At 38.7% G+C, this 144,179-nt stretch overlaps 1 protein-coding gene across 1 annotated transcript; it reads left to right on the top strand.

The window, feature by feature from the left end:
- Window positions 1-52,778: 52,778 nt before the first annotated feature.
- LOC114646373 (TSC22 domain family 2) lies at window positions 52,779-130,013 on the top strand. The gene is given in 5 exon segments (XM_051923948.1): window positions 52,779-54,330; window positions 54,332-55,659; window positions 104,578-104,649; window positions 127,954-128,002; window positions 128,237-130,013. Coding segments are annotated over 5 exon segments (2,451 nt in total). The 5' UTR covers window positions 52,779-53,604; the 3' UTR covers window positions 128,513-130,013.
- Window positions 130,014-144,179: the final 14,166 nt, after the last annotated feature.

The raw sequence follows: 144,179 nt of genomic DNA, 5'->3' as shown, positions 1-144,179 counted from the left end.
TGGTGAATTCAGTTAGCTCTGCCCCTTCAGGACCCCCCAACATAAAACCTGAGTAAACCTCAGGACAGAGATCTGCTAAAGCCAGACCACTAAAATCTAATTTGATGCCCTGTTGTATGGATAAGTGCCATCACACACTATTTACATTTTTTCTTTATTTCTTCCTTATCCTGGGATGAATAAAACGAACAACCCTGTTGGTGTCCCAAAAATTTCTTGGCTGGCCAGACTGTCATTCTGTCACCTGGCCACATAATGTTGCATAATACGTATTACTATTACTATACTGTGTTCATAAAAGTTACTTATAAACACTTTGAAATCATATCAGTTTTTTTTATTGTCCAGTGCTTTCTGATTACCCAGTATGAGAAAACAACCACATATGATATACTGTTCAACTTGTCTTGATATCTAGTTATGCAGACATCAACCTTTTTGGGGCTTCACCCTATCTTTGGCCCTCTAGACTAAAAAAAACTAATTTTTAGAACATTTTTGTACCATATTTTGTGCAGAAAATTACACCCTTATGATAAAGAGTAAACCAATAAGCAAAAATTATTAGAAGGACTTGAAGTTGAGTGTGCCACATAAACCGACCCAAAGGGTTCACCCTCTAATGGGATTTGAGGGGTCAATGTTTCTCCTTTTCACAAAACACAGAAAAAACTGAGGACTGGTAATATAAGCATCTAGTGTTGCTTTATACTAGTTAGAGGTTGCTAATCTTGAATATTATATGATATTTTTGATATTTGATTCTTTACCGGTGGTCCTAATCACTCCCATAAGGTTAAAAAAGAGAAATTTCAAATGTAAGCAAGTGGGGTATTTATTATCTGAGACTATTTCAAGGTTTAATGATTGTAAATGTGAAGTTATCTTTGATTTTTGCTTCTTCACTAGGGATCTAGTCCTCTGTGGACCTCTATCAGAGGGTGAAAAATGACAAATTTGTACTACAATTGAGAGTATTTAGACTTTAAACATTAAAAATCTAGTCCACATTTTAATATTTCAAATATCTGACACAGCTCTTTTTGTTTATTATGTTCTTTTACCTCATGAAACAAATTGTTATATTTTTTGGGAATACTAATTCAGACTTTTTCTATATGACATAATAATATTTCATAAGCAGGTTATTTATAAGAGTTAAAAACTTACAAAACATGTAGAGCACAGTTACAGACTGAATATTGGTTGATCTTCACTGCTTCCTAAACGTTTCTAACTAATACTTGTGAAATATCAGTGTAACCAACGTCATTCTTCTTCTGTGAATATCAGCCCCTAAACGTGACAATTAGGAAATCTCACATTTTACAATAATTCTCTTGCAGGAATGGATATTTTTCAAGTAATAATATTCCTTAACTGTTTTAAGATGTTGAAATAGTAACACGCATATAACCAGGCCAAACAATATGCAAAAAGACCCTCATCCATTTTTTCATTTTCTGATCTCATATTTTCTTTCCATTATGAGGTCACATGAAGTGAGCTCCAGTCCTGGCCATATCAGCCCTTTGTGGGACACACACATATACACTCACTCAATTTCCTGTAAACTCATTTATTAATATAACCAGATTGTCTCTCGAGGATGTGGAAAAGTACTTGGAGAAGACCCACATGGACAAGAGGAGAACATGGAAGTTCTACACAGACAGTGATCAGGTTTAGGATTGAATTTGGGTCTCCAGAGCTGTGAGGCAGCAATATGTGCTGTAGTGCTGTCCTACTGTCCTGACTGAAAAGCTTTCATATACCAATCATAATGGAAAAGTTGAATAGAGTAAGTTTTCATGTTTTGACCAGGTAAGGGTAATCAATCTAGAAATAAGTTGACTTTGCATAATTAAAAATGTCTCACTTGTCACATATTTTGTTCAGTAAATGGAACAATTCACATTTTTGTTTCTTTCAAAATCACAGTTCCTTTTATAAGCAAATCACCAGCAAAGAGGATATCTGGTAAGAAATCAGTGAAATGCAAGTGGTGGAACAATGTCTGCCTTTGGAAAGTAACAACTTGGAAGGTGCTCAAAAATTATCCTTAAGTTCCACTTTATGCACATGAGCAGGAGTTAAGTTGGAAGAGATCCTCCCGGGCTCCCTCAGTTATCATGGTCTGTTTCTTTTTCCGAGACATTCTTGGCAATACTGTCAATGAAATAATTTTTCATGCTGCCAGCTTTATCTTTTCTAATGATAAAGTTAGGCTTTGTAGAACTGGGCATGAAAGTGAGAGATGGCTTGTCATCATGGTCAGACCAGATAAGATCAGCAAATATAAGAGGAAATAACCGACTGCAATTGTTTCATGACTCTTGAAATAGAAACGTAGCTAAAGAGCATATCATGTGCTGTAGCCAAATGTTGCTGTTGCAGCACAATAAAGTAAATTTTTCTACTGTAAATTTCTGCCATTAGACTTATTACTATGTATTATTGTTTCTAGAGTTAAAATATACACATTTTATGTAGGTATGATCATACAAACAATTTTCAATTGAAGTTGTTCTTCAGAACTGGAGACAGTTCCAGATACTGCCCTTTGGATTCATTTTCATGTGGCCCACATGAAATAGGAAGATGAACTTTCAACCATTGCTTAGGACCCAAAGCAGTTTCATTCCATTGCGTATGACTTTGTGTTTCAATGTAGTGCAGTTTTATTGATTGTCCGGGATATAGCTTCAGTCACAAGGTTGAAGGTTTAATTATTGTCCAGCATTAGATAAAAATTTTGGCCACATCAGCATTAAATATACCACGTACTGTGGGGCACATTTAATCTGACCCAGAAATGAATGGAGTTGTGGTTATTGCTCCATGCACGATATGAGTCCAGATGTTGTAATTACAAAGAACAGGGTGTTCATTAATTCAAGTCTTCCATGTATATAGCTACACCCTGATTAATGTGCAGTAGTTCATGGTCTCAAGGATCTAGCCTGTCCCAGCAGCACTGGGTGCAAATCAAGAATTGGCTCTAGACAAGGTGTCAGTCCACTGCAGGGCACAATGACACACATACTCAGTTAAACTGAACAGAATGGGTTGAGATATGAGAGACAGACCTACAATATGTGAGAACCTACAAACTCCAGGATCAGTGCCTGAGCCAGGATTCAGACCTACAAGTCTAGAGCTGAAAGCCAGACTCACCTTTAAAATGCTCTCTTCCATGACAAATTCAAGGCCTATCCATTCTTATTCTGGAGCCATCTTTTCTATTTCAGCATTGCAGAGGGGCAGCAGGATTGGGAATAAGTCAGGAATTAACCCTAGACAGGACACCAGTCTATTGCAAGATCTGCTCACTCACTCACTCTGACAGATCTGCCAATTATCTTTAACCACATGTCATAAAGAGGTGAAGGAACCAGAGTAAAGAGCTATTTGAATACAGGAACAACACATAAACTCCTCAGAGACTGTCTGAGTTAGAAATTCATCTTTATTCTTCAGAGCTGTAAGGCAGCGGAGCTAAAAATTGAGTTAAAATAGCTCCCTGATTTCAAAGTTTTTCAAAAATGAATACTACAGGGTGATATCTAGACATACTGTAGAAGTCTAATACTCCATCATTTAAACATTACTAAATGTTGAACTACTTTCAGACAAAACCATGACAGTGTACTTAATGAAAAAGACCTATGAAAATGTAAAAATAAAAAGTAACTAATCAGTCACTCTTTCTGTTTACAGTCATACATATAATTGTGCAAAAGAGTTTAGTTCATCCATCCATCCATTGTCCACTAATTATCCGAAGTCGGGTCGCAGGGGCAGTATCCTAAGCAGGGAAGCCCAGACCTTCCTCTCCCCGGCCACCTCCTCCAGCTCCTCTGGAAGGACCCCGAGGCATTCCCTGGCCACCCGGGAGATTTAATCCCTCCAGCGTGTCCTGGGTCTGCACTGTGGCCTTCTCCCAGTGGGACATTGTGGCATAGTGGGTCCCCAGCTCCCATCAAAGGCCATTTTAAATTAAATAATCACCCCGCTCGCAACTTAGCGAGGGGGGTCGTGGTGGTTGTGTGGCTGAAGCAGTTCTCAGGGCGATTCGTGGTGTGGGCGTTTCTCACCTAAGTGCACAGGTGAGAGACCGCCCGCATCCGTGATTGTTCCTGGGGTTGCTAATTTGCTACAGCTGCCATGCCCTCTTAATACAATAGAAGCGCAAGTCGACTAGGGAAGGAAAATGAAAGAGGGAATGAGAAAGAAAGACAGAGGTTGCTGGAGAGCACGAAGCAGGGTGGTGAGAGTGCTGGTGTGGGCAAGCAAGCAAGAGAGAGAGAGAAAGAGAGCGAGTGAACGAGCGAGCAAGTGCAGGCTCACAGGTAGGCAGCTGGAAGGTGAGCCTCAAGAAGGGTGTTTGGCCAACACTCGGTGGCGGAAGGAAGCAGTCGCTCCCGCTGAGCATTGTAGGAAGGAACGAGAGTGACTGGCAGAAGGATGACTGGCCGCGTAAGGCCGTGAAGGCAGTGGGAGTCGGGAGGCTTGGTGGGTGAAGTCCTTGATGTGAGCATCCTGGTCGTCAAGGAAATCAAGTCTTGGGCTGGGATGAGTGTGCGACCGAAGCCAGGAATCGGGAGGCCTCCAGACCGGTTGAGCGGAGTGAAGGTCAGCTGCTGAGAGAGCGACTCGCCTGCTGCAGGGCCCAGATGGGAGAAGCAGGAGAGACGCTAAGGTACAAGAAGCACCGGGCTCTGAAAATGTTTTAAAGGACTGCTTCCAGTGTTGTTTTAACCTTGTTTTTAAAGATTGTTTTTCTATTTATTGTTTTTACTTTCACGTTTTGTTTTAATGGATTATTTATTTAAGAATGACTGTTTTTGGAGGGCACTGCACTTTATGGGCACTTTGTTTTTGTTCTGTTGTTTTAATAAAAGCACTTGACACTTTTGCACCATCCCTTTGCTATGTTGTTGCCTCACTGCTTAGCTCATCTGTAACATTACCGATGGTGTTGGGTTTAATGGCTCCCGGACAGAAGATGGGAGCATGCACAAACTCGCAACTTCACAGACATGCTTGGAACACCCCCCTAGGTAGGCGTCCAGGGGGCATCCTGACCAGATGCCTGAACCACCTTAACTGACTCCTCTCAATGCGGAGGAGCAGCAACTCTAATCCGAGTCTCTCCCGGATAACTGAACTCCTCACCCTATCTCTAAGGGAAAGTCCAGCCACCCCGCGGAGAAAACTCATTTCAGCCGCTTGTATCCACGATCTTGCTCTTTCGGTCAGTACCCAAAACTCATGGCCATAGGTGAGGATAGGAACGTAGATTGACTGGCAAATCATCAGCCTCGCCTTTTGGCTCAGCTCAGCTCTCTCTTCACCACGACGGACCGTTGCAGAACCCACATTACTGCGGATGCGAATCCGTCTGTCAACCTCCCGCTCCATTCTTCCCTCACTCGTGAACAAGACCCCAAGATACTTGAACTCCTCCACTTAAGGCAGTAATGTGTTCCCAACCCAGAGAGAGCATTCCACCCTTTTCCAGCAGAGAACCATGGCCTCGGATTTAGAGGTGCTGACTCTCATCCCCACCACTTCACACTCGGCTGCAAACCACTCCAGTGAGAGCTGGAGGTCACTGAAGCCAACAGAACCACGTCATCCGCAAATAGCAGAGACGAGATTCTGAGGTCACCGAACCATACCCCATCCACTCCTTGGCTGTGCCTCGAAATTTTGTCCATAAAACTTATGAACAGAATCGGTGACAAAGGGGAGCCCTGGCGGAGTCCAACCTCAACAGGAAACGAGTTTGACTTATTACCAGCAATGCGGACGAAGCTCCTGCACCTTCTGTACAGGGACTGAATGGCTTGTAACAACGAGCCTCATACCCCGTACTCTTGGAGCACACCCCACAGGATGCTTTGAAGGGACACAGTCGAATGCCTTCTCCAAATTCACAAAGCACATGTGGACTGGTTGGGCAAACTCCCATGCCCCCTCCAGGATTCTGGCCAGGGTGTACAGCTGGTCCAGTGTTCCACGGCCGGGATACAATCTGCATTGTTCCTTTTGAATCTGAGATTCAACTATCGACCGAACTCTCTTCTCCAGCACCCCTGAATAGACCTTACCGGGGAGACTGAGGAGTGTGATCCCCCTATAGTTGGAGCACATCCTCCAGTCACCCTTCTTAAAAAGGGGGACCATCACCCCGGTTTGCCAGTCCCGAGGCACTGCCCCCGATGTCTATGCAATGCTGCAGAGACATGACAGCCCCACAACATCCAGAGCCTTGAGGAACCCAGGGTGGGCCTCATCCACCCCAGGAGCCCCGCCACCTTGGAGCTTTTTAAATACCTCGATGACCTCGGCTCCTGATATGGATGGGCCCCCCCCTGGAGTCCTCCAGCTCTGCTTCCTCTAAGGAAGACATGCTGGTGGGATTGAGAAGACCCTTGAAGTATTCCTTCCACCAGTCAATAACATCTACAGTTTAGCTCTACATTATAAAATAAGATTGCAGAGTTGTGCTTATGTATAATTTAAGACCAGATGAGTTAAGGTATGTACACAGAGTTGACAGTGAGTCTGTCTGACATATCTAGTTCAGTCTCACCATGGAGAAAAACCATGCAGAACACCTATATGGCATGTGTCCATTAGGGTAGCTTCATTGGGAAGTATCATATTCCAGTCACTCTGGACACTTATGAAGCTCAGCATATGTGTCAGTCAAAGCCAATTATATTTCTTTGAGTGTGCCATTAATGTCCTGCTTCAATAAAAGAGCTCTGAAGTGAGCGGATCTCTTAGTATAAAGGAGACAATGGAATTGCTAGTAACTGAGCCCAGTATCAGATTATCAAGTGATTTCACCTCCATGAATTTTAGTGTATTGGGGAATATGCAGATACAAGATTAAAGGCCAGCAGGCCACGGTCAGACGATTTCTGCTTGCTTTTCCACAAGGACTGTATGGCTCACAGGTTTGTTTTTTGTTGACTTCAATCAGCTTCATGGTTTGTTTTTTTCACACTGGTTGGCAGTGGGTCTTAACTTAGTTCATGCAACCTTATTTCTTTTTAATATTACACTATGTATATAACACATACAGTAGACATAATAATAGATAGGCACTAAATATAATAGAAAGGCAAAAAGATAGAAAATAATTCTCTAAACAGAGTTACTTGCTGGATTCTGAAACAAAATTTCTCAGTAGAGAGGTGTTACTTAACATGGCATAAGTAAAAAGGATTTGTGTAATTTTAATATAAGAGCTATTTAAAAGGAAAAAAATTTATGTAATTTGGTCTACTTTGATTTTACAGCAGAAGATGATGAAAAAAGTAGAACACAGTTAATTGTCAGTCTTTACTTATACAACATGCTCTCTCCACTTTATTCCTGTGGAAATAAAGTGGAAAAGAAAGCAATACAAGACAACTTTTACAGGAGGACTTGCTGCAGTATCTGAGCTGACAAACGTTTGTCTTTTTTTACTATTTTAAGGAATTCTGAAACTGAATATTTATTTGGTCCATAGTCCTAATATTAAATATACAGTAAACATACACATACAGAAAGGCAGTGTATAACATACAGTTAATGAAAGGCATAATATAAGATAGATAGATAAATAGAGACCCTACATATTAACACAATGATAGACAGACATAATAAAAGGCGCTATACATGATAGATAGATAGATAGATAGATAGATAGATAGATAGATAGATAGATAGATAGATAGATAGATAGATAGATACCCAACACATTGATAGAGAGACAGATAATAAAAGGCGCTATACAATATAGATACATTGACAGATACACACCAGCAAAGGCTGAAAGTAAGATGTTTGCTAATTTTCCATAATTATTTACTCTTTCCTGCATGTACTTGCCTAAAGTTTGGGTTTCTTTTCATGCTGATGCAGCTTCCATCCCTGTTTGATTAAAATGAATCATCCAGGAGCTTCTGAATGAAGTTTGCACAGCTGCACCTTACACGTCTTCACATAAAAAAAAGAACATAGACCAGCCAATGGAATTAATGCATCATCAAAACTCTCATGTCAGAAAGGAAATGGTGCATCACAGCCTTTGTCAGAAAGAACTATTAGAGTGGAAAATTAAGTAAACGGAAAAGAGCTTCAAAATGGGTCACCCAATGGAATGAGGGCATCCGTTAAGTACAGATAAGATCCACATTGCAGCTACAGGCTCTGACTGTAGGTGGTCAATTAGGGACACATTCCACAGAGCCTGCTGTTTTAATTAACAAAGACAACAAGACCCCATCTGATTTGTCAATATTTACTCCAGCACAGCTCTTAGATAGACAGGCAGCACCTTTGTCAGGGGCAAGAGGAACAAATGTTTCTGGTCTTTGTGACTAGGAATATCAGGTGACACACGTCTCAGTTGCAGCTGAGGTGACAATGATTAGGTTCAACTGTTTGAATCATTCAACCCTGGGTGAACTCTGGGTGACTGCTTGTAGGCCTCAGGGTGGCAGGGTGGTGGGGGAGTCAATATAATATAGTGGAAATCACATGAAATATATGAGAAAAAAAAGTGCTGACATCCTTTGTATTCTTTAAAAATAAGTCATTCTGACTTGTGAGGCACAGTAGATTATTTTCATCTACTTATTGTGTGCTGGAAAATAGCAAAGTCAGCGCGACCGAGGAATAACAAAAAATTGTGAGCCACCCTTAGCTTAATGACAAGCTAGAGGAAAGTCTGGAAGGATGGACAAAGGGAAATAATGGACAAGGTCTTACTTCACTGTTGTGTGCCTGATTAGATGGGAACGAGTATTGTTGCATAGTTTTTCATTCACAAAGGCATATAAATACAATTTAAGAAAACAGGGCTACATAAGGTGGCATTATGGTGCGCTGATAAGTGTTGCTCTCTCACAGCTTTTGGAGACTGTATTCAATGCCCATTTCAGTCACCATGTATCTAACGTTTCTACTTTCTCCTCATGTCTTTTTGGACTTTCTTCCATGTATTAGTTTTTCCTCCCAACATACCAAAGGCTGACCTGGTATTAGGCTATTTAGCCTCACTACATTGGCCCCTTTATGAGTGATTGTGGATGCATGCATGAGAGTTTCCTAAAGTGGACTGGTACCCCAGAAAGGAGGCAAAGGTTTGGAGAGAGTCTGGAGATGGAAGACGATAACAGCAGTGTTTCATTAGAGTACTTTGTAGTGGACAAGTGGGCAGGGGAACAGACTTGATTAGGAAGGCCTAGATAGGCTGCTGGATTTATTTAACATTAGTTTAACTTGGAATTTGTATTCTCCCTTTGATCATTCTACCCCTGTATTTATTATTTGTAGAATTAATGCACCTTTTTATGACTTTGGCCCTACTGGCATTTTTCTAGGTAGATGGGGATAATGAGAGTGTCCCATACCTGTTAGAACATGCAGATTGCCCCTGGTAATGCCCATACCTGGAAGCATGATTCATACAATATCTCTGCGATGTTTGAAAACAGAATTAAAAACACAGATTTAAATCAGTGCTTTAACATTGTGCCACATTAACATTAGTTTAGTCTGGTGTTTTAAATTGCATTTAATGCTTTCCTACCTTATATATTTTTGCTCTTGTTTAGATTTCTGTGCCTGTCTTGTGTTTTGACCTATTTTGGGTAGCTGATAAAATGTATTCACCTTAATATCTTCTCTTACCAGGCTTTTCTGCTAGCTCAAGAATCACCACATCTCTGACCTTGATTTTAAAAGTCACACTGAGGGCAGAACTTCTCTTCAAGAGGCCTTACTTTACTACAGGTAAGTCCTGACACCCATTCAGTACCTGTGGCTTCACCAGTGCTATCTGCTGGGGGATTCAGGTACATTTTCACCAACCTGCTTGTTAAGAGTGGAGCGAACCATGTTTAATGTTTTTAATGTAATTAATTAATTGCATTAATTAATAATGTTAAGAATTGGCCTCTTCCTTGCTACCATACATTTTTGAATGAAGTCTGAAATTAAACCAACGCAAACCCATCTCAACTGCCTCTCAGACAAGCTACGAACTTGAGAAATGTCATACGCTGGGCATAAGAGATCCGATGCCTGCCTATGTCTGAGAATATAACAGACTCTGTGGAATGTAAAGTGGGATATATTAAACATTTCCGTATTCACCTGGCAGCACTGAGATCACTGCAGCCTAAAGAGTTCTGTTACAATCAATTGGAATAGCTGCTCATCCGAAAATGAAAAGGATGAATGGGTAGATATCTGGAGAAAGGATAAAAGTTACAAGCTCATCTGGAGATGGAAGATGTGAAGATATGGGAGGACGATAAAAGTAAGGTGGAAAGGATTCAGGCCTGGCCTGACATCATATAATGAGAAATGTTCTGTTGCTTTCATGTAAGCTATTTGAAGAAAAGGCAGGAGGGGAACTGAAGATTTTTGTGAATGCACAATGGTCAAAAAGGGAGCACAGTACAATTAAAAGTAAAAAGTATAATCAAGACGTTGAAATGAGGACTGAATTCATCAATATGTTACAGAAACGATTCATTCTGTACCAAGATCTTGATGAATCACTCTGAATGCAGTAACTTCAAACAATCCAGGAATGTTCCATTTGTGGACACTACAAGCTGGACCTGCTGTTTCTCTATCTATCTATCTATCTATCTATCTATCTATCTATCTATCTATCTATCTATCTATCTATCTATCTATCTATCTATCTATCTATCTATCTATCTATCTATCTACACAAACAAAACCTGCTGTCTTAAGAACCCAAGTACTTGGATAACACAACTGCCCACATCTTTTATACCTACATGATGACATCAGGAGACATGACTCCCTGTTACCCCTGTTGCTAACAACAATATTCCCGTTGCCTATTGTGGAAAGAAAAATTGAAGCCATTTTAAAAAGAAGAGGCCATAAGAACTTTGGGCTGCTAGGTAACAGCACAAAGAAAGAAGGTCCATGTTGCCTGTTTAAGAGAACAGAGAGCAGGAGAGCTATCTTAGAGGCATATAAATAGCTCTTTTATGGTTGTTGAGGGTTGATGAATGCAGGGATGCCAGGAGCCACTAGAGCTAGTGAAGCTCTGGCCTGGTGCTCATGTTACCAAGGTGGATCATACCTGACTCTATGGCTTAGCTTGGAAGTGCTGCTATGATGAGGTTTAGAGATGCTTTCTGAATTCTGAAAGACTGAATTAAGAATATGAGCAGGGTTAGAACAAGGGAACACTACACTGCAAAAAATCAGTGTGAAAAAATAAGAAAAAATAAATAAAAAACAAGAAAAAGGTATTAGAATCAAGCAAAATTATCTGCCAATATAGTGAGAAAGTTTAACTTGTTAACTTGTTAAATTTTCTAAAAATGAGATTATATATCTTACACATACAAATCTACTCAAGTCAGTTATTCTTAAAATAAAAAAAACAAGATCTATTATTTCTTTTCAAGATTGTCTGGCTTGTTAAGATTTCATTTTTTGCAGTGTATATTATGATTTAAGTGCATGAAATGTCACAGATTTAATTTCTGTACTCTTTTTTTTGCAGTTCATAACTGCCTGTACATATGTTTCAGAGTGTCACACTCACAGAGATCAAGGCACAGGATGTCTCATCTCAATAGATTCTTTTTGTTTACTGTACACTAAAATGTACAGTATGTTTTTGCACTAAAAGCAGTGGTAATAAGGAGTTTTGTGTACAGTGTTCATTATATTCCTCTCTGTGAAGTTCTGGATTGACTGTTCTCAATGAAACTTCCTCCCTGTGTGCTGTATTGTGATTTGCAGTCAATTGAGCTAGATTTGCTCCATTTTCTTTATCTTGAAGTGGTGCATGGACACTTGAGGAGTTTATGCTTTTAGATAAAGCTGATGTATTCTTTTCCTTTGACTTCCATACTAAGGTTGCCTTAGCTACTCTTTGTGGTGAAGCCATGTTGAGCAGTCTTTGTCGATGTAGCAACTGTTAAATGTGTCCCTTGTTTGCTCAAGTGTTCCCTTCATTTTATCGGTTGCCTGTTAGATGAGCGATTGACTGAAGTGAGGCTGTTATACTCACAGTCCGCATCACAGAAATGCATAATTAAAACTGTTGTCCAAATCAGGTCAGAGTATGGGTAGACACCTTACAGACTTGAGATGTGCTCAGCAGTCCTCATTGTCTGCACTCATTGCAGTCTCCTTTTTTTATGTAAATGAGAGAGCCTGCACTCCAACAGGTTTGTGAGAAAACCCGTTTGCTGCCAAATGTGACGACTTCAAACAAAAAGGAGAGCTGAGAGCTAACTGATCTGAAATGATAAGAATGTGAGTTGCAGAGAAATAGGCAAGATGAGAGAGCAGAGCTGTATTCTTCACCTCTAAGAGATTTTATCACCTTCTCAGGGAAGAGGAGCTGCAGTCTGCAGAAAAGTCAGCAGGCAGCACATTTGGGGCTCGTACCTTTCACTTTGCAAAGTGGTTTGCTTCAGTCATAGATGTGAATAAGATTTGAAGGGTTAAGAATTCAAATAAGCAGGATATAAACATTTTAGAGATGAAAGTGCACAAAGTGACTACTTATCTTTAAAATCAGTACAATTTATCATCCACATGTCAACAGAACCCACTTTGTCTGCACAGACATGGAACAAATGGAATGAAATGAATAATAACCATGGGGGGTTGGGTGGGCCTAATTGCTTCAGACACACTATAACTTCTGTGTTTTAAAAACTGGAAACCAGGTTTCATCAAGTCTCTCTGTCAATACTAGTCTAAAGGAGATGCCAAGTCACCCTTTCAGACTGCATTAAAAAAGAAGAGAATTGCTTAACGTGGATCTGAATAAGAGGATGATGTCAGATGGTAACCTTTACAATTAGCATTCCATTGGTGGCACACTCTTCCAGACTGCACTCAAGTATTCTTTGTTTGGAAAGGATGATGGTCTGAATAACATACAGGAGCTTCACTAGCCTGCCCTCTTTACTAGCATAACTCTTTTTAATGTAGAAGGCCCCAAAGACATCAACTGTTCAATTGCAGACATTAGAACATTAGAAAACTGTCTAAGGGAACAAGCCATTTAACTCAACAAAGCTTGCAAAAAGCCTGTCCACTTAATTCCTCCAAAATACGGTTGAGTTGAATTTTAAAGTTCCCTTAGGTCCTCCTCTTTACTTCAATACTTGGCAACTTATTCCATGTCGTGTCTATGGTTTTCTGTATGAAGAAAAACGTCCTAATATTTATGTGATATTTACCCTTAACAAGTCCCCATCTGTGCCGAAATGTTCTTGTTGAAGAACAGCATAGATCCACGTTCCTGAGTTCAAAAACTTCTGCCATGTCACCTCAATCTCCATTTGCTTAAAATGAAAAGCCTCAGCTCCATCAATCTCAAATCATAGCTCATACTGTACTTGTCAGTGTCAGAACCTAGCTGCTCTTCTCTGGATTTCTTCTAGCACTGCTATGCCTTCATTGCAGCATGGAGATCAAAACTGTATGCAATAGTCCAGGTGAGGTCGCACTAGTGAGTTTAATAACAAGTATAATAATGTCCCTCAACTCTACTGATTGTGTCATAACATCCTATTAGCCTTCTTGACCTCTTCTGTACATTGTCTGGATGTAGATAGTGACTACTGCTAACTGGGTTGTTCTCACAAGGGGTACTTTCAAGTTTCAGACCTCCACATATATCCACAATTTGTGCTCTCTTACTTAAACAAATGATTTAACACATTATGTAACACGTTTGAACAAGACCCATGAAACAGTGGTGTGCACAGCACTGAGACTCTTCAATTGGAATAATTAACATAACATAACATTCTCAAATTTCCTTAATCCAGTTCAGAGTCACAATAATGTTGGGTAAAAAGAAGGAACTGATCCTGGATAGATCACCAGCTCACTGCCATGCCCATGCACATTCTCACACTCACTCAAGTGCCCCAAACCTGGAAATGACTCCAGAGCTTGGTTTGGTAGAGAGGCCCCTAAAGGTGATCGAAAGGTCACCCATACTTGAGAAACAATGACTCAAGAAGTGAAACGAGAGGTGGGGTGAGGGTTTACAAGTGGGAGGTAGTACTAGGGTGTTGTACCGTGTTAGCCATTATGAATGTAGAGAAAAGCCAAGCAAAATGACACCTTTTATTGGCTAACTAAAAAGATTACAATATGCAAGCTTTCAAGGCAGCTCAGGCCCCTTCTTCAGGCAAGATGTCTAGTGGGAGGTAGAATGTCTAGGGCTGATAAGATAAAATAGGGATCAGGTGACAGTTGTGTGCTTTTCAATACATGGGGTATGTGGTGAAGCCTCCTTCAAACATTCTTGAGTAGGAGCCTCATGCAGCAACGTAACAGTCAGGGAGTCTAGTGGCTTCTTGCCAGCCCTCCATGGTGTCTTTCTTTGTCTCTCTCACTCCTTTATATACAGTGTACAGATGCCAGAGCCTTACCCAGTAGCATGGAGTGCAAGGATTGAAGCAGTCCTGTGTTACACACCAGTACATCTCAGGATCCGCATATCCACACTCACACTCACATGGGGCAAATTTAGTATTGCCAATTACTCTAACATGTCTGTCTGTTTAGATTGTAGGCAGAAAATCACAGAGACACAGGGATGAACAGACAGGATTTGAACCATCAACACCAAAATGTTTAGTTAGGCCTTGACTGAGTCAGTGCATTTAAAACCCAGCCAAGCTGACCATGCTAAAAGTTTGCTGTATTGGCCTTAGATAAATGGCTACATTATGTAAGCAATATGGCCTTATTCAGTCACTCATGCTTATATTTCCTATATTTGACTTCCAACTGCATATGTCCATACTGCCTGACCTGGGCAATGTAAACTGATCATTCAGATCCATTATGCATGTGAGAACCTTTATTGCATCTATGATCTCCGTTTAGTGAACACCATGTCAACAAGTTACACATAAGCAACTATTTTCATGTATTTCTTTCCATTTGGAATACTGGCAGGTCCAATGATTTGCTCAGGGTCATATAATGAGTAAGGAGTAGGGATTGAACTAACAGGTTTTTGGCCTAATGTCTTAGTACTAGGCCACACTACCTAGTAAAATGATTTGGATAGTGTTCACAATAATAATAGACGTTGTGTGAAGCGAAGATTGATTAATGCTTAACAGGGGATATGCAAGATGTTTATTGATTATGCATTTCCTGACTAATTTAATTCACCTGAGATGAATTTGCAATTATTTTAAAGCTGTACTGCACATATTAAATGTTTGGTATGCTGGTCTCCTTAAAATGTTCTACAAAACTATCCTATGTTCCACAATAAGACAGTCAGTCAGTCAGTCAGTCAGTCATTTTCCAACCCGCTATATCCTAACACAGGGTCACGGGGGTCTGCTGGAGCCAATCCCAGCCAACACAGGGCGCAAGGCAGGAAGGACACTAGTTAATTGTCCAAGTCCATATTTTTGTAATAAAAATCTCAGCTTGTTCATATTACAGCTGTTATGAAAGCAACAAAAGGTTTGTTCTTGAAAAACACAGAAATGGCTAGGAAATGTGATGTCACAGAAATAAATGCATGAAGATGATTTTTTTTTTCATAGGCTGGCAGCTTCTCATCTGTATCTCACCATGCCAACCCTCTTTCTGGCCACTTCCCGCGCACTATTAACAAAAGACGCAAACACATGACAGTCATTTTCATGCCAATGTCATTTACTTGCTTGGCTCCGCCACACACACACACACACACACACACCCACGCACACACATGCACACACACACACACAGTCAGTGTATTCTGACACTAAAACCACACTTTTGCAACAATCTTCCATTTATAAGACTTAACATATAGCTTGGTATGTTTGCTGTTACCCACAAAAAGAAAGCCATCTCTATCCTACAGCATGTCACAGTGGTGCCAGTTTGCAGGATGATCTCCATCAATTGTACAAGGCAGTCCAAGATGAAGAATTAGGTGGAAAAAATGGTAAAACTCGGTGGGAGACAGGACGTATGGGTCAGAATTCAGTGCAAAGGTTTGGATAACAGTGCAAAAGATTAGGATTGGGTAATGGTATGGCGGTGGTTATCCAAAAGGGATAGATTGTATAAGCATGGGCTCACAAGGATGGAAACGTGCCCCCGTCAAGGGTGGGTGTAGGGTTTATGGAAAGACATTTGGAAGTCCTTTCAGGTAGTCTTTGAATTGGTACATTGGTCCTATGATTTAGTGCTAAGGGGCAAGGGGACAGGGAGGCTTAATAAAAGACTGGCATTTTTAGTGTGGTTTTTGATAGGCCGGGTTAAACTGGGAATCGGTAAGTGAGAGGGAATTGGATTACACACAATGAATTTATAAGGGCAGCAAGTGTTAAATTGTGGATGAGGAAGGAGATGAGAGGAAGGGTTCGAAGAGACTTTTAAAGGTGGGGCTTTGCTACTGCCAAAGAAAGGTGGAAGGGACTGACAGATTGATGTGCTCTTGAGGGTTGGGAGGGCAAGGAAAATGTGATGTTGATATGTTGGAAACAGTTTTCCTGCTGTGGTGAAATTTGTTGTTTTTAATAGATAGATAGATAGATAGATAGATAGATAGATAGATAGATAGATAGATAGATAGATAGATAGATAGATAGATAGATAGATAGATAGATAGAACTTTATTTGTCACCAGTGGGAAATTTGGCTTTTTTACAGAAGCTCTTTAAATAAATATATACATAAATAAACACTGAGAAATACAGAATTTCTGTAATAGGCTGATGCTTGCACTGCCCCCAGAAGTATATTTGGAGTATGTACAGGTTTGAATTTTAAAATAAAAAAATGTCATGATGTGCAAATGACATCACCCTCCCTTCCATTGCAGGCTGCCAGTTGTTCCTTAGTGCCTGCAGCAATTTCTCACTAGTAGGAGACTACCACAATTCATTGAATAAAGAACTGCATCCTGGCTTCAGTCCTAAATACACTTCCCTTTAATTTCCACTACTGTTCATGATTCACCATTTAGTTGAAAGATTTTTATTGCGTCTATTTTATCAATGCCTTTGAGAATTTGGAAGAGTTGGGTTAGGTCCCCATGAAGTCTTCTCTGCTCAAGACTAAACAGGTTTAGTTCTCCAAGTCTGTTAGAGTATGACATGGCCTTAATGCCTGTGATGCTTTCTCTCCTCTGCAGAGCTTTAAGTGCTGCTATGTCTTTCTTGTAGTGTGGTATCCAGGACTGCACACAGTATTCCAAATGTGGTCTCACTAGTGCATTATATATTCTGAGCATAACGTTCCTCAATTTATATTCAGCAGGTTTTATATTTATATTCAATGGTGGGCAATATTCATGTAAGTGGTGTCCAGAAGTCTCTTTGTTATTTGAGAACATGCACTCTGGAGGTTAACAGCTGTTCTGTACATATGGAGAGTGACAGAACTTGGCATTTGTAAAGTATGATAAAGGTTCAGTAATTGATTAGACTGATTAATTTCATTTGAATAACTTGTATGTTCCACTGCAAAATTTACTTTTGGTTAATTAATCTAACAACACAAGATTCAAAAAATAGAACTTTCTATTTCCAACAGAGGCTGATCGATTCACAAGTGGCATGATGGTACACTGGCTTACCTTTTCTATCATACAACTCCAAGAACCTAAGGCTGATTCCTAGCCCAGTCACTATTTGTGTGGAATTTGCACATTTCCCCTTTGTCCACAAAAGTTTTTCCTCCATCTGGAAGAAAGTTCCTGACTCGCAACATTACACTGGTCCAGAAGATAATGTATGTTTGTTCATGCATGTTCCCCGGAATGTTTTGTTGCCAGAATTAGGCTTTGGTTCTATGAGACCATTCATTGGAAAAAGCTATTCTGGAAAGTAGTAGAACAAAGCATAAAATTCAATGAGATCAGAAAAAGACCGAGCAGATGAATGAATGATATTTTTAATGGCATGAAAATCTCACATAAAGCCATAATCAAAAAGTAAAGCTTTCTCTTTTATCCCATTTTCCAGAGATGTTCAGTATATATAAATTTTTAGCAGGTCTACATTGGCCCAGTGGGTGACGTGTGTGTGTGTGTGTGTGTGTGTGCGTGTGTGTGTGTGCGTGTGTGTGTGTGTGTGTGTGACAGTGGCCTCTCCTGGAAAGGTGCTCCATCCAGGGATGGTTTTCTAATTATTGCTGGGATAGGCAGCAGCTTACCATAACCCTAAGATAATATACAGTATACATAACCCTGTATAATCACATTACAAAATGGATGCATGCATGGTGATTATAAAGCTTGTTCAGAAAATCGGAGTTAGAATCACCCCTGATGGGGATAGAGTCAGTCCATCACCGGGCACATTCACATACACCACCATATTCATTCATACATGGTCTATATAGTGTTGATAATTAATGTAACCAAACATCTTCGGGACATGAGAAAAAAAACTGGAGACCACAGAGGAAGACCCACATAGTTACAAGGAAAACAACAAACTCCACATAAGGATGAGGCCAAGATTTGAATACTCCAGTGAACCTGAGCCCAATACAGCAGTCTCAAGAATGGGTGAATTACAATTAATTACACAAAGCATTGTAACAAATTATACAGCACATTATCTGAATTTGTAGGGGCATTTTTATAGTTAAGAGGCTTATCCTAGGAAATACACATGAAAAATAAAAAATAAAAATCAACCGGCTTGGTTTAATCAAGAAAATTAACAAATTGAAACCATTAGAGAAATGTCAAACAAAGAAAATAGAACTCTCACAACTACACAGGATATTGGGATTTTTAATGAAAAACTCCCTAGACTTGAAGAAAGTCCCTCACAAACCAGAAGCCATTGAGGTAGTAATATTTCTTAAATGATAAGATGTGAATCTAAATAAGCTAGTGGGACAGAGGTGTTCTGGTTATATAGTATGATTTCCACATGAAGCATATCCGGCTTGATCAGGGATATTAAAGACTAAGTTCATTAGTGGAACTTGAACTTGCACCATTATGGTGTTAAAACTACTTTCTTCCAACTCTCCATCCATGTTCTAACCTGTGAGGTTCTCAGAACTACCTTCCAGCAATGATCACAAGAAACAACCCAGGAAACGGTGCCAGTAGCCAGTTTATTATTTACTAGCCAACCTGCGGCTTAGCATACACCGCATAATTATTTATTGATGGGTGAACACTTCCTGAAAGACACAGTTGTCCAAATGGGGTGGGTCTGAGGATACGACTGTGAGTGAATGAAAAGATGGAACTCTGGAGAGAGCAACATACAATTGTCTGTGACTGAAAACTGTTTTTTGGCAAATACAGGAATATCGTTTTGAAAGTTTGTCCCTGTGCCTTATTAATTGTCATTGCAAAGGCCAATCTAACAGGAAATTGTCTGTGCGTAAAAGTAAAAGGCAAATTTGAATCTGATGGGGTCAGGGATATTTGGGGAATAATGACAGTTTGTGAGGTAGGAGCTGCAATTGTTTTACACTCCAGTACATTGTGGTGAATGCTGGTAACAGTCAGTCTAGTGCCTTTACAGAGACTTCTTGCTGGCATGAGGTTTCTGAGAAGCATGACGACTGAACCAATTTTAAGTTTGAGTTTATGCGGAGGCATGCCAGTGGGAGTAAGACTGTTAAGAAATTCTTCGGGGAATGAAAGTTGATGTGCGGGGTCGTCTATGACGATGGAGTCAACGCTGGTGAAAGTTACTTCATCGGTAGGGATAAGTTTCAGTGCCTGTTCATTAAGGTGCAGCGAGTCTTCGTTGGTGACGCTTAATATAGCTTGCGTACTGAGTTGTTCCGGAGTCACAGTTGAGAAGTCGATGTCGCCACATAGTTGTTGAACGGGATCAGAAATAAAAGGAAAACAATGTGAAGGTAATGTTGCAGGTGTTCTGTTTTTCCCATCTTGCGAAATCTTGCGAAGTTTTTCATACTCATAAAGTAGAATAGCATAATAAAATACATAAGTAACCCAGATTAAGTCATCAATAATACTGTTCACTCCAAAAATGCATGTAAATTCCATTTAACCAGCTGTTGTTTCTTAAAATTTCCAGTTAGAGAGACAACAGTGTGATCAGTTTCAACCACTAGCTTACTCATGTATCCATTCTTTTTCAAATTCCCTACAACAGATCAAACTAACAAAATGAATAAAGGTAAAGACCCCTTTCTAAGAAATGAACAAAAAAGGGGAAGTAGTAAACTAACTACAGAGGTTAAAGCATCTTATAACAATACCATCACTTGATCAAAACTACAAAATGAGAGATGAGAACACAGAAAAAGTCCCAAGATTTCTTAAGAAGTGATCATTCTTTGGTTTTGTTACAATAAAATGGGATTTACTGACTTAGGTGCATTGAGCAAAGAACAAGGAATTTTGATGAACTGCTGTTAGTCAACTACTTGTCAATCTTCTTTTTACATAATCCCTTTCACAATTAACTCCCAGTTTAGAATCACAAATTGACGTAAAATTAATGTCTCTGGGACGTAAAAAGAAAAATATGTTTACCAGAAAAAAAATCCAAACAGTCACAAGGAGAACATACCAACCCCACACGGACAGAACACATCTAGTACTTTGGGCTTGAATCCCCTATGTCTATATTAATTTCTGCTGTACAGTTAATTAGAAAACACTTTTGGCCAAAAGGTGATGAGGACATCTTGTGCTCAAAAATTTTAAACCAACTGCCCCCCTCTAGTTTCATTCAAATTGGTCCTGTCCACAACTTGCATATTCATGTTATACTTACATCTTGCATCTGTGTATTTATTGAACTTTATTATCATCACAATCTTTGTTAAATGTTTCCTGGTGATGGTTGTGGTGGCAACCCTCTTGTGTTAGTTTACCAGGCTCCCCTAGCCCCAGAACCTTCTTCCAGGCTTTTCTGGGGAATACATTGACATTCTCAGGGTAGTCAAGAGACATAACTTCTCTAGCATGTTCTGGGTCTGTGCCTTAATTTTCTCCCAGGCATTCATACCTTCCATACCTCTCATTGCAGGTAGTCACGAGGCATTTGAGTACTTTCTAAAACTACCCTAGCTGATTCTTCTTAATCTGGAGAAGTACACTTTATTTTTTGAGGTCCTACAGTGTTGCTGAGTTCCTCACTATGTCATGGAGTTCAGCGACTCTATGCATGAACCTTATATCAGTCTCTTGTACTTGTAATCTCATTCTTTCAGTCAGTACCCAGAGTGTTTGACCGAAGGTGAGGACAGGGATGTAAACTGACCGATAAATCAATGGCTTCATCCATGGAATTAGCTCTCACTTCACCACTATCATCTTGTATAACTTGACAGAACTGTGGGCTTCCTCACCAACCTGTTGGTCAATATCACTATCACCTTCAGTTTCACTTGAGAATAAAACTCTGAGGTATTTTAACAAGAAACCCTTTTCCAAGAGAGGAGCATGACCCTTGATTTGGAAGTTCTACTTCTCATTTGAATTGCACTCCGGTCAACTGAGTACAGTTTGAGTATGCATTAGAGATCACAGTCTGATGAGGCTAAGAGGACAAGACTATCTATACACAGAAGAGATGCAATCCTTAGGTCCCCAAAGTGGATACTCTCTGTGGTATCTTGTCCAAGAAAATCATCAACAGGACAGGAGACAAGGCACCCTTGGAGCAGTCCAAGTACAAGTACTGAATGTAAATGTAAAGTATGCCAAACACAATTTTGGATCTGCAAATAGAGGGAACAAATAATGCAGCAGAGACCCTGATACCACATACATATCTTCCATGGAGTACACTGTCATAGTTTTTTTCAAAGTCCATAAAGCACATGTAGGCAGGTTTGGTAATCTCCAAACATCCCTTAGGTATTTGTACTAGATCAAATATAGATGATACATGACCTATGACCTGTTACATATCTCTCTAAGAACCAAGAGTTGGTTCATGGATCATAGTAAAGACAGACTCCACACTACTAATCCTAAATATGCTATTCGACAAAGTCTCTGTTTCAGGATCCCAGCATAAACTTCTATAGTGAGGCAATGAAGTGTGACCCCTCAGTAATAAGAACATACTCCTCTGTCCCCTTGTTAAAAATGGGGACCACCACCCCAATCTGCTAGTCTTGCGGCACTGCCCAGGCCTTCCATGAAACACTGAGGAAAACATCCTTACAATTTTCATTCATATCTAAAGATCCATTGTATCCTGGCCATTGTGGAGTAATTTAATCTTCTCAACAAGCTCAGCTACAGAGGTGGACCCATCCCTAACTAATGCTTCTGACACTGTCTCCCCCAGAATGGGTTTTTCTACTGGGTTTCGGAGTTACTCAGAAGACTCTTTCCACCTCTTGTCAACAAGGTTAATGTTTCCTGACTGAAGCTGAGAACAGGCAGGGTGACCTGAGTTGTCAAAAGGTTTGCAAGAACTTCTTTGTGGCAATCTAAATGTCACTGTTCTTGGCCCCACAAATTCCCTGCATACATGAGACTTTGTTTTAGCCACTGCTGCAGCTGCCATCCTTTCAATCTGCTGGTACCTCTCAATGAAATCTGGAAACTCCATAAATATCACTGCATGATAAACAACTATTTATTCAGCTTGGCAGCTTCCCTTACTGCTAGTATTCACCAGTGGATCCCAGAATGTCACCATGACAGGTACCAGCAGACTTTTGGCCCCTACACCACTAAAATTCTGAACAGGGTCCACCCAGCTTTTATATCCATACCTCATCCTGAGCAGACACATCTGCTAGTCATTCCCAGCACACCCTCAGTACCTCCTTGAGTCTTACAGGTCTGTACATTGGATACTCCATCATATGACCCAGGTCACCAGCAAGTAGTGATCAGTGAAAGCTTTAGCAGAACTGTTTACTTGAATACCCAGGATATACAGCTTAACACTACTACAAATTCCATCTGTGACATTTGGCCAAAGGTACTCTGGTGCCAGGTTTACTTGTAAACATAATGTTTGTTTTGGACAACCCATTATTGCAACAGAAATTCAGTAACAATTCACCGCTCAGATTCATGTTGGGCAAGCCATTATTCCCAATTACACCCCTCCAGGTACAATATCTCCATCTTTCCCACATTAGTGCTGAAGTCTTACAGTCGGTAAAACCACTTTTGGAGGGCCCTGCACAGGCCAAACCTGTGCTCCTCAATCCACCAGTCCTATTCATACACTCATAAAAGTATAAATACACAATGAACATGTTGAAAAAATTTAATAAACCAAACGCAAAACTCTTTATTTTTACTCACAATAAAAATCTAAGATTATTTGGAGTGCAGATATCTAAAACTGGAACAATGTCTATCCTGCAGTAATTATATCGAAGTCATCAATTGCATGCCAAAAGATATTGCAGAATGTGGGATGTTAATTCAGCTTGGCACCTTTCCTTACTGCTGGTATCCACAAATGGGTCCCAGGGATGCCGCCATGATAGGCATCAGCAGACATTTGGCCGCAGCTCCCTGCATCACTGAAGTGTACTTGAAATAGAAACATTTGCTGGTGGAAAGATGGCAAGCACAAAGAGAGATAAGCAAGAATTACTGCTGTGGGTGTGAGCATAGAAAAATGAAGCAGAAACAAAGAGGATACAAATGTGACAACTTGATGGTCTTTTAAAAGGTTTGTTCTGAAAACAAGTAGCGGAGAAGAGAAGGGCATGGATGGTACTCTTAATGACTGGGATACTAATAAGACACCTCATGGCATTAACAACAAGTGCATTGGCCAGTTATTTAGGTATTTCATCTTTTCAATGCTCCTCTGTATCTGCCCTGATTTGGGCTACCATCAGGGCACTTTGGGGGTTTAGACATGCATGCATACAGTGCATCCAGAAAGTATTCACAGCGCATCACTTTTTCCACATTTTGTTATGTTACAGCCTTATTCCAAAATGGATTAAATTCATTTTTTTCCTCAGAATTCTACACACAACACCCCATAATGACAACGTGAAAAAAGTTTACTTGAAGTTTTTGCAAATTTATTAAAAATAAAAAAATTGAGAAAGCACATGTACATAAGTATTCACAGCCTTTGCCGTGAAGCTCGAAATTGAGCTCAGGTGCATCCTGTTTCCCCTGATCATCCTTGAGATGTTTCTGCAGCTTAATTGGAGTCCACCTGTGGTAAATTCAGTTGATTGGACATGATTTGGAAAGGCACACACCTGTCTATATAAGGTCCCACAGTTGACAGTTCATGTCAGAGCACAAACCAAGCATGAAGTCAAAGAATTGTCTGTAGACCTCCGAGACAGGATTGTCTCGAGGCACATACCTGTGTAAGGTTACAGAAAAATGTCTGCTGCTTTGAAGGTCCCAATGAGCACAGTGGCCTCCATCATCCGTAAGTGGAAGAAGTTCTAAACCACCAGGACTCTTCCTGGAGCTGCCTGGCCATCTAAACTGTGCGATCGGGGGAGAAGGGCCTTAGTCAGGGAGGTGACCAAGAACCCGATGGTCACTCTGTCAGAGCTCCAGAGGTCCTCTGTGGAGAGAGGAGAACCTTCCAGAAGGACAACCATCTCTGCAGCAATCCACCAATCAGGCCTGTATGGTAGAGTGGCCAGACGGATAAGCCACTCCTTAGTAAAAGGCACATGGCAGCCCGCCTGGAGTTTGCCAAAAGGCCCCTGAAGGACTCTCAGACCATGAGAAGGAAAATCCTCTGGTCTGATGAGACAAAGATTGAACTCTTTGGTGTGAATGCCAGGCGTCACGTTTGGAGGAAACCTGGCACCATCCCTACAGTGAAGCATGGTGGTGGCAGAATCATGCTGTGGGGATGTTTTTCAGCGGCAGGAACTGGGAGACTAGTCAGGATAAAGGGAAAAATGACTGCAGCAATGTACAGAGACATCTTGGATGAAAACCTGCTCCAGAGTGCTCTTGACCTCAGACTGGGGCGACGGTTCATCTTTCAGCAGGACAACGACCCTAAGCACACAGCCAAGATATCAAAGGACTGGCTTCAGGACAACTCTGTGAATGTCCTTGAGTGGCCCAGCCAGAGCCTAGACTTGAATCCGATTGAACATCTCTGGAGAGACCTTAAAATGGCTGTGCACCGACGCTTCCCATCCAACCTGATGGAGCTTGAGAGGTGCTGCAAAGAGGAATGGGCGAAACTGGCCAAGGATAGGTGTGCCAAGCTTGTGGCATCATATTCAAAAAGACATGAGGCTGTAATTGCTGCCAAAGGTGCATCAACAAAGTACTGAGCAAAGGCTGTGAATACTTATGTACATGGGATTTCTCAGTTTTTTTATTTTTAATAAATTTGCAAAAACCTCAAGTAAACTTTTTTCACGTTGTCATTATGGGGTGTTGTGTGCAGAATTCTGAGGAAAAAAATGAATTTAATCCATTTTGGAATAAGGCTGTAACATAACAAAAGGTGGAAAAAGTGATGCGCTGTGAATACTTCCTGGATGCACTGTATGCTACTAGATGGTGATAGAATGTCTTGTAAACTACGGGAAGCCTGTTGTAGCAAATCTATGTTGCTGGGAAATCTGCTTTGGATCCTTCCGTGCATGTTTCAACATTGTGCACACTAGTGGCAACACATCCAAACTACAAAAGACATGAGGATTTGAAGAGTGACACTTGCTAGCCATGACATCACCAAATGAATTATTGTGCCATCTCATAGAAAGTTACCAAACTTATCAAACGACCCTTCAGTTCAGGGTAACTGGAGGCATTAAAAGAGCATTAATAATAATGAGAAGTGCAGTTGAAAAATGTATTCACTAAAGTGTAACTGGGGTTTTACTCTGTATGTTTTTAAAAGTGTAGCATGGTATAAATTCTTGAAATCAGTTTCATGTGATACTAGAACTAGATGCAATGAAAACAAATACAACTTTTGGGCCAGAAGTAATTTAAAGTGCTTTGCATAGTGAGTAAGGAGCCACTTCAACCACCACTAATGTGTAGCACCCACCTGGATGATACGATGGCAGGCATTTTGTGGCAGTATGCATACCACATGTTAACTGTGTGGTGGTGAAGGTGTGAGAGATAGTTAGCCAGCCACAGATGGAGGATGAGCAAGGTGCCAAAATGGACTAGATCATGGTGGACAATTTAGCCATACACTCTCATGTTTACAAAGGATGTCCAGGGATTTTTTATGAGTCAGGTCCTCAGTTTTACATCTCTTCCAAAGGACAGCACCCTTTTTACAGCACAATGTTCTTGTTACTGCCCTGGGGCATTGGAATCCACATTCGGACCACAGAATAGGCGCCCCCTGACGGCCACATCAACACTTATTCCAGCAGCAACCCATCCAGCCTTCCATCCAAGTACTGGCTGTGCCCGAACATGTCCAACCTACAAGATGGGATAAACAGTTGTTTGGAGTATTGATTTAAAATCTTTACACTGTCCCATGGAATAAGTCTCAATTGATAGTGCTAATGCATCAGAGATTCAGTTTCTGGTATGGATTCCAAGCCTGGTTTCCATCTGTATGGACCTTGCATGTCAGAGTGTTTTTTTTGGGGGGGTGTATTTCATTTTACTTATTACACACCAAAGACCTGCATGTTAGTTAGGCGTTCGACTCTAAATTGTCCCTATGTAAGTAGATTCAATGACTGGTTCCTTACCCTTAATCAGTTCCTAGCTTGCACCTGAAGTTGTTGAGATAGTTAAATGAGTTTGAGAATGTTGTGTTATATGACTATCCCAAAGAAAAGAATGGATTCTAGAGTCAAATATAAGCAGAATGGCACTAATGTGTTTGTTGTTATTACTCCTATATGAACATTGGCTTTTAATGTATTTGACAGTCAGACTTTTTTATAGGCAGCACAGTGCCCTCACAGGCCTAGAGACCTATCATCAAATTCTGCCTTGGGCATTGCCTTGTGGAGTTTGTATGTTCTCCCCATGTCTGTGTGAATGTGCTCGGTGTACTCTAACTTTCTATATTTCAAATAGGTAGTCACAATTGGCATCTGTCTTAGGTTTTTTAATGATGTTGATTGTCGTCTCTAATGTGGCCTAGCCTGAGTGACTGTGGATAGGTGAATGCATTTTCCTGTCCAATTTTGGATCTTGCCTGGTATTTGATGCTGCCAAGGTAGACTCTAACTCCCCATGACCTTGTATATGGATAAGCAGATGGATGCATGAATTGCCTTTCTTTATATGTTATATAAACTATTACAAAGTTTCAATAAAAGAAAAAATTAAGTTACCTCCCAATTAGTTGTTCTTATGCGTGTTTCTTAACACTTTTTGCCGGAAAAACAAATTCAAATGATATTCAGTGTGCAGGTAGGCAAAAAAGAAATTGTGGTCTGTAATAAGTCAAAAGCAAAATGTTTGGCAGGAAGCTGCAAGTGTGACAAGGCACCAGCAGCTATTGAGTTAGCATAAGCAGCAGCGTGCTCGCTTCGCAAGGCCTCAGCTCTCTTCATGTGTTAACACTGGCTTCCGCTGTGGGTGGCTTTTCGTATTTGTTTCCCCCTAGTGGTAAGACAGCATTCTTTGTCACTTGTTCTTTTCTCTTTGACTTTTAGTTGATATTTTCATTTAGATAACAACATATTGTTATCTTAAATATAGCCATCATCAAATTTGTTTTTGGAAATTCACTCATTATTATTTTTTTTATAATGCTTTGCTTTCATTTTATTTTTCCACTGGGTATAAATATAAGAAAGTGGAGAGGTATTCGCTGCCTTTTTATAGATGCATTCTCACCAGTGTTGTCCACAAGAAGAAAGCAGTGGTTAAAAAGTAAAAAAAAACAAATCTTCTAAATAATTCTTAAGACTAGATAAACATAATTCAGCCAGATAAGCTTTATAGAAATGTGAACCCTGCAAGAAAACTTTGGAGCAAAGCTAAAAAAAAAAAAAAAGTAGAAACCACAAGGAATGAAATGCAAACCACACACAGCGAAATCTAAATCTGAAAATTTCCTGCCTTAAACTAGAGCCCACTGAAAGCTTAGCAGGCAGACATCGCCCAATCCGCCTCATTCATCTATTCATTGCTTTTCTGAACTAACTGTTTCGATGAGTGCGTTAACATGCACACACAAAAATCAGGGTAAGGTGTGACAAAGACTGTTAAGGCAGAAACCATCCATCCATCCATCCATTGTCTCCCGCTTATCCAAGGTCGGGTTGCGGGGGCAGCAGCTTGAGCAGAGATGCCCAGACTTCCCTCTCCCCAGCCACTTCTTCTAGCTCTTCCGGGAGAATCCCAAGGCGTTCCCAGGCCAGTCAAGAGACATAGTCCCTCCAGCGTGTCCTGGGTCTTCCCCGGGGCCTCCTCCCGGTTAGACGTGCCCAGAACACCTCACCAGGGAGGCGTCCAGGAGGCATCCTGATCAGATGCCCGAGCCACCTCATCTGACTCCTCTCGATGCGGAGGAGCAGCGGCTCTACTCTGAGCCCCTCCCGGATGACTGAGCTTCTCACCCTATCTTTAAGGGAAAGCCCAGACACCCTGCGGAGGAAACTCATTTCAGCCGCTTGTATTCGCGATCTCGTTCTTTCGGTCACTACCCATAGCTCATGACCATAGATGAGGGTAGGAACATAGATCGACTGGTAAATTGAGAGCTTCGCCTTGCGGCTCAGCTCCTTTTTCGCCACGACAGACCGATGCAGAGCCCGCATTACTGCGGATGCCGCACCGATACGCCTGTCGATCTCACGCTCCATTCTTCCCTCACTCGTGAACAAGACCCTGAGATACTTGAACTCCTCCACTTGGGGCAGGATCTCGCTACCAACCCTGAGAGGGCACTCCACCCTTTTCCGGCTGAGGACCATGGTCTCGGATTTGGAGCTGATTCTCATCCCAGCCGCTTCACACTCGGCTGCGAACCGATCCAGAGAGAGCTGAAGATCACGGCCTGATGAAGCAAACAGGACAACATCATCTGCAAAAAGCAGTGACCCAATCCTGAGTCCACCAAACCGGACCCCCTCAACGCCCTGGCTGCGCCTAGAAATTCTGTCCATAAAAGTTATGAACAGAATCGGTGACAAAGGGCAGCCCTGGCGGAATCCAACTCTCACTGGAAACGGGTTCGACTTACTGCCGGCAATGCGGACCAAGCTCTGGCACCGATCGTACAGGGACTGAACAGCCCTTATCAGGGGGGCCGGTACCCCATACTCTCGGAGTACCCCCCACAGGATTCCCCGAGGGACACGGTCGAATGCCTTTTCCAAGTCCACAAAACACATGTAGACTGGTTGGGCAAACTCCCATGCACCCTCCAGGACCCTGCTAAGGGTATAGAGCTGGTCCACTGTTCCACGACCAGGACGAAAACCACACTGTTCCTCCTGAATCCGAGGCTCAACTATCCGACGGACCCTCCTCTCCAGGACCCCTGAATAGACTTTTCCAGGGAGGCTGAGGAGTGTGATCCCTCTGTAGTTGGAACACACCCTCCGATCCCCTTCTTAAAGAGGGGGACCACCACCCTGGTCTGCCAATCCAGAGGCACTGTCCCTGATGTCCATGCGATGTTGCAGAGGCGTGTCAGCCAAGACAGTCCTACAACATCCAGAGCCTTGAGGAACTCCGGGCGTATCTCATCCACCCCCGGGGCCCTGCCACCAAGGAGTTTTTTGACCACCTCGGTGACCTCAGTCCCAGAGATGGGGGAGCCCACCTCTGAGTCCCCAGGCTCTGCTTCCTCATTGGAAGGCATGTTAATGGGATTGAGGAGGTCTTCGAAGTACTCCCCCCACCGACCCACAACGTCCCGAGTCAAGGTCAGCAGCGCACCATCCCCACCATATACAGTGTTGACACTGCACTGCTTCCCCTTCCTGAGACGCCGGATGGTGGACCAGAATCTCCTCGAAGCCGTCTGAAAGTCGTTCTCCATGGCCTCCCCAAACTCCTCCCACGCCCGAGTTTTTGCCTCAACAACCACCAAAGCCGCATTCCGCTTGGCCTGCCGGTACCTATCAGCTGCCTCCAGGGTCCCACAGGACAAAAGGGTCCTGTAGGACTCCTTCTTCAGCTTGACGGCATCCTTCACCGCCGGTGTCCACCAACGGGTTTGGGGATTGCCGCCACGACAGGCACCGACCACCTTACGGCCACAGCTCCGGTCAGCTGCCTCAACAATAGAGGCACGGAACATGGCCCATTCGGACTCAATGTCCCCCACCTCCCTCGGGATGTGGTACTGGGTGTAAGGGAAGAAGCATGAATAAAATGTCAGTTTACAGTAGTTTTCATGCAGCAATCTGCTATAGATACGTTGAAAAAGTGTGATCGGGTGATGCAGTGGCCGATGTTCAAGGCAGAAACCGGGTATTTTAAAAAGCCTTGTTGACATGCATGTGTCTACTTATTGCGTTTTCCTATGACAAAATACTCCAGTATTTAAAAAAGGTGCTAAACAAAAGACTAAGCATAACATCTACCGTGAAACCAAAAAGAAGTACGGAGCCTGTGTTTTTAACAAGTACCTGTTTTTTACAAGGTATATTTCTTATTGCTGCTTTGTCTCTGTTATTAAATTCTAAGCCTATATATGTAGCTTCATGAAACTGGCCAGAAACACAGCCAAACGAGACAATTTTCTTGTGATTTATAAGTACGTGTTGTCTTTCGTGTGCTGAGTAAATAACATCCATCTCCTTTTTTACCTCCACAACCTGAGCCTCCATAGATTTGTGGTATGAACATCGGCCACTGCATCACCCGATCACACTTTTTCAACGTATCTATAGCAGATTGCTGCATGAAAACTACTGTAAACTGACATTTTATTCATGTTTCTCTTAGCAGATCTGCTTGGCTGTGCAATGAGCCCTGCAGAGGAGCGGCATTCCAGTAGGTTTGCTTCTTCCCTTACACCCAGTACTGCTGGAGTAGCCTAATAACAACGCAGGCATTTTTACTTCAGTAGAATAAGTATCGCTTTAGGTTACTCATTACTTTAAAAAGTAATTAGACTATGTATCACATATTACTTCTAACCCTAACCCCCCAACACTACTCTTGAGATTGTGCTGCTGAGCTTAGCACTTAAAGTTGAGCTCATCAACATAAATTTAGGGATTTCAGACAGGTTATTTCAACCACTTTGACTGCTGAATGTGTGTGCGAAACTGACACAGTGTAATAGAAATGTGCATAATAGACATGCGCAGAATACAAAATCCTTCACTATAACCTGTTTAAGGGTTTACATGGCTACCTAACCAGGATACTCGCTTAGAAACCTACATGTGTTGTAGATTTGCCTTCTAACCAAGGTACATACTAGGCATGGAGTTGAATCCACATCCCTGGAACTGTGAGGTAGCAGCACTAAATACTGTGCCACCATGCCTCTCTCTATCGTGTTCGGTCACATTCAACTCATTATTATATAACACTGCCAATTAGTCAGGCTCAGAGTGCTGTATGCTGTATGTCTATCCATGCACTGAGCCCATTTAATCCAGTCTAAGATCAAGGGTTTTGTTGGTGCGCAGGCCTACCAGCATGACACCCTCAAAGGCAGAATCCTGAATACGGCACAGCCTCAGCATTGCCTAAGGTGCTGGAAAAGCAAGTCTTAGGACAGCAGAATGGTGTGCTGCTCTAAAAAAGCATCACAGATCACGACTGGGATTTAGACTTCGATGAACAGGCAGGACAGAAGTCAAGGCAAACAGGTAGAATGAATTATATTTTATGTTTGTGTGCCAAGAGGCAAGTTAGAAAAAAGACAGAAGTCGAAACGTGAGACAGCAGACATAAAAATAATGCAGATGTAGGAAAAAGGCAAAACTAAGTTAAAAAATAAGCAAAGCTCACAACCAGCTAAAATGACTAAACAAAACAAAATCCAGGAACTTGGGAGCACTAAACTCTAGGCTTTCACAAAGAGAAAGGAGTACAATGCCACAGTGAAGACCTCTAGTTAGTCCCCTCTATTATTTCCAGTTCCCCTCCCACCACGTGACTAAAGCATGATTAACAATACATAGCAACAGACCCTGACAGAGGAACCAGGGGCAACATGCAGTCAAAAGGAGGAGCAACGAATGGCAGCATCAGGCACAGATCAGGAAGCAATCTTGGAAAGGCCTCAGTCATCACAGGACTCCCTGACACACCCACACAGGACCAGTTAACATATTGGCATACTGGCCAGTAAACCCAATCTTTACATCTTTGGGATGTGGAAGTAGAACTGGAATACCCAATGAAAAACCCAAACGGACAAGGGGGACTTTATCAAAGGCATTGATAAAGTAAATCCAGGAGAAATCCTTTCAGTTTAAGGGTGAATCACATACTCAAGAACATCAGTGGAAATTAAGGGCAAGAGCATTTAAGACTAAAGCCAGGAAGCACCTCTTTATGCAAAGGGTTGTGGGACTCCGGAACAAACTACGGAGACATTTGGTTGAAGCAGAAAACTTGACAACCTTTAATAAATATCTGGATGAGATATCGGGACAGCTTAGTTATTAGCTAAACAAATGAGCTTGATGGACTGAATGGTCTCCTCAAGTCTGTCATTTTGTTATGTTTCTATATGCACATTACGCTGAAACAGTGATCAGAACAGGATTCTGCTCTCACAACTGGAACTGTGAGGCTGCAGCACTGATTGCAGTCCATCCATGTCACTTCACTGTAACATTCAATTCAATTCAAGTTATTTTTATATAACTTTTTACATTGCTCAGAACAATATATATATTTACAAAAATACACATAAACTGTATAAGTTTATGTTACGTTTTTTCTTTTGCAGCCTTTCAGGTTCTTAGGACTCCTAACATTCTCAAACCTATTAATCCAGTTCAGAGTCACTGAAAACCAGAGCTTCTTCCAGCAACTCTGGGTGCAAGTGTTGGGCCATCCTGTGTGCAGACATAGATTGGCAAAACCCACACACTTCTGATGATGTGGGACGAAACTACAGATGTAGCAATATCATGTATCCTTCATGCAGACAACAACCAAGCACAGGATTCCAACCTATATAGCTGGATGCATGGACCCACACCGCTAACCACTGTGCTGCCACGTTACCCTCCTGACAACTGTAATGTAGAGAAAAGCCAAGCAAAATGACACCTTTTATTGGCTAACTAGAAAGATTACAATATGCAAGCTTTCGAGGCAACTCAGGCCCCTTCTTCAGGCAAGATGTAATGTAACAACTGTAATGTAAGCAATGTAAGGTGCACTAAGGTAAACGAAGCTAATGGAAGCTATCACATTGGAAGAGGAAATTCAAGTGCCAACTGGTGAAGACTGAAAAGGTTATTATCACAGCTACTCTTTTAATGTGCATTACTTGGAGGGTGTACCCTGCAGTAGAATGGCATCCCATCCAGCATTACTTCCTGCCTTGTACCCCACTCTGCCACAACTGCCTCTGTTCTACATAAACCTGAACTGGATTAAGTGGGTTTGAAATCAGACGGATGGATGGCTACTAGTGACTGACTGAGAATTTCAATTGCCATGATACTTGGGTCTTATTTGAGGAGGAACGGAATTAGCTTAATATATGACCACAACTGGGTGGCACGGTGGCGCAGTGGGTAGCGCTGCTGCCTCGCAGTTAGGAGATGAATATCCTTCCTAAGCTTCTCTTTTCTCATTTTTTAAGCAACTAGATTCAACCATAACCTCATTTATTTGGAACTTAAAACATCCATGTATCCAAAGAGCGACCCTACAAAGACCTAAGGCAGAAGGTGGCATGGCTGTATCTAACTTTCAGTTTTATTACTGGGCAGCAATCATACAAGCTATAAAAACCTGGACACAAATAGATGAACATACACAGGCTTGATCTGCAATAGCAATAAAATCCTGCAGTACTTCTTTATATTCCCTGCTTTGTGCCCCAATAAATGCAAGTTATCGCAGATATACTAATAACACAATTGTGCTTCACTCACTCAGAATATGGAACCAATGTAGAAAGCATTTTAAGATGGAGAATCTTTTATCTGTGACACCTCTGCATGAGAACCACCTTTTTCAACCCTCACAAACATATGCAGTTTTTAATATCTGGAAAACATTATATATAGACAACATCTTTGCATCCTATGAACAATTATATTCCAAATGTAACTTTCCACTAACACATTTCTTTCACTATCTTTAAATTAGAAACTCTGTTAAACAGAACCTGTCTGATTTTCCTCATCTCCCACCTTCCTCTATGCTGGAAAAAATATTGCTCAGTTTCAAGGACTCAGTCAGCATTTCTGTAATATATAAAACCATTTTACAGTCCCTCCCTTTCAAAGATCCAAGAGGACAATGGGAAAAGGATCTCTCACTCAACATATCAGAAAAGGAGTGGAAGGTAGCAATGCAGAGAATTCACTCGAGCTCCATATGCGCAAAGCATGCAATTATTCAACTCAAAATTATATATCGAGCACATCTGTCTTGCTTAAAACTGTCCAAAATGTTTCCAGGGCAAGATCCAACCTGCGAACGCTGCAATCACGCTCCAGCCTCACTGGGTCACATGTTTTGGGCCTGCACCAAATTAACATCATTCTGGACAAAAATTTTTAAGTGCCTTTCAGACAGCCTTGTTGTCACAATCCCTCCTAATCCACTAACAGCTGTGTCTGGTGTACTCCCAGAAGGGCTTAAAGTGGAGAAGGACAAACAAACTGTGATTGCCTTCACTACACTATTGGCACGCAGACTTATTTTGCTAAATTGGAAGAATCCTAACTCTCCCTTTTTAAGTCAGTGGGTAACTGATGTTTTATATTATTTGAAATTGGAAAAAATCAAATTCTCAGTTAGAGGATCTGTGCAGAACTTTTTCAAAACCTGGCAGGATCTAATCAATAATATTTTAGAATAAGCTCTTAAAGCACCGGGGAAGTAGATTCTCTTTCCATTTCTTTTCCTTCTCCATTTATCTTTATCCGCCTAAAAAGGAACAATGGAATATTGATTCCCTTAAATTTGTAAAGAATGCAGTTACACTAGTCAACGGCCAAGGCACCCATCAGCCTATGCCACAGGGGCCCTACTTTGTTATTGAAAATGATTTATTATATTGGGTCAGTGAGCACGAGGGGGGGATGCGGAAGCTGTTGCTAATCCCATGAACTTTCCAGCGGCAGGTTTGTGAGTTAGTGCACACCCACCTCCTAGGAGGCCACCTGGGCACTGAGAAAACCTTAGAGCGTATCAAGCTCTGGTTTTATTGGCTGGGAATTAACAAGGAGGTTCACCGCTTCTGTATGTCTTGTCCTGAGTGCCAGCTGTGGCAAATTCCTAGGAGGGACCGTGCTCCTCTTGTTCCCCTTCCCTTGATTGATGTCCCGTTCGAAAGAATAGGGGTCGATATAGTAGGACCCCTGGAACCCTTGGCCCGAGGACATAAGTATATATTAGTCCTCGTGGATTATGCAACCCGATATCCAGAAGCTGTTCTGTTGTGCTCAGCTAGCTCTAAAGCCATTGCACGGGAACTGGTAGGGGTCTTTTGCACGAGTTAGCATTCCTATAGAAGTCCCTACGGACCAAGGGACGCCGTTTACCTCAGAGATGTTCAGGGAAACGGTTAAGTTACTTAAAATAAACCACTTAAAGGCCGCAGTGTATCATCCTCAAACCGACGGTCCAGTGGAGAGGTTTAGTGAGATTCTCAAACAGATGCTTTGCAAGGTGGTCAGCGGGGACAGAAGGAATTAGGATCAGCTCCTCCCCCTCGTACTCTTTGTCTACAGGGAAGTCCCGCAGGCCTCGACAAGGTTCTCACCCTTTGAATTATTATATGGACGACAACCCTGGGACATATTGGACATTTTAAAAGAAGGTTGGGAAGGAGAGGCTCTTCCTTTTTACTAATATTTTGGAATATATTGCGCAGTTACGCAATAGATTTGAGAAAATTCATATTAAAAAGTCACATGGAAGAGGCACAAGCAGCACAGGCCCGCTATTATGACCATGGCACAACGCTCCGGGAGTTCCAACCGGGGGATCGGGTCATGGTGTTGTTTCCCACCTCCCATTCTAAACTACTTGCCCATTGGCAGGGCCCATATGAAGTTAAGAAGAGGAAAGGGCTCGTTGACTATTTGGTGAAACAGCCCAATCGTCGGCTGAGCGAGCAGATATATCATGTGAATCTGCTGAAACCATGGAAAGAAAGGGACCCTGATCCCTCCTCCGGCCAGCCCCGCTCATTCTTTGCTCAGACCAACACACTTAACTTCGGCTCTAACTTAAATACCTGACAGAGGTGAGAGCTTGAAGCAGTTATCTCGTCTGTCCCGGAGGTGGTAGACAAAAAACCCAGAAGGCCTCTCTAGTTGCCCACGACATTGTGACCAAACCCGGGGTTTATAGTCCGAGAGCGCCCCTATCATCTTCCTGAGGCAAAGAAGGCTGAAGTGGAACTTGAAATCAAGCACATACTGGACTTAGGAGTCATAGAGGAATGTTATAGTCCCTGGTCCAGTAAGTACATCCGTAAGTGGAAGAAGTTCGAAACCACCAGGACTCTTCCTAGAGCTGGCTGGCCATCTAAACTGAGCAATCGGGGGAGAAGGGCCTTAGTCCGGGAGGTGACCAAGAACCCGATGGTCACTCTGTCAGAGCTCCAGAGGTCCTCTGTGGAGAGAGGAGAACCTTTCAGAAGGACAACCATCTCTGCAGCAATCCATGAATCAGGCCTGTATGGTATAGTGGCCAGATGGAAGCCACTCCTTAGTAAAAGGCACATGGCAGCTCGCCTGGGGCCTCATGTATAACACCGTGCGTAGAACTCACACTATAACATGGCGTAAGCACAAAAGCAGGATTGTGCGTACGCACAGAAAAATCCAGATGCAGGAATCTGTGCGCACGCATACTTTGACGTTCTTCCACTACATAAATCCCGATCAGCGTGAAAAGTAACGCACGTGCACGCGCCTTCTGTCCCGCCCCAACTCCTCCCAGAATTATGCCTCTTTGAATATGCAAATCAATATAAATAGCCTTCTGTGAAAAGATAATGGGAAAAGCACGGGAGAAAATATAAGAATTTCAGCGAATACCAAGTGGAGGCAAAGGAAAAACGTACTATTTGTTGGTTTAAACAGTGATATAATCAACAAAAGAAAGTTTATCGAGTGACAGAGTGTCGGAAAAACTCGAAAGATCAAATTCACAAAGTCACACAGTGCCCGAAATAAAAAAGAAATCACATATCAAAGTCGCTGTGAAAAGGCGAGTCGTAGCCCACCGTCTGAGTGTCATATGAAAGCGTATTAGGGTACAAACAAAAAACATAGGCACACAGTGGGAAAAAAGCACGAAATGTCAACTTTAATCTCAAAATTTCCACTTTAATCACGTAGTTTATTTTGCCATTAAAGTAGAACATCATAAACTTCATCTTAAAATCGTTTATTTTACTAGTTCCTCAAGTAGCACGTTAAATGTTTTGTTCTGTGTTTTATTTTCTATGTGCTCTATGTGTGTGAATCACTACGTGCTTCCGTTCTTTCTCTTTCTCCGACAGGACACAGAATGCATTACATTCGAGATATTACAGCTCTCTGAATAATTAAAATACTGAGATGTATACGTGATATCATTTTCATGATGATAGGAATGAAAGCATGTTATTAAACATGGGAACACAGTGGCGCAGTGATCATATCTCACGCAAGAGGCTTGCTGCACCATGTGTGACCTTCGATGAAATAATTTATTACAGAAGTACTGTCTCTTTCAAACGTACTAACCTCCAATTCCTGTCCATACTTTTCTTTCTCCAATCGCCACACAATCAGCTCTGTAATAGACGTTAAGCCATTTGTAAGCTTAGAACGCTGATTCTTCAAAACTTTTAAGGAACACTGAAATATCTTAGTAGTACATGTTTAATTATTCTATCTGTCTATCCTTCCAGTGTCGCCTCAGCACCAGCAAGAATACAGCGCAAGGCAGGAGCTATCCTTGAACTAGCTATAAGCTGCGGCACCGTGTCCTCACATGTTTAATTATTAACAATACAGATTATTTAAATGAAGTTAAAGTTTTATCTGTATACTATAAGCAACATATTTTGCTGCATTTCATCTTAAAAATGATATTGTCATCATACGCGCTTTATAAAGTAGCGCAGGTTGTGCAATATTATAACTGTAGTGTAAGTTTACAGTGAGGTGATTGTACTTATAAGTACAAACAGTTCTACAAGGAGCACTTGATGGACTGATTGAGTTCTTGGGATGAAACTGTTTCTGAAACGCGAAGTCCGTACAGGAAAGGCTTTGACGCTTTTTGCCGTGGTTAAGGTAGTGTGTAGCCTACTTGAAACTGTATACCGATAATTCTCTTTCCGATCATCTGCTGCTGTGATTCACACTCAGATACAGTGATATAAATACTCCGAGTGGTGCAGTGAGAGTAATATGGAAAAAGATGATCCGCAGTGGCAACCCTTAACGGGAGCAGCAAAAAGAAGAACAAGATGCAGTGAGCGTAACAACGCTAAAGCAATTATGGTATTTGGAATACTATGGCTATTCCCTGGCCCATTATATTGCTACAGGTTAATTACAATCAGATGCATTACACTAATAAACAATATGCAGTTAATTTCAGTGTATTTATAAAGCCGCGTCAGGAATGTGGAGCTAAGAAAGAAAGGATGAGCACACAGGAACAGTAGTTTGACCATTCTGTGGACCATTATGTTGCTACAGGTTAATTACAATCAGATGCATTAAATTTATGAACGATATGCGGTTAATTTCAGTGCATTTGATAAAGCCGCCGCCGTGGATGTGGATCTAAGAAAGGGTGATCACACAGGAATAGTAGCACTGCTTTAACGCTGGGTGCCGCCAGTCTGCAAAACCGAGCAGAGAAATTGCGTACGCCAAGGTATGAGTTACCGTGGAAATGTGCGTGGCTTTACGCCAAGTTTAGGTTTTATACATCGCGATTTGAGCGTGGAAAGGTTCGTACGCAACATTTCTGTGTGTACGCACCGTTTATACATGAGGCCCCTGGAGTTTGCCAAAAGGCACCTGAAGGACTCTCAAACCATGAGAAAGAAAATTCTCTGGTCTTATGAGACAAAGATTGAGCTCTTTGGTGTGAATGCCAGGCGTCACGTTTGGAGGAAACCAGGCACCGCTCATCACCAGGCCAATACCATCCCTACAGTGAAGCATGGTGGTGGCAGCATCATGCTGTGGGGATGTTTTTCAGCGGCAGGGACTGGGAGACTAGTCAGGATAAAGGGAAAGATGACTGCAGCAATGTACAGAGACATCCTGGATAAAAACCTGCTCCAGAGCACTCTTGACCTCAGACTGGGGCGATGGTTCATCTTTCAGCAGGACAACAACCCTAAGCACACAGCCAAGATATCAAAGGAGTGGCTTCAGGACAACTCTGTGAATGTCCTTGAGTGGCCCAGCCAGAGCCCAGACTTGAATCTGATTAAACATCTCTGGAGAGATCTTAAAATGGCTGTGCACCGACACTTCCCATCCAACCTGATGGAGCTTGAGAGGTGCTGCAAAGAGGAATGGGCGAAACTGGCCAAGGATAGGTGTGCCAAGCTTGTGGCATCATATTCAAAAAGACTTGAGGCTGTAATTGCTGCCAAAGGTGCATCGACAAAGTATTGAGCAAAGGCTGTGAATACTTATGTACATGTGATTTCTCAGTTTTTTTATTTTTAATAAATTTGCAAAAACCTCAAGTAAACTTTTTTCACGTTGTCATTATGGGGTGTTGTGTGCAGAATTATGAGGAAAAAAAATTAATTGAATCCATTTTGGAATAAGGCTGTAACATAACAAAAGGTGGAAAAAGTGATGCGCTGTGAATACTTTCTGGATGCACTGTACAGTATATATATATATATGTGTATATATATATGTGTGTATATATATATATATATATATATATATATATATATATATACACACACATGTGTATCATCTATACCACAAAAACAGAGAAGCATGGAAGACTAGAAACCTATCTGCCTCCTTTGATATGCTGTAAGCACTGTTGAGCTGTCAGTTGACACCTATAAGGCATTTTGTGGAAGTGGCCGTGATGGAAGACACTTAAGAAAGAATAGTTAAAAGACTGATATAATGAATTGTAGCCTGCACTCTTACATGCAGCAGCTAGAAAAGACATTTCATGGAAGACTTGAGGAAAAGTAATAATGAGCACAAAAGAAGAGAATGCTTGTTCTAAAGCATGTTAGACTGCAAGAAGTGATCATTTAATCTGAAAGATTGTCTGGCTGTCATGAGGTTCCAGTGGCAAGGACACTGCCAGGGTGGTACAGAGCAGCATAAGATCACACTGAGAGGAGTGAAAACAAAATCAGCAGTAGAACAGTTCCTGAGTAGGCCAGTGTGAGAACGGAGGGTTTGCTAGGGAGTGAAATGCCACATGTGTGCAGGAACCCAGGTATGGCAACATGTAGGGGTATTAGTATATGACAGAATGAGAAGTAGATTGGGTGGGAATATGTAGTATCCCCCCAGGATGCTAGACAGTGGACACTAGAACTAGAAAGTATGAGAGATACCTCTTTCTCTGTCAGGGGAGAGACAGAGATAGTCAGGCCAGGGAGGACTAATCAAAGATGTCAAGATGTTCCGGTTGCGATGGCAACACTTAAGCACTTGCTCTGTAAGTCTTGGCCAATTTGCCCATTCTAGAGTGAGTCCGGGATCAACAATGTCCATCATGACTGCTAATGGGCAGTCCATAGTCTCTGACTTGCTGGTGTGGGCCTGTCTGGTTCCCTTTATGAGCAGAAGCCTGAGAGATCACTTCAGGGGAAACAAAAGGTACATCTGGAGTTATGAGACATAGTCCTAGCCTAGTTTCCCTGTAGCACAAGTAGGGTCTCCTTTAATCGTAAATATGTTTGATGGGCTTAGCCAAAACTGATGTTTTTTTAAAGCCATATCATGGCTGACAAATTTCTGGGTTAAAGATTAACTAGTGAAAGAGAGAGAAAGAAACCATCATCAAGACAAATAGTGAGAAGGAGAGAAGTGAGGTGAGAAAGGGATGGCCTGTTGCGATTTTTGCGATGGGCAGGCCAATTGACCAGGTAGACAGGGATTCAAGATCCTATTGGAGAGCCGCAGTGGCTGCAGGTTTTTGTTCGAACCCAGTTACTTAATTAGAAGTCAGTCCTTACCAATAATTGATCTTATTTAAGTACATGGTTTGGCTAACTAGAAAGATTATAAAAGGTGTCATTTTGCTTGGCTTTTCTCTACATTCATAATGGCTAACACGGTACAGCACCCTAGTACTACAGTACATGGTTTGTTAGTTCTGTAACTCCACCATGTCAGTTCATTCTTAAACCATAGATTTTTTTTCCTTTCTAATGAAACACGTATCATCCAAGTGATTTGAATCCTAAAACAGATTAGTAATTTTCAGTTCTTGACTTTCTCTTCAGTTTCCTTCTGAGTACTTCATTAAACCAAATAGTGAATGATGAATATACACGGGTGGAAATGGAGACAAGCTAGATGTAGAACTGCTGGTTCTTTTGTCATTTGCAACTTATTGTTAATAAGGAACACTTAAACCAATGAATACCGCTGTTTAAGACTAAAATAAGCAATTAAGGGTTCAAAATCTTAACAAGCAAGACAACTAAAATCTAGCAGAAAAATGTCACTTGAACATTAAGTGCTTCATCAGCAATGAATGATTTCTCATGAAGCAAAAACCTGAAGCCACTGTGGCCCTCCTGGCCCAATGTTGCTCTGCCCTGATTTAAAAGGTAAATAGCACTTAAATTAAATGAAGTAAATTAGTAGCAAAACTAGTCACTAATTAAGAAAATGGTTAGAATGAAAACCTGTAGCCACTATGGCTCTCCAGGACCGGAATTGGTCACCCCGTTCTATAGCCACATTCAGAATGACAATATGGTTTTATTTTCATCTGCTTGCTTATGTTCTGTTCTGTTATCCCTCCATTTTACAGTTCATCCTAAATAAACACAACATTTTTAAATAATTTGTGCTCTGTGTCATTATTTAGGGTTTACAGTTTTGACACAAGAGAAGTTCTTTGTGTTACACTACAAGTTTAGCCTGTGCTAGCTTTATACACCACATATGCTGTATATGTGTATATATCTATATACGTAAATAGAGAAAAGGGTAGCACCTTGGTTGGTAGTACTGTCCCACAGCCCCACCATCTTTGTCAAATATGCACATTCTCTCTGTGGTTTTGATGTTTTTTTCTGGGTATTTTGGTTTCCTCCCACATCTCAAAGGTGTGCAGGATAGATTAAATGATGACTGTAAATTTGTCCTGTATGAATGAGTAAAGGTACGTGTGTGACTCTGCGCTGCGATGAACTGTTGTAATATTCATTGTTGGTTTCTGCCTTATGCCTGATGCTGAGGCTCTGCCTCTCCACAATGCTGGTTTCTAGAAATGAATTACATGTCATTGTGTCTTGAGATGGATGACTAATTTAAAATTAAACCTTTCAATGACATAGTGACAGTGATGAGAATAGTATGTATTAGAGTCACTGGCTTTCCCTAAACTAAATGTGCAAGCTGATGTCTGAAAACTTGCAATGACTTCTGATTCTCACAGTACTGTATTTAGTGTATCTCATTTGAATGGTTGCTTTTATATGGTTCTTATTGGAATGGTTGCTACTTTAAAGGGAATGACAGAGGAAATCTAAACCAAAGCATGCTGAAGTGGAACGACAAAGGTGCCACTTAAGAAGTGAAGTATAGTAAGTAAAATGTAATTGAGTGAATGTGCCCCAGTGCATTACTGTCTTTTCAGGAGCTGATTTTTACATTGTGTTTGTTATACCTTCAGCTTCTGTTAACCATATATTGGATGAAGAAGTTAAAAATGGACATCTGGATAAAGTTAATTAAAGTGTAATATGCCTTCTCAGTCACATTTGGCCCCATATAAAGAGCTAAAGGAGACTTCATCCTGCTGTATACACAAGAGCCCCCCTTCTCCTTTTTAACCTACTGCTATATAATCATTCGGCAGATGTGTATGTGTGTGTTTTTCAATTGAATTTTATTTGTATGTATTTTTCCATCCATCCATCCATTGTCCAACCCGCTGAATCCGAACACAGGGTCACGGGGGTCTGCTGGAGCCAATCCCAGCCAACACAGGGCACAAGGCAGGAACCAATCCCAGGCAGGGTGCCAACCCACCGCAGGACACTGTATGTATTTTTTTCACTACAAAATCATTTAATGCAATCCAAGTAAATCCCCTTATGTAGCAAACTTCTATGCGCAAGCTCAGAATGCTGCACACATATACAAGTACAGTATGTTAAAAACAGAGCACATTACATGAACAAAATTATAAAAAATAGTGCTGTACACAGAATATGGATATTCAATATATAAATATTTGGACAGAGACAACTTTTTTCTAATTTTGGTTCTGTACATTACCACAATGAATTTTAAATGAAACAACTCAGATGCAGTTGAAGTGCAGACTTTCAGCTTTAATTCAGTGGGGTGAACAAAACGATTGCATAAAAATGTGAGGCAACTAAAGCATTTTTTTTAACACAATCCCTTCATTTCAGGGGCTCAAAAGTAATTGGACAAATTAAATAACTGGAAATAAAATGTTCATTTCTAATACTTGGTTGAAAACCCTTTGCTGACAATGACAGCCTGAAGTCTTGAACTCATGGACATCACCAGATGCTGGGTTTCCTCCTTTTTAATGCTCTGCCAGGCCTTTACTGCAGCGGCTTTCTGTTGCTGTTTGTTTGTGGGCCTTTCTGTCCGAAGTTTAGTCTTCAAAAAGTGAAATGCATGCTTAGTTGGGTTAAGATCAGGTGACTGACTTAGCCATTCAAGAATTTTCCACTTCTTTGCTTTAATAAACTCCTGGGTTGCTTTGGCTGTATGTTTTGGGTCATTGTCCATCTGTATCATGAAACGCCGCCCAATCAATTTGACTGCATTTAGCTAGATTTGAACAGACAGTACATCTCTGAACATCTCAGAATTCATTCAGCTGCTCCTGTCCTGTGTCACATCACCAATAAACACTAGTGTCCCAGTGCCACTGGCAGCCATGCACGCCCAAGCCATCACACTGCCTCCACCGTGTTTTACAGATGATGTGGTGTGCTTTGGATAATGAGCTGTTCCACGCCTTCTCCATACTTTTTTCTTGCCATCATTCTGGTAGAGGTTGATCTTGGTTTCATCTGTCCAAAGAATATTTTTCCAGAACTGTGCTGACTTTTTTAGATGTTCTTTAGCAAAGTCCAATCTAGCCTTTCTATTCTTGAGGCTTATGAGTGGCTTGCACCTTGCAGTGCACCCTCTGTATTTACTTTCATGCAGTCTTCTCTTTATGGTAGACTTGGATATCGATACGCCTACCCCTGGAGATTGTTGTTCACTTGGTGGGCTGTTGTGAAGGGGTTTCTCTTCACCATGGAAATGATTCTGCAATCATCCACCACTGTTGTCTTCCATGGACGTCCAGAGTTCACCAGTGCTTGCTTTCTTTCTCAGGATGTACCAAACTGTAGATTTTGCGACTCGTAATATTGGAGCAATTTCTCGGATGGGTTTTTTCTGTTTTCACAGCTTAAGGATGGCTTCTTTCACCTGCATGGAGAGCTCCTTTGACCGCATTTTGTCTGTTCACAGCAAAATCTTCCACATGCAAACACCACACCTCAAATCAACTCCAGGCCTTTTATCTGCTTAATTGATAATGACATTGCGATGGACTTGCCCACACCTGCCCATGAAATAGCCTTTGAGTCAATTGTCCAATTACTTTTGAGCCCCTGAAATGAAGGGATTGTGTTAAAAAAATGCTTTAGTTGCCTCACATTTTTATGCAATCGTTTTGTTCACCCCACTGAATTAAAGCTGAAAGTCTGCACTTCAACTGCATCTGAGTTGTTTCATTTAAAATTCATTGTGGTAATGTACAGAACCAAAATTAGAAAAAAGTTGTCTTTGTCCAAATATTTATGGACCTAACTGTATGCATGTCATTTTCTAAACCACTGAATCCAGACCAGGCTAGTTAGGCGTGAAGTCTATCCCAGCTAGCATAGTGCAAAAACACAGGAACAAACCCCGGATGGGACGAACACACAGACAAACACAACCACACACCAAACACACACTGGGACCAATTCACCAACCCCACATGTCTTTGGATGGTGGGAGGAAATTGGATCATCTGAAGGAAACACAAACAGACACAGGGAGAACATACAAACTCCAAGTAGGGAGAACCAAGCAATGACACGAGCCATGGTCTCTTTACTGAGAGACAGCAGCACTACCATTGTGTCACCATGTCACCTATGTACATATAAATAGATGCATACCTTTATACCCTTTAATAAATTTAATGTGCCTAAACATTAATTATTAAATTAATAAGTTTGAATATATTAAGCTAAAGCAGACAGGCAAATGGAGAAATACAAAACAAAAATCTAATTTATCTTGTTTTTATTGTAAGTGTGTTTATGAGTGTGCCATTAGTAGGAAAACTATGACTCCCATGAATAGATAGATAGATAGATAGATAGATAGATAGATAGATAGATAGATAGACAGATAGATAGATAGATAGATAGATAGATAGATAGATAGATAGATAGATAGATAGATAGATAGATAGATAGATAGATAGATAGATAGATAGATAGATAGATAGATAGATAGAAATAGATAGATAGATAGAAATACACAAGCTAATATCTGTGAAAACTTGCAATGGCTTCTTCCCCCACAGTACTTTGTGTATCTCATTTGAACAGCTGCTTGTATATCGTTCCGAGCATAACATTTAGCTAAATGTAATGAAGACAAAAGAACTTTCCAATGACTTTTCAAGTAATGCTGACCATGTGCAATTACTGTTCCTTAATGACAAGGAGGTAGAGAGGGTGGGTCAGCAGTTTTAAGTTCCACAAAACTGTACCAGAGAGCACATTAATCTTCAACATAACCTACATAAAAATCAGCAATGTTACCAATGAGGCTGAAAATCAGTGAAGTGCAACCCACCCCCGGATCCTACACTGCACATGTCACACAGAGAGCATACTGGCCTCTCATTCCTGGTCTGGCCTGGTACTGAGTGATTCTCTGTGGACAACAAGCGTAATATTAAAAAAATAATCAGACCAAGGTCTGCTCCCAAGGTCTGTGGAAGGCAGTGTATGGGGGTTAAAGGACTGTTTGACCCACAGGCAAAATGGAAAGAGGCCAACATTTCAGAGGGCCTCAGTCACTACTCACCAGCTGCTTTCACATCTTGTTGCATGGTAGAATACATGTGAGCCTGAAATCTACAAAAGATGAAGCAACCTTATCACAAATGAAGGCAAACTGGTGAAAGAGACAAACACGACACAGCAACATCAGAATTGTATTTTTAATCCCTAGAATGACTACAACAATGTTAGCAGGCTTTTAAAGACTGGACAACAAACGGGAGTATGGGTATTAGATTTTAGCACATCTTCCATCTGTTGGTGTGTCACATGTTATTGTGTCATATTCTGAATGAAGTGTATGTCCAAAAGTATATACGCCACCTTGTGCTGTTCAAACCTTACCAAGCGAAACATTATTTGCATTCATGTATTCCTCTAGGTGGAGCAGTTCTACGCCAGAGTGGACACCATTTTGTAACCAATAAATGAACTAAAAGATGGGTGAATGGATATTTCCAATCAAAAGTGTTCAATGGTCAGATTGATCTATGTTCCCTTTACATAGTGTCTTTCATAGTGATTACCATCTCATGGAAACTAGGTTACACCTTAAAATAAACACAAACATAACAATACACTACAAGAAATAAGCAAATGATGACTCAAAGTTAAATGTCAGTACACACACTGAAAAAATAAATAGGCTGTGTGATGCAATGATCGCATCTAACTTGCAGCTAGTGGATTCTGAGCTTGCAGTTCCATGTGGAAATCTAAAATGAATACATGGATTTGTGTATATTCTGTACTGTGTATGCAGTGGATAGTGTGCTGGCTTGGTGCAATGGGTGGCCAAGGGTAAAGTTGCACTAAAAAGTAAAACAGGACTGAAATGTGTGCTGCATTATTGAGAGGACAGTCCTTTGAAGTAGAGCTATGCAGAACAACTAGGGGGCAGTTAAACTCTGTAACACAGCTGGATACTTAAACATCATTTCATTGTGGTACAAGAATGGGGTATTTGAATAATGGATAAAGTATTTTCTAGCCAGAGATTTGGTGGAAGCCTGGGTGTAGAGGAGGAAACAGCCAGTAGCTCTTTTTGATAACCCCTGAACAGTGTCTCACATGCAGTAATGGACTAACCGGTGGCACTAGTGGCAGAAGTGTGGGAATATGCATTATTAAAATGAAATATAGCAGCCTTTTGTTTAGATACCAAAACATTATGTTTTAATATCCTCATTCAGTTTTGCAAATAACTGCTGAGAGGGGCAATTCTTGAAAATGTTCTGATAAAAATGTAATGAAAGCCAAATATTTTCACGGTTAAACATATGGTTTTGAAAAATTGAGAGTCATCTCCTGATGAGGACTGAGAAAAACAAATTTAGTTTGAAAACATCACATGCTCCAGTTCTGGACAACAATCATGTGTTTGTCAACCCATGGATTAGACCATGGAGTACAAACTGAAAAATTGTTTAGGTAACATCATTTGTTACACTAACTATTGGTGGGTAAGCAGATAAAACTGGTTGAAGTTACAGAAATGGAGGAGGGTATTGTGGAAATGTCTTCTCTCAAAGGTACTTGCCAATGCGCACTTCTTTACTTGTTTATAGGCCAAGGGGCATTTTTATTATACAAGCTAAGATGTAATAATTTCCTGAAAATATGGATAATTAGAAACATATTTCTTTTCAGTACTGAGCAGAGTGAGCACTGCATTTGTGTCACACAGCTAGATGTCTTCTTTCTTCCAATTGCTCCACTAGTGCAATAAAAACATGGTATCGGGTATATTGCATACAGTCAAGATGTGACATTCTTGGCTCCAGGGATCCTGACCCAAGGGCAGATCAGGAGGTCTTCTAAACTAAAAGCTTCTGAGAGAGCATACAAGGTAATTCTCAAGCCATGCAATTTATTAAACCACCACTATGTGAGATAAGGAGAGCCTCCAGGGGCATAACAGAGGTGCCGAAAGCAAGAACAGTATTAAGAGTGATATAAGCCCTTCTGCCTACAAGCATAACAGAAATTACAACCAGGATGTCTTTGATTCATGTCTTTTCATATGAATGCAAGATTTCAAGACTAAACAATCTCATCTCAGGTTCCATACTATGTCAGCCTAATAAGTCATGTCATTTTCTAAGACACTTAATCCAGACCATGGTCTCAGGGGTGCCAGAGCCTATCCCAGCTAGCACACGGCACAAGGCAGGAACAAACCCTAGACAGGCCACCAGTCCATCGCAGGGCAAACACACCCTCATTAGGATCAATTCAGTATCACCAATTCACCTAACCTGCATGTCTTTGAACAGTGGGAGGAAATCGACAAGGGTAGAACATGCAAACTCCATGAAGAGGAGACCCAGGACGTGAGGTCTGGTCTTCTTACCAGGCTCCACCACTGTGCTCTGTCAACCTAATAAATGTCACGCAGAAACAGACAGAACAGGGCAGGACAGATGCCTCCTTCCTCACCAAACTAAGGCAGAATCATCTAAAAAGGGGGTTTAATAAGGGCAAACTCTACCAGTCTGGGTGTTCAGTTCTGACAACAGCAAGCTGCAAGGAGAGAGAAAGGTTTAGATGTAAGAGACTGTTGAGGGTGGGAACAAGATTACTCAGAAACAGTCATTCTTAGATCTACATATTGCATTAATTCAGTTCTTTTGCCTTCATTTATAGTGTGCCTACCTAAATTTAGTGAGTTAGCAAAGTGTTTTTTATTTCATTTAAACTGGTTAGGGCTCATTAGAAAATCTTACCAAAATATTTTATATGTTTCTTTTATTCATGCCAATGTTACAAATTCAACTATACAATATATGTTACTTATTTGAAATTCTGAATGGTTAACTAGTCATAAAATAGAAATATGAAAGTTTCTTACTTTATAGACACAATAGGTTCACACATACACGTTGGATTACGTTCTTGTATGATCTGACTGTCATACCTTCTGTGTATAATTTGTACATTGTCTCTCTGTAGGTTTCCTCCCACATCCTAAAAATGTAATTGTTATTTAAACTGCTGATTCTAAATTAGCCCAGGTATAAGTAAGTGGGGGAGTGTGAGAAGCAGCACTGCTGCAAGCACTGGCACTCCATCTAGGATTTATTGCTGCCTTTCACCTGAGGCTTCCACGGATGGGTTTACAGCTCCCTGTGACCCTATAATGTGCTCAGAAACATTGATGAATAGAACTTTTAATTGTAAAATACTGTTTTTAGTGAGAAAAAGTTAAATTCCACTTGCTGTTCCCTTAAGGAATCAGAGAAAGTTTTTAAAAAATGAAAAAATACAGTGTTTTTTATAGCACCCATGGATAAGGGAATTGTTTTATTCCCAGTCCTAGCTGATGTAAAAATTTAAAGGAAAACTTTTCTGGTTTCTCTTTTTATAAAAATGGTAAACACTCTTTTTTCTAATTAGAAGTTTGCATTTTTTAATTATAATAATTTTTAAGAGTAGGGGGCTTTGCCCCCTGCTCGCTTCATTCGCCCAACCCGGGGCACGCTACGCACTAGGCACTTTGTGTCTCTGCCGCTCACATTGTGAAGAGGGGGGCTGAATGCACGCTAAGGAGATGCAGTCGCTCCTCTGAAACCCCCTCTTAAATGGTGATACAATGGGAAACAAATAGTTTTTTTTTTTTACCTCCTCCTTGCTCGATCAGCTGCTGCTTCTGCTGCCATGCTGCGTGATCTGCATGTCGTGCTGCGCGTCGAACATTTAAAAGCCTGTACAGCAGCTGTCCTTTTGTCTCACTGCTTTGTCTCGCGGGACGGTAAAGTGTCTCAGAGAAAATCACATCTCATCTCCTACCAAGCCTTCCAAGATTTTTTTTTAACATAGACAGATGTCACAGGCAAGTGGCATCGTCATGCAGTGGTTGGTATTGCTGCTTCATGGATGCATTGAGGGACGAAATTTCAATTTGTATTCTGGCCTCTGACTCAGTGAACCTTACACAAATTTTCTCAATGACAGGATGTGTGTTTTCCTCCCACCCCCATTTAAGTGAGCAAATTATTAAAGGATGCCTTTAAATAGGTGCACTATTTAAGTGTATGCCCCATCATTAAGTCCAGGCTGGTACCTACCTGCCTTACACCCAGTGTTGTTTCAATAGGCACCAACTCACCAAGACCCTTTAACACAAAAGGTGGTTTCAGAAAACGGATAACTATATTACAGTGTAGACTGTACGTTGTGCTAATTACATTAGGCTTAGCAGAACAGTTTACACTTAATTGTTAAACAGCTATTTTCTAATGGAACAAAGACCATTTGGAAAGCACCTCCTCCATGTGTCGCATTGTGACTAGCTACTTCCAACAAAAACCAGTTCTGGCAAATGTAAGCCAGTTAATGTATTCCTCTAGCACCATGACAATTAACCACTGTTAAGCAATTCATGTGATGAAAATGGGATTATTCTGAAATGGCTTAATGTAAAATAATAATTAACCGAATCACCTGCCTTCTCATATTTTCACAGCTTTAATCTCAACTGCATTTTTTCATATTTGACTTGCCTGTCTTCATGGTACATGTCTTGCTAAAGCCTCATAACTTGTAATTGACTGTACTGGAAGTGTTTTACGATATCTACAATAGTAGTGCACAAACTGACCTAATATACTACTCTGATAAATATAGGATCATTTTATTTATCTGTGGTGGGCTGGTGCCCTGCCCGGGGTTTGTTCCTGCCTTGCGCCCTGTGCTGGCTGGGATTGGCTCCAGCAGACCCTCGTGAGCCTGTGTTAGGATATAGCGGGTTGGAGAATGACTGACTGACTGACATTTTATTTATTTATTATTTCCAGGCAACGTGGTTGCTAGGAATTTCTCTTGGTGTAATATCTATATACATAACAAGGTAAATACAATTAACACAATATACAGTACATGACACTGTTACAACATTATATACTGTAGTAATGAAAAAAATATATTGCACAAAACAGAAATATAAAAAACAATGTAGTAAAGTAGAATTGCACTCCTATTACCCAGTGAATATATCAGGTAAGTCTTTATAAAATAAACATTTCCTCATTTGGCTGACACCTTTTTCCAAGGCGGCTTATAACATTTATGATACAATTGGTTTCATTTCTTTTGGTTTTCTGATTGGAGCACAGGCAGCTCAAGTGACTTACTCATGGCCACACACTGTCAGTGGCAGAATTTGAATCCACAACCTAAGGGATTGAAGTCCAAAGTCTTAATCACTATGACATACTGCCTGCCTTAACACAGAAAAACACATAATTTTAAAGGCAAAATCAGGAACAGACAGAAATGAAACAGAGCGACTGAAGTGCGAAACACTTTTCTGTGTCCATTAGGGAATTGGTAACATTTCCTGGATGAGTATACCTGAAAGAGATGGTGGCCTGGGTGAGTACATTCTTGATATCTCCAGCATGTTTCCTGACCGTAGATAAAAGCAGGACCTCAACAGAGTCTAGGTTCAGTCCTACAATCTTTTCTGCTGTCCCCACAACATACTGCAGTCTATGTGTCAAGTGAGCAGATGCATTGCCATGCCAGACTGCTATGGAGAAAGTGAGGATGGTTTTAATAACAGCTCTGTAAATCTGTACCAGCACTGATTGGGACAGATTAAACTTCTATATGCTAACAGAGAAAAAAGCATCCACTGCTGAGATTTACTGATAAGAGCAGTTATGTTTTCAACCCAGTTCAGACTGTGAGTGATTATTGTGCCAAGAAATTGAAATGATTCCACCCTGTTGACGATGATGTCATTTATAACTAGGGATACAGAAGTGAGAAGTGTCTCCTAAAATCCACAAACATTTCCACTATTTTTGAGGTATTCAAGTTAAGATCTCTGAGGGTACACCAAATGGCCAGCCACCTCCCTTCCGATATGGCACCTCGTCCCTATCTGAGATCAGGACAACTAGGGTGGTGTTACAGTATCTGTACACTTTAGCAGTTTAATGGTGTTAACACTCCTATATCAAGTGCTACATTAATTCATCTGCAGTATTCATATACAAGGAAAAAGACAGAGAAACAAACACACACACATATGTACAGAAAGACAGGAGAATTTTTACCAAAGACTATCATTAGAAACCAATAAACATTTTTGTGAAAAAGATTTACTTTTCAGAATTAAAGCTAATAAAGTAAAATGTAAAATCACATGGACTTTTGACATATTTTCCAAAGTAAAAATATAAAAATCATTACACTAATACACAATAGTCATTAAGGCAGCCTACAGATTCCTGAATATTCTTTGCTAAGCAGTGATACAGAATGAGTCAGTTGAGACTTCCAGGCCTGCGCAAGGAACAGGTTGAGAAGGAGGGCGGGGCCAGTGGTCCTTGACGTCATAAAGCACGACTTTTAAATTAGAGTCCTTTTTTTCCTAAACGATCTTATTGGCTGAGAAACAGGAAGTGGGTGGGGATTAGCCGTTGGCGTTTTCCGAGCATGGCCGTGCAGTGCGGCGTTCGACTTTTCCCAGAGTGCCGTGCGGAGTTTTCGCTTAGCCATCTTGTTGAGTTAGTAAGTAAGTGTGAGTGAGTGAGTGAGAGAGAGAGAGAGAGAGAGAGAGAGAGAGAGAGAGAGCGAGAGCGCGCGCGCGAGTGAGAGGGGAAGGAAGGGAGGTAGGCAGGCAGTTTGTGAATTTCACTTCTCTGGAGTTCGCGCAAAAGGGACATACTAAGGGCTTGGTGAAGTGTTCTAGTAGAATTGTGTGTTACAGTGTTGGCTACTTTTTACTTACCACGCCGGAGATAAAGCATCGATGATCATATTGGCCGGACGGAGCTGAGTCTGTACTTTTCTCGACAGGATGTCTTACGTACTGATCCCAAGGTAGAGCGGAGAAAAAGTGTTTAAAAAGACAAACCAACTGGATTGGACTCGACCCGCCTCAGACTCGAGTATCCTTAGCGACCGGGCATCTTTATCTGCGACAGCGGCCTGCTGACAACTTGGGAGCCGGGCGATCAGCTGACAGAGCAGGCCGGCTGGAAGTAGAGGAGAAAGGAAGTTAAAAGTCGCAGAGACAAGGTACGGCAGCAAACGGGGTCGATAAAAGTTGGAACTGTATATATGCTGAAATGTATGGGCACTGAAATCATAGAGAAGCAACAGGAGGGAAGCAACTCAAAGATGTTGTATGGTCGCTTTGCTGGCGGCAGTAAACTGTGAAATCGGTTTCCCTCCCCCCCACCTTTGATTTTTGATCAATTGTAAAGTTAACAAGAGGAGAAAAGGGGAGGGGGTGATATCTTTCCCAGTGCTCAATATGTCTAAGATGCCGACTAAAAAAAAGAGCTGTTTCCAGATTACAAGTGTCACCCAAGCCCAAGTGGCAGCTAGTAGCATAACGGACGAAACCGAGAGTCTGGATGATCCGGACGAATCGCGGACTGAGGACGTCTCATCGGAAATCTTTGATGTTTCTCGGGCTACAGATTTCGAGCCCGAGGAGGTCTGTGAAAGGAGTTCGTCTGAAGAAACTTTAAATAACGTGGCGGAGAGCGAGGTCACCACCTTGCTTATACCTCAGGATGGGCAGCTGGGGACGGCAGGAACCGCACCTCCTAATGGGACTTTTTCTCAAAGAAGTGTCCTTTTGACAGGTCACCTCGTCACCGCTAATATTGCCCAGGTTTCGGCAGTCATATCGGGAGGTGGCCAGCCCCAACCTCCCACTGCTCAATCAGGAGTGCTGCAGCCCATCGCCTCGACCATGTCCTCTGGGCCTGCTACCGCTTCCCAGGTTCCTCCTGCCGTTGCTGCTACAACTTGCAGTTCACGTTTCAGGGTCATTAAACTTGATCATGGTACAGGCGAGCCTTTCAGAAGAGGCAGATGGACTTGTATGGAATTTTATGAAAGAGATTCAGAGGGATCAGTTATCACCAGGACTGTGGATAGTATTCGAAATGCTAATGTTTTGGATCATAATACAGACAGAGACAGTGGGTTGGGTGCCACTGGTGGCTCTATCGCGGCCCCCCTCAGCACATTCAATGCAAGGACCTGATGCTGCAGGTGACAATTTATTAATTGCTGCCTCCCAGTTGCATCAGTCTGAGGGGACCACTCCGTCATCTCAGCAACAAACCTACAGCATAGGACAACCAAGTGTGGGCGGGTCTGTGGCACATGGTTGTTTTCAGCCACAAGTGTATTCTCCGCTAACTGCACCCAGCCAACAAATGCTTGTTCCTCCGGTGCAGACACCGGTCACTACACAACCATCAGCACCACAAACTCTCTTGCCCCAAGTACACAGTGGGATAAGTATTCAGTCACAGAGTGTGCCATCACAGCCGCCTGGCATAGTCATGCCTTCACAACAGCCAACAATACAGAAGCCCGCCAGTGTTGTACCAGTGACTCAGCCACAACAGTTTCCTTTTCAGGGTCAACCTCCGCAAGTTCCCCCTGTTCATCTGTTGCCAACACAAACTACTTTGGTACCGAGTACACAGTCGGATTATCTGCAGCATCTGCCTATCATTCAGCAAGCCCAGCAAAATGTGCAAGGATCAACAGCTCAGACTCTTCAAGTTTCTAGTCTTCCAGTGGGCCAATCTGTTATCCATGGTTCCTCACCAGTGATAACACCTGCTGCCCCTGGAGCTCAACTGTTAGGTCTGCAGACTCAGCCAGGTGATTCAGCAGGCCAAGGTGCTGGAGTCATCCAGGGCACATCATCAGCTCCTACTCTGTGTGTCTTGCAGCAACAAGGAGGAGGTGTGGTACAGCAAGGTGTAGGAGCTGTGTCTGTAGTTGCACAACAGCAGCCTCAGCCTATGAGTCAACTCCAGCCTCCAGGGGTGGGTGGAAGCAGTCAAGTTTCAGGAGTGCCCAGCGGTCCTCACCCCGTTGTTGCTGCTATCCAAAATGTGCCTGCCATAGTGCCCACTATTGGTATGACAAGTGGGTCTAGTAGTGTGCCTGCTGTAGTGCCCAGTGTGTCCAGCACTCCAGCTACAATGCCAAATGTTCCCTCAACAATAGGACAATCATCACTTCCCAGTCAGTCACAGTCTCCTAGGAGTACAACGTTATCATCACAGACTGGGGGACAGATCATGCAGAACATAGCAAATATTGTACCCAACCTTCCCCAGACTAACTTTGTCCAGTTTCAGGCCCAGTCTCAGGCTGCAGTCAGTCAAGCAGATGAGAACAGAAGGATGTCTGATGTCCTACCTCAGCCTCCTGTTATTTCTGGGAAAGAGCCTGTGAAGCCTTCAGTTCCAGAGAATCAGTCTGCAGCCACCCCTGTTAACAACCTTCCATCAGTATTAAGAATTCAACTTCCCATTGACGGGGACGAAGAAAGGTACGATAAAAGTTTTATATTTTAGAATGTATATACTGCTTGAAGCACATTGTGGCAGTGCCTGTTGGGAGTTTCATAAGGCAAACAAAGCTCACATTATATGGGGCCTTTTCAGTAGTGAATACTGTTTCGTGGCAATTTATAAGCACAGAACCAGTGGAGCTGTAAACATTTTTTAATACAAAATTAGTGCTAGTGGGCTAGGTGACCTGAACTGTATGCACCCAATGCTTTAGCCTCTGTTTAATCCACATAGCATGAAGGGAGTGATGGCAGATATTGTGGGTTCCTTTTCCTCACAGTTTCAAGCAAGTTTACTATGGAGTATGTAGCTTGCTGATTTGTGACAAATATATAAACTCTAGAATCCATAATTTCATTTAGTGATATACTGTATATTCCTTTTCCCTCTCTACTCCTTATGCCTAACTCTAGTTTCCTTACGTGACATATAGTACATTTTAACAATGATTTCACTGTCCTTTTTTCTTTCAGCATTCCTTTTTTTAAGTAAGTCTCTATAGATTCCTTTAGTGACGTATCATACATTTTTAAAATTATTTCATTGTTCTTTCTTTCAGACCTCCTCTTTTTAGCTTGCTCTTTAAATTCCATGCACGTATAGTTTGCAATCAGAAGATGACAGAGTGACAGACATGCATGTGCAGTATTTTTGTGGGGTGGTGTTTAAGTATGACAGCTTTAGTCCTAGTAGTTTTTCAGGTAGAGTTTTGTATAAAAAAGGAAAGTCTGCTTGTTTTGTTGATCCATTACTGATATTTGCCATTTAAAACATGTTACTTGTCTTTATTTTCTCCAGTGTGTCATTTGTTTTCATACAGTAAACTTCATAGAATCAATTTGTTCATTGTTCTGAGTATGTAGAGCAGTGAGACGGATAAGAGAAAATTTAAAGGAATCAGAGGTTCTTAATAATTTTGGCACCGTATTTAAATTGGTCTATTTTCACTACCAGCGGTACTCATTTCTAAAGTTTATTATCGGTGAAGTTAATGAGATTACTCGTAGTGTTTCAGTATGTTCCACAGGTTGCTTTAATGACAAAAACTTACATAACTGCAGATTGTGAAAGTATAACTTTGGAGTTGGTACTCACCAGATAGGACGGTGTTTCTGTCTGTCCACTTATTTTTAGATCCACTTAAATGTAGTTAATTGTTCCAGAAAAGTAGAGATTTCCTTGACATTGTGAAGCTCAAATCATAGACCAACTGTGGATGAACTGGTGCCGATGTATTGTAGGGTTACATTTATTGAAGCAGGACCAAATAAAATTCACCAGTTAATAAACACTAGAGTACCTGAAGAAATTCCACCTGGATGCTGAGAAAATGTGCAGACTCTAGGCAGTGACCAGACCTGGGCTTCAATCCCAACATGACAAAGTTTTGAGGAGACCGCAAAATGTATTACTAATATTTAGTTTGCTAGTTGTGCATCTATCCATTTTTATTTTACTTCAAGGTTGTAGGAAGAGAGTGGGATAGAGAGTGACAGCCCTCTCTGGCTGAGATGCCAGGCATTCATAAGACATATTGACGTACGGGCCTGGACAATTTTGGGTGACCGGATGAACTGACACTATAACTATGAGTTGTGAGAGTGTGAACAGAGGGAAAGCACAGCCTCACTTTAGCCATGTAAAGATTGCTAGACAGTTGTTTTAGACTTAAAATTAATATTACTCTGATTCCATTCTGTTTTAGACTTAAAATTAATATTACTCTGATTCCATTCTACTACTTCCTTTATCGAAGCATTTATTGAATTGTGGTAAAGGGACTTTCCTCATGTAATGCCCCATCTGGTATTTTCTAAAAATAGTTTGTGCACTTCTTTCAGATATTGTTGTATTAAAGATTCAGATATGTGCATTGTATGTTGTTTAAACCAAAAAACTTTGCATAAGTTGCCAGTGAGTTACTAATTTTGTTAATTTTTATTTTAATTAATGGCATTAGTAAATGAACCTTTGCTAATGTTTTTGCTTTACTTAATATTCTCAAACTTGACTCTGAGCCTAAACTATTATAATTCAGTTCTAAAAACGGTTTTTAATTTATTGAAAATTAAGTCACTTATTATATTGCCCAGCAGATTTCACTTATTGCTTATTCATTTCAGTACTTGTTTGATCAGATTTAAAGTACCAAATTTTACTGTAAAAATGAAGAGGGGGCTCACTGGTCAGCTATTTATGTTCGTGTCATGTTAAAACATTTAATTTTAAATCTAGCTGTGTTTATGCATGCTGCAATTTTATCACTTTAGATAATTTAGCAGCATTTGTTTTTCCAGAAAGCATTGTGCTAATGCTAATGGCATTGTGGCCTAGTAGATATGGTGTTCTTAAAATTTAGCAAACCAATATGTGTATTAAGTCATGTTGGTAAGGATTTCAGTTTTGAACCAATATAGTTTTTTCTTTAGATTCACAATCCGTTAAATCTTTGCCTCTTACGTATATGATTTAGATACTCAAGACTTTAACAACCTATCTTGGTTGCATTTCTTGTTCACCTGCTAACAATTAGCAAGCAAGGATTGAAATAATTAAGAATGCTTGGTAGGGATTTATGTGGGTAGCAGTGTTCACTTTTGCTGAGATACTGTTACCTTTTATATATACTGTACTGATATGGGTACACTTTCAAAAATGCTAGTCTACAGATGTATGTGGCCGGATAGCATCTGATAAAGCAAATGTTAAATTTAGCAGCTTAAGGATTTAACAGAAACTGACACCTTTAAGTCCTGCATTACCCTGAAGGTATGAAGCGTTCTCATATTTCACTTGCTGCTAAAGGAGATATTCATTTTGGTATCTGAGTGGTTGTCTTTGTGGGAGGGGAAACAACAGACTTCTGAACAGCATTTCCCAGCAGCTTCAGGTCTTGCTCATTGCAGAAAGGTGTGTGCTGAGATGCTTGGTTATGAATGTTTCATTGACTGTATTCAGTGTTACAGCGTAAAGACTATTTTTACTGTTATATATTTCCAAGTGCAGCAATACTCTATACAAGTATAAACTTAAAACTCTCTTTCTGAAGGCTAACTTTTTCAAATAGACCAGTTATTAAATAATATTTAAGCAAATGATCTTTTTTAATTAAGCCACAGCATTGGACTGTACAAATGCCCCTCGTAGAACATAACAGCTTAGAGTTTATAGGTAAGACTATTCATGTTCTTATTGCTATGAACAAATGTATGCTGTCAAGTTGTACGTGACTTCACAAATGTACTGTTCCTGTTGATTTGAATGAGGTACATTTTATGAGGCTTCTCCTGCAGTCTGACTTATCTCTTTCTTATCTTGCTTGGTACAGTTGTCAGTCTGTGTTCCGACTAAAGAGCTTTAGTTGCTCAAACTTAATAGAGGACCACAGAAGAGAGAAGGATCCTTTCCTCAGAATTCAACCTTTAATTGGCAGTTTTTGTGAGCATTCCCAAACTGTCATAACTCCTAACAAGAGAAAACTCAAGTCCATATGAAAGGCAAGAGTTTAATTGGAGTGCAACCAATATTGACAAACCAATACACAGGTTGAAGATCTGTTATAGAAATTTTTTTTTTTATTATTTTTCCTCTCTCTAGAATAAAAAATGTACCATTATTATTATTATACAGTAGTGATTAAAATAGGACAGCACATTCACTCAAATGGGATACTAGTACACTACAAAAGAGCATGTAATAGTAAGCAGGCTCCTTATGCAGTCATGTGAGAAGCATGTTGTCCTAGTGCAGATTTATAATTTATTTGATAGCTTTATATAAAGAATTCAAGCCTAACAAACACTGCAACCCCTAAAAACCCACAGACACCACTGATACTACTTGGATGGATCTGTCAAGACCAGCATTGTTGTGCCCTTGCCCTGCAAACATTCCAAAAATCTGAAAGTGAATTTCAGTAGATAGTATTTTTCCTAGTGATGATTTATGAATGGTTATTTGTGCTGAAATTAAATGCAGTCCAATGTGTTAACTAAATTGAAATGTAATGTATATGCATGTGGTGCTTTTCATTTTGGCACAGTTTTCTTATCATAATTAAAAAGATTTCAACCAAATGATAGATTGCTTTTAATAATGACATGCAATTTTTGTGTCAATTTAGTATGTAAAAAAACCCAAACTATTGCATTTTCATTTATGCCCATAGCTCACATGTCATAACTAAAAGCAAAGTAAATGTATTGCATTCTGGTTAGCAGCAGCTTGAGTATATTACATTTTGATTTGAGACCACACTTTAATTGTGCCAAAATTAAATGAGATTAATTGGCCAAAGGGGGCATCAACATTTGGGGCAAGAGGCATTCCAGTCACTAGTTTGTACAATCAGAGCTAAAGAAGTCGAAGAGGGAATTGATAAGGCAGGGATCTGCCTTTTCATTGAATTGATGGAAGCTGGTGTCGTAAATGGCAATTTCATTTCCTTTTGTGTCGAAAGATGGAAAAAATATGCAGTATATTGAATTTTCATAGAAAGTATAAATAAAAAGCTACATATAAACCAAGCTCCGTGATGCTAACAAATGTTTCACTATATTCAGAATTTAGTTAAAACTACTAACAACTCGCACTTTGAAAATGTAACTGCACAGCTTATTTTAACATGTTTAAAAATATTTTTTGTAGCTTAACATAAGAGTGACATTTTTCACCAAGACCTAAAGCATACTTTTTACCAATTACGTCCCATTCAATAGTGATGAATCTTATGTCTGCCACCAGAACACAGAAATGTTTAAAAGTGGAATTCCTCTTACCCCAGCTATTGACCTGATTGGTCATTTGGTTACATTTTAATTTTAACATGAATAAGGTGTGGCCTCAAATCAAAACATAGTATATTTGAGCTCCTGCCAAGTGTAATTCATTATGTTTTAGTAATGACGTGATCAATGGACATAAATTAAAATGCAATATGCTTTTGTGTTGTACTTTAAAGTGGTATGGAAAAGACACCTTATAGTAAAAAGCAATCAATCATTTGGTTAATTTGTTTTTTAATTACAGAACAATAAAACCATGACAAAATTAAACACACCACACACACACACACACACACACACACACACAAAAACATTACCTTTCTTTCTAGTTAGCATATTGGATTGCACTTTAATTTTGGCACAAATTATCTCCATAATGATTGGCTATTTTCTGCCTTTAGTTACAATTACAGTGCTTTTGGAACTACTACCGGTACTGTCTTGGGAATGTTTTTTTTTTTTTTTTTTTTTTTTTTTTTTAACCACATTAATGGCCTTAGGGAAGAATAAAGGAAATGAGAGTGAGACAGATTGAAGCCAAATTAAACATTTGCAGTTTGAATTTATTTTATAATATTGTCTTTGGATTAGCAGGGTGAATATTTTTCATTAAAAACAAACAACACAGAGAGTAGATACAATAGAGAAATTCAGAATGTATCTGTAACAACCACACAGTGACATCAATACAACAGGTTTTTTGGGGTAGTTTAGTTGCGCTCCTTCATACATACGGCAACATTTTTCACATTTTGAATTCAAACTAAATTATAAAAGAAAGACAGAAAATTTAAAGCATGTTATTTGCTGGAATTGCACCAAAATTTTAAATGTTGAACTGTGAAATACAAGCAAATTTCCCACATTCATAAAACATAATTACACCGATGCTTGCGCTCATACTTCTTTTTTGTCCGCCTCACCTTCCACATTTGAGGTATAACACTTACTTTTCATTTTTGTAAGCAGTTTCAACTTTTTAGCCTTTTTTAGAGTCTACCATTCAGAAGTGTTTAGACAGAGGATAAAAAAACATTTAAATAAATTTTAAAAATCGTATTGTTTAAATGGGAAAATCAACTCATTGTTCTGGATGCTCTTTTGGCAGGTGTTGGTGGTAAAGTGATTTGTACCTTTAAGTAAAATACTGTAATTTTTAAATTAAAAAAAATGGTCTAGCATCTGTATTTTTGGTATAGAGTATGGCAATTCTGTAGTTTATGTAAGTCTTTCTACTATGGTTACTTTTCCAGTTTTGGTCTTTTAAGATACAGATGTTAGATACAAAAATTGGGGCACTTGAAGTACGTCACAAGATTTCTCTTTATCATCTGATTCTTCGTGTTTGATTTTTGTTTTATGTGCATTACAGGTAGTATCCTAGTGGTATATATTCTACTACTTAGATACTTTATTAATCCCCAAGGGGAAATTCACATACTCCAGCAGCAGCATACTGATAAAAATCACTATTAAATTAAATTAAAGAGTGATAATAATGCAGGTATAACAGACAGTAACTTTTGTATAATGTTAACGTTTACTCCCCCTTGTGGAATTGAAGAGTCGCATAGTGTGGGGGTGGAACGATCTCCTCAGTCTGTCAGTGGAGCAGGACAGTGACAGCAGTCTGTCTCTGAAGCTGCTCTTCTGTCTGGAGATGATACTGTTCAGTGGATGTAGTGGATTCTCCATGATTGACAGGAGCCTGTTTGGCACCTGTCTCTGTGCCACGGATGTCAAACTGTCCAGCTCCGTGCCTACAATAGAGCCTGCCTTCCTCACCGGTTTGTTCAGGCGTGATGCATCCCTGTTCTTTATGCTGCCTCCCTAGCACACCACCACGTACAAGAGGGCGCTTGCCACAACCATCTGATAGAACATATGCAGCATCTTATTGCAGATGTTGAAGGACGCCAACCTTCTAAGAAAGTATAGTCGGCTCTGTCCTTTCTTGCACAGAGCCAGTATTGGCAGTCCAGTCCAATTTATCATCCAGCTGCACTCCCAGGTATTTATATACTTATACATACATTCATACATACATTATATACGTATATATACATTATATATAAATATATATATATATATACTTGCATTTTCGTTGTAATATTCAGGCTAAGAGTGATTTTTATACAAACTTAGGTTTTGGATGTTGACAAGTGTTGCTGAAGAAAGGTTGATCAACAGTAGGTGGTTTCTGCTGCACCATACACCTTTATTTGTAATGTTCATCTATGTTCTATTTAAATTTGCCAGTTAAGGAGTGTGAGTGATTGATGTTACTAAATCAACAGTTATTAGGTACGTATACTCTGAATCTTTACTGTGCTGAGATGGACAGATTTTGTGTAGAAAGAACAGGTGACTAACCCTGCATCTGGAAGTGGGCTGTTTGTGCAGCATTTAGGTAAGAGGCAAGTCCTTTTTTGACTTGAACTTCAGTCTTTTCCATCAGTTGTCATGCATTCACCAGCAGCATGTCAAATATCTGGAAATCATTTTGGCATCGGCCTCCCTTCCAGTACTTGTGAGATATTGTTCTTCTATGCTCTGTGAGTTATACATAAAGCACCTGGTCTTTGATAATATTTACAGGTTAATGAAAAAAGAACATTGAAAGAGTAGACTAGCTTCTTGGAGGTGCCTCACATACACTATATAAATGCCCAACTCCGTGTTTGCCAGTTATGCTGTTGATCCATTGCAAGGAATTTAAGCATGTAGTCCTAAACATTGTCGCACAAGTGTGAAATATGAGCCCAAGTCCAAACAGTGCCAACAGCACACTCAGGGGACAAAGTGAATTGTGCACTTTTTCAAAGGAAGTGGGTTGTAGTCATGTTGTGTCATTATGGAAAATTAGCTCCAGGTCTATTCTCAAGAGCATCTGCTAGAACTGTTATCTCTTTTTGACTTGTCGGCGGATAAAATGCAAACCTCCAGCCTCATCTACCAGTCATACTGGTAAAAGTTAGCCTGGAAATACGATCCTCATATGTTTTGCTATTTAAAATAGTATTTGATTTTTACAATTTAAAAAAAAACATGCAGTATTTGTACCTTGGGTTATTGAATCCAGGTTTTAATTAATACAGTGCTCAAAGCACAGTGTGATATTGAAAAAGAAATAAATTTTGCTCTGAAACCTATTGTTAATGCCTTTTATTGTATTGAAAACTATCATGTTAATAGCACCGATACTTTCTGATATGTTTAAAATCAAAAACTGGTTTTCTGTATAAAACTAACTTGAAGTGGAATTAACTTAAAAATATTAACTTTTGTATACCACCAAAATTGTCAGTCACTACAGCTGTCTCATCCATGCCCGGATGTCTATAGACAGTGTTTGATCACATGGGAAGGGCCACTAGCCCTTCATGATTACCTCCTTATTGACTGGACATGGCACAATTGCATTCCAAGAACAATTACTCCAATTCATTCCTTTTATTTCTTAATGATAACTTGGCCTGCATTCAGTTACTTCAGTTACTCTTTCATTTACATTTTTTGGGCAGTGGATTCTAGGATCATGAAATGTTCAGTATCATGCCTCCTGCTGCACTGTGTTTCCCCAGCCCTGGCCCATTATTTTATCTTTTAAAAGTCTTAACCTTTTGAAATTACCCAGCATATTGTCGCCATTTTGTGGTATTAGATTTGAAGGGCAAAATCATTTCAATGGGCAGATAGCAATCATTGTTTTTTTTAAAGCTTTCTGAAAAGTGAGGAAATTTATGAGGCCCTTGATTTGAATGCACAAACTGTCTAATCTTGAAATTCAAGATATCAATGGAGATTGTATTTCTGTGCCATTTTATATTTGAACTCAAGGTTGCACCTAACAGTACCTGGCAAAAGTCAGTGTTGTCATTTTTTATAGCATTCTGTTGCAAGGCTGTATATTTTGGCACTAGAGATGTTGAGATGTAAATTGATTACTACCCTTGTTCGTTGGAAAGCCAAATAAAACTGAAATTCGTAGAAAAGGTACTCTGGAATTTTTAAGCAGATGTCTTTAGTGAGATTCAGTTGAACTTGTATGGAGGAGCACGTCCTACATCTTTTAGGGAGAATGAGGACATAAAAGCTCAATCGATTATATTTAAGACTCGGATAGTGGAAATGAGCTTTGAGTAAAATACAGTTGATGCCTGTCATGATGCCCAAGATCCAATGGTGGATATCAAGAGTTTGAAAAGTTACCAGAAGTGAGAAGCATCTTTGTATTATTACTGTTAGTATTTTCTGATTTGTCAGGGGTACTGACAGACTAAGAAAGTTGCAGCTGTTAAAGCGCTAGCATCAATACATTAATATAGAAGGAGTTTGGTAAAGGTTTGTTGCATGAGGTCTATGCTTCTTGAATGTACTTACAGCAAACCATTTTATGAATCGGATACCTTAGGCAGGACACTGTCCAGATTTCTAAGTTGGAGGAATTATTGACTTTGATTTTATAGATGTATAGAGTCATCAGTGTCACATGTACAGAGTACAGTGAATTCTTTTTTCCATGTGGACATCCATCTTTCTTACCTAAAGTAACTACTTGAACAATTCTGCCTTCTTTATCTGAAATAACTACTTTACTGTTAAACTCATGTATTCTTCAATTGTAAAATCTCAGAATATATTGTACATTTACTTGATGTAGGTTATTGCATAAGGCGCACATCAAGGAGCTCCATGCTTTCATTGTAGGAGACTGTGTTGGAGGTGTCTGATGAGACTTTGACTGTTTCTGTGGTTGAAATCAGTGCAGTGGTTGAAAAGCTCCACAACGACAAGTCTGTAGGAATGGCTGAGATCCATTTGGAGTTTTTCAAATTGCTGAATATCGTGGTACTCTAATGGTTAAAGTAGCTCATCAGGGTTGATGGTCACTTTTAAAGTAGTTGGGAATCCATATTACTAACAGAGAATGCTAAACCGGATGGACGCAGGGACATCCGGCCATGGGCCGTAGCCGCAAAAAGACGTACTGCGCAGGCGCACCAAGAAATGAGGCTCCGCGAGAGGCGGACGCGACCACAGAAAAAAGGAGTCAAACGCAGGCGACGCACAGCGCCGCACAAAACCCATTGCACACGAAACTAGCACACAAAAAAAAGAAGCCGCTCGCGCCCACCTGCAAGCCACCCCCCCCCACAGGCACCGGACGGAACACACACAAAGAGGACAATTCAACAAGCCCCTGGGACACAAAAAAAAGAACCCAAAACCACCCCACCCACCCTACAAGCAACGGACGGGACACACACAAAGAGGAGGATTCAACAAGCCCCTGGCACACAAAAAGAAAGAAGAAGCTTGCGCACCACCAATCCCCCCCCTCCCGCTCAGACACCGAAAAAGCACACGGCGCCGCACGAATCACAATGCACACGAAACGGGACCCACACAAACCGGAGGATTTAACAAGCTCCTAACGCAACAAAAAAAAGAAGCCGTGACCACCACGCCAGGCCCATTAGAGACGAGACATGGCACAAGAAACGTTCACAACAACGACGAATCAGACCCACAAACACAATAACATCAATAAGAAGTGACACCCAAAGCCCCATTTCTAAAGGAACCGTCCATATTAAACATACGTCATCTCAACACCTTCACACTAGGCTGCATAGGTGGATCTCCTTACAATAAAGCACTATTAACCGTTCAACTGCAGAAAAGGCTCCATATTAACAGTGAGTGCGATCCTCCTTATTACTTATCCATATTTCGCATGCTGAGGAACAAACAAGTCATGAATACACGCTCACGGGTACAAAACGATTCGGATCGGATAACGGGACCAAACACACGAACCCGCATGAAAAAAAAAAAAATACACAGCGGCTCATCTGCATTACATCCTACAATAGTTCATTTGATTTTGCATCTACCGGAGTAAATATCATGTCACCAAAAGGCAATGACCCATACTGCTTTCGCGTATGTGGACAAATATTACATCGCATTGGAACAGTGCACCCTGAAACAAATCAAGAACGCAAATATGCACAAATCACATCAGCACCTACAAAGCTATTCTGAAACCGCGAAAGAAAAAATGTCTCGGCTCCAAAAACACATGTCACTCCTTATTCCAAATACCGGTCCCAATCACATAAACATCGGTATCCACTATGACAATTCACAGTAACAATGCACGTGACATCCGTCTTGCCACACTATTAATTATAGATGAATGTACAATGGCATCCAGTCACTTACTCAACACCATTGATAAACTTCTACAAACGTTGATGAATAAGAATATTCCCTTTGCGAGAAAGGTACTTTTATTAGGAGAAGATTTTAGACAATGCTTAACTATTACTCCACTTACAATCCGCTCAGCTATTGTTCAGTCCACCTTAAAATACGCGGACAATTGGCATTGCGTTGATGAAAAATAATATTCCCTTTGGAGTGAAGGTACTTTTATTAGGAGTAGATTTTAGACAGTGCTTAGCTATTGCTCCACATACCGTGCGCTCAGCTATTATTCAGTCCACCTTAAAATACGCGACGACGTCATATAAACAACACGAGACCGAACTACAATACATATACAGGCGCGAGACCTGATTGGTGATAATACGAAGAAACGAACAGTCCGCATAGTAACAGTGAGTTCGATCCTACTTATTACTTATCCATATTCCTCACGATAAAGATCAAACAAGTCATCGATTCACGATCACGGATACAAAACTAGACGGCTCGAGTAACGGGACCACAAACACGAACCCGCATCAAACAAAAAAATTCACCTCGGCGCGCTTCTAAAACCGCGGAACAAAAAATGTTACACGAACAATTAGCTTGGCTTTCTAAAGATACACTTGGTACAAAACATGCGATTTCCAGATCACGAATATAACAATTGGTTATTACAACTAGAACATTGTACCCTCACCAATACAGATAAACTTCACCCAGATATTATTACAATTCCTCAACCCAAAATCTGCTACGACTTACTTACGGAGATATTTGGAACAGCAGTCTCATTAGACAAAATGCCCCTTTTAACACAACGCACTATATTATGTCCAAAAAAAAACAGGGTTTATCCAATGGCACACGTTTAGTCGTCAACACCATGACACACAATGTTATTCAAGCAACAGTTCTTACAAGATCACATGCTAACAATACTGTTCTTATTCCTAGAATTGACCTTACGAGTTCTGACCTAGAATTACCTTTTACATTGAAACGCAGACAGTTCCCCATTAAACCTGCATTTGCCATGACCATCAACAAATCACAAGGGCAAACCATTGACAAGGTTGGCATCTACCTCTCTGAGCCCGTTTTTGGACATGGACAACTTTATGTTGCCTTCTCACGTGTTCGACGTTCATCTGACTTTAAAGTTAAAGTTATAAATGCTCCATGCCAAGGAAGACTCATTCAAGGACAGGACACCATCTTTACTACTAATGTTGTGTACAAAGAAATATTCCACTAAACCATTACTCTGTGCCAAACACTGTATTTTTGGCTTTCTATATGCATCATCCACACCTGCACACTATTCTATATCTAATTCATACATCTCACTCTTTGTCATGCCCCAACGCCAGGGGTTGGCGAGCGAAGCGAGCAGGGGGCGGAGCCCCCTAGTAAGACATATTCCAGTTACAGAGAGTTCACATTCTTTACCTTCTTTGAGAATGTCTATACCAGAGTACTGGATCAAGGTCTTTTGCCAGTTCTTAAACCCTGAATGCAGGAGAAGCTTTCTTGATGAACAGCTTTTACACACAATTATTTATTTTGGTTTCAAAGTATATTGTATGTCACTGTTTCATGAGTTCTCAGGGCAGGGGAGATTGTTATTTTATGAATATTTGAGTACTTGTGGGAGTTTGCCAGTTTTAGTTACAAATTACTTATAGACTCGAAGTTATGGTTTATAATACAGAGTGTAGGATTTTCTTTTCTAGCATTAGATCAATTTAATATTACAGTTGCACTTTGTTTTGTTTACTGTTTGTGATTCTGGATTTGGATTTGGAAGCTTTGAGAATATAAGGCTTGGGCACCAGGGAACTATATGTCCAGTTTGTTGGTCATTTGTCGTTGTGGTCTCATCTGAATGTGATCTCTGATGTATACTGTAGCATTTTGCAAGAATATGATATGAATAGGGATGAAAATTGACACCTTCTGTTCTGTTCCTGACTGGGAAAAGTGTGGCTTACTTATTGCGAGCAACAGGGGGGGGTATTTTGACTTTCAGAAGGCTTTTATGTCTTGATTTTCAGAAGGCATATGATAAGGTCCAATATGAGAGGTTGGACATCAAACTAAAACAAGTTTCTATGTAGTGCGTAGATGGGCACAAAATGATTTAAAATGCAGGAAGCAAAGGGTTATGATGCAAGGAAACTTTTCAGAATTGGGTGATGTTAAAAGTGGAGTTCCTCATGGGGATGTGCTGGGGCTGCTGCTAAGAGCAGCTCCACTAGAATCCGCCAAATCCCTACAGAGGAACCTGGATAGAATATACTGTAGTTTAGAACAGATTTGTGGCAGATTAAATTTAATGTAAACGAATGTAAGGTGTTACATGCAGGAAGGAAAAATGTTAGATGTGAGTACACAATGGGAAGTCTGAAACTTGAAGATACCTCTTATTAGAAGGATCTAGGGGTCATAATGGACTTGTCACTATGAACATTCAGACAGTGCACGTAAGCCATTACGAAAGCCATCAAAATGTTAGATTATAGCACAGTGTGTAGAGTACAAATCAAAGGAGGTTATACTTATTTAAACACATTGCCCAAAACAGATGACTCGGAGGAGATCCTGCCCGTCTTCTAATGGAATGGTGAGGCCTCATCTGGAGTACTGTGTACAGTTTCAGTTTCTGGGCCACAAAAAAGATATAGAAGTTCTAGAAGAAGTCCAGAGAAGAGTGACTTGGTGATTCCAGGACTGAGAAGTATGCACTGTGGAGAAAGATTGAGGGAGTTGGCTCTTTTCAGGTTAAGCAGATGGAAATTAAGAGGTGAAATGGTCAATGTTGAAACCTAAGGGCAACATATACACAAATGTTAGAAAGTTTTTCTTCAGATGTAGAATCATAGACCCATGAAATGAAATAATAGGTAGTATGGTAGAGAGTAGGACTTTAGGAACCTGCAAACTCAATGATGTGTTATTTTGGAAAAATTAGGTAGATAGGGTTGGTAAGCTTTTTTTATGCTGAATGACCTGTTGTCATCATAATTTTTAAAATGTATTTAACTATCAACCATGGAATTTAAGTTTTGCAAAAGAGTGTACATGCCAGTAATGTGACATTCAGTATCCCTACTGGTTCCATATACTGTACTAATATCTAACATGTCAATATATGTATATAATATATATATAATATAATATGACACACTCGTACTAACTACCCAGATGGTATTGCAGCAGCCCTCCACCTTTCACTTTGTCACTTAAGCTAGTTACCCAGCAAGAGCTGTATTAGAAGAGTGACAGCCTTCATTTTGATAGTGGTTCACTTCACGTATAACTTCTTTTTCAGTCTGTGGACCAGAACACGGTACGGTCCTGGGCAGCTAAAGGGTTTTCCATAGTCTGTGTTCTGGTTGGGGTTCTTATTTCAATCCTGATTTGCATTGCCCTCAGTCTAGCCCCTCACTTTAAACCAGTTTGCCATATAATGTAACTAGAAGTCTAAGGCACCATAGTTTATAGTTCTTGGTGTTCTTGGTATAAGCAACTCCTGCCGCCACACCTTGATCATGATCCCAAGAGGTGGTCCTTATTTGCTATATTTTGTATCTTTACATGACTTCAAAAACTAGACATAATTTGCAGAACTGATTTAAAGAAATGCCAATTTTATATTTATTTATTTCACTGAAGAGCTCATTACTTTTAAATGTTTTGTTCTTCAGTATGGAAAATAACATTTCAGTGTATAGTTTGTAATTGTTTATCAAGTAATGCATTTGTTTATTAGTGTACAAATTCAAATTGAATAAAAACAAATGCATTCATGTGTTCTATAAAATAGTTCACTTTCACTTTTTTCTCATTTTCCATTTACCAATGGTATTTTTGATACTGCTCATTGCCTCTATAAAACAGAGGTGATTTTGTCAAAGTGGAATGTGTACCAGACACTGAAAAGTAACAGGAAAACTGCAGTAAACTTAAAAATTAAAATGTTCTCAAATAGGAATGTAAAATAGAAAATATCATTACAAATGCGAAAAAACATAACATGCGTGTACAAGTAATAAATAGCTGATTCTACATGTATTTCAATAGTTATTTATTCCTTCATTTTAATTTTGGCATGGAATTTCCTCTATAGTTGACCTTGGTGAACTGGGCTGTATTCCAAAAATTTCATGAATGGCAGCAATTGTGAATGAACCATAGCAGTCAAACTTTTTTCTTTCTTTCATTTGGTTGTAGTCACCTCAGTTATATTAAATTTTTTAGTAAATCTACTAATGAAAGTCCTTTTTCAAAATTTTGTAATTAATTGTAATAGCTAACATAACTTTGTAATTCTACTCTTAAGATCATTGACTTATTTCTTATTTAAAATGCTTGCATCTCAAAAGTTGTATTTTTATTTTTCTTACTGTGGAGTGTTAGACTATTTACTCATTTATTTGCAGAAAAAAGATGTTCATTCAGTTGCAATGTGGAAAATATAAACAACGTTTATACTGTAGGTAAAAGTTGTATCTGTGAAATTGTCAGTTACCATTAATCAACACCAGTTATTTACACTTTTATGCATAAAACAATGCACTTCATAGGCGATCATATTGGGTTCATGCTTGATGGTGTAGTCACAAAATGTGAAATATGTATAGTAGTTGCATATACATTTGCAACATAGTTCACACAAATCAGAGTTGGGGCAATTTTGTTTTCTCTTTTGATCCTTCTCATTTTTTCTAAGGAATTAAAGGTTACTTCTGTTTGTTGTTTTTTTTTTTTTTTTTTTTTTTGATTGAATTGCTAAATTGGAAATAAGAGTGCTCTTTTGTATTTGAAGAGTTAATATGAAGGCATCATTTTAATGTGACACCTTTTACTGGCTCTGTTATTCAGTTCTTGGCACTAACCTTGATTATATTCTTAAATAGAATTTTATGTGCCGGAGTCTGTTCATTGTTTTTTATGAAAATTGGCATTAATTGTTATATTTAGTTGTTTATTGCTCCTCCCATCTACAAAAAAAGTGTTTATACTAGTAAACTTCCTACTATACTTGTTCCTCATAATTTTAAGTGGTCACCCGTGAAAGTAAATACTGCTGATTTAAAATAAAAAGAGGAAATGTTGGTGTATGCTATTATCACAGAAAATAAGTAAAATTAAATTGGTAACTTTTCTTAAATTATTCACAATGGTTTTCAAAATGTCTTTCTAAATTGACAACTTTTTAAAAGATGAAATATTGAGACAAATTAGCTATTAGCCATGCAAATAAGCTTGATGAATTAAATATTCTTCTCTCAGCTGTCAGACTTCTTTTTATTTTAATTCAGATAATGCTAAATAATCTACATTTAATTATATAAGAGAGAGTGAAATGTACACCTCTTTTAATGTGCACTTTTTGGGTTAAAAAGGAAACAAGTGACATTTGAAGAACTGAGCATGCTGATGTTGCAGTTATCCCTGCAGCCTCCCAGCTCTTGACTGTTTCAGGAAGTTTGAATCTGAGCTTCATTCTCTCTGTAGTTTTGTACATTTTTCTAGTAAATGAGTGATCTGAGCTTTGTAATGTGGACTAGCATTACATAAAGTAAGTTGTCTCAATTTACCTTTTCCGTGCTACCCCAAGAATCAAAGTAAAAGGGAAGCCATTGTCGTAAATCCTATAGACTTGTCTTTAACGTAGTTAATGTGAAATGTCCCATATTTTTTACTGCAAGTTCTTCTTCAGGAACATTTAATAATTCTGCACAGGACTAGCAAGTGACAGCAAGTAGCTATGAATAAAAATATATAAATAAAATTTTAGGGGCGTTTGTTTTTATTGTTGCAGTTTTTAGTCTCCGTAAATGCAATGTAGTTAAATATCTCCTTTGGTTATATACTGCATATGATTAGAAGAACTTCATTCACTAAAAAGGAGAACAGCAAGCATGCTTTTTAGTATTTTAAATTTATCATTATTCACAATTGTGTGTAAATTGTCAGTAGCATTTACAAACTGACTCAGCTTGTCACAAGATAATAAAATCTAAAAGACTGTCTTCTGGTGTCATTTTTTGTCAACAGTCAGACATTTTAATGTCGGATATCTCATTTGCAGCACACAAGTCATAGTACTGTCCACTTTTTCATTTGAGTGCTGTTAACAGTTTCATATAGCAAGACTCCATTTAAAATTGTTTGTCCCCATTTTAAACTGAAAATCTTTGGACAAACTAGCACATTGTAGATAAAAGCCACTGGATCTTTACTCAGCATTAGAGAGAGAACCAAACAACAACATCTGGCATTCCTAGTGTGATACAATTCAACTAAGAGCAAACTGCCTAAATGGGTAGCTTCCTGCCATTTTCAGTTGAAAGTGATTAATGGTCCAAAGCCAAACTCTAAGGCTGTCACTTTCAATCTTTATTTTTGTCCACATTTATAAAATGTTGCAGCAGAGTTTCATGATGGTTAATATTACTTTATATTGGTAGTGCAGTATTCTTAAAGTGTTTCTTGATTCTTGCAGTGTGAACATGTTGATGAAGACTTGAATGGATTGTTTTTCTATATAGAGTAAAATAAATTATTTTATGTGTTAAATGACAATATAAAGAGTTCTATGGGCACAGATGGAACGTAAACAAGGGAATTTTGGTATATGGGAATTTTGTAAGAAGGGAGCATATTGCTGACTTTGTCTTGTTTGAACTTTAGTTAAGTTCTGAATGCACAATAGATAACATATCCTCTGTGAACTGGAGGTCTTGTTCAAAATATCAGTCAGAATGATTGTTTAAGAAGGAGTTTTTAAATAGTCAACAATACCTGTTATGACAATGTTTCCTATAAATATTAAATATGTCTTGGTGCACAAGTGTTTTTTTTTGTTTTTTTTTCAGAAAAGCATTTAAAGAATAAATGTTAAAATATATATGTGTGTGTATGTATGTGTATATATAGTTTGTATGTATGTATACGCATATGTGGATTTCAGTTTCACCAAATAACAAATCTTTTAATTGTCGCGGATGCACCTTTTCTTTGGGAAGAAACTCTACTTTTCCCTAATGGCAATACAAATTAGACAATCTACAAGTCTCAGACTTAAAGTTTAAATCCGAACAATATATTCGATCTCTTTTTGCTGTTCCATTATTTCACTGAGTAATAATTTCTGCTTGTTTCCGCTAATCCGATCTTTACCATCATTTTTTTTTTGAGACTTTCGAATTTTAGTACTTCCATTATCTCTAACTTGCTCTGCATGTGTATCACGACAATGTTTTTGAATTCTTTACGACATTCCACTTTGTCATCTACTCTTTGTCTTTTATTTCTGGCCCCAGGCGTGATTAAATCTCTTGGCACAAAGTCTCATCTTGTGGGACTTGAAAGTATCTCTCTGAAAAAGTCAGCTCTTGTCCTAGGATTTTTTTCTATTATACTAGAGATTATATATATATATATATATATATATATATATATATATATATATATATATATATAGTAACAAGGAGCTATATAGGCACATGACCCGACACAGACGCACACCGGAGGCACTTGTAAAAACAAATAACTTTTATTCTTCTTCACCTGTGGGGCATGTCTTCCCTGTGATCCCCACAGACACAACACAGTCCCAAAACACACAAAATAAAGTACACCACACTTTTTTTTTTTTTTTTTAACTGGGTCCCTGCCTTGGAACAGGCAGAGAGTCTCATCTGGGATGCTGGTGTAACAAGGAGCTATATATAGGCACCTGATCTGACACAGACTCACACCGGAGGCACGTATAAAATAAAGAACTTTTTATTTTTCTTCACCTGGGGTGCACGTCTTTCCCCCTGACCCCCACAGACACAACACAGTCCCAAGTAAACAAAAACGCCAAAGCAAAAAGCAAACACACTCTTCACCACCACTCCTCCTCCCGACTCTGGCCTCAGGAATGGTGGCTGCTGGCTTCTTATATAGCCCACCTGGAAGTGCTTCAGGTAATAATTAACCTAATTTAGGCTGCACTTTTGGGTGTGGCTGCTTCCCATCTCACACGGGCTCGTTAAGCTATGCAGTATACCCTGGCAGTGGCCACGGAGTCCAACAAGGCTGAGCTCCGAAGTCCCATGCCTGTGGCCCCGATGCAACCCAGGGGGGCTGCCACCAAGTGTTCTGGGGGAAGTAGTGTGTAGCCTATGGCAATTCCCCGGACCAAGTGTTGAAAGGGCATCACGGCCATCCGTCTATATTATATATATATATAATATAGATTGTGACACAGACTACGAATGCAGGTGTAATGTAATTACCCCGATATACATACTGTCAATAAACGAACCACACGCCGTGGGCAACGTTAGGGGCATCAGCCTCTGACGCTGGACGTTCCGAGGTTCGATTCCCGAGAGGAGTGCAGTGGAGTTTGTACGCCTGATGAGCCATAATGAGGGCGAAACACGTGTCGCGTACTCTTTGCATTTATTTGACAGTAAACTATTTAACCCATTCTGTGATCTGCTCCTCACCAAACTGAGGGCACCGTGGCGGACGCTAGCAGATTGCTGGCCAACCACAAGCGTTACCTGGAAGGTAACCACCATACAATCAGATTGTGACACAGACTACGAATGCCGTGAATATATATATATATATATATATATATATATATATATATATATATATATAACAGTTTGCGAGTAACTTGGATTACAAGTGTTTTGCAAGACGCGCTAAAATTTTTAATAAATTTTGACTTGATAAACGAGCGAGGTCTTGGCAATACAAGTAGTATGTATACGCTTTGTCTGCTGAGTGTCATGTGATCGCAGCTGAGCTGATGGTTCTTCTCTCTCTCTCTCGCTGCGGGATTGTGGGCAATCATCTCCTATTCTCCGTCTGAGTCGACGTGCCTCACTTATATAGTCAACATCCGTATGAGCATATACTGTTTACTACAGCATTGTGACTGTGTGTTTGTATGTGTGTGCGTGCGCGTCTGTGTGTGTGCTGTGACGTGACGTGCGAGTCCCCATCTTGCACCACAAAACACGAAGCCGAGTCTCAGTACTTTAGCAACACCAGCTTTATTCAGCTTGAAACAGCAACAGCGTGGTTTATTTATTGTAGCGGGATCTGCCACTCTCCTATACACAGACAGCAGTCAGGCAGGGTCGTGGCCAGTAGTACTGTGCCCTGAGCATTTATAATGTTCCTTGTTCTTTGTATCGCCCCATCGACGGCAGGCGCTTATAGCATGTCCGCGATCTTTTCGGATTCGCTTTTATACGCCGAACTGCTACAGCGCTGGGAGGACTGTGATTGCTTTGGGATGCTCTTCCGCGTGTTGTCCCGTTGGGTGGAATCCACAAGAGTTTAGAAACTCACTCACACCAGCCATGATTCATTTCAAAGGTAAATCATTTTTATATGAATAGTTTTGGGTTGTGGAATGAATCATCTGAGTTTCCATTATTTCTTATGGTGAAATTCACTTTGATATACGAGTGCTTTGGACTGCTAGCACGTTTCTGGAATGAATTATGCTCGCAAACCGAGGTTCATGTATGAATGAATGAATGATATATAGAAACCAAATGCTTCTAGCCAAATAATGCAGCTTGATTTTTACTGAATAAATCTGCTGTGTAGGAGGTCTCAGCAATGGACCTAGCAATCAAAAACTGTGTTCTAATGATCTCTCTCTGCTTGATAATATATTTCGGAGAAAAACGTCTTGGCAAAACAAGCCTATTGTAGTTTAATTATATTACTTTTAGGAGATAACTCATTATTTCACTCAAAATAAAAAGATTTAAATTAATTTTGCCTCACTTTAGTGTAATTGTTTAGCTAAAAGTTGTGAAGTAATGAGTATAAATTTTCTTTGGAAATTACTTTCAAGGGTCACTTTGTATATGTTGGAGAAAGAGCAGTGCTGGGAAACAATTTTTTATCTTAAACCAGTAATGCTCATATCAGAGTTGTTAAGTGCCAAGCAGCTTGGAGTATGAAATGAAAACCTTATCTTGCTAGATGTTACTAGCAAAATGTGGAAAAAACAAGGTAGTAAGAACTGGTTAACTAGTACTGTTTTGTTTGAATCACCGGTATGTCACTAATAATGTACACACATGACTTTTTTTTTAATATGTGCAGTCCTGCCTTGGCTGTATTGTTTCTAGCTGAAGCCTGTGGTCTGGGATTGGAAAAGGTGATGGGGCAGCATCATTGTTGTATCTCTCACCTGCTGTGAAATAATGACCTCTGCCATTTACTGTTAATCTTGTTCCTATTTTATAGTAATTGTGCATTTTGTTACTATTGTGAGAGTGGTTTCTTTTTCTATGTAATTTTTAAACCGGATTACAGATTTGTCATCCTGTTTTTTAATCTTGGTTGGCATTTTTAAATTCATTCTAAAACAAAGATAGCAAATTGCTATTTGAAAAATGTTTGGCATTTTGTATTGCCTGCTCTTAATTAAAAAAAAAAAAAGCAGCATTCTGTCTTACTGAATTCTTTGATCCTTATCATTTGGGGCATCACCAGCTTTTACTTTGGTTAAGAAGCCCAGTGGCTAAGCTTTAGAGCAAAGGCAGTTAATACGTCAGTTAAGCTGTACCTTTATGTCATAAGGAAGTGGGTGAGCCTGTTCATTTAAGTGTAAACATTGTATTCTCTGACCTCTTTGTGCAGTTTTCAACTTTACTCAAGTGGCCAAATGGCTTTCATTTTAAATAGTTAATCATTGATTGTGCACAAGGGAAGTTATAGTTACTTAAAGTAAACAGATTTATAAATGTCATATGTAATATTCATTTTCCATGTACAAAAGAAGTAAGAAACTTTACAAAGAAAAAATAATAAAGTTTACATTTTGACAGAGTAGTAATGAAATTTCATGGAGTGCATTGTGGCTGACACTAGCATGTTAAATTAAAGTCTTAAAAGTCATGGTCTTTAAAAACTACAATATGTGATTGGTTTGCAGTTAGTGTTGCCTGTGTTCATTTAGCTTTGTACCCTGCACCAAATTCCTATTGGAATTCCTTTGGATGCATGATGGCTAGTGGTTAGAGCTTATGTCCTACAAATCCAGTGTCCTGGGCTTAAATCCCATGTCCTTTTGCCATCTGTGTATAGTTTGCATTTTCTACCCATGTTATTGTGGGTTTTTCTTAGGAATCTGTGGTTTTCCCCTGACATCCTAAAGACATGCATGTTAGATTAATCAATATATCTAAATTGTGCCAGTGTGTGAGTGGGCCTTGTGGTAGAGTTGTTTCCTATCCAGGATTCAGACCTGACTTGCACCTAGTGCTTCTGGTTTCTGGCCCACCTGTGACAATGAATTGAAGTACATGGGTTTCATAAAATATATATTTTAACACAGTGGATACATATGGAAAAAAATATGCTATACTAGAACAAGCCACGGGTTTCATATATTGAGCCTTTAATAAAAAGGTCAAGCTCTAAATGTTATTCACATGGAGTATTTGCTATCATTTGTTTTAAACTAAGAAAGTGCCCCAAAGCAAAATTGCAAGCCTGTAAATACCTGAAGAAGGGAGCACTCCTAGATGCTATTTACTTTATTCAGTATACTGAGGGGAAATTGACTTGGTGTCATGTTAAAGGTTGCAGAAGCAAGTAAAACAGGCGACTTTTGTTCTATAACTTGAATATACAGAACTGTTGGTATGCGTCCCCCAAAAAAGTGGCTATGCTGATGTGAAGAAAGTCCAAAATGGTTCTTAAATTATACACATTCAGCGGTGGTTGTCAAGATTGAGATTTGAAGTAAGTTTTGATTGTTAAATATGTCTTGCCTAAGATACTGTGTTTTAATATGCTATTTTATCCTCTAGGTCAAGGGTGTCGAACTCCAATCCTGGAGGACTGCAGTGGCTGCAAGTTTTCATTCTAACCCTTTTCCTAACCAGTGACTAGTTTTCTCTGCTAATGAACTCCTTTTCCCTTCATTGTTTAAGAATTCAGTCCTCTGAATTTCTTCATTAAATGGCAGCCAAACAGAAATGAAATGTGAAATGAGCCAACAGATGACAAGCTGAATCGGGGCTTCAAATGCTAACCACTTTCTTAATGAGAAGCTGATTCCTGCAGTTAATTAAACCCGTTATTTTATTCCATGGCTTGTTGCTGCTCTCATTCTGCCACAGCAGATATTTCCAAAACTGTTGGCTTTTCTGTTTTCTGTAAGATCACCCTCAAGATGTTTTGATGACCTGAGCAGGTAAACTTTACTGAGACCTTCACCTTTCTTTATTTTCTAATTTTCTGTGATGGGCACAGGTGAGCTGGTCATAATGCGGCATGATGTCTCATTATTGTTTGGCTGCTAATTCAGGAAAAAGAAACTACAAAGAAGCCCGAGTCAAGTTAATTAAAATTAAGGCAAAAGAAGTTAATTAGCTGCAAAAGCAGGTCACTAATTAAGAAGATGGTTAGAATGAAAACCTGCACCCACTGCGGCCCTCCAGGACCAGAGTTTGACACCCCTGCTCTAGGGTAGTGGTTTGAATTATACTTTAGCAAAAACTTATTCAGTGAATGATCCAAGTTTCAAAGTAAGTAAAATTAGTCGATAACTACAACAATGGGCTCCACAACATCCTTGAGACCCATGCCCCAGTTAAATCACGAGTGGTCTCTTATGTAAAATCTGCCCCGTGGTTTACAAGTGAGCTTCGACAGATGAAAATAGCTGGGCGAGCCCTTGAGCGGCGTTTTGTTGCAACCAGTTCAACGGTCCACAAATTAGCTTATCAGGAACACCAAAAAAACTAATCCAAGGCATTGACCACTGCCAGATCTCAATTCTATTCAAATTTAATCAGCAACAGTCCTGTAAATTCCAAACAACTTTTTTCCGTGATAAACCATTTACTCAATCCTCACACCTACGCCTGTAATAATTTCACAGAGGAGCAGTGCAATAATTTTATTGAATATTTCACCTCTAAAGTGGACAGCATCCGCTCCTCATTTTCTGCCTCCAGCCCTCCATCGCTGGATGTTTCTACATCAAAGCCAATGGGCTGCCTCTCCCAGTTCCTCTGTACCACAGTTAAAGAAGTTGAGGGCATCATACAGAGGATGCGACCTTCAACATGTTCATTGGACCCTTTTCCTACTCCTCTGGTAAAAGCTAATGTATCAGAAATAAGCCCTCTTATTGCTGACATCATTAACCACTCTCTCCAGAGCGGCTTAGTCCCACTGGCCTTGAAAATCGCAAAAATTAGACCTCATTTAAAAAAATCCTCTTTGGATCCTGAAGTGATAGCAAACTATCATCCAATCTCCAACCTTCCATTTTTGTCTTAAGGTTTTGGAAAAGGTTGTTTTGGTTCAGCTTCAGGATCACCTCAAAAAATTCAATCTGTTTGAAATTGAAAAATTTCAGTCTGGTTTCCGAACTACTCACAGCACAGAGACAGCCCTGATTAGAGTCACCAATGACCTCCTGATGGCTGCTGACCATGGCTCTCCATCACTCCTTATCCTCCTGGACCTTACAGCTGCATTTGATATGGTAGATCATAATATTCTCCTTCATCATCTTCACTATACAATTGGACTTTCTGGCATTGCTCTCGAGTGGTTCGAGTCCTATCTTACAGACAGGACTGAGTATGTGGCTTTGGATGATGCTAAGTCTCATACCCACACTGTCACCTGTGGAGTCCCACAAGGATCTGTCCTTGGGCCGACCCTCTTTAATATCTATATACTACCCCTGGGTCACATCATCCGCAAGCATGGAGTTTCATTCCATTGCTTGGATGAGATTGAGGCCTGGATGTCCAAGAACTTCCTCAAGCTGAACAGCACCAAAACTGAAGCTCTTTTAATTGGCACCCCCCATCAACTTCATTCCTCTGTAAATTGTATTTCCTTTTCTGACTGAACCATTACCCTCTACCCTTCTGTTACAAATCTGGGTGTCAAGTTAGACTCCCATCTGTCATTTGATATACATATCCATCACCTTTGTAAAATTGCATTCCTTCATCTCCGAAACATAGCCAAACTCTGTCCCTACCTCTCCCTATGTGGTGCTGAAAAGCTGGTTCATGCCTTTGTCTCATCTAGACTGGACTATTGTAATGCACTCCTCATCGGGATACCCAACAAGAGCCTTCAAAAGTTCCAACAAATGCAAAATAGTGCTGCAAGAATCCTGATGAGGGTGCGGAAATACGTACATATCTCGCCAATCCTTCGGTCACTTCATTGGCTCCCTGTCCATCTCCGTATCGAATACAAACTCTGTTTGTTTACTCACCAGTGTATCCATGGAAATGCTCCACAATATCTTAAAAGAACTCCTTATATTACAATCCACTACAAGAAACCTCCATTTTACAAATACCTACCATCTTCGCCCCCCTGTGACCAAACTTCATACAATGGGAGATCGAGCCTTTGCAGCCGCTGCTCCATAGCTCTGTAATGCCCTACCAGAGAGCCTAAGAACACAGCAGATTGTGGGCTGTTTAAAAAAAAACAGCTAAAGACTTTTCTATTTAGGAAAGCTTATTAACAAGAATGCTATAATTATTGTTGTTTTATCTCTGATTTTATCTTGCCTTTCCTTTGTTTAATCTTTTTATGTTGCACTTTGAGATTTACTGCTAATATAATGTGCCCCTATAAAAAACATGCATTATTATTATTATTATAAAAGATTTGAGATTTATTTTAAAAGAGACACTTCAATATGTCAGCTCATTTACTAACTAATAGAAAATAAAAATAGTCAAATTTTAAGTAAAATTAAAATAGAAAATTTAATAGAAAAAACCTTGTAAACATTACATTCTGAAACTTTACAATATTCACAAAGAGTTTCTGGAAAGAGAGGTACTGTGGAACCTCAGTTCACAAACGTCTCAGTACACGTAAAACTCAGTTTACGACCAAAATGTTTGCCAAACTTTTGCCTCGGTTCACGGCCACACACTCTGTATATGAACAAGCCAGTTTCCCTTTCGGTTTGTGAGCGCCGATGATTTCCGCACGTGTTGCATTGTTCTTGGTCAGACGTGCGTGCTTGCACGTGCGTGCTTTCGCTGTGAACTCTTTGTGCTCTATTTCATTTCCCTTCTGGTTCGTACGTGGCGATTACTGTATTTAAGCACTTGTTCAGCCCCTCCCTGTTCATTGTTGACTGTTTCTTTTTTTTTTTTTTTTCAGAATTCAATATCTTAATCTTCTTTATTTATTTATCTGGTTTGTACAATGCTATATACTGTATATGCTGCCGTTCTTTATTATATTCTGTAAGTGCCTTGAGCATGAGAAAGGCGCTATATAAATAAAATGTATTATTATTATTGTTCTCAGTCAGACATGCGTTCTTTACCTGTGAACTCTTTGTGCTCTACAGTATTTCGTTTGCTTTTGCAGTTAACCATGGCTTCTAAGCAGGTGAAGAGTGGTGAGAAAGTTTTGCAGAAAATTAAAATCGAAGTAAAGAAAGAAATTATTGAAAAGTATGAGCATGGCGTTCGTGTTACTGATCTTGCCGCCAAGTACAAGAAGTCAAAATCTACGATTTCGACTATTCTAAAGCAGAAAGAATCTATTAAAGCAGCTGATGTTGCAAAAGGAGTTACAGCGTTAACCAGGCAGAGGCCTCAAGTGCTGGAGGAGGTGATAAAACTGTTGCTAGTGTGGCTGAACGAGAAGCAACTTGCAGGGGATAGCGTAAGCGAGGCGATGTTATGCGAGAAAGCGAGGAAGATTCATGGCGATTTGCTGCAAAACTTATCCTTCTACAAGTGGCGAAAGTGAGGAATTTAAAGCCAGTAGAGGATGGTTTGAAAAGTTTTGCAAGAGGAAGTGGCATTCATAGTGTGGTAAGGCATGGAGAGGCTGCTAGTTCCGACGCTGAAGCTGCGAAAGAATTTGTGAAAAATTTCACAAAATTAGTGGAGGATGAAGGCTACATCCCGCAACAAGTCTTCAACTGCGACGAGACCGGATTGTTCTCCACCCAGCTCCTCCTCACTTCATGCCAGAACTCGACTCATGCAAGGTTAGTTTTTCTTGGTGGTATATGGTTAGTTTTTGTATTACGGATTTTTCAAATGTTCATTTTTCGGTTCGTATCGTGAATTGTTGTAATGTTACTTTTCTCTTTTTTTCAAATGTTAATTTTTTTCCCTGTGCTTAAAATGAGTGTTTACAGTTGTATTGTTTTGATTGGGTTGTAATGCTATTAGCGTGAACTCCTGCAATGTTTCTTTCTTGGTTACTTATGGTTGGTTTTTAAATAAAGTTCAGATTTGTTCAAATGTTCCTTTTTTTTCCTTCTGTTCTTAAAACTAAAAAAAAATGTTTACAGCGATCGGGTCATAAGGCTACAGTATAGCGCGAACTCTTGCAATGTTAGTTTTCTCTGTTGTTCAAGGTTTTCTCAGTGTTATTCAATGTTTTTACATTTAGTTTACTATTACGCTGTGCATTCTATGGTTTACTTAACTATATTTGTGCTTAAACTTAAAAAAAAATATATATTTACAGTAATCCCTCGCTATATCGCGCTTCGCCTTTCGCGGCTTCACTCCATCGCGGATTTTATATGTAAGCATATTTAAATATATATCGCGGATTTTTCGCTGCTTCGCGGGTTTCTGCGGACAATGGGTCTTTTAATTTCTGGTACATGCTTCCTCAGTTGGTTTGCCCAGTTGATTTCATACAAGGGACGCTATTGGCAGATGGCTGAGAAGCTACCCAGCTTACATTTCTCTTTCTCTTGCGCTGACTTTCTCTGATCCTGACGTAGGGGGATTGAGCAGGGGGGCTGTTCGCACACCTAGACGATACGGACGCTCGTCTAAAAATGCTGAAAGATTATCTTCACGTTGCTATCTTTTGTGCAGCTGCTTCCTGAAACGACATGCTGCACGGTGCTTCGCATACTTAAAAGCTCGAAGGGCACATATTGATTTTTGCTTGCTTGTTTTTCTCTGTCTCTCTCTCTCTTTCTGTGCTCTTGACGGAGGGGGTGTGAGCTGCCGCCTTCAACAGCTTTGTGCCGCGGTGCTTCGCATACTTAAAAGCCAAACAGCCCTATTGATATTCCTCTGCCTTTATGACAGTCTCTGCTCCTGACTCCTTTGAAGAGGAAGATATGTTTGCATTCTTTTAATTGTCAGACGGAACTGTCATCTCTGTCTTGTCATGGAGCACAGTTTAAACTTTTGAAAAAGAGACAAATGTTTGTTTGCAGTGTTTGAATAACGTTCCTGTCTCTCTACAACCTCCTGTGTTTCTGCGCAAATCTGTGACCCAAGCATGACAATATAAAAATAACCATATAAACATATGGTTTCTACTTCGCAGATTTTCTTATTTCGCGGGTGGCTCTGGAACGCAACCCCCGCGATGGAGGAGGGATTACTGTACATACAGTTTGTATGGTCTGGAACGGATTAATTGTATTTACATACAATCCTATGGGGGAAATTGCTTCGGTTCGCGACCAAATCGGTTTACGACCAGAGTTTTGGAAGGAAATATGGTCGTGAACCGAGGTTCCACTGTATATTTCATAAGATCTGAAATATATAATAAAAAGAAATTTGTGTGTAATGATGCTTTTTATGTCTAGCCTTCTCCTGACTGTTCCAGCAGTTCTTTCTTGTCCACAGTTCAATGGTAAGTCAAAGAGAAACCATGACAATTAACATCCTTGTCTTTTACCCTTAATGCAAGGGAAAATAAGTTTACATTATGTTTATACACAGATGCCGTTTAATGTGATGTAATGGACTTGGTACAGAAACAAAAAACTGGGCTAAATCTAAAATGAATAACTTGAGTAATGCTGAGCAGTGCTTTTCATTGTCATTGAAAGTAATTACATCTGGCTGATGATGAATGATATTTAAGAAAAAATAATGTATATTAAAAATGACAACCTGATATAAATCCTGCTTGGTTTTATCTCATAATGTGAGGCAATATATTCTAGTTTATACAATGGTACTTTATTTTTTATATATTTGGTTATTTTTTTTATAGCTTATATTAATATTGGTGGGAGTGACAAGAATGCGTACAAAATGAGCACTTTGGGGGTTAAAGCTGTGTAAAACACTTTGAATCACTTTGAAATGGATTAATTCAGAGAAGAATGTTTTATAAAATGCACTAACTGGAGTGTCAACAGGGAATGTGGTTTTACCACTTTGTATTTAGCTGATTTCCAGCCCAGTCCCCTAGAGCAAAACGTAATAATGTGATAGTTGAATGGATTTCATGTTCAGTTTTTGGGATCCGCTGTGCCTGCATATTTCAGTTGCCATTCTCGTTTTTTAATTTTTGAATCACTTAATCCAAACACATTATAACAGCACATCTCAATCATACAAATGAAAATGGCATGGCCATGATAATAGAGTGCCTCAAAAGTAATTCATGAAACTCCATTTTCAGCCTTTACCTGAGCAAGAGCTCTTTATGACCGGAGAGCCCAATGTAAAGTGCTTCTTTCTTTGCATCAGATGAAACAATAAGTAAAATAAAAAAGGTTGAGCATAAACAAGTCATGTATGTCTTTTAAAATTACAAAAATGATCCCTTGTCAAGCTCTGAGAACATTCTGAACAGGTCCTTAGTATTTAAATTTTTCAATTTCCGATAATGTAAGACATCACCTTCCCACTCAAGTTAAAAATGGTGGGATGAGATTCTTTAAGTTGTTCAAAATACAGTAAGTCTTCATACAAGGAGTGTAAGATTTTTCATAGCACACTTTTATTTTGTCTGGCATTACTCTAAATGATGTTGTTAAAGTGTTAGTGATATTACGATTCCTTCCCCTTCAGTCTCAAAGATCATGAAGGAGTAAGTCTCTTAAAATCTTGATAAACTCTACAGAAGTTGTCTGAGACTTAATCCACACCAACCAGTATCACCTCAGGGATAGATAAAGGTAAAAGATGAGAGAATGAGACCGGTTACATTAATTTTTTCATCTGAGTATCAAAAAAATTATGTTGCTGAAAAATTCTTTATAAGATACAAATATATTATTAATTTAGAAATCTCCAAATCTCTCACCATATTTCATAAACTGAATACTACTTAAAGTGGCTGAAATATTGTCATTTAAAGGGGCAACAGACAGGAGCTCCTCTGCCTTAAATTATTCCCTACTTTGGTTCATTAGTTTTAGTAAATTCATTAGTTTTAGTAAATTGTGAAGCACTGGGTTCCTGGTAAATTGGCAGTGATTATTGTTGATTGGAGTGCAGAGCATACAAAGAAGATCTGCAAGTGGATTTCCGTTCCATTGCTAACCAAGTATAGAGTTCTGCTAATAATGAATAAGTATTTGTAGCCCAGTAAGAGAACAGAAAGTTAGTTAGTGATATTACGCCCTCTGCTTTAGAATTCTGTAGTGTTTTCTTTTTTAATTTATGGCTGTTTTGAGTTCAATATAAATAATGTTGCAATTGAGTCTAATTTCTTAAAGAATGATGTGTTCAAGTATATAGGGTATAGGTATAGGAGCTTTGATGGTATTAATTTCCCTGGCTAAAGTAAATTGGAGTTAGGACCATCTATTAATTTCTTGTTTTTTTTAATACTCCTACCAAAGAAATCTTTGTATTTCTTTGCAAAAATTATTCCTAGGTGTTAAACTTGCACTGACACAATCGGTGAAAAGTTATCTAGCCTGGTCTGACATGCCGAAAAATTAAAGTTTAGTACTAATGGCGTACAAGAATATTGGTTTTGATTCTAAAGCACAGTACTATCGACATAAAGTTAGATTTTCTCTTCATGTCCTTCCATTATAATCCTTTTTATTTCTAACTTCTTCTAGAGATAAATAGCTAGAGGTTTGGTAGCAATTGCAAACAGCATTGGTGACAATGGACACCCGTGTCTGGTTCAGTGTTCTGGTTTACAATATAAAATAGTACAAATTCATGTTATTAATACAGGTCTAGAATTCTTTTCTACTATAAAGTGATTTAATCCACACAGGTATGTCATGTTCAAACCAGAATTAGAGTATACGTTATGTAGCTATCCTTGTTCAGCTCTATTAAAGGCTTTCTGTGCATCCAAAGATTTTAGCACCTCCTCATACTCTCTATATGAATACTTTACATTCCAGTTCTGCAAGCAAATATGTTACATTAAACAAGCCTGAAGGAAGAAATTTCTTCTATCTTCTACCTAAAAATCTTTGCCAATATCTTAAGTTTATTTTTCAGAAGTGAAATTGGTTTGTGCCTTGAAAAACAGTAATTGATGCTTGGCGTAATGTTTTTTGGCAGAATTTTATTTTTTGTACTGTATTTTCATTAAGCTTTGCTAACAGTACCAGCTGTATTGAAAAAATTATCTAAAAATTCTACTAATTAGCCATCTGGGCCAGTGGTTTTCCTGCTGCGCAAAGGGTTTATGGCATCCTGGTTTTCAGAGAGCCTAAGTGGTTATTCAGTCTCTTCTACACACATATTATCAAGCTGAGGTATTTGTATTTTCTCAAAAAAGCCCTTTGATTGAGCCTCTCCTTTACACTGTGAGGAATTTAAGAACTTGAAATATTCCTTAAATGTGTTACTTTTTTTTGTGCTTCCTAATTTTATTTCCAGTTACTTTGTTAATCTGTTATTGTGTTCTGAACTTCTTGTTTATGTATTCATTGTGTTAAAATGTTGTTAGCGTTTTGTGCATGTTCATATTGGTGGTGATGTGAGTTAACAATTTTTTTTTTCTTTTATAGTCAAAAAATTTAATTTTGACTGTAGAGCCAACCTTTGCCTCATTTGGTGACCTAGGGTGTTTCCTGATCAGTACTAGAAATCTTGGTAATCAGCTCTGATTAATTTCTAGATTTAAAGGATAATTTGATATCCAAAAACTACCCTCAATGTTTACCAGAATGTTCCAAAAGAAATCTCTAGGTAAGCATTGGTCTCTAAGAAAATATCGGTTGGTTTGGAAATAATTTTTATGAAGTCCTCATCAGCTAGCATTAATGCATTAAATCACCAGTGGTAAGATGGATTTATAGGGCATAATGGTTTGAGGTTCAAAATAAGAGGAGCGTGATCAGATATAACAATAGGTTTGTATTTGCAAGTTTTAATAGTGGGTGGTAAATTATTATTGATTTAAAAAAAATAAATAAACCTATAGTTAAGTAACTGATTGATATATTGATGCAAACAAAGAATTTTCTCTCAAATTTAGATACCAAAATCTTCATGAGCCAGAGAGATTGTGATCCTTAATAAACTGTGTAATTGTCACTGTAGTTTTAAAATTTTAGTTGCAGAGGATGGATCAAAGTCTGGATTTAATATAAAATTAAAGTCTCCAGCCACTGGAAGTTAATGTGTGCTCATACTGGGAGCTAATTCAACTTCCTTATGCATGAATTCTCTGTCAATTTATTGGTGTGTATGCCACCAAAATAGATAACCCTTTAGCATCGAATGCTGCTTCAGTGGCTATCAATGCAATTGTTTTATGAATTAAAATTCTCACACCTTGTATTTCCTTATCATATATATATATATATTATAAAAGTCAATGTGTTTATGTATGTATGTTCCAGCATCGTGTCTAAACAGCTGGAGCGATTTGCATGTTTCTTGGTACACATGTTTCTCATTGGTCGACTAAAAATACTGCAGGGTGAAATCAGGGTGAATTAGAATGACCACCAGAGGGCGCACTGGAGGTGACTGCCAGCATTTTTCATGTTTGAGTGCAACAGCACCCCTGTTGCTTTTGAAATTAAATAGAGTTGGATGGCTCCAAGCATCAACTGGATGATAACATACATAGACCGCAAGACAAGCACATTAGTGAGTCTTCATTGTTTGTTAATTTATGTTTATTTTTAAAGTTGTGTGTGTTTTTTTTTTTTTTTAATTATATTTTTCTCAAACGATTAAAAAAAAACACTATTTTCCTCCCGGGCAACGCTGGTTATTTCAGCTAGTATAGAATAAAAACATTTCAATCCAAGTGGATCCTTAGTTATTAAATAAGTCTCTTATAAACATGCTTTCTTAGTCTGTATGGATGCAAGATGTAAGAGCACTTAGTTCTTCTAGTTCTTCTTCAGGTCAGAATTGAAAACTAATAAACAGTTTATTAGTTGGCCTTTTAGGAAACATTTTTTGATTTTTAGATAAAAATAAAATAGTTTTATCACCAATTATACATTTTCATTGCCGGATGCCTTGCAGCAAGTAATCTAACTATTAAATTAAAGAATAAGACAGTAGAGGAACTAGGTGAAAAAGGATAACTTGCTTTCTTTTCCTCCTCTTCCCACGCATATTACAAGTAGTCCAAGGTGAGGGTCATTTTGGCAGCCAGTTCACATAAAGAGACACCAAAATAAGAACAGGAGCACTGCGGGAAAGTAAACAAACATATACTGTATGACAGAGAACTCTGTTTCAGTGTGCCCCCTTCAGAAATACACAGTGATATAACAAGTAATTCAGTTTACCTCAAGATTTTAATACTGCAAAGCTTTTGATCCCCACACATTTCACTGAAATACCAGAGCTTAGTATTTGTTAGTTTCACAATTATTTTTCTTTCTAGAACTGTCTTCAGACTTAAATTAATTTTTTTACATTTGGCTTCCACCATTTGTTCCATTGTTCAATACCTGACATGAGCATATGGTTCACATTCTCATGGTATACTACAAACACTTTAAACTTAAATTTCTTCTCGGATTTGCTCATTTTATTGTCTATCCTACCTTCAGTTTTCTCTTGTTTTGCTGCAGCTTTCTTCAACACTGTACTATGATGGCATTGTGTAGCCATTTGGTGTAGATGCCAGAGTGGTTCATTATGTTTGGGGTTTTAAGCCATTGTCACATTACACAACTTCTAGTTGCAGGAAATGTTAGACTTGCCGACTGCAGTTTCTGATTTTCTCAGTACCATGTCCATTTACATGACTGAAAAGCACTAGGCATGTCAAGTTTAGTGAGTGCATGATGTCTTTCAGGCACAGTCAAGCATGCCCCTTTTTTTGACGGCTAATAGCCTGCTACCTGATGGAGCCAGTACTGTACTAAAGGTTAGCGGGTATGGCAAGTACCTGTTTTTTTTTTTTTTTTTTTTTTTTTTTCTTCATTTTAAATCTGTCTTGATGCGTAAAACGTGAGACCTGAGAGAGACGAGCTTCTCTTCTGTTTGTGAGATTCAAAAAACTTCCTTATTCCTCTTCGCTGCATCATCTGCATTGTACTTCAAGACTTAATGTTTGATTTTGTTGAAGCGGGTTGCAGACTTGTTGGAGTGAGTATGTCAGACTAGGCAAATGGCTTCTATGGAAGCGTACCACCAAATGCCTACAATTCTCTTAAACAATGTAAATGAAGATCACAACTAGAAACACTGTCTAATATGACATAGTCCTTAGATGGAAATGATGGGAGTTTCTGGTGTGGCTTTGCAGCTTATATGTAATGAACTCTTTAACTCCCCGTCCCTCTTCCAGACTCTCCACTGACTTGTGGCCTTTTATAATGGAGGAGTTCAGTTGATTGGGCCTATGACAGGCCATAGCAAGATGCTCATGTTGATGTAGACATCGGTGGCTCTTTAAAAGTCTTTTCCTTCTCTTTAAAGGCTTTCAGTTTCCTTCATTTTTTGACATGGTGCAGGATATATTTAGAAGTTCCACTAGGATCTCAGATATATTAGTAAAAAAACAAAAAAAAACAAAAAGCAAGTTCACGACTCCGTGGCATAACTAGAATTTGATGGGCCCAGCTGAAAAAAATAAATGTGGCCACTCTCCTGAAAAATAAATTTAGCCAATAAGTGATGTCAAGCATAAACATTACATAAAAGGTCATTTGTCATAATTAAGCTTTATACTAGAGTTGTGGGAATTATGACGCCATTAACCTTTGCATTCTAGTAGGGAAGCATGTTAATAATAAAGTCTTATGAAACAACATCCATGCAGTCACCGTGGGCCTCTCAGCCCCATGGACCCCAGAGCAACTGTCCCAGCTACACTACTTATAGTTGCATAGTTATGGGAGCACTGTATCAGATGACTAGCTCTGAAAACAGTTTCTGTGAGTTTAACCCATAGTAGCAAGTATTTCCAATGTATATAGCAGTCTGTTAGCTTTCTTGAACTTGCTTGTTAAAATTTTGCTCTCATTCTTTTAATGATCTGGGTGTTTGAGCAGCATACTAATTAGCATATGGGTCAACATGACATTTAATGCAGCAGTTGTTCTTGAATATCCAGTGTCATTTGTAACTTTGTCTGCTACTTTGGTAATGTCAGTATTTAGACATAATCAGAGGAGTAAACTACACAAAGTTAATCAATTAAAAAGGAGACCGTGACAAGAATGTACTAATGTTTCTAAATGTACTATTTAAGTATTTCTAACTTTTTTTGAATACAGAATAAAAAAATAAAAGGAAAAAAGAGCATAATGAACAATCAAATTAATTAACACTAACAAACACTCATTAATCATGACAATGATTGGAATAAAAACCTGCAGCCATAGAACTACCTCATGACTGAACTTGACAAACAATGGCCTCTTTTTTATTACAGCATTCCAGTGTGATACTTGGGATGTCAAACAAATCTTCTAACACGTGGATGTATATTTCTGGTCAATACAAGATTAAGTTTAACTGTAAGAACTAGTAATGTCTGTTTGCTTTTTGTGTTGCAGGAATATGAAATTCTGTTGTAGAATTTATTCTTGGTTTATAGAAGGCAGGCTTTGGTGAGATAGCCCAGCCACTATTAATATTTGAGAGTTATTAGGATGGTTGTACATCTTTTAGGCATTCACGTTTTGAGTCAATTAGTAAAGTCACCTTGATGTGGAATATATTTTAATGACTGTTACCTGATGATGCTAACTAAATATTTGAAATAATATCATATAAAACAGTGATGGCAGTTGAGCAGTACTTTTGTGGGCAAATAATGTTTCTTTTTAAAACCGCACTTGTTTTTTGTGGCACAACTATAAAAACCTAATAAACCTGCTCTGAGCACCTTTGCAGTTGTTTTAGACTATTGACATCATACAGCTATAGGTTGCTGAAGGGCATTATTGTGTGTGTTTGTTGAAAAGTGAGCATCTAGATTTTCCTATGTGTAATTCCAAATTTAAAATGAATTCTGCTGTTTTTCCAACTTTGTTTACACTTGGTTGAGATCATTGTCTTTGTTTTATTCATTTTTTGTTTAACTTGCTTGCAAAGTGGAAAACAAATTTTCAGGAAAGAGGCCTTGTGAAACTTACTGTTAGGATTCTTGGAAAGCTATGGTAATTTTCTGTGCTACTTTTTAAACTTTGCATCCCATCATCAAGCAGTTTTTAGAGCAGAAATTATTCAGGCCAGATGCCCTTGTAGGTGCCAGCCTCCTTCAGTTGCCTTTTACAACAAATCATTCTAACCCCAGCTCACAGGTCTCGTCCCAATGTCATCCCGGATCGCAGACAGTAGGGGAAACTGAGTTGGGGAGCAATCCTCTAACCTGGATAAACCCACAAGATGGTCATTAAGCTGGTGATGATGATGATTGTATACTGCTCTTCTTAGTACATCAAAGTCAGTTACTTGTCAGCGTTGGCACTAGAGTTAGTATTGTGTTTGTTTGAACCCATTCACCAGTGCTATAATAATCTTAGCTTTGAGTGCCATTTGAAAGTGACACTGGAGAGCAAGTATACACACTATTGTGGTGTTGAGAATGGCTGTATCTAAAATACACTTGATAGTTTGTGATCTTTTATTATTATTTTTTTTATTATTATTATTTTCTGTTTGGGCTGTTTAAGCATTTGCTTATATTAATCAATCAGTAGTACTCGGTGTGGGCTGCTTAATTCAAATAACCGTATTTTGCTAGAATGAATTATGTAGATTATTGTAAACAATTTAATTTAAAGTAAAACTATTCCTTGTGTTTCTCTGCTCATGTTAAATCCTATATCTTTAAACAACACCTTTTTCATTTCTCCTCAAGCATATAAAATGCTGTGCACTTCTTATAAGTATAAACGTGACAGATTTCTTTTGCTTTTTTCCTCCCTCTTATTTCTTAAGTACAACAGAACAGATATTAAGGAGCTTTTACTCTAAAGTGGAATGTGGATTGCATGTTTAATATACTATTTATGTTTAACTTGCACTGTTTGAAGAATGTCGCTTTAGCCGTCATGCCACTACATGACCTTTTCCAGAGATTTTTAAGTCCTAACCTTAATTTACGTAATAACAGTGAGTGGTGGTGAGTTGTAGCATGCCTGTCACAGCCAGTGGTATAGTGAGACATCTCCGTGCTTCAATCATAGTAGTCTGATTCTCATAAAACCAAAATCAAACCTTAAATCATAGGCGTGGGCTTCTGTGTTTTGTGAGCCTCAACAACCATTGAGTGCTTAACCTGGAAATACAATGCATACAGTTTGGGTACAAGGAAAGAAAGACAGTGTGGGAGCTTTCAACCACACAAACAGAGGCTTGTCTCTTTAGTGTCTCATGTTTCTTGTGCAATGACAGAATGAAAAAAAAGGAAAAAGACTGAACTTGCCATACGTCAAAAAGATTTGTACAGCCACCGGAAAAGTTAGGCAGCACGTTAATTGGCTGTCAAAATGCAGCAAGCTTGCAATATTTTGGAAATGAGAAACTCTACTGAGTCGTGAGTAACTCATGCAAAGTATCATTTCTAGCTGTCCCTAGTCATGTAATCTGACATCCTCAAGGCAACAATATCCACCACTGCTATTGTTAGTTTTGACATGATTTGCAACTTAAAGGCTTTGAACCTGCAGTTATGGCTATTTCATGGCTAACTAATGTTGCTCTACAGTCTTATCTCAAGCAGTGCTATTTAAACATGAAAGCTATTTATAGTATGTGTCACTTACTACTTTACTACATGTTTCATGCATTAGTCATTCAGTCATCCATCTTCTTTTTGTTTCATTTGTTAGTCTTTATTCTAGTCACTTAAAATAATCCACCCGATAATCTTGTTGCCATGTTTCCTTTCTCACATTAACAGTCACGAGAAAAAGTTTGTGAACCCTTTGTAATTTACATAGACTTTTGCATTGAGCAGTCATAAAAGTATGTTCTGTTCTTCAGTTAAGTCACAATGATAGGCAAGCACAGGCTCTTTAATCTAGTAACACACAACTAAAATTCTTATGAATACAGAACACATTGCTTGAACCTTTTTCAGAGCTGGCTGTAAAAACTATACGATGCCCTCTGTTTATTTAGTGCTAGAGCCTCATGTAGCAGCAGTAACCTCAACCAAACTTTTCCTTTAGCTGCTAATCAAACTTGTACAACAGTATGGAGGATTTTTCCTATTTCTCTTAAATAATATTTCAGGCATTGCTTGTGTGTCATCAGCTCTCATACCACACCATCAGTCTTTTCGCATTGATTGGAACACCCAACTATATTATCTTTTGGACAATTCATTAGCAAAAAGCATATTTTACTGGGTCCCTTGCTGCTGCCTTTTGGGTCGCACATTGCCATAATTCACCATTCTATTAAATAGGAAAGGGTTGCACTCGGTTTGCAAATTGTCTCGCGATGGATAGTCGTGGCTTGTTTATGCAATCGACATTGCTCCACATTGACTGTTGGTGGTGATTCTCCAAGCCAAAACCCCAAACCACCCGAAGGTATGACTGTCAGCGACATATTTCGAAGGGCTATGACTGTCTGCAATGATCCTTCCAGGGTAACACAACCCCCCGGTGCCCAAATTGCAAAGACTATCAGCATATGTCTATCTGCAGTGGTACTTCCCAAGGGGGACTGGTCCCAAACAACTAGGAATGTCACTGGTGGTTCTTCAAGGGACCCCCCCCAATCTAATAGTCATCATGGACTAACTCTCAAAAACACCATGCAGAGCAAGATTGGGTCATGGGGGTAAAAAAATCTTGAGAACACTGGCCTAGGGGTTTGAACTTTTTATGTTTAAGCAATCTTTTCAGTACTTACAAAAAGAACTACAGTTTGCTTGTCTATCTGTTATAAAAAGAAATCCTGTCCTGGAAAGCAAAAAGCAAGTCTACGATACGTGATCTTCTCGTAAGACATTTTAAAGACCCGCAAGACCAAAGACATGCCCTACTTACAATTAATAAAGTATCTATCTATCTATCTATCTATCTATCTATCTATCTATCTATCTATCTATCTACCTATCTACCTATCTACCTACCTACCTACCTACCTACCTACCTACCTACCCACCCACCCACCCACGAGACCAAAGACACGCCCTACTTACAATCTATCAAATAGGACAATTGTGAAGGATTTCAACACACACAGATCCAGGGCTCTCAGCGCATATAAAACGTATAAGGTACGTTATAAATTAAATGTCGACATCTAAGTGAAGAAGACAGCAGCAAGGAGAAAAGAGACTCAAATGTGTTGGACAGAAAAAAAGAGCAAAAAAGAATAATCAAGGTGCAAATTCAGAAAATAAGGAAAGTAATTATCAGCCCGGAACAAGTGGAATTGAAAAAAAAGCACGTCCAATCCGGCTCAGATTTAAAAGACAATGAGTAAAAGAAAGTAGAACTTCATAAAGATGTTTACAAACGTTGGCGCTAAACACATGCAGAGCAGGTTAAAGACTATGAAACCAGTGAAATTAGAAAGGCTCAAAAAAAAAAAAAAAACGGCACTATACACATGTGGAGAAAGTTAATGGATATGAAAGTAGGAAAATTAGAAAATATAAAAAAAGAAAGAAAAGATTGCAGTAGTGCAAACAAACAGTCTCATTTAACTATGCACCAGTCTAACTTTGGTTTTGCACAATAATTACTACACTATTCCACCTTAACACTTAATTCTACTTTATTCACATAATTGTACTTATTTATTATGTTCTACTATACTGTTATCTTTCAATCTATGACTTTTTGTTAATCTAACTGATATTCTTCTAACTTTGCACAGTTTTTGATAAGCAGATCAGGATGCATTTCACTGCGTGTTGTCCTGTATAACTATACATGTAACAAATAAAGAATCTTGAGAATTTCAAAAACGGAGTTTACCGCACATGCATTTATTGGTTACTTTGTTCATGTATATATATTTATCTGTCTGCTTATTTAAAAAGCTATATTTACCCCAGGAGTCAAAAACGTTCTGTCTAGCCCTTGTACAAAAACCTAGACAAAACCTGGGGTATCACCTTGGTAACCCCATGTACTTTTGGAACTGTGAGAGGAAAATAGCACGACTTTACAGACAGGAGTCCAATGCAGAACTTTACTTACTTTTTTACTTTGTAAAAAAAAAAAAAAAATTATTAAATGCTGATGATGTAGATCGTTTTGTCTGTGATGATATTCCAAACAGAGAAACCTATCCTGACCTCATTAAAAAGATTCAGCATATTGGGACTCGCAAGATTCCAAATATTGTTTTTACAGAAGTTCTGAAATAAAAGTGAAACTAATGAAATAGCAACAATTCAAAGAAAAAAAAATCTTAAAAGTGTGTATCTGGAAAACCAAATACTGGGGTTGGCGAGTGAAGCCCCCTAGTGTCTTATTATTTTAAGCAGATTGTGTTAGCCTGTTATTGTGACCAAACTGAAGATCAGACCAAACTTTTGCAGAAATCCAGATATTTTCAAAGAGTTCACAAACATTATCTTTCAACTGTGTATGGGTGGAAAATTCCATAATGTGCACCCAGTTTTATGTATTACATGTAAGGGTATCATTCAAGATTTTGAGTTACTGAATATTTCATGCGCGGCGGTGATGTATATATGTATACTTATGACATTGTTCTCCTGTAGCAAAGAAAGGCTTTATATTCCATGCTTTCAAAAGATTTGCTTACATAGTTTAGTTTAGAAAACGTCTTTATTTACAGTAAACTGCATGAACATGACATGATCTTTGTATTATTTGTAAATTATCAGTGTTTAATGTTAACTGTGATATCAGTAATTAGTACATTTCTTTTCAGTGTCTGACAAAACACGTTTTCAGGTACAGTAGTTAATGTATCATTTGTAGTTGTTAGGATTGTGGTTACATAATTTGGAGCAGTGGTGCTGTATAACTGTAACCCCTACCACTTTATATTTCCATGTGACATTGTGGATAACGAGGTACATTATAGTGGATTAAGCCTAGGGTGTCATGTTGTTTAATTGTTCTGTTTCCTAGTGTAGTTACACATTTTGTGTAAAGGTTGGCATATTCTTTCCACTTCTCAGTTGTTTCTTCACATATTTTGTTTTTCTATCCATATTATAGATTTGTACAAGTTATGTTAATTGTTTTGAGAAATTTAATTGGTCTATAGTTAATGAGTGTGTTTTGTGTCCTCTTATAAACTGTCATCATCTTAATTGTTGATTTTAGCCTTGTTATTGCTGGAATAAGTTCTAGTGCCTTGTATGACAAAGAATAATTGAACTGCTGATTTACTGTAGTATACTTGATCACTGTAAATTTCACACAGCTTATGTAAATTCTGTAGGGCTTAGCAGGGTCCATCCATTTACCAACCCGCTGAATCCGAACACAGGGTCACGGGGGTCTGCTGGAGCCAATCCCAGCCAAGACAGGGCACAAGGCAGGAACCAATCCCGGGCAGGGTGCCAACCCACCGCAGGACACATACAAACACACCCACACACCAAGCACACACTAGGGCCAATTTAGAATCGCCAATCCACCTAACCTGCATATCTTTGGACTGTGGGAGGAAACCGGAGCGCCCGGAGGAAACCCACGCAGACACGGGGAGAACATGCAAACTCCACGCAGGGAGGACCCGGGAAGCGAACCCAGGTCCCCAGGTCTCCCAACTGCGAGGCAGCAGCGCTACCCACTGTGCCACCGTGCCGCCCGCTTAGCAGGGTTCATAAAGAAAAGATTTAAACTAAATAAGGTGTTGATAAATGAAGTTTATTTTTCCAAAACTCTAACAGAAATGGAAAAATTAAATAACAATAGCATCTTAAAACCTTTCTTTCAAGGAACTTTTTTCTTTTGAATACTCTGTGGTAGTGTCTTATTCAGCCTTGTCTTGTTTAATGCTGGTATACATTTCTGCAGTGCCAGTTGGCAGGACTGCAATAATTGTATGATACTACTAGGGGGCTTTCCATCCCCCTGAACCAACCCCCCAAAACCCAATGAAGGGATACCTTCATTGCTTGTTTTCCCCTCACTCAGGCAAAAAGTGTGGAATACAGAGAGAATAATTTATTGTGCACTCTGTGTTCTTCCTATGCCTTTTGTTTACACACTTTCAAGTGTAAACCGGTGTAAGGAAATATGCAGTACACAGTGGCCATTAAATTATTGGGAAACCACATTGGATGGTTTGTTGACGATGCAGCTGCCTGTGCAGTAGTGTTGTTTTGGAAACATGTCTTTCTCCATGCAACCTCCATGACTTGCATAATGGTGGGAGACCCTGCATGGTCAACTGTGAATGTATATTAATAAGCACTATGTCATTTGGGATATTGATATGCTGGCATTCATATTTCTTCTTTGGGTTCATGAAAGCATTTTTCCAACAGCAGTTTCCTCTACATACACTTTGGGCGAATTCTTTAAAACCCAATAACCCCTCCACAGAATTTATACTAACAAACTATAAAAGTGGCAGATCATTTAAGCCATGTACTTTGTGTAGGGCAAAAGTATTTTTTCCAACAATGTTCACAGACAGATTATTTCATTTTTGATTGACTATATCACAATTCCAGTTGGTCACAAGTTTACATACACTCTGTTAACCTTTGGTAGCATTGCCTTTAAATTGTTTAATTTGAGCCAAACATTTTGGGTAGCCTTCAACAAGCTACTTACAGTAAGTTGCTGGAATTTTGTTCCATTCCTCCAGACAGAATTGGTGTAACTGGAACAGGTTTGCAGGTTTCCTTGCTCAGACACACTTTCACTTCTGCCCTCAAATTTTCAGAACATTGTTGGAAAAAATTACTTTTGCCTTGCACAAAGTAGATGTCTTAAACAATATGCAAAATTTATAGTTTGTTAGTATAAAATCTGTTGAGGGGTTATTAAGTGAGTTTTAAAGAATTCACCCTAAGTGTATGAAAAATTCTGACTTCAACTGTATTTTTTTCCGTTCTTTCTTTGTGTAATGGCCTGTAGTGCTATTTTAAATGTTGTGGCATGTTTGTAGTGGTCTGGTTTGTAAACAAAATGATGAGGTAAATTCTGTGTCACGGCTTTTCAAGTTTGTCGCTTACACAGCATTTAATAATAGTTGAGGGTTTAATGCTTTTTTGTGGCCTGCGTTTAGCTTTTAACCCTTGTATTCAACTCTTAGTTGGTTTTTGTTTGGTTTGTTAGAGTTGATGTTCTTTGGTAAGTTCTGAAGCAAAATGGGTTATAGTTTATAGGGCAGCAATAATACATTTGTGTTGTGTTCTGCTACCAAGTGAAGCATAAACAAATGTTAGTACACCTTAAAATACACCCCAAAATGCCAGGCCAGCCCTATTTCAGGTCGGGGCCCTTGAGTTATATTTCACCTCAAACAACCCAACCCATACCCAAAGACTTCACAGGCCCAGAAATGGGACTAATGCTAATAAAGTTAAATGTCCACAGATTGCCAGAAGGTCACACAAATAGAGCAGAGAAAAAAAAAACCTAAAACACATTTTCCAAATGTAAAACTTTTTTTTTTTCTTTTTTGATCAAAAATATTTATTTGACAAAACAAAAAACACCATATAAGGCAAGGCAGGATAGCATGCTAAACAAAACAGTAACATTAAGGAGGTATGGTCAAAAAGCCAGGAAATCCAAAGATCAAAAAACAAAGCAAACAGTTCAGACTCAAAACTAACCAAACATAAATCAACACTAAATAAATCAAACACCTTAAATATTTGTTGTGTCCAGCTGCATGATTAGGTAGCCCCACCTTCATTTGCTCAATATGCTGGAGGCAGGGCAGATAAACCAAATTAAAACACAGAAACGTAATATAGCATATAATAGAAAAAAAATAATGAATAACACAATATTAAATAGATACAGCTCAGAAAAAACAGAATTAACACAATATCCAACATAATGTTCTATAGACAACAATAAGATTAGAGAGAGATATTATAATTGAACCAGGGATGAAACTTGGCTGAAATTAAACAATTTGTTGTTAAAATGAGATTATGGGTAGGCTAGGAATTTCAACTGAAAATAGGTGCACTTTATAGGTATAGAAGGTTTTAAAGTTATAGTGCTAGAGTTAAAAGTGAAACCTAAAATAGCAGCCTTTACAACTGCTGCACTATAGATTGTTATATTGGCATCAGTTCTTTTAATTCAAATTAAAACATTACATTCTTCTGTAATGGCATGGCTTAATCTAGGTTAATTTATTTCTCGCCTTTTCTCTCTGTCTAGTAGTGTAATGTATTGTGTATATATACCAGTGGTGAGAACTAAACCACTTCAAACTGGGGCCCACCAAAACGTCAGGCTCAGCTTCATATATGTTAATTTTATAGTAAAATTGTAATTTTCCAAACTTAGCCGTGTGAGAAGTGCCTTAATAATAATGAAATGATTAGTTTCCTTTTGAAAAATGTTGCAATGGTTAATAAAAAAAAAAATTAAACACGGCTGTTGACAATACCAGTTTTAGTGATGCTGCGAAGTGTGCAGCAGTTTCAAATGGTGGAAAGTTCATATCCTGATGTGGTTACATGCAGCACTATATCTGCTCTCAAGTTTTGAAAGGCGGCTTGACAATTAGCAGATATCAAGAGGAAGTCTCCTCTAGCTTTTTTTTTTTTATTATTATTTTATAAGATGGGTAAGATTATTAATAGTGCTTTTGATATTGAGTGGGCCTTTTAAATCAGTGTGCACATTATGCTTATAAACATTATAAGCATAATTATTGAGATTTTTATCATTTGATGCAAAAGTGCTGGTTTGAGGAAGATTTGTGTTCCATTGTTAATGCTTTGAACTAATGAATATACATTTCTTTAATGTGTGCTTATTTGTGCTGATGATCACTACACCTCTGTCTTGAAGTGATTTGTAAACCACAGTTGACATTCAATAACATTTATGTGAAAGGTTTTGAAGTTATAATTAAATACTGTAAAATCAGATATATGTTAACACATTGCTGATTTTAATTGGCAGAAAAAAAAAGTTTTTCAAAAAGTGTAGTAAAGTACACAAAACTCTTGATTTCATAATAACAAGCTGTCACAAAAATTTATTTTTTAAATTCAATGTTTTACCTGCAGCAAAAGTTTGAACATTTTTATCTATTTGTATGCCTAACTGTCCTATTTATAATGCTAGTATCTTGCTATCACTCACACTCTTGCTCTCTGTCTCTGTCATGCTATTTTTAATTTGTGTTATGCTTGAAACATAGTAACCAAGTAACTGCTTATAGATGACAGAGTTTTAATCAAATGTAGATCTTCATTATTCAATGGATAGATAACCACAAAGTACAGAACATAATCATTTTATATTTGGGTGTTTTGTTGTGCATTTTAAATGTATTCTCTGAAAACAGAATTAATCTTGCTAAAAAATAAGTTAAACATCATTTATGCCTACACTTGTAAACTTTATATACCTCTCTGCAAAATAAAACAGCCTTAGCTTTGCTGCCTTTTTTTCAAGACATCAATCCAAACATACTTTTTTCAGTTCTTTTTACTGCCACTAAACTGTCAAAATCAAGTAAATATATAGTAGCATGAAAGATTGTTAATTTAATTTTCAAATGTGATTGATCATATTTTTGTATAATTTATGTACTAATAAATGTATCTGTATCTTCTTGTAGCTGGCTTTGAGGAATATATAATTTAACAAGCACTTCCTCTTCCTTAATCTTGTCTTGTCTTCAGTAAATGCAAAAGTAGCAAGTACAGCAGTTTTTAGTTGTGCATAACTTTGCTTTCTGTTACCTTTTCTTTATATAAAACGGAAGTAAGCATATAATGGTCTTTTAAAATGGGCTCTCAGTATGAAAGTTGAACAAAAAGAGGCATAGATTAAATTAGTTTAAATTAATAATTTATTTTTTAACAAAGTGACTTCATTTCCGATCATCTAACCTCATGCACTATTTTTTCTTGATTTTTTTTTTATTTCTTTCAATTGATGCAGTATATAATATATATATATATACATATAATATATACAGTGGGTATGGAAAGTATTCAGACCCCCTTCAATTTTTCACTCTTTGTCATATTGCAGCCATTTGCTAAAATCATTTAAATAAATTTTTTCCCTCATTAATGTACACACAGCACCCCATATTGACAGATTAAAAAAAAGAATTTTTGAAATTGTTGCAGATTTATTAAAAAAGAAAAACTGAAATATCACATGGTCCTAAGTATTCAGACCCTTTGCTCAGTATTTAGTAGAAGCACCCTTTTGAGCTAATACAGCCATGAGTCTTCTTGGGAAAGATGCAACAAGTTTTTCATACCTGGATTTGGGGATCCTCTGCCATTCCTCCTTGCAGATCCTCTCCAGTTCTGTCAGGTTGGATGGTAAACGTTGGTCAACAGCCATTTTTAGGTCTGTCCAGAGATGCTCAATTGGGTTTAAGTCAGGGCTCTGGCTGGGCCATTCAAGAACAATCACAGAGTTGTTGTGAAGCCACTCCTTCGTTATTTTAGCTGTGTGCTTAGGGTCATTGTCTTGTTGGAAGGTAAACCTTCGGCCCAGTCTGAGGTCCTTAGCACTCTGGAGAAGGTTTTTGTCCAGGATATCCCTGTACTTGGCCGCATTCATCTTTCCCTCGATTGCAACCAGTCGTCCTGTCCCTGCAGCTGAAAAACACCCCCACAGCATGATGCTGCCACCGCCATGCTTCACTGTGGGGACTGTATTGGACAAATGATGAGCAGTGCCTGGAGAGGTCTCTGGAGAGACCTAAAAATGGCTGTCCACCAACGTTTACCATCCAACCTGACAGAACTGGAGAGGATCTGCAAGGAGGAATGGCAGAGGATCCCCAAATCCAGGTGTGAAAAACTTGTTGCATCTTTCCCAAGAAGACTCATGGCTGTATTAGCTCAGAAGGGTGCTTCTACTAAATACTGAGCAAAGGGTCTGAATACTTAGGACCATGTGATATTTCAGTTTTTCTTTTTTAATAAATCTGCAACAATTTCAAAAATTCTTTTTTTATCTGTCAATATGGGGTGCTGTGTGTACATTAATGAGGGAAAAAATTAATTTAAATGATTTTAGCAAATGGCTGCAATATGACAGAGTGAAAAATTGAAGGGGGTCTGAATACTTTCCGTACCCACTGTGTGTGTGTGTGTGTGTGTATGTGTATATATATATATATATATATATATATATATATATATATATATATATATATATATATATATATATATATATATATATATAATATAGTATCCACCCATTTTCTAAACCCACATTACCTATTACAGAGTTGTTAGAAACAGGAGCTTATTCTGCCAAGATGCAAAGCAGAAATGAAACCCAGATTGAACAGCAGTGCTTTGCAGGGTACACTCATGCACACACAATGCTCACTCATTCTGTGATAATTTCGACTTGACAGTAAATCACTCATTCTGTGATAATTTCGACTTGACAGTAAATCAGACTTCTTTGTCGTGGGCCTGTGGGAGTGAAACAACAGATACAAAAGTAGATGTTCATACTGCACACTGGCGGCGACCTAGTCAAATACGACTGGACAGAAGCAGCAGCATAAATCATTTTTTAAATATGTAATTTTTTAATAGAGATTGTCTATATGCAATCTATATCTGTATGAAATATATACATATGAGTTCATAAATCCATACATAGTAATTTTTTTTTTCATGCCATAGTGTTTCTTTACAAAGCTTCTTTGCAAAATTATTTCTGTTCGTATTTGCAAGTCCCAGTAACTCACGAGTGTGCTTTTGTCAAAAGTTTAAATACAAAGTTAATTTCCAAATGAGGAACCCACTGTCTTTTTCTGAATCATTTACTACGTAGGAGATGCCTCATTGTTAATAGAGGAAGCAGAGTATTTGCAGTAATGAAACAGAAAATGCAAAACCTAAACTGTAATAAAAGGTTTCTGAATTTGCTTGGGGAGATGCCAGGAATTATGACTCTGCCGTGCATAAATATGAAAAGATGTGTAAAGTATTATGATAGTAGCATTGCATTAAATTCATTTAATCCCCAAATTCTTCTTAACTATTTCGACCTAACCAAGAACTGAAAGAGTGGATTACTTTATCTAGAGAAGAGGAGGAAAAAAAAAACTAAACACATTCCTCTACACCACTGTAATAAAAGTCAGCAAGTCATTTTAATATATGTTTGTTTAAATCTGCCCATAAAGATTTAATAATTCTAAAGCACTTTGCCACAGAATTGTCTAACAATATAGTGGTATACTGTGACAAAATTAAGAGGCATTCCAAACCCTAAGTCTGGCTTTTGTTAAGATAGTTTAACATTCATAAATCAGCGCTTGCTTTATTGCATCAACATGACTTTTAACCCCCCTCTGTGTGCAGTAAGTTGAAGCCAAAAGCTGACTTAGGTGGTGTAACACTATACCTAACAAATGTGGCTCAGAGCCTTCTAGGAAAGGATTTTAAAGAGTGCTTACATGTTTCTTGAATTTAAGGAAGATTTATCATTTTATTTCAATGGTTTATTTTCTTATATTTGTTATTTTAAATGTGTTTTAATTTGTATGATGCTGACGACTGTGTGGTCTGGAATGTTCACTTTTTCCTCATTAAATTCTGGCTATACAGGAATCCTTCCACTGCCTTCTACCAAGCCTTTTCTGGTAGCAAGATCCAGGATTCAAAGAACATCAGCAATGGGTATGAGCATTAGTGTAGGCAAGGTTTGGAGACTTGATGTGTGCATGTTGAGCATGGCTTATAGAGAACGGCATTTTTTCTCATGTAATGACAGAGCAGGTATTTTTACTGTGCATGTAGTTAGTTACAGTTTTGATCTTTTCAGTGTTCATGTAGCAATAGCAGTCCATGATTAATCACAGATGCATCATGAATTCTAATCAAATGATGTGATTATCTTTTGAAGTGGGAATGAGTAAATTACTTAAGCAGACTTGCAAGTGCATGTTGCTACTTACATATGATAATACATTATATTATTATCCAACCTATACTATATTCTTGTTATTCTACTTCATCCATCCATCCATCCATCCATTGTCACCTGCATCTCATAATTTTAGCTGTTGTCACATTATACTTAGGCTTCTGATTGGAGGGTATGTCAAACATGATGACTGAAGTTGCTGATCTAGTCACCTGAGTATATCCGTTTATATGACTAGAAATGTCAAGGATTGTCAGATTACTTGACTGCATGATGACTTTCCAGCACAGTTTCTCAATTCCAGAGAATTGCAAGTTCGCCCCTTTTTCTGACAGCCAATTACATGCTACCTAATGGAGCCTCTGCTGTTTGAAAGGTTTATTGGAGTGGTGAGTTCAGCTGCAATCACAGCTCCCCACCCATTGTGCCATGGTAGTTAAAAAATAAAACATCAGACAAATGAGTCTCTTTTCTTTTCAAGGTCCAAAACACCCACTTTTCCTATTCCTCTACATTGCAATATATGCATTGTTCTTCCGGGTTGGGCACCAATTGGTTGTTACCTCTCACACATGCATAGCCCTCCACTATGACTTAAGACAAAACTCAAACCTGTCGAGGCGAGTTGCACACTATGTGGACAGAGTCGCTGGACGTATGTTAAATTATGTGAGTGGTAGTCACAGGAGTGCATTAAATTTATGAAAGTTAAATCTATGACTTAAACTCTCCAGAAATGTTGTGTAATGTGACTGGGAGTGTGTCCATGAGGTGGGCAGGGCAACATGGTTACCCCACCTTGCTGCCCAAAACAAATACAGTAAAATAAAATTATACCACTGCCCAGTGGCTGTTGACAGTAAACAGAGTGGTAGATCTACAAGTATGTGTTTTAAACAAGATGATTTTGCAGCAGAAGAAAAAAGTGTCCTGCACCTTCTGATTTACCTTTAACATTGCATTTGTACTATGCATTCAAAATCTGCCTAGAGTGCAACATTCTCAGTTTCATGAAGGATACAGCATTGTGCCAATATTGTAATGTTTTTTTCAAATCAAAACAGACCCCATTTATCATTTTGTTTTAATCTCATCCTTGATAGTCTGATATAATTAGTAAATTGAACTCTGTTTAGATATTAAGAATGCATATTTTTACAAATTCAGCAACTAGTAAGTTTACATTTAGCTTCAAAGGCAGAATTTATTGAAGTCTTTGTGTTTTCTGTTTATTATAGTTTTTCTTGCTTCAATTCTCAACTTATCAATCTAGTTAACATATAATTTTTGCATGTTCATTATGGTTTATATATTTATACAAAAAATGCAGACACAGTCATCCTGACAGTTTATCACACTCCGTTTTCCTGAAGACATTAAAATGTTATCTGCTGCTCATTAATGTAGCTCTTCATTGACAAATTTAAAATATACTTTTAAAAAGAGACTTTGTTCTGTATGCTGACTTACACAGAACGAGCATGTCATCACAAAATATCTTACAAAACACATTAGAACTAAAATAAAACCACTAATGGATATGGTGGTTCTGAGATGCAGTGATGTTTTGTATTCGGACAAGATATGCTACTACTCTGGAAAGTGAAAAATTAAAGCCCCCAGTCAATCAAGAGCTAAAAATAATGAAGAAATGGATTGTGTGTCTTAAAAAGACTGCCTGGTTATGTGTTTTTCCTTATCCCATGAAAGTTTACCCACCCATTTTCTAAGTTTGCTTTTTTGTTTATCTGCTTTTAGCTAATTCATATTTCTGCAGCACCATGGACTGAATACATGTACAGTGAGGGAAATAAGTATTGAACGTGTCAAAATTTTTTCAATAAATATATTTCCAATGAGTCTATTCACAAGAAATTCTCACCAGATATTGGTATTAACACAAGAAATCAAGAAATACAAAGAATAAATAAAGGTATATGTAATAAAGTGGAATGACACAAAGAAAAAAAGTATTGAACACGCTAATTTAATACTGTGGAGAAACTTTTGTTTGTAATGACAGCTTCAAGACACATCCAGTATGAACAAGCCAGTCTCTTACGGTGCTAAGGTGTTATTTTGACTCAATACTCTATAATTGATTGCCTTAAATCTTGACGATTCTTGTGAACCCTGATCTTTAGTTCCTTTCACAAATGTTCAATTGGATTTAAGTCAGAAGATTGACTGTGCCATTCTAACAACTTGATTTTCTTCCTCTGAAACCAATTGAGATTTTCCTGTATCTTTTGGATCGTTGTCCTGTTGAAAAGTCCACCCACGTCTCATCCCCCTCATCCTGGTGAATGGCAGCAAATTAATTTTAAGAATCTGTTGGTATATGGCCCCATTCATCATTCCTTCAGTTACATGAAGTCTGTCAGTATCATGAGATGAGAAACAGTCCCACACCATGATGCTTCCACCTCCAAATTTCGCTGTTGGTATGTTTTTCTGGTAAAGTGCAGTGCAATTTTTCCTCCATACATGATGTGTAGTATGACAGCCAAAAAGTTCAACTTTGGTCTCCTCTGACCAGACTACATTCTCCATTTTCTCTGTAACAATTGCACCTGCTGCCTTCAAGTCTTTCTGGTGCTGTTTCCAAGTGGTCCATGGCTCTTGGGCTATTCTTTGGACTATCTTTCTGATACCCTGGTCAGAAGTCTTGCAAGAAGCTCCTGTATGTGGCCGATTGATGGTGGAGTGATGTTCCTTCCATTTGTGGATAATGGATCCAGTGGTGCCTTACTGGAAGATTCCGTTGATCTGGTTTGCAGCAATCAGGTTGTGAATGTCTTGGGAAAGTTCTTTGCTTTTACCCATCACGAGATGTTTCTTGTGTGACACCTTGGTAACAAAACACCTTTTTTATAGCACATATGTACTAACCCAGCTGATATCAATTTACACAGATAGGAGGTAGAATTACTTTCTGTCTACTTATGGATTTCGGCTGGTTCCTTGTCCTTCCTTGCCTTGTTGTACTGCTTTTTGTTAGTGTGTTCAATACTTTTTCCCCCCGTCATCCCACTTTATTACACATACCGTTATATTTATTTATAAATTCTTCATATTTGTGGATTTCTTGAGTCAATACCAATGTCTGATGAGAATTTCATGTGAACAGCCTCATTGGAAAATATATTTACTGAAAAAAATGTTGAAACGCTCAATAGTTATTTCCCCCACTGTATTTGTGCCCTTTTTTTCTCTTGTTGTGGAAAATTAATATAGCAGGGGACTGGTATTAATGAATGTATGGGAACATGTGTATAAAAGTGAACAGTGCATGTTTATCATTTGATATGCAGTGTTAATTTTTTTCTACATTTTTATTTACTGATGAGTTATTTGTTACTGTAAGGAGAAGGAAGCATGAACAGAATTCAGTTCATAATAAATATAAGGATGGAGTGGTGGATCGCTATACCGATATGTAGTGATGAGGAAGGAGCTGAGTCAACAGATTTAAGCTCTTGATTTACCAGTCATTCTACACCCCTACCCTCACCTATGGCCATGAGCTTTGGGTATTCACCAAAAGCATGAGATTGCAGGTATCAGCGGCAGAAATGAGATTTCTCCTCAGGGTGATTGGGCTCTCCTTTAGAGGTAGGGTGAGAAGCACAGACATCCGGGAGAGGCTCAGAGTAGAGCTGTGGACCCTCCATATTGAGAAGGGCCAATTAAGGTGATTCAGGCATCTGATACTGATGCCACTTGAATGCCTCCCTGTAGAGAATCTATGGGAGCAACCAGTTGGGATTAGACCCCCGGGAAGACCCAGGGTTCACTGAGAGGATTATATCTCCCAGTTAGCCTTGAAACACCTTGGGATCCCACAGTAGGAGTTGGCAAGAATGGCTAGTTAAAGGGATGCATGGACCTCACTGCTATGACTGTTGCCCATGCGATCCTGTCTCAGACAGGCAATGGGAAATAAATGAATTAATTAATGTATTTGCAATTGAAGGAATGTTACTACTGTACAACACTTCTCTTTCCAATAAAATATCTGGATTTTCATTATGAGCTCCACACAAGTGGAAGGGAATGTGCTGAGACACTCTGAAGTGTTCCTGTTCTTGTGGGATCACATAAATTGCACACAAATGACACAGTAGATGCTTATTAAGTTACCTCTATGGTAAACACCCACCTTATGATATTTAAAAATAGCATTTTTAAAATCCATGTCAAAAGGCATTGGAGCTTTTGTTTTTTAGGTGGTTTATTTGTGACTTCAAGGTAACATATCAGGTACAGTAGATATTAAAAATATTAATTTAATTCTTGTCAAAATGTCAGATTACAATATCCTCCTGTTTTAAACTCTTTACCATTATGTTTACCAATGGAAAAATTAGCCAAAAATGTTTTTTTCAACAAGAAAAGATGTTATTAGGTGTAACAGAAATTTGCAAATATCAAAACATAAATATAGTAGAAAAGGTGTATGTCTAGTGTGAACTGCTGCACTGATGCAGATTTAGTGCACATCTTTTTTGTGATATATTTTTAAATTGACACCAGTGCACAGCCCAATGTTGCAATTAGGACAGTAGAAGTGTTTCTTTGTGCACCTTTCTTAATAGTCATTTTTCTTTTACTTGCACATGAAAGGGTAGAATGTCAGTGTTTGATCCCCATGATCGACCCTGCCCCTTGTTTTAATTGTAAGCTACCACAGCGCCAGGCTTAGTGATGTCCATATTTCCCCATATTGCCATACTGTTTACAGTGCTTAGGAGACCAATGTCCGTCTTGTCCTTGCACTTAATTGCAGTTATTTTGCTTTTTTGTTGCGAGGCTTATGTTAACACCATGCTGACGTTTCATGCATCTGAATTCACTGGGCATATCACGCCAGGTTGGTCGTACAGTATCCTGTTTCAGTTTCACTTTCTTTGTCAACATTTGATGACCAATTCACAATTGTTCAATTTCAGTTCATTCTATAACTGCTTTTACGGCTTTTCATTTTCTGTTTTGTTTTTCATTGGAGACTCTGTCTCATTCATGTATGTTAATAATATACCTTAGCGTAGAAAAACGCAGAAATATTTGTGATTTTTTTGCAGAGTGGTGTTATTTCATCCACTAGATGGCAGCAGAATAGTGTTGTGTTATTTCTGCTTAAAAATGTAAAGTGGATCATTACACATAACCCCGAGTGTGACTTGTGGTTAACCTGAATTGCATAGAATTCCGAGCCCAAATCACGCTAGGGGTTTACTCCAAGAAGGTTATTGAATCTAAGCTCTAGAAACTGTGGAAGAAGATTAATTGACAACATTGCAGGGCCATGGTCAAATTACATGTTCAAGTTAGAGGCTTAGCACATGTCCTTTGTGCGGGCTAAATTTGCCACATTTAAATGGTTTATCAATCAATCAGTCAGTCTGTTGTGTATAGCAGCATTCATAACAAACAGGGATACATTTTGAAATAAACAAATATAAGAACTTATGTTTCTTCTTTGTTCTTGGTGAATGAAAACAAAAACAAACTGAAACATATGATGCGAGAAGACGTTTTTAAGTCCATTGCAGAAGGGAAACAACCATACATTTTCTGTAGCTCTTTCACCTTGTTTCCATTCATTTCAGTTGGAGTATTTTTCTAATGGTTGAGGTTATGGATTTATCATACCACAATACTACTTTAGGGTAGGTCAGAGTTACAAACTGGAATGCTTCTGTTTTAATTTTTCTTTTTCTTTCTCTTTTGTCCAACTTCTTAAACTTCGGATTAATTTCTCTGTGGGGCAACTATCGGTCCAATCAATAAAAATGTTAAGTTCTGTAATATACACACACCTTTTCTGTATCAACAGAACAAGTAGTAAGTAAAAAAATACTTCATTGTCTCTCAGGGATGCAAGTCATTTTCTGCTTATTTGTGCACAAGTTTTTCTATATTTATTATATAATTTCTTCTCCTGTCATGGAAAAAATAAGGATTTAATAATAAAAAATGCTCTACTTGTCAAATCACATTTCATTTCTTTGGGCATATGAGCAGCACATCATATATATTAAAGTGTTTCTTGTCACTAAAGTTTTTTTTGATATCGCCAAAAAGATACTCAGTTCTGTATTTTTTCTACAACCCCAGTTCCAAAAAAGCTGGGACTCTGTGTAAATTGTAAATAAAAACAGAATGCAATGAATTACAAATCTCTTAAACCCATAGTTTGTTTATAATAGAACAAAAAACATACCAAATGTTTAAACTGAGAATATGTACCATTTTAAGAAAAGAGTAAGGCCATTTTGAATTTGATGGAATCAACATGTCTCAAAAAAAGTTGGGACAGGGCCATGTTTACCACTGGGTAGCACCCCCTCTTCTTTCTACAACAGTCCATAAAAGTCTGGGAACCTAGGAGACCAGTTGCTGGACTTTTGGGAGGGGAATGTTGTCCCATTCTTCTCTGGTATATGATTCTAGTTGCTCAACAGTCCTGGGGTTGTCTTTGTTGTATTTTTTGTTTCATGATGCACCAAATGTTTTCAGTAGGTGAAAGGTCTGGACTTCAGGCCGGCAAGTTCGGCACCTGGACTCTTCTGCTGTGAAGCCATGCTGTTGTAATAGGTGCATTGTCTTGCTGAAATATGAAAGGCCTTAACTGCAAAAGACGTTGTCTGAATGGAGCATATGTTGCTCTAAAACCTGTGTATACCTTTTATTGATGGTGCCTTCCCAGATGTGCAAGCTGCCAATTCCATGTTTTCCAAAAAGAATTTCAAATTTCTATTCGTCTGACCACAGAGAAGTTTTCCACTTTGCCTCAGTCCATTTAAATGAGCTTTGGCCCAGAGGAGACTGCAGCATTTCTGGATCATGTTCATATATGGCTTCTTCTTTGCATGACAGAACTTTAGCTTGCATTTGTGGAAGGCACAGTGAACGGTGTTCAGTCAATGATTTCTGGAAGTGTTCCAGATTCCATGCAGTGATTTCCATGACAGAATCGTTCATGTTTTTAATGCAGTGCCTCATGAGAGCCCAAAGATCACAGGCATCCAATACTGATTTATGGCCTTGTCCCTTGCGCACAGATTTCTCCAGATTCTCTGAGTCTTTTGATATTACATACTGTAACTCATGAGAATTTAAAAGTCTCTGCAATTTTATGTTGAACATTATTCTAAAATTGTTCCACAATTTGTAGGTGCAGTTTTTTGCAGATTGGTGAACCTCTGCCCATCTTTACTTCTGAGACACTCTGACAATCTAAGATGCCCTTTTTATGCCCAATCATGTTACTGACCTGTTGCCAGTTAACTTAATTAGTTGCACAATGTTCCTCTAGATGTTTGCTTTTAGTACCACTTACTTTTCCAGGCTTTTGTTGCCCCTGTCCCAAATATTTTTAAGACGTGTTGCTGCCATCAAATTTAAAATGACTTAATATTTTTCATTAAATAGTAAAATGTCTCACTTTCAACATTTGATATGTTTTCTTTGTTCTATTGTGAATAAAATATGGGGTTATGAGATTTGAAAATAATTTCATTGTTTTTATTTACATTTTACACAGTCTCAACTCTTTTGAAATTGGGGTTGTATTTGAAAATTTACAGGCCACCTCAGAAGTATGTGAAGAGACAGAATGTATTAGATCTGTATGTTTTGCTTTTTATTAGGATGTATTCATGTTGTTTCAGATCTAAGATGCCCACTAGTAATTAAAGATATTGAGCTACATAGGGCTGGTTATAAATGGACAATATAATGAAGCAATATTTGACTTCGTCACCAGCTGTACTGAGTTCTTAGGTGCCTAACAATGACTAACTGAAAGATAAGGTGTACTTAGTAAACAAATAAATCATAATCTAATACAGTGTTTCCCAGCCTTTGTGGTGTCACAAACCAGTGTTTCATATGCCGTTGTGTTCACAACCCACTGGTGCTGGTATTTGGGTTGGTCCCACTACAAGAATTTTGTATGATCATCTGTGTGGGATTACTGTAGTGAAGTAGGGAATGTCATCCAGAGATGCTGCCGCTGTAAATTGAGCATGATCATTGGACTGGTGGATAGGGTTTGTCCAGGGTCAACTGCAATCCACCTGAGAAGCTGCCCCAGTGAATCAAGCATAATCATTGGAGCAGTGGAGAGGTTATTAGGGGTGGGGTTTTGTCTGGGGGGTCGACTGCAGCCTACTTGCAATGGTGCCATAGCCCACAAGTTGGGAAACACTCATCTAATGTAAAACTACGTAGTGGAAAGTATGAACTTTTTCATATATGGTTTTCTGTGAATATGCATTATTTGTCTATTGGTGATGTATAAACTACGATCACTTTGGATTTAACATTTAAAGTAGTACTTCAGTAACTGCTGGATGGTTTGTCACTTTGGACTTATTTCTTGTTACTTAGTTTAACATACACAGAGTGTACATAGGTATTTAATAGATACTGTAATGTACCTTGTTTGAGCCGAGTTGACAGTTCATCCTGTGTTTCTTTGGTATGCATGTTTTCTGGTGAGAGCTCACAATCCTTTCAGAGCAGTAAATATTTTATTAGTATTCAATATTCTTTCTCGGCTGTAGGTCATATTGTAAATTTGAATGCTTTGATAGCTCAGATACTGTATACATAAAATATTTAAAAGTACACTTTCAAAGCCTTGCTTGGGTCATGACAGTAGTCTTAAGTCATATCATACTTTTTTGTTACTGGCCCTTTTTAGTTACAGTTGAATCGTGCAAGGTTTTGCTGAGTGCAATATAACAATGTACACATCTTTATGTATTAAGATATGCCCTTTGCTAGTTTTTGCAGCATATCTGAAACATTATATTGTGATGTGTCCTTGACAGTGTTTTGCTTAGGTTCTGAGCTACTGTATAATACATGACTGGAATTTTCAACTGCCTGAATGTTTTTTGATAATCAAATACAGTAGATGGCAGCAGAGTGAAGTGTTTCTTGAGTTCACATTTTTAATGTCAGTTACCTTAACGATTTATTGGTACGTGAGGACGAGATTAGATGAAATGAGCAAAGCAGAGTAGATAATGTAAAACTGCATTATTAAACCTGCAGTACAAGAATGTTAAATGCCAGTTTTAAGGATATGCAATGAGCAAGGGTTTGGTTTTGAATCGGCACCCTTTTATTTTAGGAATAGACTGTTTGTCGTTATTACTCAACATCAACTGAGCTTATGTTTTGAACACTTAAAATATGTGAATATCCTACACACCAATAATATATTTCTGTATTGGGTAAATGGATTACAGTTATCAAATACAGTATTCAGTTATTACATACTATAGTACATTTCATCACAGTCTTTGGTACACTATTGATGAATATTTATTTCAGTGAAATCAACTCAACTGATGATAAATAAGTCACATGATTTTTATTTCCTGAGCCGTAGCTGTAATTGTCTGAGACTTGGCCATAAAGAAAATGACAAATAGTGTCTAAAGAAGAATGTGGATGGGCTGGCACCCCCCAACCATGTTGTTTATTGGTACCTTCACTTGTCTGCTCCCTCTGCACTCTGGGACTCTGTGTTCCTGTTTGTGTTCTGCAGGGGTTCACAAGAGTTATAGTTTTAATGGATAGCCCTAATACAGTCTTGAGGTGCCCCAGCAGAAAGCTTCCAGGTGGCAACACCCTTGTCACATGGAGATTCTGCTTGACCAGAGCACTGACGTGCCAGAAGTACTCTTGGGTCTATCATAAAAAAGGCTTCACCAGATGAGTCACAGTTGGGATTGGAGTCGGATCTGGAATAGAGGTGGAGACAGAAGACAGACAGAATGACAGATTAGTGTGAGTCTCATATTGATCTGAAGAATACCTATAATTTGAAAAAATTGTTTGAAACCAGAGCCTTGTCTATTATAGTTGTGGCCTGGGTTTGGGGTCTGAGGCACCCCATAACATCTACAACAGCTTAGACAGAAAAAGTCAGATTTTCAAACCTGGACAGACTGGAAAAAGGGGGGAAAAATCAGTGTACTTGGAAATGTTTTCATTTTTCTTTAGAGCTATGTTTTGTAGGCCCATTTATAAATAGCAGCTTATAAGTTCAAAAATTCCCTAACGTTTCTTAGACTGAGAAATGTCCTTGGGCCAAAGGAAAAATGTGTGTGTGGGGGGAAAGGTGTTCCTGTATTATTCTTGTGTTAAATATGCCCAAATTTATTAAGTGGGTTTCCTGTAAACTGTCACATTTTAAGATATAGGCCTACTTAATTTTCTAAGCTTTTGAGAAAACCCTTCCAAAATCTACCACTAGAGGGCAGGCAAAAGCATACCCTGCAATTTCAGGTCTTAGAATTTAACTAGTTACAAAATCGGATTGACATTTCTGAAGGTACGCACATGGATTCATACTGAATGTTTAAAGTTAAACTTTGTAATATTTCAGGTTTCATTTGCACTGCAATTGTAAAGTGCTTTGTGACTATTCAAAATTATACATAATCAATTATACCTCAATAGGATTTTTTAAAACATTTCAAAAAGAGGAGGCACTTTGTATTGCTATTTTCATTTTTTCCTCTTTTCTTTCCTTTGTTCTGCACTGCAGAAACCTGCTTATTAATTTAGACTATGAGCTTAAAGCATTGGGATTACTTTTGAAGAACAGTACTGGCCAGAGGCCATAGATATTTGCTCTCTCTAGAAGTATTGTGAAATGGCTTGGATTATGTGTGTTCCCAGCTTTCTCTGACATGCCGGTAAACTTCAAACACAAATTAAACAGTGTATGAATCAAAAGCCTTATGTCCTGAGGTATGTATATAGATTAATAATGAGATGACACAGTACTAAAAAATGTTTTTTTTTCTTCTCACAGTCTGTTAAAAGGCTTTTTTAATTGGTGTCAGCTTTTTTTTTTATTTCTGGTAAATATGCCAGCAATGTAAGCTTGTTTTAGTGTATTTGGTGTCAATGTTCAAATATTAAATTCTTTGGATATCCACTAGGAGCCTATGGCCCGTAGTGCCTAAATATTTAATGTTATCAGTCCAAGTACAGTTTATTACAATGTCCAGTCTTGTTTTAAACACTCCAAATGGGAAAGGTGCTGTTGTTATTCCATCTTTAGGCTGTGAGATGTAGCAGCCAGGTGACAGACAATACATAGCAATGCAACTCATTTTACTTTTTTACATTTACTTATTTGACTGATGGCTTTATTCAAGGCAACTTACCACATTTAAGGTACAATTGGTTACATTTCTTTTGTTTTTCAGAGCACAGTTGGGTGAAGTGGCTTGCTCATTTTATGGTGCTTCTGGAGAGGCAGAGAATTACAAAATGCAGTTGGCTCATATGTTACACTCACTGATGTCACAAATCTTTTGCAGATCGATCATTTTCCTCAAAAAAAAAAAAAAAAAAAAAAAAGAAGTCATGCCATTAACACCCTGATCAGCCTGTTGTTTTGGGTGCATCTGAGTTAAAATATGTGTGATCTTATGACAGCCGTGAAAGAGAGATGTGTTTTTTAAAGGTGTGGTAGATACATAATAATATTTGAAAAACTACAAGTTATGCCATTGGTAAGGGTGAAGGTAGTCCACAGTTAATTAAGCTTTAGCTTCTAGGGTGTATAAGACACCCATTACTTTTAACAGGTAGTGACTTGGTGATTGCAATCAATTAAGAGTTTTCTGAATGTAGACAAAACAGGCAGTGTTTCTGAACCTTCTTTTTCTAAGTCAGTATGGTGGGGATGTTTCTGCACAACTTCAGTTAGGAGGCAGGAACCAGCCTTGGATGGGTTCCAGTCTATCATATGCCATATTTTCATACTATTTTTGTTCAATAAATTAATTTTGGTTTGATCACTAACTTGTAATCAGGAAAATTACTTTCAATATCTAATTACTGGTAATTTTTAATACTTTAGAAAAAAATATCCTCGTAAAAATTAGTAAATGAAACAAACTGGCTCTAAACTACAAGTGAAATGCTGTTTCTTTCATATTACCAGCAAAATACACGCAATATGCCACCAATTACCCCTTTTACAGTAGCCAGGCAGTGCTGGTGTTGAGCAGATGTTGTACTAAAGGTAATGTGTTATTTAACCATGTGATTTTAGAATAAAGCTTGATATTTTGTTTTAAAAGCCATTTTAAATTGCAGGCATAGTATAAAGGCACAATTCATTTATATGCTGCAGAAAACGTGTTAATTGTTAACAGCTACAGTAAGGCCCATCACAATGAAACTACTTGAGCAGTTTTCGTTGCTAGACTGATAATATTTGAATTACTAATCCCAAGTAGTTACACTTAGTAACTTTGGTTGATGTTTTGCTGAACAGCTGCAAGAAAAAGATATCTTTTGTTCAAGATAAAGTGCTCTGTAATAGGTGGAGTGTACAATTGATGCCTGGAATTAGCACAGAAGTGGAAATGAATGGGTTTCTGGGGAAAAGGCACTACTTGCTTAGATGTGCATGCTATCTTCACTGGTACAGAATCCGCCTTTTAATTGATTGCAGTAGTGTAAGATTAAGTTGTGTAGACTGTAATGTTACACCCAGTGATGGTAGTAAATAAAATGAGTGCATTTATTCACTACCTGGATAAGTAAAACTCAGTTAGGTTCAGAAAAAGACCATCATTGGATAGCTAAAATGATCACCATTTTTCTTCACATTTTTCCAGTAATTTGCATGTTTGTTTTTTTTTCCCCCCGTTATCTTTGTGAATTGTTTTTCGGATTTACATAAATATATGCAGCCTACTGAAGTTTCAATCTTTAGTACATTTGTCAGGCAAAAAATGATCTTCATGTGAAAAGTTTACACTTAAAAACAAAACCAAACTTTGTATGGTATTGTTTTAAAAACTGTTTGTTTTACCTTTTTTCTATTGTTATCAGGGGCTGTATACAAACAGAACTCCTCCTGGTTTCAGTTACAAGCAAGGATATTAAAAGAAAGTGTTATTTAACATTGATTACCGAGCTTTTCTGTTAATATTGTGATTTGCGATTAGACACTCATAGACATTGGGCAAACACAGTTTTCATTTTTTTTTTGTTGAAGCATGATTGTGTCTCTAGATTTTATCATTTTACACTATAGCTCAGAGTGCTTTACACGGTGAAGAAAGAGAAAAAATGACAAAATAAATAAGAAAATAGAATTAGGGAACACTAATTAACATAGAATAAAAGTAAGGTCTGATAGCCAGGGAGGACAGAAAAAACAAAAAAAAAAAACTCCAGACAGCTGGAGAAAAAAAATAAAATCTGCAGGGGTTCCAAGGCCACGAGACCACCCAGCCCAACCTAGGCATTCTTCTTAACATAAATGACCTCAATCAGTCCTTCATTGTATTCAGGGTTCTCATGGAAGAACTTGATGATGATGGTCATGCATTGTTATATCTAAGACCCTGGATCTTATCACAGCAGTACTGAACAAAAGGCAAGAATCAAATACGGATGGAGAAAGGTCACTGGATACATGGTTTGGGGTCTTATTTACATTTTTGACTGGAGAAGGTTTCAGTTTCCACTCCATGTAACAAGGATTTTAGAAAAATGTATGGTCGTCATGAATTACCTGCTTTGTTTTACCATAAGTACATAGGCAGATTTATTAATTATCATTTTCTATTTATAACTTGATGCAAAAAACAGTTTCCCCTCAGAGATTAACAAAGTATATAAAATCAAAAAGAAATAGTACATCAGAATAATGAATTAGTAACTACCAAGATTATTTTAAGATACTTTTTATTTACAAACACTTAATTTACAAAAAATATTAACACTGCTTCTCTGTAACACACTTTTCAAGTTACTTTGTTAGGTTTATGACCAGGGTTATGGAGTAGAAGTCGGAGTCAGAAGCAACTGTTAGGGCTCTGCTTCAGCCATTTGACTTGGTAGTTTGTTCCAAATTCTAAAGAATGTGTGAAGAAGTGTTTCCTGTCTTCAGTCGCAAATGAATTTCCACATAAATTCCACAGGTGTCCTCAAGTACATGAATTGCTATTTAATTAAATGAATTACTATCAACATTACTAATGAATCTGAGAACTTTCTAGATCTGTACTATGCACAAGCTTCTGTGCTCAAGAAAAAAAACAGGTTTAATTCTCGGTGCCTTTCAGAGAGTAGAGATTCACATGATTGCTCTTCCCTGCACAGCTTTAAATGCTGCGGTGTCTTTTTTATAGCATGATGGCCTAAACTGCACACAATACATCCCTTGTTTTATATTCAACACTTTTTATAATATAACCTGACATTGTAGTAACAATTTTAACAGTTTCTGACAGCTGTCTATACAATGCAGGGGGTCTCCATGAAAACCCTTAAATTCTTTTCTGAAGTTGCTTCTATTAAGGCATTTTGTATATGTGTGGCAATTTGGACTTCATGCAGTTTTGAAGATCTTTTGAAATTGTTTACTAATTATATCAAAAGTAAAATACACAAATGACAGATAAGAATGTTGTAATAAAATAGTAAACTTACAATTTAAGAGTTCATCAGGGCTTCAACATCTACTAGTATTTAAAATGGGAATTGAGAAGTACTTAATCCATGGTTTTTGAACCTTAGGAAATCCGAATGTTCAGCCTGGTAGCAAGAGTTGAAACTTTGGAAACAGGAGGGCTGCTGTCTGACAAAGTCGAGTAGACCTACTTTCTGACCAGCTTGTGATATAGCGAATTACTCGGTGAACTACTGCTACAATCAGTCATTTTACTTGTAATTTTGTACTTCTAGCATTTCAAAGCCAACACGTAGAAACAGATTCAATGTGGCATTAAAAACTCGCTCTGCAGATCCAAAAACATTACCAGTACTTTTCTGCCACAGATGAAAAATCTAATTTTTTCTGGCAAAAGATTTATTTTTTTTTTGTCAGTTGAGCACTTAATCTGAAAAGTTTTTTAAATTGGCATAGGAAATAATATGCTTTGTCAAAGTTTTGCCAACAGGCACTTGTTTTGCTTAATAGAATCCTTTCAAATGTATATGTACAGAGTATTTCAGTGCACCTGCCCAGGGCACACTTCCTCTTCATTTTTAAATGTATTGGGAAAAATTGTATTATTTAATAAATTTACATGTTGTTTACTACAAAAACATTATGTTCTGAAGCATTCTGATTCCCATCAACATGCTTTGATGGTGATTGGAAATCGTTTTGTGTTATTTTCTTTGCACTATCTATATAGAGTTACTAAAGTACATTGAAATAGAAAAAGTAGTAGGAAAAAATAAAAACTAAAAATACTGTAACAGACAGGCCTTCGGTGACACCCCACAAGGAAGTGTTGGCCATTTCCTCGTAATCCTTGGTTTGTGCTTTCATCAGATTAAATCCAGATTGGAGTGCTACATTAGTGTGAAAGCTGCTTTATTATTCATCAATGTCTCAGTGTGAATTCGGTTTAATAAGCAGCACAAGCAGTAATAGTGTAAGTTGTAATGCAGCAAGAGGTGCTTGTATTTTTTTCTTAATTTAGGCACATGTTTGGACATTTAAAAGCTACATTTCTGTTTTTAACGATGAAAAGCAAATTGATGTACAGTTTAGCTCTTATTTATTTGTATTGAGTATTTATCATGTGTAACATTTTTATTTGACATTAACCTACTATTGTAAATAGACTTGATTAAAATATCTGAACATATCTGAACAGCTTAAAAAATGCCCAGAATGTCCAATCTTGTAACTGATTTTCTTTCTCTGGTAATTGTTTTAGACTAAATATATATTCTGTTTAACACAGAATAAAATGAACATGAGCCCAGCCTCAGCTACATAGGGCATGAAGCAGGAAAACACCCTGAATATGAAGCCCAGCCATCACAGAGCTCCCTCGCGTACACACACCACTCACTCGCATGCACATCAGACCACTTTAGAGTCTTCAATTAACCAAATCCTTAGTTAAATGTGTACAACAGATAAATTATGGTTGTATAATTTGAACTCTTTTTGACATGCAAGTACATTGTTGAAGTAAGAGGATTTTAATCCTTGATGTTTCTTTATCGTTATTTCAGATTCAAAAATAAAACCGTTTTGGTCATGCATTGGAAAAGACTGTGTAGTGTGGCTGCACATGAGTATTTTAATTTTTCTCACCTGGTATCTAATCTGAGATGTCATGATAACACACAATGATTAATAAATTAATGTAAAGGATGAGAAGTTTTTATTATTTTCTAGCTGTTAGTTGTGAAGCATTTTGCATCTTGCCTTTACATGAATTTAATCGGTTCTCTTGCAAACAGATATAAATCTCTTTAAAATTTTCACCATCGGTGCATTTACATGCACTTTAATAACCCAGCAAACCTGGTTTCCAAAATGCCATGCAAACCCTTACTCTGGTTAGATAACCTGGTTAACTTGTGTGGAGTCTTTGCCAGTAACCCAGTCATTTGGCCAAGAAAGCCGATAACCAGGTTACACTATTGGGATTTTGTAGTCTGCACATGTCTGTTGCAATTTGTTAGCCGCTACCTGTGCATGTGTTAGCTTTGCACACACTTCCAACAGTCACAGATAGAAGAGGGTTGAAGTATCCACAAAGATAGATTTTCTGAGGAAATAGCTAAGGTAATCACATTATTCCTTCTCCTCGTAGAAATAATGCATCTCAATATTTCCAAAATAAATAAATTTATGCTGATGAGCTGAACATACAGTCCAGAACTCCGCACATTAAAGTTAAAAGGTGTTACATTGTCTGATTACCCTTTAACAAATAATCTTACTTCACTGAAGTGTAGTACTAGGGTGTTGTACTGTGTTAGCCATTATGAATGTAGAGAAAAGCCAAGCAAAATGACACCTTTTATTGGCTAACTAAAAAGATTACAATATGCAAGCTTTCGAGGCAACTCAGGCCCCTTCTTCAGGCAAGATGTACACTGAAGTGTAAATACAAATATTGTTGTTATCGCAACAGCAGTTAGGTGTAAGACAAGAAGCAAATGTATTGGTGTGCCACTTCTTTGCAGAGTTCATTCATTCCATCAAACAGAAAAGAGTGTGCTGCATACAATCTGGTGACAGAAAAATACAGATGAAGTGTCATTTTATAGATATGTTGAAACAGGGTGATTGGGTGACGCAGCGGCCAATCATTGGTAGCTCAGGTCAAGGATGTAAAAAAAGGGATGGATGTCAGTTACCTTTAGTCCTTCATGTGCTGTGAAGTATTTGTAAAACACAAGAAAACTATCACAGGCTTCATGCTTGTTATTGGATTGACTGCGACTGATGATGTTCGATCTGCTTTTTTGCACAGTGTAGCGATGTCTGAGCATTTTGCCAAAGGAGAACTCCAAAAGCTGCTTGCCCATTGTAATGCTAATTTTTAGAAACCAGGTTTCTGCCTCACCCAGGCTGCTCACCTTATCCCGGTTTTGTGTGTGCATGTAATTGTACTGAATCTGAAAGTGACAGGTCAGGTGTTATGGTATTTGCTGATGCAGGGCAGATTTAATATCATCCCGGAAAGGTTCACTGGTCTCTGTTCCTAAATGAAACATTTTGGTGTAGTTGTCTCTTGCATTCCATTCCATTTTTAATGTGTATTTCCCCTGGATTTGTGTCACAAGGAACCTCCAGTGAGGAGTGAGCATCATTGTTTTCTTTCTAATTGTTTTTTCTTTTGTATATAGATAGGAACAGTAGCACACCGAAACATCAATGACCTCAAATCAATCACAGCACATTCACACACCCACAGTACTGTATGTGTTGGGAACACTAATTAAAAAAGTGAAAATCACACTAGTAAACCAATTCAGAAATAATCTGAAAGGTGACTTCTTCTGGGAAGGTTGGCACCTTTTTCAGATGCACCACTTATTTTGTAAATGGACAAGCCCAAAGATCCCGAGTTACTTGCTCTGTAAATTAACTAATTCTAGCAAATTTAGATTTGAAGATTTTTGTTGTTTACTTCAGTTCTTTCACAAGAAGATAAAGAATAGGTCACCTAGTACTTTCTGAAGTGTATTTGTCATTGATCCTTAAACGATATTGTTTAATGAATACCTAAGGCCAGATACTTTACTTGTAAACAATACTTTTCCCTTATTTCATTCTATTGTCTACCATTGTGAAAATCATTTAAAAGGTGTTATCCAGTCATCAGCAGACTTTCTTTGTTGCTTTTTATATTTAAAAAAAAAGCCACAATAAACATCACACTATCTTTGGATGATGCCAGGCTTGCAAGCCTTTAACAGGAATGCTTTTAACCAGTATAGTTGCAATGTTTGAAGATTAACTGAACAAAACACATACACATACAATGCATTTAGAACGTCACGTAGTCTGTAACCTTATTTATTGACTAAAGTCATATCTAAAAGAGATAAATTTGCTAGCGTTGTGGAGACTCTCAGTACCCCTGTTTTTGCTCTCTGTTAGGTAGATTACAAATCTCATATTGGCCTTTTTGTGTTTATAAATTTGTTTGATTAATTAGTGAGCAGTGAAACTTAAATTTCAAGTGAAGACCCTTTAAAGATATTGAATGAATTACATGCATTAAACAGTTTAAGAATTCAAAATTTTAAAATAAAACTTTTATCCAGCCTATTGGCAAGATGTCTATTTTGAACTTTCACAGTTTTAATGTTAATAAAGAAATTCCGTGAAGAGCTTTTGTCCTTGAGGTTTTTGGAATGCTGGCGGTGCAGTTTTTAGAACCTTTAAAGTGGATCAGTGATGGATGGCTGGCATTCAGATTGTTAAGTAAGTCGACCTGAGATAATGGGTCAAGTCATTGTGAGCTACACATTTAAATGCAGCTTTATTTTTAAGACAGAACTGTGTAAACTAAACTCTGTATTAAAGTTTTCTTTGACAGGATAAATTTCTGAGTAACTTGTTTCTATTGCAAATGGTGGAGAGGAGAGGTTAGGAGCATGCACTGGTATTGTACAGCACAACCACTGCACAACGAACCGTGCAATGGGTGACACCTCCGCACCACACTAGTTCAAATGGAATGGTACAGTGTGAGTGGAACAAATGGTGAAGCAAGTAAAAAAGAAATGATGCATATCACCTAGTGTAAAAAAATGTGTGAATAAAAAATAAACTTTGAATGGATTATGTCAGATTAAAAACAAAGTTTTATAAAAATGATGTTAAAAAAACTAATTCTGCGAGCACCCCTCATAAAATGTAAGAAATTATTCTACAGTACCGATGTCGTTTGTTTAAGCATTTAAGGGATGAAAATTATATGACATTAATTTTTGGCACTTTCGGTTTTCTGCAGCCTGGTTCCAGGATGCTGCATGTCTCTAATTTGGACTGTAGACAGGTTCCAAGTTAGTAATACTGGATATGCATAACCTTTTTCTGAATATATCACTGGACTGTTTTTCTGTAGTCAGCATTTGAGATTCCAATGTTGGTTTGGCTTGGCAAGAAGAGATCTGTTGAGCAGAGGAGAACACTGGATGGTTGAGGTTAAGCTTTTTTTTCCCCTCATTCTTTCCCTTGGTTATTTTGTCCCTTACATTTCAAAAATAAGTGAACTTTCCTATTTGAATAAAATCATTTTTGTGTATTTTCCTCACTTTGGGGGGGGGGGGGGGGCACCTTTTAAACAGTTAACACTTTGCTGGACTTTGGACAGACTGGCATGGTGGATGCCTGGACTTGGTACCCAAGCTGGTCGTCACCTACACATTTTCCCTTTGTTTTTTCTCATTTTCCTGAAGCTAGGTGTTGGATCCCCCCATTCCTAAAGGCACTCGTGTCAAATTAATGATCGCCTTTGATTTTTTTTTAATAGTATGGGTATGCACATGATTATGCCCTGCACTTACAGTGCCATTCATTTCAGGATTGATCTCTCCTGTAATGGGGAAAAAGTGTGTTTAGAAGAATGGATGGATGGACGGACAGATCGTCACCTGGTGTAAAATAGTTCGTTTACATAATGTACCGTCCAGTACCCCTTTGTCGAGATGTTTCCCGTGATGCTCATGCCAAGCACTGGGCACATATTTTAGACGCTGCCGCTTTCATAAAATTAGCAAGTCAAGAGTAAATCGGTCAAATTGTGGACTTCTCCTTGGACTTTTTTTCTTTTGCATGTACTCGTTAAGTAAATGTAACCGCTGCAGTGTCCATTCAAGTATTCCAAATGTTAATTAGATTAGAAATTGTTAACACTAAAAGTGGAGTTTTTTAAGTCACCATGATTAGATTAAAACAAGTTAAGGCATACTCTTGATCGGGAAAAGATGAAGGTTGAGCGCTCTATTTTTAGCCCCTTTCCTTATTTTTGAAGTTAGGTTTTCTTCTTGTTTAGATAAGTTTTATCGCACTTGTCATCATTCTGCTCGATCTGGTCGAGCCACCTCGTCTTTACCTGTCTTCTGGTGACGTAACGGCGTGTCAGGTTACTCGCTTTAAATAGCGGCGCTGCACCGGCGCCTGTCATACCCAACACCGTCGGCCAGTTTGTGTCTCGCACACTCGCTAGCTGTGGATTTTGAGCCATGCGCTCCACCATGCACTCGCCACTACCCTGCTCGCCCGTGTCGCCGGTGCCTGTCCCGTTCCCCGGCTACTCGAGAGGCTTCGCGCATTGCCGTGCACGCTACAGGTAAACTTAGCCTTCTGATGGAAAGCCATGCAACTCTGGCCACGGGTCGCCCCCGATCGTCCGGTCCGTTAGAAAACGTTCTTTTACGTCTCTTGCCAGCGGCCGCCGTCTTGAATATCGAAACTTAATCTTGCGATCCCGAAAATCTTGCAGCGCTGTATGAAAGGCGAAAGACGGGACGGTTGTCACGTAGTAGAAGCTCCTTCGCAAGGTTGCATTTCACAGCAATAGTTTTGTACCAGTTGGCGGTATGTTAGTATTTTGAGCATGTATGCTTTAAGCTGACATACAGTGTCCACGGACTTGTGTGTTGGAGTGTTTCTAACATTTTGTCACGTTTTAATTTTAAATACAAATACATACCATGTTGTGCGGTAACATCTGCCTACAAGATGTATCGCTTAGCTCTGCAGTCGTAACGCATTAAGGAATGGGTTTATAGTATGACAGCATTACTATGGAGAGGAGACTTTTATTATTATTTTTTCCATATATTCTTCAGCGGTTCAGTGTTGGTTTCTCTTATTTAATGCGATTTCAATACCTAATGAATTCTAATCTAATGAATGTGGAGTTGGAAAGATTTGAAAAGAAAATGTATTGGTTTACCTCGCTGACTGAGTGAACATTTGAAATAACCTTTAAAACTGGAAACATTAATATAGGCAGCAATGTGTTTTTTTTTTCTTTTTAACAATAACTGTCTGCTAAGCTCATAAAGAATGTTAAGAGCTGGAGAGAGAGAGAGAGCGAGCGCGAGTGTCCGGCCGTGCAAACGGCTTTGAGCGCCCCCTGGCGATCTCGGCATCGCTCGCTCTTTGTTTATGAGCATCGGAGGGAAGCGGATCATCTTGGGCGTAGCTGCGACCCTTCAGGAAAAGGGGCCTTCAAGAAAGGCATAAACCCCCACAGATACGGGCATGGAGTGTTGTTGCGCCCTGTATTGCTAGGCGTTTTCAGAGACGCGTGGGTAATGCACAGCATATCCGAACGTAAGTGACCAAAATGTGCATTTTTATGCTGGTTCATTTAGCACTGCCGTTTTCCAGAACGATTAATGTGAACATCAGGTCATCATTCAGTGCTCTTAATGTGGTGTGTTTTCAAAACAAAAAACAGAAATAAGATGATGTAGTTGTTTGTGAGCCCTGATCCGACTGAGAGTGTAATTAGCGGCTGGTTTGTGAGCGGGTGGAATTGTAGCGTGAGGTGGGGTGCTCTACCAAGGTGTAGCGATTTGTCTCAAGTCCATCATTTAGAATTGAAAGAGGTTGTTTTGTGGCGATTTAATCACTTAATACCGATGATCAAGCTGTGTCTGCGTTGGCAGTGGTGCTCTTGAAGCTCCTTGCAGAGAGAGAATGGACTGTTTACTGAGAATGTCGTCTTGTCAGCCTTGGGAGGATGACGCTTTATTCCCAGTTGACATTTTTTTCATCTTTATACGGGGAGAAATTAGGATTATATATACAAAAATGTTACGTAATAAATAAATATATATATATATATACACACACACACACACACACTGTATCATTATTGTTACTCTGCAGAAATTGTCCTTCACAGTATTAATTTACAGTTTGCTGGTTGTAATGATAAACTAAATGACATGTTTGGAGTAACTAGGCACAGTAAAAATCTTGGAAGTAAATGTAGCAGTAAGGGCAGAGGATTGCGAGACTTTGTGATAAAGAAGCAGGTAAATGGAAATGCATTGACTCCTACACATCTTGTACGTAATCAATGACTTTCTCATGCTTGTGTTTTGATTTTTCGCCCCAGTAGCTCATGCTAGCTGTTTCTGTCCTTGTGACTTTGGTCCAAGTGTACAACTGTACAGCACGATTGTTAGAAGCCACACAGAAATGTTTAGTGTAGTCCTAATGATCAGTCCTCCAAGCTTGTTTAATGAGGAGTGTGTCAGTTATGTATTTGATGATGCGTGGTTATGGTATAGGAAAGGTTTAAAGAAAACAGCTTGTCATTTAGTCTGTCAAAGCTTGTTTTTCTGAGCTTTGATCTGGTGGTGCATAGCAGAGGAAAGTAGACCTCATTTTGAGATTAGGAAAAGTGCATTTTCAGGAATTTGCTTATGCTTAAACTTGGCTTGGGGCATTTAGTTGTTTTCAATGTCAATTCATATCTGTCAAGCTCGTTTAAAGTTTCCATTTTCCTACAAGTTCCTGGATTGTAGCCAGGAAACTACATGTAGCAGCAAGTACTGTAATTCTTATCTTGCATTAACAAGAATGCAAGAAGTGATTCCATTAAAATCTCTGCTACTGATTGTACATGTGGAAACAAGCTGTGGTTAATTTCACATCATTTTGGTTGTTTATATTTGAAATATGGCCATTTGTGACCTGACAACACATCAGCAAATTTCCTATCTACTGTAATAGTAATTGTGTATTTTTCTTTGTTTTACAGCACATCTGTAACCAGTGCTGCCATTGATAACAAAATCGAGCAAGCAATGGTAAGTGTTGTTTTATATTTGGTAAAAATTAATTTAAACTCCTATGACCTCTGTACTGTAACCTTCTGCTATAAAGCCACACTACTTATCTTGTATCATGCTTAAAAGTCGCAACATGGAAAGAAAAAAAAAAAAACGCACACAAAGATGTATTTATGCCACATTTTTTTTCTTTCAAGAATTCATCTCTTACATACCTAATTGTGTTTTATTTGTTTTTGTTATGCAATGCAGGATTTAGTTAAAAGCCATTTGATGTATGCAGTTCGAGAGGAGGTCGAAGTGTTGAAGGAGCAGATTAAAGAATTGTATGAGAGGAACTCTGTGCTAGAAAGAGAAAATGCACTTTTAAAATCGCTGGCAAACAATGAACAGCTGTCTCAGCTTTCCGTACAGCTCTCCAGTCCCAGTAACTCTTCTTTGCAGCAGCAACAGCATTCTGCAGCGCCTCCGGACATCAGCCAGCCAGCGCAACTTCAGCAGCAGCAGCCTAATGTCTCCTCTTCGTGAAACTTTGTGGGGGGAAAAGAAATATATATATATATTTAAATATATATATATTTAAATATATCATTTTTTTATTTGCTCTGGTGGCTTCTTTCCTTTACCAGTCTGCAAGTGAAGAGCCATGCTTTGATGTATTTGCTGTTTGGCCTTCCCAGTATTAGACAATCAAGTGATGGAAAGCCTGAGGTGTCCAGGTCGTGAATGTAGCTTACTGTGATTGGCTGCATGGATTCGGTTACGGTGTGGTAGCCGTGGACAGTATACATGGGACACCTTGATCTACCAAGGCTTCTGTGGAGTTTCGTTTTGGCCTTGTCTTCAAATTGTAAGAAATGTGAGTCTCCTTACCAAGTCGCCATGCATCAGTCTAGGCAATTGCACACACAAGTTCAGTTTTACTTTTGTGTTTATTTATTAGAGGGCTGCTATTTTCATAATGCAAATAAACTTTGTCACAGAATCAGTTTAATTCTGAATATTTTAAATGCGTAAAAAAAAAAAAAATTGGTAATACAATGTATGGGTGGAATTGCATAAGATAGTTAAGATATATAGGCAATAAAATTAAATCCTGGCATAGAGCTAACACTAATGGCAATTTTACTTTTGGGATTGTTTATTTACAATAGTTTAGATCCAGTTTGAATGTAAATTTTGTATAGAGTGTAAAGTATAAAGAGTGTAGCAAGCTTGTACAGTTAGAAATCAGTTCTCATGATATTACAAAAAAAGTTAAGTTGTGATGGGCAATTTGGATGAAGAAAAACTTTGCTCATTTCTGCTGTTAGTTTCTTTATTCAAAAAAGAAAAATGCCATACTTCCCTCTGCTTGCTTTCTTTTTTTAAAATGGTAAAAAGTAAGCATTTTTTGCATTTTTGTGGGGGGAGAAGAAAGAGAACAGAAGCTGTGAAATAGTTCAACCTACTTTGTAACCAAAGATGCAAAGCTGTGTAATTCAAGTTTATTTTATAATGCACACTCTGTATTTTTCATTTATTCTATTTTTGTTTCCTTCACGCATCATTACTTGCTGTTTAGCATGTCCTGCATGATCTGTATTTTTTTTTTTTCCAAACCACTTTCTTACCTCAAGTTTTTATTCAGCACTCTTATTGTAACATAATTTAGTCTGTGAACATTGTCTATGACAAACGAATCAAGAGCTGGTGTTAATGGAGAAAAGCTAGTGTTACTTGGGCACTAGTAGGAAAATGAAGTGAGCCATCTTTTGTTCATTTGAATGGTGTTTTTTGAATTTCATATGCAGAAGAAAAGTTTTGTTACAGTGCAGATTTTAGTGTATTTAATAAATGCAACATTCAGAATCCAAGTGTAGTGTACACTGAGTATTTAAATTAAACTTGTACATTTCATAAATACAGTTTGAAAAGATAATTGTCTATTCAAAAGTGTCATTTTTTGTATGTATGTTCTTAAATACATATGCCTTTGATGTTGTTGGGTTTTTTTCTTACTAAAGTAAAAAAAAATCTTTTATTACAACCTGTAGTCTTTTATCTGATTCACTGAATTTCTCCAATAGATCAATGGGAGTGTTTTTGAAAGTTGTTTTACAAGCAGAGGGTAGAAAACATGTCTCAGGGTAGGGCCGTATTCTCCATGTAGTGCCTTTCACAGTTGCACCTTCTCAACATGTGCTGCAAAGGACACAACACCGCGCACCACAGATCAATAAGAAGGGAAATGAGTCTGTTCAGACCCAAGATGAATGGGAGGAAAAATAGGTTGGTGATTTTAAGCTGTGATTATTTACAGTTTATGAATTTGTTACAGGGAAGTGTGTTGTAAGGAATATTCTTTAAGTATGGTTTAGGTTATATTAGCTTACCTACTTCTGTCTTTCTCCAATTTGCACTTGGATAAAGTAACTTTTATTCACATCCACAGCCGAGTGCCACACTTTTGCCCATCTCTGAATCAGAAATGAAAAGGACAGTTGAGCACGTAAAAAGCTATTACATTTGGCTTTTTCTTGTTTTCATGGCAGTTTAACCAGTCACTGACAAACAACAAGAAAAAGCCTGGAGAGCAGCCTGACCAGATGAGCGTGTCAGGTTAGCTCTCTCTCTGAAGCACTTCACTTGTCGACATTGAACTCCTCATTCTCTCCCAGATGCCCCTAAATGGACAACTCCTGAAAGTGTCTGATGGCTGGCTGGATTAACAGAGTGGCAGAGGTAGATGGTGTCAAGCAGCTTGTTGGACGGTTATTTTGTGACTTTAAATTGTTAATTTTAAAAGTGTTTACAGTTATTAATGTATGTGACCTGTTTTACTTTTTTCTGTTTCTTCCCAATAAGTTTTCCTCATTCCTTTAACTGAACAATCACTTTCTGTGTACAATACTAAAATGTTTAGAAATTATCTGCAAATGGTTTTGACCTATAGTGGCTGGAGTTGCTCTCTAGGTTTAAATTCCAGAAGGATTTGGGGAACAGGCCTGGTTCTACTGTGAACTGAAAGGCCTGGACATCAAATGAGGATACCTAAAGGTGTACATACATAGACCCAGGAAGCACTTGAGCTGCAGCACATTGTGACTGCCAGCTTGGGAACTGCCAGCGGGAACTGTTTATAATTCCTGGCAAATTAAAGATTTGCCCGTTCTTCTCATCTTCCCGCTAACACAACACTCGTCAGAACAAGCAGATTACAAATGAATGCAACGTTAGTCATATGTGTTGTATGAGTTCAGTGACGTTTGCTTGAATAAATCCTCTAGGTTAAACTGCCTAAAGCGATACATGAATTATGAGTAAGACAACAAATTCACCAGGGTGCGGTACACATTTACATCATAAAGTCAATTCCCAATTTTTTTCCCCCCCCGCTTCGCACTCCAATGCAAATTTTTTCTTTTTATTCATATAATTATTATTGGAATTAAAGAGAAGATAATGTATATTAATTATGATAGAAAAGTTATCTAAAACGTTGTTGTTAACCAACAAAAGGCTGCATCATGTCTACCCTTGCTGGACAATAAAGATGTTTGTACTCATATGAGAGACATGAAAAGATATTCTGCACCAATTTGACATAACCCCAATTTCAACAGTCCACCACCCATCCTTACAATGGGCACATTTTTACATAACCTACTGAAGTAATTAACAGTTGAACTTGAAATGATCATATCGTTCACTTCTTTTGGAAAATGGCATCCTGTATCACATTTGAAGCTCTTGATCAAATAAATACCTATTGGAAATCTCGTGGGTGGGAGAATGCGGAAAGCACTTCACCCAAGACCATTTTGACTCTGGGATCTTCTTGTAGCAATGGAGTATACAGAGGTTTATTCTTGGTGGTACTGTGTGGAGTTTGTGGCTACTGGGAGAACATGTAACCCCATGTCAGGTTATTTAACGTGAATGAGCGAGGTCTTATGAAGGTGGTACTAGTTGCCTGTGAAATGCAGTGCCCCTTTTTAATTAGATTTTTTTCTGATACTGTTAAATGAAATGTATGACTGGCATGAGCGTAATACATGCTCCCCACTAAGCTGTTGTGCTCTATCTGGACTGAGGTGCCATCGAGTGGTGGTTTCTGCTTTCCAATTTTTTGTTTAACTGCACGTTTAGAAAGTAGAAGTGTGATCAGTTTTAAAATGCTTTAATAAAATGTAAAATGTTTATTATATCTATTGTTCACTTTCCACAGCAGTGATTCCCAAGTCTTAGGGCTATGACTGCTGCAGATTTTTGTACAAACCATTTTTTTTCTCAGCCAGTTAATACAGCTAATAGAAGAAGTTTGATTTCTAATCGCCTCATATTAGTAGTTTGCCTGCTTAATACTTTTAATTTCTTCTCTATTAAACAGAATCTTTTTTTTCCCTAAAAGCATGATGCAAACATCAAAAGAATCAACAACTCTGGGTAACCTGCTACCGAGTGCATCTTTTTATCATCCTAAAAAGTACAAGTTATGTGGAAAGATCTTTGAGAAAAAATTCCACAAAGCTTTTTGGTGTTCTGATATAAGGGAATTCCCCAATATCCGACTTGTTTGTTGTAGGAGAGTGAAAAAAGGTAAAACAATGACTTGAAACACAAATTTGCCATCACAGCGGCTCTCTAGGACTACGACAAGGGAGCTTGGCTCGAGGACCTGATCCTGCACCATAGTCTTCGTTGCAGAGTGAGTAGCTGTTTAACGTAAATATTTAAGAACTACAATGGGTCCAGTCAGTGGGATGGAACAACCCTTTAGGATGGAGTCTGCACTTTGAACCCACAGATGAAGATCAAGCAAAGTCAAACATTATTCATTCATTCATATAGCGCTTTTCTCAGTACTCAAAGCGCTATCCATTATGACCCTTATCTTCTCAACTCACCTGTCTAGAACTTTTTAAACTATTCTTTTGGCCGTGGGTAATACAGGGAGGGCATAACACTGCTGTCTCACAAATCCACCATCTTGGCTTTGAATCCCCCCCAACGGCTGCTGAAGATTTGTCTGTGGGTTTTCTCCTACATTCCCAAAGACTTGCTGGTTGCCGACTAAAAATTGGCCCCTGTGTGAGTGTTTGGACCCTCTGATAGGCTGGCACCCTGCCCAGCCATGCCCAAATTAAATTTGTCAGGTTAAAAAAATGCTTTTATTACTTTGGAAATCTGGTGGCCTGGCATGCAGTCCCTGGGTGCTCCTACGTTCCAACCAAGGTTGTGGCTTCCCACAACCCTGAGCAGGTTTCAGAATGTTGTTTGGCCAGTGGGCACGGTGGTTGTGGTTTTTCAGCAGGAACATTAGCTTTGCCGCACATGTATGTGTTAGGCTGACTGCAAAGTGGGACTTGTATGTTGTGGAACTTTACCATCCCATATGTGGTTGGTTGCTTTACCCACATGAATTCTACAAGGTTCTACTCTATTAAGGAAAAGAAAAAGGGGTCACAATCATGGTATGATTCATTGATCAGTTTGTCAGATCATTATGGCAAATGACATGTTTAATTAGAACAGTTGATTTCATAATTGAAGTCTGTAAATCATTTTGGACAGGTTACTACATCAGTACTCTGTAACATTAAAACAACATCCTGCTCAATAACATCCCTGCAACCCACAAGAAGCATGGGTCCAGAACATCGATGAATGAAGGGTACTTATCAGCCATGGAAAGATAAAAGACTGGACTCCTCTGATGTGCAGATAGGTGCAATAGCAGCACTGGACATCACATTCAGTGGCGTGCATGTTCATGATGCCCATTGACAACTACGATGGTGGCTACCAGGGGGATGGAACAACCTTTTAGGATTGAGTTCACACTTTGACCCCACAGATGAAGATGCTGCAACATCAACCATTATGGCCACTTTTCAGGTGCACAATAATACCTTGCCATTCTAAAAAACGTAATCCAATTCAATGCTGCAGGAGGCCAGAGCCTTTCCTGGTTAAAGCTGGGGAAATGACCCTGAACAGGCAGGCTGAAGCCTATTAACCTAATCTGAACATACATACAGTCATATGAAAAAGTTTGGGAACCCCTCTCAGCCTGCATAATAATTTACTTTCAACAAAAAAGATAACAGTGGTATGTCTTTCATTTCCTAGGAACATCTGAGTGTACTGGGGTGTTTTCTGAACAAAGATTTTTAGTGAAGCAGTATTTAGTTGTATGAAATTAAATCAAATGTGAAAAACTGGCTGTGCAAAAATGTGGGTCCCCTTGTAGTTTTGCTGATTTGAATGCATGTAACTGCTCAATACTGATTACTTGCAACACCAAATTGGTTGGATTGTCTCATTAAGCTTTGAACTTCATAGACAAGTGTGTCCAATCATGAGAAAAGGTATTTAAGGTGGTCAGTTGCAAGTTGTGCTTCCCTTTGACTCCTCTGAAGAGTGACAGCATGGGATCCTCAAAGCAACTCTCAAAAGATCTGAAAAGAAAGATTGTTCAGTATCATGGTTTAGGGGAAGGCTACAAAAAGCTATCTCAGAGATTTAAACTGTCAGTTTCAACTGTAAGGAATGTAATCAGGAAATGGAAGACCACAGGCATAGTTGCTGTTAAACCCAGGTCTGGCAGGCCAAGAAAAATACAGGTGTGGCATATTCCAGGATTGTGAGAATGGTTACAGACAACCCACAGATCACCTCCAAAGACCTGCAAGAACATCTGTATCTGTACATCATTCTACAATTCACTGCAATTTGCACAAAGAACATCTATATGGCAGGGTGATGAGAAAGAAGCCCTTTCTGCACTCACGCCACAAACAGAGTCACTTGTTGTATGCAAATGCTCATTTAGACAAACCAGATTCATTTTGGAACAAAGTGCTATGGACTGATGAGACAAAAATTGAGTTATCTGGTCATAACAAAAAGCGCTGTGCATGGTGGAAGAAGAACACCTGCTACATACTGTCAAATTTGGTGGAGGTTCCATCATGCTGTGTGGTTAGTTCAGGGACTGGGGCCCTTGTTAAAGTCGAGGGTCGGATGAATTCAACCCAATATCAACAAATTCTTCAGGATAATGTTGAAGCATCAGTCACAAAGTTGAAGTTACGCAGGGTTTGGATATTCCAACAAGATAATAGCCCAAAACACAGTTCAAAATCTACAAAGGCATTCATGCAGAGGGAGAAGTACAATGTTCTGGAATGGCCGTCACAGTCCCCTGACTTGAATATCATCGAAAATCTATGGGATGATTTGAAGCAGGTTGTCCATTCTCGACAGCCATCAAATTTAACTGAACTGGAGAGATTTTGTATGGACGAATGGTCAAAAATACCTCCATCCTGAATCCAGACACTCATCAAAGGCTATAGGAGGTGTCTAGAGGCTGTTATATTTGCAAAAGGTCTGGGATTGGCTCCAGCAGACCCCTGTGATCCTGTGTTCGGATTCAGCGGGTTGGAAAATGGATGGATGGATGGGTTCAACTAAGTATTGATGTAATATCTCTGTTGGGGTGCCCAAATTTATGCACCTGTCTAATTTTGTTATGATGCATATTTTCTGTTAATCCAAAAAACTTAAATTCACTGCTGAAATACTACTGTTTCCATAAGGCATGTCATATATTAAAAGGAAGTTGCTTCTTTGAAAGCTCAGCCACTGATAAACAAAAATCCAAAGAATTAAGAGGGTTTCCAAACTTTTTCATATGACTGTATAAGGTCTGGATACGGGTTTCAGATTCGGGCCAGTGTATCCATGAAGCCACTGTGATGGTGTGCCACCTAGATGTCATTAAGGAGTTGTGTCCTCAGCAAAACACGAGCCTCTGGCCCACGCATAGTCAACAGCAATGCAATGCAATGACATGTAGTGGAGAAATACTTAAAAATTACTAAGTGGGACACTGCTTTAAAGCTAAAGCTCCTTGCAAGGTCCCATTTACAGCCAAAAGAATGTATGCCCTCACTTCCATCTAAATCTCTTTTACTAAACAGACTTGTGTTTTACAATCCCTACTCAATACTTGACTCCTGGTGGGATACCTGTTTTCAGAAAAATCCACCAAGATGGAAGCGAACCCACGTCTGTGTTCTGATCTTTGCACTTACACTTAGGCTTGGACATTATCATTAAATATTATTTACCTCTTTGACTAGCAGCTCATGGTGGTTTTCCTGGTCAAACCTTCACTAATGTTATGTTAACGGCTAATACTTGAGCCCTGTTTGAAATAGTGACAAGCATTTCACAAACAATTTGTTCTTTATTGGGAGTTTTACAAATCGATTCAGTTGTGCTTAACAATATTGTTATAGCTCATATGTAATGTCAGCATTGTTCGTTTTGCAGGTGGATGTGAAATGCGCTTGTACAAATTCTGGCCGTCTAACTGAGAAGTATCCAGCTGCAGTCAGGGCAGTTACAGCCTCAGACAGATCCGCATACTTCAGACATGGTCACCATTTTTGTTCTCACGATTCTCTTAGTCATCATGCGTGTACAAGAAAGATATTCAACATTTTTATAACAATGTAACAACACTTAGTATGTTAATGCATTAATTGGGATTTTGTAAAACTGACCCAAAACTGATTAAGCATTAATATTTATTGCTCTTTGTTTGAACAATAAAGTTTTGCATTCATTATACCAACATTTTAAAATGTACATAACAATACAAGTAATGAATCAAATATTAAAGTAGAATAAAGGAAACAAACAAGTCATTAACAAGAATATTCTCAGAAGGCTAAAAATCATTCAGTAACAGACTGGAAGGCTTTAACTAAGGGGTCTCTAACTCTGGTCCAGAAGCACTTTTTTATGATGTTCTTAGAAAAAAGAAAAACAGTTTTGGAACTATCTGAAGTGGAACAATGCGAGCACCAACAAGTCATTAAATTAAATAACAGGTTTAACTAACTTCAAGAATCGGTTTCTAATGAAGAAATTGGTTGGACTTTGAGGCCCCAACTTATCTGGTCAACTTCATGTCTCACCTTTTGTTTGGGTGCCATTTAAGGAAAGAAAAGAAGCAACTGAGAGGACTGACTCTTGAAAAACAAGTCGATTTATATTAAGTAAAAAATTGAATTAACAGCAAAAACTGGTCACTGATTAAGTAAAGGGTTAGAATGAAAACCCGCAGCAACAGTACCACTCCAGGAGCAGAGCTGGAGGTCCCAGCTTTAATGAACCTCATGGCATTACGGCTCTTAATTTACTCACTTTACATATACCAAACATTCAGGAAAGAAAAAGTTAAATGAGGAACTACATCTGATCCATTTACACTTATGAGGGAAACATTTCAGGGTAAATGCGACGCCACGTCATTTGTACAACATAACTGGAAACCCGCTGCTAGATATTGATCCTGGGAGTACTGTATATTAAATTAAATGGGCAGTTCCAAAGAATCTGATTGGTAAAGAGACTCGTAATGCCTATCACTACTTCGAGGTAGAAATGCTGCATTGAAGGGTCACCATCGAGGTCACACTACATTACAGTAAATACAAACAAGAGCATCAACCTTCTCAATAATATTAAAGGCTCGGTCAGAAAATATATTGTTGTGAACTGGTATTTAGAACGATTCGATATCAATAAACACCTTTACCTTGCTTTTTATTTTCACAACCACGGTACACTTTTATTAACTGATTCCTTCGTGAGCCGTCTAACAAATCAACGGCGCCTTCGCGGGTCTGTCCCATAGACATATATATAGACAGACGCCGCATTCACTGTGTTGCCCAGTCGACACGATACGTCAGTGCGTCCGCCATATTGCGGGTGGCAAAAGTGCCATTTAAACTAATACAGGTTAACGTGGAAACTGGGTTTTCTGATGAAAAAACAATAACGTTTAAAACAGTATCGTTTACATACAACAGATTTTGGCGAATCATTTAAATGCAATTATTTATATCCATTTATTCACTAATAATGACAATTATTAAATAATAATTATTGTTATTAAATCATTCCTCCCATATAAGTAACATTTCTCGGACTGCCTTCTTCCATCTCCGAAACATTTCTAGATTTTGTCCTGTTTTTATGCAACACAGTACTGAAGTATTGGTTAATGCAATAGTCACCTCACGTATAGATTACTGTAATGCTATTCTATCTGGCATCCCACAAAAATTTATCCATCGCTTACAACTTCTTCAAAATTCTGCTGCCAGGATAATAACCGAATTAATAAAGTATCTATCTAATCTAATCTAATCTAATCTAATCTAAATCCTCTGAACATATCACACCTCTTCTCTCTCAACTTCACTGGCTCCCTGTTCACTACTGAATACAATACTAAATACTGCTCTTAACATTTAAAGCTCCCCCCTACCTCACTGATCTACAGACTTACACTCCCTCTCGCTCACTCAGATCCTCATCTGCAGCTCGACTTTCTGTACCGCACATCAAACTCTGTTCTGTGGGAGCTCGAGCGTCTCTCATAGTGCTCCTCAACTCTGGAATTCTCTTCCCTCTCATATACGTCTGCTCGATTCAATAACACATTTTAAAACTACCCTCTTTTCAAACTGGCATACCAATTGTGAATGTTTGTGCCGTTACTGCCAGTTATCTTTGTTCGTCTTTCTTTTAAGAGTGAAATGATATACTCAATGACAAAAATAAACTATTTTACTGTATACAAATTGGCTTAATAAATGTAATGAATTATTATTATTAATAATTTCTGAAAACATTTCACTCATTCCTCTCTCAGTCTCTCTCTCTTACACACACACAATGTGGTTACTTAAATATATACAGGATAGGATCTAAAATCCATGAAACAGAACTGTCTTACATAGCTTTTTCCGTGTGTTGTCACTCTGTAATTTGAGAATATTCAGTCTGGCAATATGGTGCAGCCTTAGTTTGTGGAAGACAGACACAACTAAAGACATGAGCATAAAATGATGGTTGTCAATTTCAAACTGTGTTTCCTCAATGTGCTCCATGAGAAAAACACATCATGTGAACCAATTTCAGCCCGAACAAACTGATTGACCAAAGATACACTGACAGCTTGTCCTAATGTCGACTGTCGGATAACACGCTCAGCTACTTTGACCACCTTGACTGGACCCTCAGAAGGAATCATCAAACCTCCTTTGTTTTTTTAATGTGAGCAAGTGGTAGCTTTGATCATATGATGCCGGTACAGCATCTGTTACCAAACTGAGAAAAGCGCTATATAAATGTAATGAATTATTATTATTATTATAAACTAGCACGGCACACATCGCAGGACAGCTTTCTCAAAATCCCGTCTAAGGGCTACCTCCCACTGCTTCCTGAGGTGGATTTCTTTGGGAAACCTTCAAAGTTTGAGAGATGTAAACAGCTAACAACAATCTACATAGTTAGTGACTAAATACGTTTAGCCAAAACGTTGTTTGGAGGCTCACTTGAGCACATAAATGCACAGCTTTGCTAGCTTAGCCTGGCGTAGATAAAGTTACGATTATAAAACGGGATTTTCCAATGGCCAAATATAACCAAAACAATTGTTCAGCTTTACCTATGAAATGCAATCCCTGTGATCTGGTTTGGAGCGTACAGTGGTTTGTATAATCCCAAACAGCACATGCGTGAGGCATCTTTATCCATTACTTCACTCCTCAGCAGTGCCACTCGCAATATGGCGGCGACATTGACGTACGATGCTGCTGGTCATGAGGCGTCTAGTAGTTCTATGTCTATGGTCTGTCCAATTCGCTGACCGGAAATTGAAGTGAGCGCAACGAACTGGGCAGGTGAAAGGTCACGAGGGCATACTAGCACGTGAACAGTAAGGGGTGTAGTCCTTCTCCGTCCCCAGTCACAATGGGGCTTAAGGTAGGAAGGCCATATGGCCATTCATGTTTTGTTCATGGCGCCTTTCGAAAGTGTTAATTTTCGAACTTACGCATTCACACAACAGTTGACCTTTTAACCTGGCGCTTTCATCTCGTCGGATGGTCGCCCTTCGTACCACCTCTCACTGGCAACGTGTTTTATCTCCACTGGTTTTGTCCGCCCCCTTTTCCCGTTTATTAGCATACTCAACTTCAGACACGCAATAGCCGAAACATGATGGTTTGTCTCAGTTCCCGAATTCACGCGCTTATCTGTGCAGCTATAAGAATGAAAGTGCGCTGATGTTAAATGGGTGGGATTAATTAGACCCTCTTAAGAAGCTAACATCAATCAAGTCACTGAAGCAAAAGCCCCACTTCATTCCGTTTTGTTCTGACCGTCAAAGCCAGTCACAGTGGTGGGTATGAGAGGTCTTTTCTGCAAAAAGGGAATTCAAAATTTGAATAAACAATGAAAATGCAATCTTTGTTTTGGCATTTATTTTTCAACGCCTACGCACAAGGATGTTGCAAAAAATAAAATGATATAGCACCGTCTGCAATTTCATTTTCCACAAACATAAGAGTCATTTGAGAAATTCTTAAAAATAAAATTATATCACCCTTTTGTCATTTCATTTTCCATTTTGTCTTACATTTTCCATTCCCATCTTAGTGTGGCAGTGTCATAATTAAAATGAAAATGCAATCCCCACTTTAGATTTGCTTTTTCTTCATGACCTGCATAAGAACTGTTAAAATGAAAATGAAAATCCAATATATATTAATATTTTCTTTTCCATTAGGTTTGCAATACATATGTGACAAAATATAAACAAAAACTCAAAATGGAAAAATCAATAATATTGTCCCTGTTTGGATATTCATTTTCAGCCTCAACAGCAATGAGGCTGCAAAAATGAAAAGCCAAACACAAATAGGCACTTGCACAAACTTCTGCTCATTGAATTTTCATTTTCCACTTTGCATTTTTTATTAAGTTTTCAACATGCAAATATATTTTAATTTGTGTGGGTCAACGGGTGGGACTTTGCACCTTGATTTCCCACAATTCCTTGTCCTTTGTACAGTAGTTGCAGCCATTTCTGGGCTTGCCTTGAGGTAGACGTAGAGATTGAGAATGCATGCCTACTCCACATACAGAAGATTGATCCTGCATTTGAACTTGTGCTGCACAATTAATCAAATTAAAACTGAAAAAGCAATCTGAAACTGTGCAATTACTATTTAATAACAATTATTATTGTCAGTGTTATATGCAATGCACCTTCATCTGTTGCACGTATTTGTAGTGAGTTTTGCTTCCAGTCTACTAAACATGAACTATGCCAGTGTGGAAGTGATGGTAAAGCTGACCAATCAGAAGCCTCCTCAATTAGTAGCCCAGTGGAGTGTGTGAGCTTTTGGAGATGTCAGAATGAGCTCATCTATCATTTATTCTGCCAACATGAGTACAACAGATGAGAGCTGGTGACGTGGTTCCGAAAAAGTCCACTTCTATCATTTGGCAGTTCTTTGGATATAAATGAAGCAATATTGATCCGGTGAAGGTATTGTGCAAAATCTGCAGAGGTAAAGATGCTGTGTTATGTCAAAACACAACTAACTAATACCAGCATAACAGACAGCACATATAACTCTACAACTAATGCATTGCAAAAAAAGTAAATGCAAGTAAAAATGTTGTAACCAAAAACCCAGCTGAGCCAAAGCAAACAATAATATTGGAGGATTTGTGAGTGTTACACCATATGAGAAAATGTCAAGGAGACAAAAGATCATAGACACTGTCACATATTACTAGATAGAGGACATGCTGCCTTTATATGTTATAAGTAAAGAGGTCTCAAAAATAACCAACAGACTCTATAGTAAGGAAACTAGAAGACTCACACCCACCCACAGACCTTTGGTCAAGCAGGCTGACCCAGCTTTACATCAGAATAACAGTGCATGACATAACATCATTTTCCAGTGGATCATACATTGCTCAAAGTGAGAAAGAAGTCTTTGCTGCATTGCGACAATGTGAGGGGCATTCAGTAGCTGTAAATGATGAAATGGTGGAGCAGATTTCAGTGTTTCTGCCCAAGGCTTCACCTTTCAGTTGGAAAGTTTAGGCAAAATGTAATCAACCTGAATAACTCTGAATGTAATATAAATCCAATTATTACATTTATTATATGGCGTCCACAATATTTGTGAATGCTTGTACAAATCTATGTCTTATATTACACTACCGGTCAAAAGTTTTAGAACACCTCAGTTTTTCCAGTTTTTCTTCAAATTTAGTCAGTTGAAATGCAATGAATGACCTAAAATGGTAAAAACATAAGCAGTAAAATGCCAGAGGATTACATTTAAAGTTTAGGTTAGCAAAAACTGAAAAATAGGAAATACCAAAATTTTACATATGGGCCTCCTTCAGGGAACAAATAGTAAGTTACAACCTACAGATGTTCAGCAGCAATTAAAGTAAATTAAGAATGTCAGTTGAAGCAAACAATTTGTACTGGTGTCCCACTTCTGTCAATTACTTAAAAACCCTCTGTCTGTCTTAAAGTAGAGTTGGAACAGATGGTGTTACTACACCCTCTGAAGTACTACTTGGACAATATTCCAGTGATAATGGCAAGAAAATGGCAATTAAAAAATGACACGAGACAGAGCATTATTACCCTTAGAAGTGTATGCCTTTCATTTTAAGAAACTGCAAAAAAAAAAAAAAAAAAAATCAAGGTGTCAGCGAGTATGGTGTCCTACACAACACAAAGGCAATTGAAAACTGGAAGAAACTGATTGGAAGAGATCTGACAGACTGAAAGTCACAACTCAATCAGAAGACATGTTTCTGAGGGTCACCAGCTTGCGTAATAGGTCCCTCGCAGCAAAACAGGTTCAAGCACAGCTTAACAGTGTTTGAAAAAAGCAAGTCTTAGTTTCTACTTTGAAGAAGAGACTTTGTGCTGCCAGTTTGACAGGACAGTAAGAAAGTCATTCCTTGTTTGTGAAAATAGGGCTTTGAAATACTGAATGTGGAATGCTGCAGACTGGACAGAGTAGCTCTTTTTGACCAATCTTAAGCTGTACTTGACAGGGAAGAACTTGTAAATGCCACAGTGAATCTGCCCTGCAGTGCATGCATTTCCCTTAACTTTATGGCTGGATTGTGTGGGTATGAAAATTGATGCGTACACGGATTATACTTCAACACACTCAGCACCCTGAAGCTTTCTTATGAAGAGGCATGGCAGTGTATGAATATATAGATCAAGTTGTAATGGAGGAGAGGAAAACAAACTTTAGTGGATGCAGATCACTGACCTGGGTGACCTTACTACCCAGCTTGAGCTGTGCATGTCTCAGACGAGGTGGAGATTAATCCAAGTCAGCTTGAGAGCTTTAAGGTTCCCCAGAATAGAATTAATGGATAAATGGAAGATGACAATCTGAGACTGAGGTATACTGCATGTAGCCAAAGATGTAAAAAAAAAAAAAAAAAAAAATCGCAACAATTAAAAAAAAAAGAAAACTGGTTATATTTCTTTGAGTGAGAGACACACGTCTTTTGCCTTTGCAGTCCCCCACACCCAAAGGCAATGCATATCAAGAACCAGCTGAGGCAGTCAAGCAGTTTCTCTAGTATTTTGTGCACCTATTGGCGATTTTCTGCAGACACCCAAGGGATCATGGTTAATTGATTGATTGACTATAAGCAAAACCAGTTGTGAGCAATGAAAGCTTTATTAATGTTAGTCAGAGTGTGTCAAAAGAGTAGTTGCTGCTTCACAGCTTTTAATCCTGGGTTCAAATTCAAACCGTCGCCTGCTGAGCCAAAAAAATATATAAATAACTGAATTAAGCAGTTATTAGGTTTGCTCGTAGCACCCTCTTCCTGCCCCTTTAAATTGGAATGATCAGGTTTTGAAAATGAATAGGTGATTTTTTTTACATCTCTAAAGTAGCAGCTCAGTGTTTAGCACTGTTGCCTCACGGCTCCAAAGTTACAAGTTCAATTTGCAGCCAGCCTTGATCTGCGTGGAGCTGACATTTCTTCTTGTGCTGGCATTTTTCTGTGAGTATTCTCTACAGGTACCCCATGCAGGCTTGTTTCCTGTCAAGTGCTACCTTAATTATATAGTGAATGTAACCCTCAATACCACCTGTATTGGTTTTAAATTTCAAAGCAGCGTTTTCCACTGCTTATCCTGAAAGAAATTTAGCATAAGATGCCAAAGGGCCCATTCATCCACATACTGACACAGGGCCAGTTTAAAATTGGCAGTTAGACTAATACAGATGTCTTTACAAGGTGGGTGGAGAGTCAGAAGCCA

This window comes from Erpetoichthys calabaricus, chromosome 2, assembly GCF_900747795.2.
Source record: "Erpetoichthys calabaricus chromosome 2, fErpCal1.3, whole genome shotgun sequence".
Lineage (NCBI taxonomy): Eukaryota > Metazoa > Chordata > Cladistia > Polypteriformes > Polypteridae > Erpetoichthys > Erpetoichthys calabaricus.
This window is presented reverse-complemented; position numbering and strand designations above follow the sequence as displayed.